General features: G+C 47.8%; 5 protein-coding genes and 1 non-coding gene across 8 annotated transcripts in view; 3 read left to right on the top strand and 3 right to left on the bottom strand.

Moving 5' to 3' along the window:
• Positions 1 to 7,590: 7,590 nt before the first annotated feature.
• Positions 7,591 to 30,186, top strand: LOC142573946 (carbonic anhydrase 7-like). Of its 2 annotated transcripts, none has more exons than XM_075683145.1 (7): positions 7,591 to 7,807; positions 11,668 to 11,700; positions 12,460 to 12,639; positions 13,931 to 14,082; positions 14,464 to 14,556; positions 16,986 to 17,216; positions 29,861 to 30,186. In XM_075683145.1, the coding sequence occupies exons 1-7, from the start codon at positions 7,735 to 7,737 to the stop codon at positions 30,095 to 30,097; spliced, it is 999 nt and encodes a 332-aa protein (XP_075539260.1). In that variant the 5' UTR covers positions 7,591 to 7,734; the 3' UTR covers positions 30,098 to 30,186. The 2 variants fall into 2 exon arrangements, with proteins under 2 accessions (XP_075539260.1, XP_075539261.1); XM_075683146.1 differs by lacking the exon at positions 29,861 to 30,186 and adding an exon at positions 18,382 to 18,639.
• Positions 30,187 to 30,284: 98 nt separating this feature from the next.
• LOC142574493 (carbonic anhydrase-like) lies at positions 30,285 to 38,040 on the top strand. Its single transcript, XM_075683556.1, has 6 exons — positions 30,285 to 30,315; positions 33,137 to 33,316; positions 33,769 to 34,034; positions 35,783 to 35,872; positions 36,530 to 36,838; positions 37,924 to 38,040. Exons 1-6 carry the CDS (start codon positions 30,285 to 30,287, stop codon positions 38,038 to 38,040), a joined length of 993 nt encoding a protein of 330 aa, XP_075539671.1.
• Positions 38,041 to 41,698: 3,658 nt separating this feature from the next.
• On the bottom strand, positions 41,699 to 50,441 carry LOC142573945 (uncharacterized). 2 transcript variants are annotated; one of them, XM_075683143.1, is made up of 7 exons: positions 50,276 to 50,441; positions 48,568 to 48,640; positions 48,267 to 48,361; positions 45,210 to 45,311; positions 45,090 to 45,134; positions 43,364 to 43,417; positions 41,699 to 41,990 (listed from the first exon to the last, which is right to left on the bottom strand). In XM_075683143.1, exons 1-7 carry the CDS (start codon positions 50,318 to 50,320, stop codon positions 41,847 to 41,849), a joined length of 558 nt encoding a protein of 185 aa, XP_075539258.1. In that variant the 5' UTR covers positions 50,321 to 50,441; the 3' UTR covers positions 41,699 to 41,846. The 2 variants fall into 2 exon arrangements, with proteins under 2 accessions (XP_075539258.1, XP_075539259.1); XM_075683144.1 differs by lacking the exon at positions 43,364 to 43,417.
• A 2,454-nt stretch (positions 50,442 to 52,895) lies between these two features.
• On the top strand, positions 52,896 to 52,970 carry TRNAS-GGA (transfer RNA serine (anticodon GGA)). The gene has a single exon. It is a non-coding gene; the product is annotated as a tRNA-Ser (tRNA).
• Positions 52,971 to 61,129: 8,159 nt separating this feature from the next.
• Positions 61,130 to 76,692, bottom strand: LOC142573944 (uncharacterized). Its single transcript, XM_075683142.1, has 7 exons — positions 76,601 to 76,692; positions 72,493 to 72,565; positions 72,208 to 72,302; positions 70,579 to 70,680; positions 70,457 to 70,504; positions 64,649 to 64,702; positions 61,130 to 61,409 (listed from the first exon to the last, which is right to left on the bottom strand). Exons 1-7 carry the CDS (start codon positions 76,643 to 76,645, stop codon positions 61,260 to 61,262), a joined length of 567 nt encoding a protein of 188 aa, XP_075539257.1. The 5' UTR covers positions 76,646 to 76,692; the 3' UTR covers positions 61,130 to 61,259.
• Positions 76,693 to 115,479: 38,787 nt separating this feature from the next.
• Positions 115,480 to 121,896, bottom strand: part of LOC142574492 (uncharacterized) — an 11,260-nt gene continuing 4,843 nt past the window's right edge. Inside the window, exons 6-7 of the mRNA XM_075683555.1 lie at positions 116,907 to 116,966; positions 115,480 to 115,584 (exon numbers count right to left, since the gene is read on the bottom strand). Of these exons, the coding sequence (XP_075539670.1) occupies positions 115,480 to 115,584; positions 116,907 to 116,966 (165 nt within the window). The remainder of the gene's footprint in view (positions 115,585 to 116,906; positions 116,967 to 121,896) is intronic.

Genomic DNA, 121,896 nt, shown 5'->3' with positions numbered 1-121,896 from the left:
CATGCAAATAGGTTAAACCTGATGATTGGATAATGCTGTCTGGATATTTTAATTTGCCTAATGTGGACTGGTTAACAATGTCCTTAGAGAATCGCAATCATAAGGTAGGTGAGGCAATACTGGATATTGCTTTCACGTTTGACCTCGCCCAAGTTGTTGAAGGATTCACGAGAATTCAAGAAAATAGTCACTGGCAGAAACTGTGGGATCAGCAAGGACAGAACAAGCTTCAGTGCATAAAACCCATTTTACGAGAGTGGCGCAGCTGTCGCCACAGACAAAGATTTTACGAGGTAATCTTATGTCGCTGAAGAATTGGCCCTACGCAAGGCTGACCCATAGTTACCTAATAAATAACAAACCACAACCAACGTGCCAACACTGCGGTTAATTTTTCCACGTGCTACACATTTTAATAACATGTCCCATCTTGGAAAAATGAAGACAAGGATATTGCAAAATTTTTTTGTGAAAGAAGAATGCCTTTCCATACCATGCTCTTATTGAGCGATAAATCATTCGTGCAATATGAAGATACCTTTAACTATTTAAAAGCCACGGGAACCCTACAAGAACTGTAGCCCTCTCATGTCCTTATATCTTTACTTGGCCATCTACACCATCTTACCGCATTCGAAAAACATGAGCTTGGCGCATTGTAGCCTGCACGGATGCTGCGCCATAAAAATCCCAAATGATCATCGTCACCAAGAACATAGTAAATCTCTTGATCTTTTTTTCGTAAGCGGAAGTATTACTGACATGATTTCATGTCAGATTATTCCTTGAATTTCAGATCATCAGGTCGTTTTCCCTAGCCTCAATAATCGCCTTAAAGCAGCGCCAGAGAACACAAGGGACCAGGCGAAGAAGAACGACAGGTACACAGGGCGCCCTGTTTAAGTGCCGTTCTTCTTCGTCTCGTACCTTGTGTTCTCTGGCGCTCTTTTATCACAGATATGAACCAACTAGCCCAAAAAGTACGTCTTGACTAGCCTCAATAATCTTCATGTTACCAAAAATAAGCAAACCACATTTTCCTAAATTTTCACGTGCCCATTACGAAGCCATTAATGATGTGCTTTGATGTCATCTGCACGATTTCTCTTGCACTACAGCTAATGTTCGCGATCTTTCAGATTCATTCACGAAACTTGTACATGAATGCGTTGATCGATTTGTGCCCCTGATACGCAAGAAAAAAAATTTAAAAGATTAAAGAAAAAACGACGCTAGGTAGCCGACTTCATGGGCATATATAGCAAAACATTTCTTCTTCGTCTTTTCAAATTAATACTCATGCAGCACGTGATAAAGACAAATATTTTGGAATTTTGTTGCCTAGTTTTATTACAAATTCATCGTGCACATAAATTTTGGCGAACGATTTCCCCAACTTCAACTGATGTAGACGCTTTTATGATGGCTGGCGTTCAGGTTTCAGATGGCACAAGGATCGCGAATGCATTCAACATACAATTTCAGTCCTTTGTTACTAACGGCGATGCTAAGTTGCGCAATTGTGTCTCAACAGTACCACCGACATCTCACATTTTCGTAAGCGAGCAGCGAATCTGCCAAGATGTTCTTGAACCTTTATGTAAAAAAATTACCGACGATTACGTTACTTCCTAATGCGAAATTTGAGCGCAGCAAATAAGCTGTTTCACCTTTTCGATAGATTGAGGCAAAGAAATCGAGCAACACATGTATGCGCTATCACAGAATTTTTTTTTATATTTCCCGTACTCCTGGATCATCTCGACGGCGGCGACGGTAAGCTTCTGCTTCGGCGGCACGCACCTCTGGATTCTGACGGCGACGGCGCTGGGCCTCTGCTCTGGCAGCTCGTTTAGCAGCAGCAGCAGCAGCAGCAGACGGAGGACTTCCATCGGTCGTCTCGCTCATGGCTCAGAAAGAACTGGCAGATAATTTCGCAGTGGCGAACGGCAGCGGCAATTTCGGCTCGGGCGGTGCACATATACAGATCCGCCGCCACCGATCTGGCTCTCTGATTGCCACCGCACAGGGCGAACGGCAGCAGCAATTTCGGCTCGGGCGGTGCACATATACAGATCCGCCGCCACCGATCTGGCTCTCTGATTGCCACCGCACAGGGGTTGCATTGGAGGAGGAGCGAAGAAAGGAATTAAGTTCGAGCCGGCGCTTTGACAACCGGAGACTCGCAGGAAGAGGGGGGAGGGGGGCGGCGTGTACACCCAGCGGCAAATGATGGGGGCAGAAGCGCGCGCAGCAAGCGGACAACACGATAAAGGGAGGAGGGAAGAGATAGCAGCGACTGACTGATGCCGCTGACGCCGATACGGGGGGGGGACCCTTTCCTCCTCTTTCTGCATGGCGGCGACGGTGTTCTATGCAGTCACGTTATCTTGACTCTCTAGCGGCGTCAGCGGCATCCAGCGGTATCAGTCAGTCGCTGCTAGCGCTGGGGGGATGAAAGGGGGGCGGAGCTGGTTACGAGGCCGACGACGACGCGAAACCCAGGAACGGACGCCAAAGAGCTGCGCTCTAAAAAAATCTGGTGGCGCTGATGAAATACCCAATACCTTTCTCAAAAGATATGCTGAATGGATTTCTAAATACTTGCACATTCTATTTTTCAAATAGTTAAATGAAGGACAAGTGTCGACTGATTGGAGGTCCGCCAGAGTAAAACCTCTAGAGAAAAAAGGGGAAGAAAGGTGCAATAAATAATTATCGGTCAATATCACTCACTTCAACGGTTCGTAAACTTCTTCAGCATTTAATTCATAATCATATTTATGAATTTTTAATTCGCCATAATGCACTATATGAGTGTCAACACGGATTCGCATAAGGCTATTCGACTTGTGCACAATTAGTAGAGGCTGCTCACAATTTTGCATTGTCAGTTAACAGTGGTGTCCAGACAGCTGGAATTTTTCGTGGATTCTTCTAAATCATTCGATAAGGTGTCGCACAAAAGATTAATTTTCGAATGAGAAAACATGTTTAAACACTCAGTTAACTAATTGGATCTCAGCTTACCTCAGTAACCGGCAGCAATTTGTTATATTTAAAGATAAATGCTCTGAAAAGGTTTTCATAGAATCTGGCGTCCCCAAGGGATTGGTGTTCGGGCCGATTTTTTCCCCTTTGTTTATAAATGGCATTGTCAGTGACACATATGTTAACATAAGACTGTATGCAGATGACCGTGTTATTTATTCTGAGGTAAAAAGCTCTAATGATCAAATAACGTTCAACGCCACATTTCAAAAGGTAATCGTTGATTCGACACTTGGCAGATGCCTATAAACTATGACAAAACCATACTAATGCGCATTTCACAGAAAAGGGAGCCCCTTATGTGCAATATCATTCAAACAATACATTTATCAGTGAGGTGCAGCACTACGAGCATCCGTGGGTCTGGATTACTGGTAATCCCTCCTGGAATAAACAAATCGATTATGTTGTAGCCTATGCTAACACTAGACTAGACTAGCCCGCGCCACCTGGTGGAGCGTAGCCGCCTGGCGAGTGGCGCCGGAAGCGCACCTTAGGCGCCCCTTTCCGGTGCTGACGTCAGAGCGTGTAACGAGTGCACGCGCGCAGCTGTTGTGACTAAGCGAGCGAGCGAGCGAGGAGGGGCGCGCTGGGAGAGGAGCGCGAGAGAGGAAGGAGTGACGTCACTTCCCCTCAGCTAGGCAGTAGTTCTGTCTATGCCAGGCAACTGCTTACCCATTAATTGGCCGCTTAAATATCACACCAACTTCTTGTGTGGGATGTCACTTTGACGTCGTTACTTCCGCTTTCTACTTCCGAGTTTCCAGGAACTTCGCCGAAGTCGTGCTCACGTGGCGGGTTTCTAAAGTCTGCAATTTTGTGCTTTGGTGTGCGGTAATCAGTGATTTCTAATTAATTGTAATTATTCCATACCCTTCAGTAACTAAACTTGTGACTGAGCTTATCCTCTGATATATCTTTACTGAAGCCCATGAATATTGTAATGTACTATTTCTTTCAATTTTTTCCTGATTTCCTTTGAATTTCGTCCCCGGTCGTCTCAGGAGGTGAACCGAAAGTGCTGCGCAAGAAACAAGAGTGTGATTTGATGCTCGTGCCACTAATATTAACGTCTTAGACCCACGCTGGGGCGGCGAGGTATACGCCGCAGTAGTTGGCTATGCATTGATTTTGACCACGATGTGTTCCCTAACGCGCATCCAAATCTAAGCACGCGAGCGTCTTTGCATTTCGCCCACCAATAAACGTGGCCGCAAGGGCAGGGAATCGAACCGGGGACCTCGGGCTCCCCAGTAGAGTGTCATAGCCTCTCTGTCAGCGGGCCAGGTAAGTAAACAACATCGACGGCAGAGTACAGCATGTGCCTGCTGACTTTGACAAAACAGTGAAACCACTTTCCTCAATTAAATGAAAAAGGAAATGACTTTCGGTGAAGCGAGTGATTTGTTGCGCCGTCAAGGAATGGCGAAACAGCAATTTGTCGTACCCGTGGTAAGGCTAGCTGTCCTTAATATTTACGTGTTTCTATACATGTCATGTTCTCCAGCTTCGCGTTTCGCGACATCATTTCAGTACACCTTTTTGTATTCGCGGAAACGTACGACTCGAAACAGGATGTTGCCACAACACGAGGAAGCAGCCAGGGAAGCGCATGGCTGACAGTTAAGCAGGTGTATGCCAGCGCGTGCATCACAGCTGTTTTTTACTACTGCAGAAAATCAAATAAATTATTTCTGAAGTAAGCATTCTACACATGCCCCCGAACCCAGGCACAGCCGAGCCTGTAGCTGTAGTTAATGGTGAGTCATTGAAGCGGATTTTGTCAGCACGGTGACCAATTCGCCACATTCAGCTCACTGATCGACGCATCAGTTGATTGACCGACTGAGTGATTTGATGTTATCAACTTATCCTGCCAGCTGCTGCACTGCACTTGACCGTATGTATACATGGACAGAAACGACGTGCGACACAAAAAAGGAGAATGCGGTTTCAGGGTTCCCTGTAATGGGGACACGCTTCGAATATTTCCAGATGCAGTCGACTGAATTAAAACTGTGGTGTTTCACGTACCAAACCAACGCAGATGATTCGAGAGACACCTCAATGAGAGGCTTCGGTTTTGTTTCGACCACATGTCGTGTTCTCTATCTTGTTCGCGAGGTTCGGTACACGAGCGCTTTCGCATTCTGCCTCAACGGGAAGGCGGTTTACACTGTCAGGACTGGAACCCGCCACCTCATGTTCGGCAGCAGAACTCTGTAGCTGCTGATCACCCTGGGAGTCCGCGACTGGGTCGAGAAAAATAAAATAAAGCGTGATAAATAAAGCGTGATTGGAAAGAGTTTGCGAGAGCAAGTTTATTATTGTAATCTAGACGGTGTCGATCGTGTACTGCTCTTGGTCATCATACCCCGCTTCAGATGTACGTTCACAAACTCGCTTTAGCAAGGCGCAATTACTAGGCGTCCTGGTGAAAGCACCTCTGCTTGCTGAGGAGGCGCCGCATTGCGGCCCCGCCTGGAATACACACGACTAATGACAGCTGCTTTCTCGGAGATTTAGGTTCAGATGTTTGAGCGTCTTTGTCAGCCTTTTCTTGCTTTTCTTTTTCGTGATTTGATAAAGGACGTACGTGAGCGGCTTTACAAAAGATGACACGAGCCAGTAAAAAAAACATAAGTATAACCTTCTATCGCATGTAAACTTTTCCACGATTACATCTCTGCGAGGCACGCATGACACAAGGGATAATTTAGACGAGGAGCTGCCCGCGCCAGTACAAACACACAATATGACTTGCCGTCGCAACAAAGAACTTAGACATCTCGCACGTGTGACACTGAACAGGCTTCAGAAAAGGGGCTCGACGTGCCAGAACGAACACCAAGTATAGAAAAAGACAGAAAGTACAGCCCACAACGCAAATAGTGCGTTAGCATGTGCGCGATGGCGTCTCCACAGCGCTCTCGATAGGCAATTACGCCCCTCCTCCCCAAGCGCAAGATGGAATGCACGATGCGATGCAAACGTCCTTGTCCTTGTCCTTGTTCTTGTTCCCTAGTGAAATGGTGCAACCCACTCTGGGGGATCGGCCATGAATCGGGCGGTGGTACCGCGAAATTACCTCCTGGTGGCGGAAATTGTCGGGACGACGGTGACGACGAAGTTGCTAGAGCGGCTGTAAAGTTCCTACAACAGTCATCCGTGAATCAAACCGATTTCATCGTTAATCGTATGATTAATTTAATTCTTCCCGTAGTGCCTCATTTATAAATATCTGCGCAGCATTTTCTCTCTCTATCTTTGCTCTATCAGAATGACTCTTTGCTGAATCGTCTTGGATGTAACTGGCTTTGATTTATTCATCAAAATATGGATTTCTAAAATTTATTCACGTTGAAGATATGCAAACTTTGCCCGACTATTGTCCAGTCCACGTGAATGGGTATGTGTCAAAGACTATAAGGTCATCATCATCATCATCATCATCATCATCATCATCAACAACAGTTGCAAGTGCAAGGAGGAGGAATAAGCATTTATTGGTAAGAAAAAAAAATGGGGGAAGGGAGCGGTGCAGAGCGGGTCCCTATTCCAAGATTCCAGTGGCCACTGCGACCCACCCAGCTTGATCCAGGAGGCGCTTCTGGGCCACGAGGTCAGCAAGAGCGAGGATAGCCTCCCAGGGCTCCTTTAGTAAGGTGAGTAGCAAAGGTGAATTAATAGTATGGGGCCTTTTGGCGCACTCCCATGTTACGTGAGGCAATGAAGGCCAGGACCCACACCACGGGCAAGAGTTATTGTGCAAGGTTGGGTTTTGTTTATGGGACTTGCGCCTCAACAAATGCCAAAGTATCCTTGACTTCGCGCAACTACTCAGTGTGTGGGGTGGGAAAAATGTGCGTTGCGTCAACCAACCAGAAACGGGAGCCAGAAGAACCCGTATGGTTGCTCCCCTGTCCTCCTCTAATCGCGGTTCGTGGGACGCCCGCTGGTTTGAAGCCTTCGTGGTAGGTTTAGCAGGCCGCAATGGGCGATACCACTTGGCTTCGCTCGGAAACGCAGGCGGCTGTTGTTTATGCAGCTTGGCTGAAAGGAGCCCCAGCCTCTGCTGAAATCCACGGAGTGGGTAATACGGGACGTAGTCGCCACCGGTTTTTTGCGAATGCGCCGTGGAACGTTTCACGCAGTTATGCTATACTTCAGTGCAGACGCCGTTTGCTTGCTGCCCCAGCTTGTTTATGCTGGCTTAGCCATCATGCTTGCGGCGTGCTGCGCACACTTGCCTTGGTTTATCCTTTAGCATCCTCAGCAGGATATTATACGTACCTACTCTCAGATCCATGAATACCCTGCCACTAACTGTTCTCGTAATGCTTCTCAACTTTTTTGTTTCGTTTTTCGTTTTATTGCGCTGGGATGGCCCCTTGCACACCATGAGGCTCGATACACCGGAAACAAGAAAGCTGACAAGCGGCGAAGAGCAGCTGGGATGGGGCTTACGCCTGCGAGTGCGCGGCTGACATTCGTAATTAGCTTTTTTTTTCATTCTTTTTGCTCGGTACAGTGAATCAGTCTGCGCATCTCGCGATGAGTAGGCTACAGAGAAACGTTCCCCCACCACCAAAGGTGCATCTGCTTTTCCGTGAGCATCAGCTGGATCCAAAGTGTTAGGCGGCTTGGTAGAGTTATACAACTAAACTACGCTCCCAACTTACAATGGGCCGCTTCTGGGCCAAAACGAGGGACTCGACTATTTTGTTGAGCTTCTGGATCATTCTACTCGCCGCATGTGAGTACTGCTGCTGGTTCCACGATTCCTGCTCACACCCTCAGAGCCCGACTGATTCGTAGCGTGTGGAAACAGTTCGGGGATCTCGGCGATCTTGGCATCCTGCTGCAGAGCGATAGGCCATGCCTTAGGTAGCTTAGACTGTGGCGGACAGCGACAGCATTTTTATCTCTCATGCTGAAGGTCATTTATCGAGCGCGAAAAGACGAAAGCCTTTCCCAAGGCATTCGGCGTGACCCAAAACCAACCATCCCACCAAGAAGCCATTACGAAGACCAATGCGCGCCGGTAATTAGTCGCATATTGAATGACATAGCTAGGCAAAGTCGAGGTGTAGAGCTGAGAAATGACCAATATATATTACTGTATCGCCATTAAGTTACGTTAAGCTATGTCATTAATACAGCGCACATTGGGGGACAAGAGCACTGGCTTTCGTACATAGGCGTACCTATAGGGGGGGGGGCGCAGGGAGGGTACTTGCCTCCTCCCTCTTTTAGGGATGGAGGGGGTGGGGCAAAGTATGCCATGTTACCCCCAATTTTTAAAGCAGGCACATTCCGCTGCACTCTGGAAAGTACAACGAAAGTGCAGTTGACGCTAAATTTTCTTAATGAAGCGGACACGTAAGTAATTCCTTACTTTACTGCGCATCGCCGGCTTGGGAAGCTGATATTGTCTTTTGTGCCTCCTAGGGAAGCGCTGTAGTGGACGACGTGCGGGATTTGACGCATACGGTCGCGTTTTGGAGAAGGCCTAAAGCTGGGCAGTTCCTGCCCTAACAAATTTGCCCTTGCGCTGCTTACATCATACCCAGCTTTTTCTTTTTTTGGACTGCCTAACCATATTTCAAACACAATCACCTCGCTATATGTAATCTGCGGGCCAGGGGAGCTGTCCGGATAAAAAATATTATAATCATCCGCGCCCAACGATTCGTGTGCCTTATGGCATATGAAATAGTTGAATTAGGAAAAGCTGGCACCATTGAATATCCGTCCAGAGATGGCCTACATAGCGTTGCAGTCTCAGAGTTTGATCACTATAAAAAGCTATAATCAAACCTCTTACAGCTACAACTGTCGGAATTTCATCGTGTTATCACGACTTATCGTATCACGACTTATCGTGAACATTACCGTGGTCTAATGTTCCGAGCCATTTGTTGTTCATCGCATTTTTCAGGCTGTTTCTAAATAAGAGTTAAACTAGCACTTATTTCCTAGCAGGAGGAAAAACAGCCGATATTTCTTATTTTGAGGAAATGAAGGCCACTTTCTGCTGACGTATATCGAAAATTTGAACTGTGTGGGCGGTTTATGTGCTCTGAAAACACTTAATACTCGCTTTATTTGAAATTTTATTTGTTATACACGGCATTTAGTTGTTTTACCCTGTATCCATGGTAACCTATGCGGGGTACGGTGCTTATATTTTCTCAAAAGAGGAAGCAGTGTTTAGAGGGACGAGCGATAAATGTTTATTCTGTGTAGGTCCATTACAACCTTTGTAGAAACTCACTCATTCAAGTGTTCCACGGTGTCTCGCTGCCGCTAACCTAAATGTTTCCCAGACTCTTAAAACAAGAGCAAGAGATGCGGACTTGAAATTTCATGTAAAATAAGAAGAGTTTAAAGCTTAATGCATTGCAAACCTTCCGTTTCCCTGCTTGAAATGCACATGTTGCAGATAATTACTAAGCCCTCGTTTTTCTATGTGTTTTCCTGCGTCATATGAGATTCGTAGTTTGTTTCTCTGGTGTACTCAGATAGCTGAGCAAGGCTTCTTGTTTATATCTGGGGAGAATCATGGGCATGGTATCGGCAATGTTTAGGCAATGTTCGAACCAGGTGGGTTAAGCGCACTTTTCCAGCAGAATACATATGCAAGTGGTTCATAGCGTTTTTAGTGAGTTCTAAGGGTGGTGTAAAACGTGGACTGCTGCGCTAGTATAATTAAAAATTTCGTGAACACAGGGGAACAATATGCCAAGTATTTGTGTGATGGTAAATGTATGTTGATTAAATGCAGCTTTAGAAAATCATTCGAAGCTATTCGAAGTTTATCGTATGCTGCTGTTCCTAGTTAGGTTGTTCAATGTCCCATGAAAATCCTAGAAGTTTTATACTTTTAAGGAATAGGCAGCATTTTAAGTGCAATGTGTCGCGAATTTTTAACGTTGCAGGCTAACTTAGATGCGTTACGAATAATTATTCAGTCCTTTCTTGATTTTTTTTACTTTTCAGGCATGATAAATTAGGTTAGTCTAGTCTGCTCACTGAACTAAAGGAGGCAGTTTCTTTAAGTTTGATGACTCTAAAGACAAGGTAATGGGTGATGTGTATATAGATAGAGCTCAAAATAGACGGGTAATTAGGACGCTCGCAAAAAATTACGTGTGCAAGCACTCTGGAGTGTTATGTGTTAAGTGCACTATGTGTCTTGAGCGGGGAAGAATTTCGCCCGCTGCCATGGTAGACCTCTAAGAGCCACCAAGACCAACTTTAGTGAAAATTGGTGGTATGCTAAATGGAAACCCTCTGTGCAAAATTAAATACATGTGGTACTTGCTGAGCAAGTCCTAGTTCCTCAGCAAGTCCTAGTGTTTTGGTCAGCGCTGTGTATGTCGTCTATCGCTGTCCTTGTCCTTCGCGCTGCACGTTATTTTTGATCATGAATTACCAACTAGCCCAAGCAGCCACCCTAGTTCACTTCATTTCTAGTACAATGGGCCCTTTCCCTTCGTCTTTCCCTTGTTCCTCAGCAAGTCCTAGTGTTTTGGTCAGCGCTGTGTATGTCGTCTATCGCTGTCCTTGTCCTTCGCGCTGTACATTATTTTTGATCATGAATTACCAACTAGCCCAAGCAACCACCCTAGTTCACTTCATTTCTAGTACAATGGGCCCTTTCCCTTCGTCTTTCCCCTGTTCCTCAGCAAGTCCTAGTGTTTTGGTCAGCGCTGTGTATGTCGTCTATCGCTGTCCTTGTCCTTCGCGCTGTACGTTATTTTTGACCTTAGCAAGTAACTGCAATGATACGATGGCTCCCATGCCACCCAACTGCGACTAAATTTTTTGACTTGAAGTTGGACTTTGAGTTAGAAAAAATGTTATTTCCCGGCGATTTCTTTCTTTTTTTGGCAAGGTAGCATGGTGGTCATACATAGACCAGACGCGTCGAAAAGAGGCTGGAGTATGCCTGACAGCTACTCTTGCGATACGTTTATTGGAGTCACAAAATCCTGAACTGCTATTGTCAACACGGGCGACACGCGATAGAAACCTACAGTAAGCGTTACGCTGAATATTTAATTTCTAGCCTGACGAACGTCTCTTTAATCGTCAAAATAATGTAGCCTCGGCGCCGTTTTTCTGACATTTCAACACTGAAGATTTAAGCATCTGATTGACTCTTATGTGATTGACTCTTACGTGATCACCCTTATGACTGATTGAAAAAAAAACAAAGAAAGCAAGCACATAACATTCGCGAACTACATAGAGTCGAGAACAGCGACCTCGTTCGTTCGATGCCGCACTTAGTGACGTATAAGTAAGCCGCTTCAAGAATTTGGAGAGGATATCACTACGGGTCGTTTTTAAATTTATGTATTTGTGTGCGAGTGTGCATGCGCGCGTGTCAAGTTCAATGCTCAGCTGCAGTTTTAACTAATACTTCACAATTTTTTTTATCTCAATGATTAGTTACCTGTCAGTAATAACTTCACGCGACTTCATGTCTAGTCTCGTGTGGTAGCGTGGTTTTAATTCATCGGATCTTATCGCAAACTGCTAATCTATTCAGTTTTCCCATATCGCTAACTGGACTGCACTTACTCCTTTCTCCGTTTCCTACTTCAGGCCGCGGCGAGGACGAGTGGACTTACGGAGATGGTGAGTATCACGCTCGCTGTCCTATTGCGTATTGTGCTCGCCATGGTACAAACCGTGTAACAGAAAGGGCTGTGAATGGATATTGAAACGAAACTGCATTGCAGTTCACTTGGGTGTTTTTGTGCGTGCGAGTATTCTGACCTATTCCTTGGCGAGTGTTCTAACTCGCCAAGCAATAAAAATTAAAAGGCGCACGTTATTTATTCATTTCTTATAGGCGTTTTCTATTACTGACGTCAGCGTGTCGGAGTTTGCGATGGACGAATGCTTGCACAGGTATATAATACTGGTATGTGCTTAGGCCTTCAGAAGAGTAATGTATGCTAAAATAGACAACTGTGTTCGTCTGCGCCTTGGCACCTTGAACTGCCATGACGTAATGACGCTCACAATTCCATCCGTTTCTTGATTGCTAGTAGACGTAAACTTTGTAGTTAGATTTCACATCTGTTGGGTTACTGCAGGAGGCGATCCAGTTGTCGGCTGCGCCACCAGAACGCAACCCATAGTGCATCGCTTTTTTATTTGAATTACTAATTGTGGATATCTGTAATGCCATAGCGAAACCCTCGTCATTCAAGTGCACAAGTACGCATATATATATATATATATATATATATATATAGGCATTTATAAGTACCACATATACGGCTGTGAGGTTTTATTGTCTCGAGCACCTCACTGCTTTCCGGTACTCGTCGTAGATAGCGGAATACCGTTAGTTTTTCCCGTTGAATTTTCCTCTCTCCCTTCTTGTAGGGGTCGCTCAGTGGCCGTATCTTCAGTTGGACGTGGAGAACCAGTGCGGCGGGTACTACCAATCACCCATTAACATAGTGAACAGGTGGACAATCTACGACCAGTCACTTGACGTCGTCCAGTACTACGGGTACCTAGACCCGCTGCAAAACGTATCCCTTGTGAACACCGGGCACACGGGTAAGTAGAACACGTTCGAACCATTCGGCACACTCCGGTAGAACGCTATGGTGTATAGTGCCGCATGCGTCCCGACAATTGTCTCAAGCAACGTTTGTGTTCATGTAGCACACCGTTCGCAAGGTGTGCCGAAGTGCAAATGATAAATCGGTCGGACGCACAGTCTGAGGTGTCGAAGCTTCACGAGGGCAAGGGCAATAAATTATGCTTGTCGGAGGAAGAGTGATATTAAGATGTTCATGGGGAGGGGGAGAGAAGCTCGAGAGATAACTTGATATATTTATTTAAGCATTCTATGTCCTTTCTCTCTCAGCAGCTCGTACTCGTTTCGGAAAGTTCGCCAATAACGGACACACATTTAGTGGCACAACAATGGGGTAGCCCAAATATTAAAAACTTGAGAAAAAAAAACTGTTGAATATCATGCACGATTCTATTAACAGATGTGCATGCTCTAAGTACACCTATAAGCGGACATTATATGTACAGGTTTATGTCCTGATTTGTATTTTGTTGACGCTGAACCAAGATGCGCTCACGGGCACTACTTCTTCCGTCAAGATTGCGCGCTACATAAGCCGAAGTATCCAATGACGCATACCAGATTGATGTAGTCTAAATTTCAAAATAAAGAGAAAGGGTTCAATCTAATGCCCCATTTTATAATGGGCTCTCCATGCCCCTGAAATATCTATTGAGCGGCAATATAAGTACATGTTTTGTCGTGACTATTTTTTGAAAACCCACAACAGAACTACACTTGAACTACTAAGTTGATAAGAAACTAACCACATACAACTCGGCCCGGTGCACAAAAATAAACTAAAAACACAAAGATAACAACAATGCTGCGTCTTAAAGAAGAACGAACTTTGGTGCCAGCATGTCGTTTCAAAGGGTACCTTTCTGACCATCAAGCCGACCATTATGCCCACCCTCTGATGAAGTCGAGAATGAGCTTGGAACCGGGGTCCGCGTGGTTGAGTAGTGGGACCGCTCATGCAGCCATTTGCTTGTCAGAGCTGCGAGCACATAGCCGACTCCAGCGTTGAAACAGCCACACGTTTGTCTTGCCGCTCACAACGCCTTTCGTTATGTAGAATTTCATGCGGCTGGTAGAATTCTGAAGTGGACAAATAAATATTGGCGGCATCGTCTCGGCCAAGGTTTTTCCTCCCCCATCGTAGCTAGTAGCACTTACGGCATTTGTACAAGCTCAAAATATTTCAAAACTTCAGCGAAGAGCGGCGAATAATTTGCGCATGTAATTGTGTTGTTACTCTCCAAACAGTTGAAGTGTCTTCGAGCAAAGCCAGTCAAGTTGTGATCACCGGTCGGGGCCTCAATGGAGTGTACGGTTTTCAACAATTCCACTTCCACTGGGGAAATCGCTCCAACATCGGCTCCGAACACCAGATCGATGGCTATGTTTTTCCCATGGAGGTAGGGTATGTGACGTAATTTGTTGCGAACCTCTTGGAAGCCAGATAGCGAGATAACGAAAAAAAAAAACATTGCAGCCTTGTACAACTCACGCGAGAACTCACATGCCTAAAGTCCGACATTCAGTTGCTAATAATTACCTTAATACTTACGTTCATTTTTAATTGCTAAGTACAAGAAGTGCAATCGTACTCGGCTAAAAGGTACAACAGCTAACGAAAAGGAGCTAAGTGAAACGCGCAGTCACACATAGGGTAACAACAAACAAGGTCTCTAGCACTCCATTGCGTATGTAGTGTAGTTGCCCTACTTTATTGTTATTCGCTTATAGAATACTGAGTTCATTTATGTGGCTCACGCTACCTGCATTCATCCTTACAGATGCACCTGGTACACATGAACAGGAAGTACAGCACGGGTGAAGAGGCCCTCAAGCATCCCGACGGCATCGCGGTCGTCGCGGTGTTCTTCGAGGTATACGTTCTTGTGCACCCAGTGGGATGCGGTGAAGAAAACTTATAATTCGTGGTTCCACGGCTCCCGCGTTCTGCTGCTGCTGAACGCGAGTTGGCAGGTTCAATGACTCGCCGCGGCGACGATATTCCGATGAAATGGAATGGTGAAACGCTCGCGTAGTTAGAGTTAAATATGAATACCAGGCGGAGCTTACTTATATAGTGGGGAGCCCGCCCCTACGGCGTCCGTCGTAACCACGCACAGGGGCTTCGCAGAGTAAAATTGCCGCCAACCCATTCCCTGCTTTTTCTTACGCGCAAGTTCCACTCTTCTAATAGTCCTCCTTCGAAATCAAAAGCATCTACGGTATCCGTCCAGTTGCTACGAGTTGCAGTCGCTCATTGATAAGGTGTGACTACGAAGGCGATAGCAGCTTGTTTTGAAATCAGCGTCGAATCCAGGCGTTGGTTTTAGTGATGAGCGGCCTTGCTAATACTATACACTTAACGGACTCGCCAGGTTTCCTGAGAGCAGTTCCTTGTCCCGGCGGTGGTCCGAATGTGACACGACTCAAGATCAAAGCACTTTGTGGATTTTAGTCTGTCACGATGAACACGTCATCTTCAACATCAGCGTCAACACCTCTCAGTATTTTAGCCGCAACCATGTGCTTTCTCCACCGAATCGTGCATACAACATGTGTTTTTTCTATCTTAATCGTCTGAGACGACTAAAAAACTGTATTTTCAGCCTCCAAACACGAAAAAGAAATGATCACAGGAGGACGAATACTTCAATTAATCAACATGCAGCGGTAAAGTACAAAGATAGATTCGATAGAAACACCTAAGACTGCCCAAGTGTGGGAGTGCGAAAGCATTACACCGTTTGTAGACCTCGGAACATCATGAACGCGCTCTTTTTACACACTCATGACGTGGCGCCATGTCCTCCCCACTGTCTGCACCATTGCGTGCCCATTGACACGCGCTCTAGGCCCCACCTTTAGCCAGCCAGAACAGTGGAGCCGCCGTGTTGTTGGGCAAGCGTACTAGACTCATACCTCGAAGTCTCACGCTCGATTCCACACCCGCACCGTACGGTACCAAGTTTTCTTTTCAAATCTGGGAATCCACTCTGTGTACTGGAACCTTCCTAAGAAAATTGACGTCCATCCGAGCATTCTTTGACGTGTTTTTAATCTTTGCGCCTTTGGTCTTTTTTTTTTTTTTTCGCCATCTTTCGGTCACGCCGACTACGACGGATTTTCGTGTGATGGGGCACATAATGCTTTTGCATTAGAAAGTCAGGCAGACTCAACTCAACATCTACATAACGCGTGGAGTCACTAACTACTCGTGTTTTGTTGTTGTCGCACCCACTTACCAAGCTGTCTTCAAGCAGGCTCATTGAAGAGCAACACATACATACTGGCATATACCCAACGACTCCAGTGGCACACATATTTAGACTGCTCTGCCTTCAGAATCGGCCCACGGAAAATGCCGAGATACACGACAAAAACTGGGCTGGCTCGGGAAAGAACGTTTCGCATCGACATCCTTCACAGATGTACGCCAATCTGACCAACAGATATATCAGTGACAAAGATGCTGCATAAGCGAGTACTCGCACAACCTCGGAAGGACTAGGGGTCTGTTTGCTGGCTCACGGTCTTGCTCGAAATCAGCAATACAGCACGGTCACGGCTGGCTGATCGCGATGATACCCCACCCCCCCGCAGGCTTCGCTGCAGAAGTCAGCTTTCAACACCGCATCTGGACAAACTCCTAGCTCACCTCCAACTTTGAGCCGGTATAGCAATATGTGAAATCGAAAATTGCGGATTACGGGTGACGTGCATATAAGTTGTCTATTCGAACGATACATACGCAAGGTAACGTTTGTTTTACCGTCTATGGTCATTACGTTTCAAAGCGATTCGGGGCTCCGACCCACGCTGGGTTGGTTTGTCTGGTATCGAATGCGCCGTCGTACGCCGACCTGAGAACAGTTGCGGAACTCCCTTTAACAGTTTCACTATCAAGAAGAAAAAAAAAGCGTCGGCATGAGTCAACGTTTTGACAAAAAGGCTTGTATTGTCAGAAAAAAAACGAACGAACGATGGGCGTTTGCTGTACACGATGTCTTAATCTACTGATCACGCCCTCAGTTTGCGTGTCCAATCCTCGGGGATGCTGTAGGCGCACTGTGAGTCAATGCCGCTAAGAGGGGCGTACTGATGATAAGAGTCGATCCAACAAGCGACTTGCGTTCGCCATATCCGATGTGCGAGAGAAGGGTTCTTACGTCCTGACAGGAAAAACGGGAACGTCTTCTCCAGGCTGAGGATTCCCGTGTTTTCCTGTTGTTGCTGGATTACCAGCGTGTATTTCTGAAATTTCTCAGAATACCTGACAGGTCTGTGTATCGTGCTTTCGTGGCAGGTGAGCTGGAACGACAACCCGGCGCTGAGTAGCCTCGTGCAAGCCCTTCGAAAGATGCGCAATGAAAGCAGCACTCGAGTGAACCTGGCCTACATTCCGCCGCTGCGACAGCTGATGCCCCAAAACGCTCAGCAGTACTACCGCTATCAGGGCTCCCTCACCACACCGCCGTGCTCGGAGGCAGTCACCTGGACAGTGCTCAGGAGTCCTAATGGAATCAGCGAAGCACAGGCATGTCGGTCAAGGTCAATGCGACGGCTAGAAATATTTCCTTATGTTACTTGTTTAACTGACATTTGCTGGCACCGCGATCAGTTTCACTAGACACACAAAAAAAAATCTATGTATGCTGCTAACGTGTGAGGGGTCTTTAATGGGCTTAGCCAAGCTGGTGCGGTCTTTACGCAAAAATTTCTATTTTTTTTTCTGCGTTCAACATCCGTGGATATTTTTCTGACCTTTCGAATTGCTATCACTGTTCCTTGACTAACTTGTGGCATGTTTCGATACGTCTAACAACCTTCAGTATGCTTTCGACAACCTTGCCATCCTCCTAGGCACTGCCTGAAAACTTGTCGATATTTTCTCGGAACTGGCTGCATGCCTTTGACCGACTTTGATTTCTTTTGAGAACGTAAATAATTTTCTCTCTCTACCTGAACGGCTAAGACGACAAGATGCAACTTCAACGCATCTAAACCACGTCGTCTGCGTAAGTCATAAAATCGTAGCCCTTCGCTTTCTTTGCACCGGGTTCCGTAGGAGGACTCGGAAACTATATGCAGAATAGAAGTAGACTAAATGTAATGTGAATCCAATCATATCTTAAAGTTGAATCGTTATTAGGTGACGTAAAGTGGGAACGTAGGTCTCGTTAGAACTGGCTTTTAAGAAGTGTGAACGACTACTAAAAAAAAGGAAAGTAGAAAAAAAACAATATAAGGACTGTAAAATTATAAGGGAAACACTGCACACACTACAACACCTGTCACGAGCGTGTAAACAATCTTATCGCGGACATTATTTTGAGTGAACATATAACATACTTATATCATGAATAGTTAGTTGACTGCGGTCACTGTCATCTTAGGTCAGCTTGAACTGGATAAGAAGGCTTCTAAGCAAGCAAACCTACTTGCTTGCGCGTTGTTCAAGTAGTAGTTCAGAGCACTGTCGGGAATATGAAAGGAGTTCCATTTTGGCAAATCAATCAATCAATCAATCAATCAATCAATCCGGTTGGTTCGGTGGGTACAATCAGTCGGTCCATTTGTCGATCCATTCCTCGGTGAATCACGCCGCTGCGAGGCCGCCGCCTTTTGTGCGAAAGGCTCTTTACAGTGATTGTTTGAGTTCCCTCTCTGATATCTAAACAACCTTTATCCTCTTTTTCTAGCTACAAGCCTTCCGTGACCTGCAAGTGCCCCATGGTAACGGAAGCAGCACTGAAAACCTTGTCAACAACTTCCGACCCATCACTCCCTTGAATGGCCGCTACGTCTTCAGAAACTTCCCATATTAGGACGCTGTGAGCCATCGATTGTACGTGTTGTCTATAAAGTGAGAAAAGAACCAAATAAGGCTCCAACAAAGACTACAACTGCCCATGCTCAAGCAAACAGGGCTGCATCGCGAATAAATTTTCATAGCTGAATAGATGCGAGCGGCTGTCCTACAGCTTCTTCAGGAGGACAAACCCGAACTGACTGAAAAGCGCGAAGTGCTGGTCAGGTACGGAAACCATGAGCATCGCAGCAAGTATGCAGTTCCATACCAGAAGTACTTTCCGTATTGAAACTGTCAATTCGTGAAGGCAAACACGCATCCGAGGGAAACAGAGCCGCGTTTATATTACACCTCTACCGTGCCGACTATCCTCACGTACCACTCACACTTGTCTATAGACTCTCACAAAGTTTGCTCAAGATACACATCCTACTCAACTGCCTTCCTCGTACTCATTTTGATTTGAATGTTTAAAACACCTATTGTAACTACACTGTGCGTGGGGCCTTGTTGCTCTAATACTGCTTGGCTCTGACGATAATGACGCCTTATCACTTAAAGCCACGTCCCTCTAGGATGAAAAAAAAATATGTAATGAAAATTTCCAGGCGCTGAATTTTCAGAAATTCTAGAACCTTGCAAAAGAAGTTAAATTTCGAATGCATTTGACTTCTTCACGTGATTCTCGGCTAAAGGAGAATAGTGGCTTTTGATGTTTTCCTATTTCTTTTTCCTTTCTTTTATTGTTGCTTGAGTAATGGATTTGGCTTTATGGGATAGCCGCTCCTGACGTACCCTACTCGACCATCTTTCTACATCTGAATAAGAAAAATGCAACATCGAATAAAACAACAACGACGACTCGAACAAGAACAAAAACGAGAAGGACAACAAACAACAATGACAACGACATGAACGAAGTTTCTTCCTTCATTTTTTGCACCCGAAAGAAAAGTAGGCATCTCTAGGGCCGGCTTTCCCAAAATATCAAATAGACCACTTAGGCAGGGGCAAGAACGAAAGAGAAAGCAAACAAGAATAAACTATCAACACGCACTTGATATATCACGAGAATCTACAACTACATTTACGCACTTAACGCACGAAAACAACTTTGGGGACTTCACCTATCACCGAGAAGGGATGAAAGTTCTCACAAGTCATTTCGCGTGTATCTATATTTGCTGCCTCTGTATTTGCACAAAAACTTGAATTTGTAAAAGGCAACACGTCCAACAAAATGGCAACACTAAAAAAAAAGAAAGAGAGAATATGAAAGGTGGTAGTTTCTTTGGTAGTTTTGTTCGAACACGCAAATTATGCGACCTGCTTATGAGTGCTGAATCCCACACTTTATTTTCCTGTCTTTTTCGTTTCGCTTGCTAAACTGTCAAGGACTATTAAAGAGAGAAAGAAAGAGAAAATTGGTTCCCCGCCCCACGTTTCTGCATATGAATGAATGAATGGTGTATTCATTCATTTATTTATTTGGATGTAGAATCATGGGAATGCAGGCAAGTTTAGAGCCGACTCTCCCGAAATTCCCAATTCGTCAATCAAGGAAAAATCAAAAGGGAAAAGAAATAAAAAATTATCGAAATGCACAATGCACACATGAACACAAACGCAAGGGAGTGTGGCATCTTCGGGCACCAGCATCAAAAGCAGAGCCCAGTCACCACAGGATGGTCGCTCATTACATAGAAGTGCCGGAGCCCGCAGTACTCTCTTCACATAGATATAAAGAAAACACTACGATGAGCTCCGCTAGTTAAAAGAGAAGCACAATGTCGAAGGTAGATCATCATGTCACTTATAGGCAGTCCGTAAGATTAGTCTCCACTAAAAAATCGTGAGCCATTCCACTCCGTGAAGGGGGTCACCCAGCGAAGCTGTTTAGCACCCGACACGTAGGTGACACATAATTTTGAACAAAGGTACGAACTCATTCATTGTCTCGATGGGTGGTCATCGTGAAGAAGGGCACGCACACTCTTTTATTGTCTTGATCGGTGGTCATTATTTCACTGGAAATTGCAATCACATTCTTTGACAATGCCAAATCGATGCACGTACGCCACTGGGTGGTCGGTTGAGCGGGATCGGTGTGGCATAGCCAGGCAAATGTCTGCAACGCCGAACGCGTAAACCGCTCCCTTTTCAGTACCGATACATCCACATCGAAATTACCGACAACGACAACAGGGTTAGTGTTATCGCAGCTAATTCCCGCACAGTGAGTATGGTCATGATCCTTACGGTGCTATGAGTTATTGCATCTTTTGCTTGCTCACGGGGGTATGAGCCATTGATGATGACAGTTTTTGACATGCTGTTGTGTATTGTTGCGTTTCGCCTGCGACACGCGGTTTTGCCGGCGCGACTGCGGCGGTGCGGCAGACATTTTGGCCCGTGCGGCGTCGCCGCAACGCTCCCCGCCAGGCGTTTCCAGGCATGTTCCGATGCCACGTGTCTTCATGTGCGTGTGTGAGTGTATGTGCCATTGTGCCCGAACCAGGCGATGCGACAGCAGGGGTCACCCTCTCCTTCCAGTCATTGTGCCCGAACCAGGCGATGCGACAGCAGGGGTCACCCTCTCCTTCCAGTCATTGTGCCTGAACCAGGCGATGCGACAGCAGGGGTCACCCTCTCCTTCCAGTCATTGTGCCCGAACCAGGCGATGCGACAGCAGGGGTCACCCTCTCCTTCCAGTCTTTGTGCCCGACCGGCGGCAGTGTGCGTCACCTTAGCCCATTGTACAATCACGTGCTCGTCTATTGAGGGGTTCCTTCTTGCCCTCAACTGCGAGAGTATAAAAACAGCGGCCCCCGGACGCCAAAAGAGGGCTCCGATTTCTTCTGTTGAGTAAAGTGCTCTCCCGTCTCTCTTCTTCGGTCAACCTGACCGCCAACTCTTTGCGATGTTAAAATAAACAAGTTGTTTTGTTGTTACCAGTCGACTCATGCTTTGCCGGGACCTTCGGATGCTTCCAGTTGTACCCCAGGCCGCCAGGCCAACGCTACCCTTGGGGCTTGCGACCCAGGTACAACCACGGGCGTCAGCGCCGAGTTCCCAACAACCGATGCCATCGGTGGGATCCAAACATCTGGTTGGCAGCGGTGAGATCGCCTCCGATTTCAAACAACTGTCTGCCAGCGGTGAGATCGCGACAACGGAGGCCAGCAGCGAAGAGATGCAGTTGACTGTATGCTGAGCAGCTCAACGACGATCCGGGAGCAGTGCAACGAGCCCTGTGTGACGACTGGTTGCCTGCAGCGGAACGACTGCGCGGAATTCCTGCCTGCGAGGTTTGGTGAGTGCGGGACTTTCTTCTTCTGAGCTTTGCCAGGCTTTTGTTAGTGTCAGAAACAGAGCTGGTAATTGTGGTTGTCGTTGCTGCCGGGTTAGTTGCGGCAAGACAATAGTAAGCAGTAGAGAAAGCAGCATTCAGAGCAGCCATGGATTTGAAGTCGTTGCGCAAACCGAAATTGTTGGAGCTTGCAAGAGAGTTGGGTCTGGATGTCTCGGACAAACTCAGAAAACCAGAACTGCTAAAGGCTATTCTGGAGTTAGAGGCTGAGGATGACGAGCTGTCGGAATGCCTTGAGACTATTGAGGAGAGGTCAAAAAGACAGGAGCGCGAACTTAAAGAGCAAAAAGAGAAACAGGAGCGCGAACTTAAAGAGCAGAAAGAAAAAGAAGAGCGCGAACATGCTTTGGAAATGAAGCGTCTCGAGGTAGAGATGGAACGCGCTCGTAATGGAAGTCAGGCACACGGTGCAGGAGAACGCGTATTGTTCAAAATGACTGACCTGATGCGGCCGTTTAAGCTTGGAGAGGACATTGGTTTGTTCCTGGTTAACTTTGAGCGAACGTGCGAGAAGCAGGGGTTCTCTCGGGAAACGTGGCCACAGCGCTTGCTCACTTTGTTACCCGGCGAGGCGGCCGACGTAGTCGCTCGCTTGGATAGAGAGGAGGCAGAGGATTTCGACACAGTGAAATCGAGTCTTCTAAAAAAGTACCGGCTGTCTGCGGAGGCGTTCCGTCGGAAGTTTCGGGAAAATGAGAAAGGCAAAAGTGAGTCATATACAGAGTTTGCGTATAGGCTTATGTCAAACATGCAGGAGTGGCTCAAAGAAGAGAGAGCGTTTGGTGACCACGATAAAGTTCTGCAGTGCTTCGGGCTAGAACAGTTTTATAGTCGGTTACCGGAGAACGTGCGATACTGGGTCTTGGATAGGCCAGACGTTTGTACGGTGGCTAAAGCCGCTGAGCTAGCCGAGGAGTTTGTGACGCGTCGGGCTCGCGGAGCTAAGGACGGTCAAAAGGGTGAATTTGGCTCGAAGTTTGAGAGGCCGAAGTTCACACCCATGAGAGCAAAGGGGAACACACGTAGTGCGGATGCGAGTGAAAGCAGTGCGACCGAACCTAAGGAGACGGCGGCAGCCGAAGCCGAACGCAGAAAGCGGTTCGAGACGAGGCAAGCGCGCTTGTGTTATACGTGCCAGAAGCCGGGTCACTTTTCGGCGCAGTGTCCGGAAACAAAACCAAAAGTTGTGTTTTTGTCAATATGCAGCACTGACGAGAACATGAAGCTTCTCGAGCCTTACATACGAGACCTCCTCGTGAACAGGAAAGAGTGCCGAGTGCTTCGCGATTCCGCAGCTACGATGGATGTAGTTCACCCGTCCTACGTAGAACCCGATATGTTCACGGGCGAGTGCGCATGGATCAAGCAAGCCGTGGAAGCTCATAGCGTGTGTCTGCCCGTAGCAAAAGTGCTTATTGAAGGACCTTTCGGAGCGCTTGAGACGGAGGCCGCAGTGTCATCTATGCTGCCTCCCCAGTACCCGTACCTATTTTCAAACAGGTCCGATCACCTCCTGCGCGAGAAGGGGCTTTTGTTTGGTGAAGCTAGTGTTCAGGCCTTAACCAGGTCGAAGGTTCGGGAGCTCGCTGCAAAGGCGGTAGTTGCGGGGCCAACGTTATCGAACAATGAGAAAGGGTCAGAGGCGCAGCAAGCCGATATTCAGAGCACGCCCGAACTGAATAAAATTGAGTCTGTAACGTTAAAGGCACCAGATACTGGAGAGGAAAATCCCGATGCGGGAAAGTTAGAAGAGCTATCTACTGATTTGCTCATCGCGCCTACGTCAGACGGACTTGATAGGTTGCTAAAAGTCAGCCGGTCGGCTTTGATAGCCGAGCAAAAGAAGGATGGTAGCCTAGAAAACATACGCTGCAATGTCAAGGAAGGTATCGCCAGGAAAAATGCGCGTTTTGTGGAAAGAGGTGGAGTCCTGTACCGGAAGTATCTAGACCGCAGAGGAGTGGAGTTCGATCAGCTGATCGTTCCTCAATGCTATCGTCAGGATCTGTTGCGCTTGTCGCACGGGGGTTCGTGGTCCGGACACCTAGGAGTTAAGAAAACTAAGGACCGTCTCTTGCAAGAGTACTATTGGCCAGGGTGTTTTCGGGACGCAGACCATTTCGTGAGGACATGTGACACTTGTCAGCGGGTGGGCAAACCAGGGGACAAATCAAGGGCGCCGTTGAAATTGGTACCTATCATTACGGAGCCTTTTAGACGGCTCGTTATTGATACAGTGGGACCTCTGCCGGTAACAGCCACGGGGTACAGACACATTTTGACTGTGATCTGCCCAGCGACAAAGTTCCCTGAAGCAGTGCCGCTTAAAGAACTCAGCTCAGTTGAGATAGTTAATGCACTACTGTCCATATTTGCGCGAGTTGGTTTTCCTGCGGAAATCCAATCAGATCAGGGCACAGTGTTTACTAGCGCTTTGACGACAACTTTTCTCGAAAGGTGTGGGGTAAAGCTGCTACACAGCTCAGTGTACCACCCACAGTCGAATTCCGTTGAGAAGCTCCACTCCGTCATGAAGCGCGTGTTGAGAGCCTTGTGTTTTGAACATCAAACTGACTGGGAGCTGTGTCTGCCTGGGGTGATGTTTGCGTTAAGAACCGCGCCGCATGCAGCTACGGGGTTTTCGCCAGCTGAACTGGTGTACGGTCGCTCGCTTCGGTCTCCGCTTCGCATGCTTCGAGAATCGTGGGAAGGTAGGGGCGACGACCCAGTCGTGGTGGAGTACGTACTTAAGCTCCTCGAACGCTTAAGAAGGGCACAGGAGTTGTCAGGTGAAGCAATGACAAAGGCCCAGCAGAGGGCCAAGGTTTATTATGATCGGACAGCCAGGGCCCGTCGTTTTGAGGTGGGCGATGAGGTCATGATATTGCGCACATCGCTAAACAACAAACTAGACGTGCAGTGGGAGGGCCCAGCACGAATTGTTCAGAAACTGTCGGACGTTAACTACGTGGTAAGTCTGCCAGGAAAGCGGAAAGCACAGCAAGTTTACCACTGTAATCTGCTCAAACCTTATAGACAAAGGGAAGCAGTGGTGTGCATGATGGTAAACGTTCCTGAAGAGCTTCCGGTCGAGCTTCCGGGACTAGGCTCAGTGACAAACAGGGAAGACACCGGTCAAGTCATTAGTGACCTTATCAGTGAAGCACCGCTGTCGCCCGAGCAGAAAACCGAACTACGCCGGCTATTACAAGAGTTTCAAGGTCTGTTCTCTGAGAGGCCTGGTAGGACTTCTGTACTTACTCATGATATAGAACTTACCTCCCCAGAGCCAGTACGATCCAAGGCGTATCGGGTGTCACCCCGCCAGAGCGATATTATGGAGGCTGAGGTAAAGAAAATGCTACAGCTCGGTGTTATTGAGGCAGGTGAGAGTGATTATACCTCCCCTTTGATTTTAGTTGAGGTACCGGGCAAGGAACCTCGTCCTTGCGTCGACTACCGCAGGCTTAATTCCATCACTAAGGATCAAATTTATCCGATCCCTAACATCGAGGAGCGCCTTGAGAAAGTTAGTAGCGCTCAGTTTATTTCCACCCTAGATCTTGTCAGGGGTTATTGGCAGGTTCCACTTACAGAAGAGGCTAGTAGGTATGCGGCGTTCATTTCACCAATGGGAACATTCCGTCCTAAAGTTCTGAGTTTTGGTTTGAAGAACGCGCCATACTGTTTTTCAAGCCTCATGGATAAAGTGTTGCGGGGACAGCAAGAATTCGCTTTACCGTATCTAGACGACGTAGCGATATTCTCCGCATCCTGGTCTGAGCATATGGCACACTTGCGGGCAGTGCTAACCCGCCTGCGCGAAGCGGGCTTGACAGTAAAGGCTCCTAAGTGCCAGTTAGCACAGGCCGAGGTTGTCTACCTCGGTCACGTGATTGGTCAGGGTCGTCGCCGCCCCTCTGAAATAAAGGTGGCCGCTGTGCGAGACTTTCCGCAACCGCGCACAAAGACCGATATTCGGTCGTTCTTAGGTGTCGCCGGCTACTATCAGAGGTACATCCCCAGGTACTCTGATATCGCGGCTCCCCTGACGGATGCTCTAAGAAAAACAGAGCCTCAAACAGTCGTCTGGGACGAGACAAAGGAAAGAGCTTTTAGCGCCCTAAAGAGTGCCCTAACAAACCAGCCTGTGCTACGATCGCCAGACTATACAAAAGGGTTCATTGTTCAGTGCGACGCTAGTGAGCGAGGCATGGGCGTTGTACTGTGCCAACGGGAAAAGGGAGAAGTAGAACACCCCGTCCTGTATGCTAGTCGTAAGCTGACCAGTCGTGAGCAGGCGTATAGCGCCACCGAGAAAGAGTGTGCATGTCTCGTGTGGGCCGTTCAGAAATTGTCATGCTATCTAGCCGGCTCGAGGTTTATCATTGAGACGGATCACTGCCCTCTCCAATGGCTGCAGACCATCTCTCCCAAAAATGGCCGCCTCCTGCGCTGGAGCCTCGCTTTACAACAATATTCCTTTGAGGTGCGTTACAAAAAGGGGAGTCTCAACGGTAACGCCGATGGCTTAAGTCGAAGCCCCTAACGTAGGAATCAGCCTAAAAATTGTTTGTTACTGATGTTTTTCTTCCTGAGGCAGGATTTTTTTTAACATATTGCTTTTGTTTAGTGTTTCAAAGTGATGATATGCTTTCTAGTGCAATTTTTCAATTTGTGGACGCGTTCTGAGTGGTGCTAGACTACTGTAAGGAACTAGGCAGTGGTATAAAAAGGGGAAAGAGCCTGGCAGGGCTTAGTGAGGGTTGTGCCGTGCTTGCTGACTGAGCGGTTGAGTTTCAGCGTAGTTCTAACGCTTGCCGGGAACGAGAGCAAAAATGTGAACTCTCCCGAAGTCACTTTGCAGTGTCCCGTGCGAACCTGAACGAGAGATTGAGGCCTTCTCTGTGCGCTGCGCTCAAGAAACGTCGAGGGACGCCCGACTTCGGTTATGAGCATCATCGAGCGACATCCCTCCGGACAGCGGATGCAGTCCCGTCCATCGGGATCTCCTTCCCCCGGCGGGGCGGTCTGTTGCGTTTCGCCTGCGACACGCGGTTTTGCCGGCGCGACTGCGGCGGGGCGGCAGACATTTTGGCCCGTGCGGCGTCGCCGCAACGCTCCCCGCCAGGCGTTTCCAGGCATGTTCCGATGCCACGTGTCTTCATGTGCGTGTGTGAGTGTATGTGCCATTGTGCCCGAACCAGGCGATGCGACAGCAGGGGTCACCCTCTCCTTCCAGTCATTGTGCCTGAACCAGGCGATGCGACAGCAGGGGTCACCCTCTCCTTCCAGTCATTGTGCCCGAACCAGGCGATGTGACAGCAGGGGTCACCCTCTCCTTCCAGTCTTTGTGCCCGACCGGCGGCAGTGTGCGTCACCTTAGCCCATTGTACAATCACGTGCTCGTCTATTGAGGGGTTCCTTCTTGCCCTCAACTGCGAGAGTATAAAAACAGCGGCCCCCGGACGCCAAAAAGAGGGCTCCGATTTCTTCTGTTGAGTAAAGTGCTCTCCCGTCTCTCTTCTTCGGTCAACCTGACCGCCAACTCTTTGCGATGTTAAAATAAACAAGTTGTTTTGTTGTTACCAGTCGACTCATGCTTTGCCGGGACCTTCGGATGCTTCCAGTTGTACCCCAGGCCGCCAGGCCAACGCTACCCTTGGGGCTTGCGACCCAGGTACAACCACGGGCGTCAGCGCCGAGTTCCCAACAACCGATGCCATCGGTGGGATCCAAACAGTATGTTGTAAGCGTGATTAGAAGGAATTTAAGCACTGTTCGCTTCCCTTTGCAGAGTGCTTGTAGCTTCTGCCTTACGGGGCTATGAGCCATTGCATTTTTTGCTTGCTTACGGTAGCATGAGTGCTTACGGAGGTATGAACCATTGATGATGACAGTTTTTTGTTCACGGAGAACAAAAATGCAGAGTACCTTAGCCACATACAGCTTCGCTGTAAAAATTGCGACGGCTAGTTAAGCACACCTCTGCTTAATCGGGCATGGCCACGGTCAAAGCACTTTGATCACTGTAAAATGAGGTCTGTCAAGCATGTTCAAATGGTCACACAGGCGAATCTGATGCTGATAATTCATTGCTTACATTCTATGATATTCTTCATGATATTCTATGAAGTTCTTTTATGAAATGCAGGGAACTATGACCGCCTTGTATGTAGGCGCCTACATGCTACTCTGCTACGTAAAATGATTGGGAACAGAAAGGACAGAACAAGTAAAAATGAAAGCCAGGAAAATATCTAAATTAGAGTGAATATAAACTGTTAAAATGCGCAATATAGAAAGATACAAATAGGTGAAGATGAAGGATTTCCAATGCCTTTAAAGTTTATTCTAATAATATACGCTGCCTGGCTCTCGGATGAACTCTCTTAGCAGGTATGTGCCGCACAGCCTTCGGGGTCATCATCATCAACTATGACCAGCCTTCTCCTGCAAATGAACAGCACGCAAGTATTGAAATGCTAAGCGCTCATGCAATGTAGCGCCAGCGGTGTTTACTGTGAATGTGGTTATTCTTGATCGCCAATTCTAAACATCAATTGCTGTCGTTTCTTTTGTGACACTCTTGATATAATATAAGACGAAGCTCGGCAAAAGGGCGATGCGAGGAAAGGGCGGTGAGACCAAAGGCAGCTGCTTCGCCAGGCGTGAGGCTGTAGGCATGAAAGCAAGCTGACATCGTCACCATGCTTTCCAGCGTGCATTTGTAGATTTGGAGCATCTCACAATGCATTGTTCAGTACAGAAGAGTGTATTCAACCCGATAGGACACATCAGACAACAACGACAGGCGGGGATGTTCTGTCGTACTTGTCTAATGTGTCCCTATCGTGGTATTAGCTTTAGCTCAGTTGTACTCAACGCATTGCAAGACGAGCTAACGCCAACCAGCCTGATTTCTCTCTGTATTTATTTAGGCTTAGCGTCGTTAATGCGAGCCGCACGGTATAATTTCGATCGAGCCCGAGCGGAATCCAATGGCTCGACCAGGACTGGCTCCCTTCTGCAGCTTGTGCAAATAATCCAATCGCGGCATAGAAATTCAATTCCCGATCGGGCTATATCACGGTCGAAAGTGCCCATATGGCAGGTGTATTATGCAGGCCATTGACCATGTCTTACTAGTGAAAGTGCTATTTAGGGATCATTGAACGTCGCGTGCATATACATTAAATTAGTCATAACAAAGTGCCCTTGCGTATGCTTTCTAGGAAAACTATGTGCGGGACCTTACGTTAATATTGACGTTACCCAACCGGCCTGCCTACGTTAATTGCAAAAATTTTTGAAATACGTAAGCGGACACCACCCGGCAGAGTTGTATCATTGCATACATGATGGCATTTTGGAAATCTTGCTACATAACTGGCGTTTAGCATGCGTAATTAGGTGCACGGGGAACGATATGTCAGTGGTTTAATCAAAGTTTTGCCGCCAGACTTCGAGAAAGCTTATGATAACTTTTTGTGTAACTATATGTTGTCGCGGACAACGAGAAGCTCCGGTAAAGCGCATTTCGTGTTGCGTGAGGTGGCATCAGTATCCGAAGTACGGCGTGAATAACCCGATTAATCACACGTTGTTACATATTCAGCTATGCACCGATGTAAACAAAAGCATCTATTGTCATAATAAGCAGCGGGAGAAGGTCACTTTGCCCATTCTGTTTTATGCTCCTAACCACGGTGTTTAAAGAAGTAATTCGTTTTTCACGTTTTTTAACATTCCGAACGGTAATAAGAAGTGACTCTGAAAAAGAATTACAAGACCGTATTTTTTTTTCACCGGTCTCAGGAGGCTTAGCTTTTGAGAAATACTCGACACATTGCATGCAAACTCGACAAATGTATAGGCGCATGCTTTGATGAGGATTAGGAGTCAGCTGAAAACTGGAGGATACGGGCATACCTTAGGAACCGAGAACTTCGGGTGCTAACATATGTCGCCCTCTTTTCCTCTTTTTCCACGTTCGCAGGTCGGTGCATCGCAGGCCTGGCTGTCCAGCACTATTGTTTTATCCTTATTCGCTCCTGCTTGTTACGAGCTGCATGCGTTGGCTACTCGCGTTTCTCACAATGCATTCGTCAGGCTTCCTCGTAGGATGGCATTTGGGACTCGTGGGATGCTCATATCGCAGCTTGGTGCGCAGTATTTTTGCAACGGTTCTTCTCCTCTTACTTTATTAATCTCTTATTACGCGTCCTGCCAATAAGCAAATCGCGTTGATGGCGGAAGCGCTGGTTCATTCGAATCGGTGACGGAGGGCAAAAAAGTCTTAAAATGATAAGAATCGTTGCTAAATACAGCCCCTGCATCTATGACTTCTGACTGGCGTGTTTTTTTTTCTTTTTCGTTCATACATTTTTTTTCTTTCTCTCTATCTTTCTCGTAAAGCAAAGATGCAACGCTGTTGGAGCTATGATAATGACGGTAAGTCTGCATTTACATAAGTACACCTCTTTTCGATTAGTATTCTGGAATTTGCATAAAGGGAAAAATTATGCGCTTTTTTTACACTAAATATACATTAAGGTACTACGTATGGTGACTCTGTACCCATTTACGAAGAGATTAGTAATGCATCTTAAGCTCGCAAAACGAGTTCAAACTAAGCTCTTTCGGACGGTCGCTGTTCCTACGGTGGACCTGCGGTGCATCTAAAAATGTAAAAAGAAAAAAAAAAGAAAGAAGAAAACAGATACGAGCAAACAAACATTGAGATATCAGTTCACCAAACTTGAGAAGCGGTGATAGCCATTACTGTCCTTGTTGCATACGAGGAGTTTGCGTAGTCCTTGTTGAACGACGACTGCAGAAACGTTGAATGTTTTAAAAAAAAAGTGAGCCAATTCAAAAGTACCCATCCGCATGACACCGCACTGTGGAAGGTGGACTTCGAATCATTCATTCATGGTTATTGAGGCAGTGAAGGAACGCACTGGATATGGGGGGCGCCATGCTGTAGGGAGAGACTCTGGATTAATTTCGACCACCTGCAGGGGGTTCTAGAAGGCGTACCACAATTTAACTTCACAATGGTTTTTTGCATTTCGCCCCCACCTAAATGCGGCCGTCACGGCCAAGTACGAAACGCACAACCTCGAGATCAGCAGCAGAACGTCATGGTTGCGGCGAGTCAAGGAAGGCTTTGGAATGTGTCACTGAAGAAATACGATATCCCGGAGAGATTCCGCTTTTATGCGGTGCAATATTAGCGTGCCGGATGTTGTATCGAACACATGAAGGACTGGAAGGCGTTCGACAGAAGTCGAGGGCACGCGACTTCAGGGAGCTTTAAGCTTCACAGTAAATCTGAGCATTTAAAGAATGGCGGAATAGCGGAAACGTAAACGTAAGCGGTAACTCGGTGGCGCCATCTCGTGAGGTTTTCTTCAACCAGAGCATGCAAAAACTATTGTTGCAATGTCAGGTTATGCGCTGCTCAGTCGCTGGTGTAAAGGCGTTAACAACATAGTCATGAATACACAGTGGCCCTTTTGTTTAATCATTGTCTGAGTACGCCACAAAAAAAAAAAATTCTGACACAAATTGGTTAACAAACAGCCACAAGAGGTCGCTACCAGCTTTCCTGCCGTTGGTGCAACAGAACGTCTCCGGACTGATGTATGCGGACGACATAGTGCTACGAGCAGACAATGCAAGTTATTTAGAGACACTTGGGATTATTTGTGGCAACGCAGCTATAGATCTACGCATTAATTTTAGCACAGAGAAATCAGGAATTATGATATTTAATAAAGAGGCGAGTAAGTACGTGACGTCAATTTAGCAGTAACTGACGTCCATAGTCAAGCGGTGCAAATGCAGCGGCGTGTACATAACTGGAGGAAAGAATCACTCGAGCACCCACCAAGATAATCTGAAAATAAAGGGGAAGCGGAACACGGCAATAATGAAACGTACAGCACTTTCGGGCCTCAATAAATATGAAGTGGCGCGTGGAATCTGGAAAGGAGTAATGGTGCCAGCGCTAACGTTCGCTAATGCCGTTATGTGCTTAAAATCGGATATCTTGTCGGGGCTGGAAGTTAACTAAACATCGGTAGGCCGCTTGACCTTGGGAGCCCAAGGCGGAACCACAGATGGGGCAGTGCAGGTTGACGTGCGTTGGGTCTCGTTTGAAGTCAGGAAAGCGCAGAGCAAAATCAATTTTTTTGAAGAAACACTCGGGAACATCGACCAAAATAAATGGGCAGCTAAAGTGCACAAGTATCTTTACATGTAAAGCGTGGACACAGATTGAAAGAACAGGTCAAGAAAGTTGGCAACTAAGTATAGGTTAATTTAAAGTGTAGACGGACAACTAGGAGTAGCAAGAGAGAAAGTGAGACAAACAGAGACAGTGGATGCAAAGAACGGAGGCAAGAAAAACCACGGATATTTACAAGAATGAGACGAAGGAAATTAGAAGGGAAGATGTGTGCCATTACACAAATGGCAGTGCCTTGCCATTTGAGGCTCGAGCTGGTGGCCTAAAGGCAAATACATACCGGTGCAAGTATGCGCAACAAGATGAGGCATATGTATGCTGCAGCAAAAATCCGGAGACCACTCAGCACATCCCAATAGAATGGGAAGGGGGTCACCCAGTGAGACCGTAGGTAACTTGCACCTTCCAGAAGGGCTTGGATTCAAAGTGGGCGGAAGCATCAACCAATCAGCAGTGGTGATAATTAAGAGACGCTTAGAGTACTGGCGGAGAAAAAGCAGCGAAGAGATTGATAGCATCGGCTCCATTACAACAGAGTTAGCGTAACAAAGTAGATAGAGAAGTTTAGACGAAGAAAAAAAAAGATTTACGAGGTGTGCGCAAAAATGCTAGAATGAAAAACATATATGCATACTTCATTAAATCAAACAGACTAGGTGACTGTCTGCCGTCTCCCCGTTCATAAGGGAATACCAATAAATTATCATCATCATCATCATCATCATCATCATCATCATCATCATCATCATCACCATAAGTTCCCTGGGTTTGTTCCCCTGGGTACCTCATGCTGCCACCGCCCACGTCTTCTGTATTCTGTAAGAAATTCCACAAGATGTCACAGGTGAACCTTGTTAAATCTTCAAGATTAATCATCTTGCTTGTTAAATCTTCAAGATTAACCATCTTGCCTCAGATAAGGATGCCGCCATGCAATACCTATTCGGGCCAGGTTGAAACACTCCTCGCAAACCTCTTCCTCGAGACTTTTTCGATGCTTCTGCGCGCGATCTGCCGCAGGTACGTGGTCGTGGCCCCAGTACCACTGCATCGCCAACAACTCGTGCGGCGGCACCCAGCAGTCGCCGGTGAACATCGAGACGTTCAGTGCACTGCACGACGTCGCCATGAAGGCGCTCGAGTTCGAGGGTCACGGCGTGCCGTTCGAGAACTTCACAGTCAACAACGACGGCCTTTCTCGTGAGTGCTCGTCGCCGATGCGAGACCACGCTGCTGCTGAACGCTTTCCGGGGCTCTCTGTTCGGTGCCTTGGAAGAATATGTCCTACCGGACGTGTTGGTAGTCCATACTTTCAGTAAACCATCGCACATTAGGGTACGTCGGCACCCGACTATTTTTTTCAATAAAACTTCCCGAGACGAAGCTTGACTATCTCGGCCTTGCGCAGATGCGGGTACGTGCTACGTAAAAATGATGGCAATCTGGGAATTCAGCTGTCCCGTGTCGTTATTGTTTGGTGTGATCGGCTCTCTTTAATCATAAGCAATGGGGTTGGACGTTTCAAGGCAACACTGCGGCTTTGAGAAATTCCCCAAAATGGAATTCCAAAAATTCCCCAGTTAATAGTTCTCGCGTCTGTTTTGCCTGAAAACAAGTGTGCGTGACTGTGGACGGTTGGTGTGGCCTCACAGTGACCCTCAAGGCGGCGCCGCCGGACGCCACGACGAGGACGGTGCGGGGTGGTCGGCTGCCGGGCAAGTTCGTGTTCCGGTACGCGCTCTTCCACTGGGGATCCAGCTCGCACCAGGGCTCCGAGCACCTTGTCGACGGTATCGCCTACCCCATGGAGGTATCCTCTAACGCGCGCATCGCCTACCCCATGGAGGTATCCTCTAACGCGCGCATCACCTACCCCATGGAGGTATCCTCTAACGCGCGCACCGCCTACCCCATGGAGGTATCCTCTAACGTGCGCATACATGCCGCGTTCACGCGGAACTACGCCGCCCATTTTGCAGCCTTACGTTGCTCTCAGTAACCAGTTAGAGGAAACATTAAAAGGAAGCTTTCGAGAACAATCGCGTGAGAGAGAAAGATGTAATTCTATCAGCTGTGCGAAACAATTTTGATTTAGGACCTCCATCTTCAACAGCACCACTTAAGAGGGGAGCAGGCGAAAGAGCACACGCATGTTTTTTCTTTCGCTTGCATAACCCGGTGTCTACATGTAGGAAACTCAATTGGTAATCAGCACATGCCCTGTGTTCTTTCGCTTTCCCTTGTCTTAATTGTTGCTTTTGAAGTTGAATCGTTGCCAACTTGCTCGATTTGCAATCCTAATAAAATTAAGAACATCAAACGTTTTACAAACACTGGAGAAAATAAGTAAGTTTTAAAAAATTGAATTTTGTTTGAAGAACGTGTTTGCACCAAAATAGATGTCGCAGGTCTGTAAACTGCATCTATTAGAGCGTCTCATGCGCACAAATATTATATCTGGGTTTACAACCAATGTGAAACTCATATAATGCTAACGAACGCCTTGTGAAAGCCCACCGCACAAATTATTAGAATTTTTCAGAGTGATGCATATTACGTCAATCTTGTACGCTTTGTGCGTAATGTTTGTTTACTTACAGAATTGTAATATTGCCTATATAGTTACAGGATTGTAAAAATTGTACTTGAGATTTTTGAAATGCCGCAGTATTTCATAACATTTGTCGGAAAGTTATGGCTGAAATTGAAGATGTACTTTCATCGATGTTTTGATTTTACGTTCTTCTTTTCACAATCATAATTGGTGGTGTGGTCGTTGTGATCGATTTATGCAGATAGGAGCTTCCGAGATAAGGCTTCCTCTTACGTTAAGCTGGCTTTGTAAGCTGGCTTTGTAAGTTCTCCTTCTGCATTAGCAAAGTGGCTACAGTAACACTGAGAGGAGGCTAGAACGAAACGGAGGAGGGGGAGGGAGGGAGAATGGAGGCAAAGACGAAATACTGGCCGCTACGACGCTCTCGTGTTCCTGTACCAGCTCTATGTGACGGCGAGGACATTGAGAGTCTCAGCCAAAGTCCAGTAACTAATCGACTATATTGCATACTCAAGAGAGTCAAATACTCAACCAGCAGGCCTTGAATAACTTTTCCTCCACCAAAGTGACCATAATATTATAAAGCTACTTTAAAATTGGTGACATCACACTGTATTATTGACGCTGCGGTATCGGAGCGAAATTCTAGAGGTAGTTTGGCCGTAATTTTCTCCAGTTATAACCGGCACGTCTCCACAGGATGAACGAATGTAGAACATTGAATGCGTTACTTACCGGTCTATGCCGGTTTAGTGCTGTTTCAATTTCCTAATACACCGCTCATGGCTCCCGAGTCTTTCGGTGGGCGGATCGGACTGTCATCGCATGAAGAAACCGTTTTATGAAAATCTCTATGGTTTCGAAGTCCGTTAGTCCTAAGATAATGTCTTAGCCTCGCGACAGCGATCATGGCACTTGGTAGAAGGCGCAAACACATTGGTGAAGCGTTCCAAAGCCGTGGTGAAGTGTTTGTGTGCATTTGAGCTTCAACGCATTGCAGTAGTGGCTGCAACGGTCAAAAGTTATATCCCGCCCGGTCGCCATTGGTCCTGAGCATAAGCTTCTTCCTGCCGTTGTATTATCGTATTGTTGCCATTTCCTTTTTTTTTCAGTCACAGCTGGTTTATACGAACGAGAAATACAGCGCCACAGATGCGGCCAAGGAACATGACGGTGTCGCCATTATTGCAACGTTATACAGGGTAAGCTCCTTTCTCACGCACCTTAGTTTCCTTTGTATTGCGCTACATATTGGTATGCGTTTGGCCACTGGAAGCAGAAAAGAACGAATCGCCTTTCGCATGCCGCTAATCAATACGTGATCCTTCCATTTAAATGGCGTCGCACAGGGTATACGATTAACCGAGTCGGTGACATGTCGGGGTGAATTGAGTTTGGCTGAGTCACTAAGAGAGGTGGACTGACTCGCTCAACCTGATTGGCGAAATTCATGTGAACGTTTGTCGGCTCAGTCTAAGCCAGCCGGTCTTAGTCTCGACGCCCTCTCGTTGAGTTCACTAAGAAAGAAAAAAAAAGACATTCTGGGGTTTCACATGCCGAAACTACAATTATGAGGCACACCGTAGTATGAGACACGCGATTCGATTAGACCGCTTGAAATTCTCTAGCGTGCACTCAAACGTAGTTAAACGAACGTCGCTTCGCTTCCTTCGACATGCGCCCGCCGTTGCCGAACCCGCGACCTCGAGCTCAGCCGCGCAACGCCGTAGCCACTAAGCTACCGCGGCAGGTCCGTTCACGGAAACGACGCTGCAGCTTTCGGGCGGCGCGGGGAATCGCGTTCGTTTCCCGTTTGGTATCACTCGTCCACCGCCAACACAGCCGTCCGATCGACGCAGGTTACGTTTGTGGACTTCGAGTCGGTGAAGGCGATGCGGTCCATCCTGGCTGCGCTGAACTCCGGCGCCCAGAGCAAACGTCGTCGACGCCGCCTTCTTCCTTGGATGGTGCGCCGCCTCACGGGCCGTGGCGACAGCTCGTCAGGAGACGCGGACACGCACGTTCCCCGGCTGACGCTGGACAGCCTAATGCCATCCGTGGGCCGCGACGAGTTCTTCACGTACCGTGGCTCGCTCACCATGCCTCCGTGCACGGAATCCGTCAGTTGGACCGTCTTCAACAGGCAGGCATTCGTCACCGAGTCCCTGGTGAGGTTTCTGCGTGAGCCCATAAGCGTTAGTTTCGCTGGTACTTCTGCTTTCTCGTTATAGATAAAGGAACAAGCGTTGTGAAATTCATCGGCCAATTCATCGTGTGGTGGCAGCGTTGATACCTAAATGCACGCGAGCTCGGCCTCCGAGACCGGGCATCACGCACTTGATCTTCAAGACGATTGCATGAACCGGAATCTTGTATTGGGATGTGCAGCAAGGCAGTAGCTGAGCATGGCGACAGCTGAGTGTTCCGCAGCATGCAACAGAGACCAGGGTGGCGATAGCTATCTGCACTAGCATCGTCCATTGATTGCGGAAAGATCATGTGATGCTCATATAACACCAGCACTCGCTTATAGCATCAGAAACTTTTGTCCGAATATGTTGTTAAACGTTGATGGTAGTACGCAATGGCTTCGAGGGTAACGCACCATGTATGGTATAGAGCGTGAGCTGCGTGTTTGAGAACCCGTGCTCCACATGGACGAACTTGGTATTAGAGAAATGTATGGGCGGGAAGTGCTGCTTCACTCGGAGACGTACAGGTGCAGCCCCGTCGCCTAACTCGGACAAAGATGAGACGAAGCTAGCGCCCTCCTTAGGAAATGCGGAGGACTGTAAAAAACGCCCGCCTATGGAAATGTTGGAAGACGCCAGGGTTCCAGCTATAGAACACTTTGAAGACATTATCGCCGGAAAGCTCTAGCTACCCCTGCAGGACAAACAAGACAAGTCGCCGTTGATGTTTTCAGGTTACGTCCGACGGTGGCTCTACACCTATAATTCCTTCCCCGTACACACACACACACAGCTGCCATAGCGTTTGATCCGTCGCGACAGTCAGGGTGCGCTATTTCAAGCCCAGCTACCGCAATCTGCGAGCTGTACGAATGCTTTGTTCCCGGTGTAGCGGTCCAAAGGAGGCGACGTACTATGTGTTCCTTTAGACAAGCTGTAGTTTCCTGCTTGTACTTCTGCACACGCGTTATACAAATACTCTTTTTTTTTCAAGAATATGTTTTTTTATTTGTCTAAAGAACGCGTTTTTTTCTCTCTCTCTCTTTCTCTCTCTGCAATAGCTACAAAAGCTCCGGAGGCTCAAAGATCGCACGGGCGTCAAGCCCCTAATGGACAACTTCAGGCCACCGCAGAAACTCAACGACCGCAGGATAATCTCCTCCTTCCCGCCTTTCTGACGCCGCGCGTTGGGCACCTGCCCCCGAGACTGATACTCGCATGATACATCACGCACGTTTTGTCCCGCCAATGGCCTGCGCATATGTATAGTGTATGTCGAGCGATAGCGAATCGTAACATTTCCCATTCGTCTCGCATTCAAGTCACTTAAGCGAGGTGACTTGTCGTTCGTAATGTGACATTAATCGGAAATGGCAATTACAACTCGTATTCATATGATCAATGCGCAGCGTATACGCTTTATAACATATTTTCGGTGGCGCCTTTTTCTTTTGCAACAGGCGTGCACTAGCTGGCATTGCTCTCTTTTTACTAGAATAAATGACGTGACCATATGAACGCTGAAGAGCGTACGAAGGCGTGCGCAGATGCAGCGTCATCATCATCATCATCAGCCTGGTTATGCCCACTGCAGGGCAAAGGCCTCTCCCATACTTCTCCAACTACCCCGGTCATGTACTAATTGTGGCCATGTTGTCCCTGCAAACTTCTTAATCTCATCCACCCACCTAACTTTCTGCCGCCCTCTGCTACGCTTCCCTTCCTTTGGAATCCATTCCGTAACTCTTAATGACCATCGGTTATCTTCCCTCCTCATTACGTGTCCTGCCCATGCCGAATTTCTTTTTCTTGATTTCAACTAAGATATCATTAACTCGCGTTTGTTACCTCACCCAATCTGCTCTTTTCTTATCCCTTAACGTTACACCTATCATTCTTCTTTCGATAGCTCGTTGCGTCGTCCTCAATTTAAGTAGAACCCTTTTCGTAAGCATCCAGGTTTCTGCCCTACGTGAGTACGCGAGTACTGGTAAGACACAGCTCTTATAAATTTTTCTCTTGAGGGATAATGACAACCTGCTGTTCATGATCTGAGAATGCCTGCCAAACGCACCCCAGCCCATTCTTAGTCTTCTGATTATTTCAGTCTCATGATCCGGATCCGCAGTCACTACCTGTCCTAAGTAGATGCATTCCTTTACCACTTCCAGTGCCTCACTACATATTGTAAACTGCTGTTCTCTTCCGAGACTGTTAAACATTACTCTAGTTTTCTGCAGATTAATTTTAGACCCACCCTTCGGTTTTGCCCCTCCAGGTCAGTGAGCATGCATTGCAGTTGGTCCCCTGAGTTACTAAGCAAGGCAATATCATCAGCGAATCGCAAGTTACTAAGGTATTCTCTATTAACTCTTATCCCCAATTCCTCCCAATCCAGGTCTCTGAATACCTCCTGTAAACACGCTGTGAATAGCATTGGAGAGATCGTATCTCCCTGCCTGACGCCTTTCTTTATTGCGATTTTGTTGCTTTCTTTATGGAGGACTATGGTGGCTGGGGAGCCGCTATAGATATCTTTCAGTATTTTTACATACGGCTCGACTACACCCTGATTCCGCAATGCCTCCATGACTGCTGAGGTTTCGACTGAATCAAACGCTTTCTCGTAATCAATGAAAGCTATATATAAAGGTTGCTTATATTCCGCACATTTTGCTATCACCTGATTGATAGTGTGAATATGGTCTATTGTTGAGTAGCCTTTACGGAATCCTGCCTGGTCCTTTGGTTGACGGAAGTCTAAGATGTTCCCGATTCTATTTGCAATTGCCTTAGTAAATACTTTGTAGGCAACGGACAGTAAACTGATCGGTCTATAATTTTTCAAGTCCTTGGCGTCCCCTTTCTTATGGATTAGGATTATGTTAGCGTTTTTCCAAGATTCCGGTACGCTCGATGTCATGAGGCATTGCGTAACAGGGTGGCCAGTTTCTCTAGAACAATCTGCCCACCATCCTCCAACAAATCGCTGTTACCTGATCCTCCACAGCTGCCTTCCCCATTTGCATAGCTCCGAAGGCTTTCTTTACTTCTTCCGGCGTTACCTGTGGGATTTCGATTTCCTCTAGACTATTCTCTCTTCCATTATCGTCGTGGGTGCCACTGGTACTCCTCAGCCACTTGAACTATCTCATCCATATTAGTAATGATATTGCCGGCTTTGTCTCTTAACGCATACATCTGATTCTTGCCAATTCCTAGTTTCTTCTTCACTGCTTTTAGGCTTCCTCCGTTCCTGAGAGCATGTTCAATTCTATCCATGTTATACTTCCTTATGTCAGCTGTCTTACGCTTGTTGATTAACTTTGATAATTCTGCCAGTTCTATTCTAGCTGTAGGGTTAGAGGCTTTCATACATTGGCGTTTCTTGATCAGATCTTTCGTCTCCTGCGATAGCTTACTGGTATCCTGTCTAACGGAGTTACCACCGACTTCTATTGCACACTCCTTAATGATGCCCACAAGATTGTCGTTCATTGCTTCAACACTAAGGTCCTCTTCCTGAGTTAAAGCCGAATACCTGTTCTGTAGCTTGATCTGGAATTCCTCTATTTTCCCTCTTACCGCTAACTCATTGATCGACTTGTTATGTACCAGCTGCTTCCGTTCCCTCCTCAAGTCTAGGCTAATTCGAGTTCTTACCATCTTATGGTCATTGCAGCGCACCTTGCTGAGCACGTTCACATCTTGTATGATGCCAGGGTTAGCGCAGAGTATGAAGTCTATTTCATTTCTGGTCTCGCCGTTCGGTCGTTGGTCGTCTCGTCGTTGCCTGGTCGCCATGGTCTACCGGATGCCTGCAGCCCGCCGACAACGACACGCATCCGAATAGTAACGTCGATGGAGCTTCGATAAACAGGCGTCGCAACAACTCGGCAACGGTGGACTACGCTACCCTGGAGTACGCAACAAGGGATAGCGGCAACCTGGCAGCGGGCGAGTCATGTCCGAGCCGATGACGAAGGGCGAAAAAAGAAGAAAAATGGATATATCGGCTATTAAAGGTATCCCTAAGAACCACTTCACGGTTATGTCGCGCTCGCTACTTAAGAAGTGCTGGCAGTGCGTTCCTGTTGCGTGCAATCATGCGAGCTCCTGTTAGCAGACGACATAGCGCTTTGCTCTGCCAACTCATTTACGCTTGCGATAGCGCCTGTCGGCTGAGAGTGAAAAAGAATGACACTAATAAATTACTTCTGTATTGCGTACAGGTCCAGCACCACACGTTTATACTTCAGAACTTGGCGTTTAATATTTAATTTGTATTTTACAGTTATTTAGCAAGCAGAAACATTCTGCAATTCCTCGGTTAGCTCGTCGTATAATGACGTGCACTTTAGAGGTGGCACCCTCAAATCTGTTGGTCGCGTCCTCCCCTTCTTCCACCACCGGCTTGGGAGTGGCACATTTAGCGAGGTAAGCGGCGAAACCAACCGTTCGTATTCCGAACCTTTATAGGATTCGGCCCGTGGATGTTGTATCAGTCTGAATGCACATTAAAGCCACGTTTTTCTTCCTATTCCTTTCCTAATGCGTCTTCCCTTTCGCTCATTCATTTTCCCTCCTCGCAGTAGCAGTCGACTTACCTGTCTTCCCGTCGCACAGTTAGTGGCCAATAACCCTTTGTATGCAGGCGTTGCACTAGATCATCGACATTATCACCATCATCATGATCGGTCTAGTAGATAACAAACGTGAACATTCGAGAACATTCAAGGTCACGCTCTCCTTCCCATATCCCACGAGCACGCGGTATCGCATTGTGGCGCGCCTCGGCGACCGCATGCTCACTCATCTTCAGCTGTCGGTTTCAAGGTTGAAACAATTCACGCTTTAATTGCTCGCGCGTCCGTCGTGCTCTGTAAGCTTTCTTGCGCCACTGCCAGCACAAATAAATATGAAGGAGCTGTCTGTCGAAGCAGCGGCGTCTCCACCGGCTCTGACATGCATGTATACAGCGTCCTCAGTTGTTGCTCGTGCCAGCTGCGAGGGCACCGGCGGAGGAGCTGTCATCAGTCTTCTCTCTTGGCTTCTCCACCTCCTCCTTAGCGTCGATCGCCGCCTTGCAGCTCTCGACGTAACTGGCCATTGCGGCCACGAAGCAACACTGCGAATACAAACCATCGGGGCGTCTTAGGCCGGTCGTTTCAAAGCGCTGTGCAAGCAACTAGGCTTTGTGCGTAAACGAAGGCCCTTTCTTCGTAAAAGATAAAGAAAGCAAAAAAAAAGAAGCAACCCCGTGTGGGCTCTATCGAGGACGCGGCCGCAAAGGGCTGCGTGAAGCGTCATACGAGTGCTTCTGAGGGTGAATAGGCCCCGTAGGGCACAGAAATGGACGCAATAAAATGCGTAAGCTATATTTATCGACGCCCTACAAAGCTTCCATGCTATACTTATGATTCAGCTAGTGGATGTGCAATCGTGCTCGCTTCCTGTTCCTAGTGGGCCCGCCGCGGCTAAAGGTGGTGGGCGCGGATTGGCATCCCTGTGACCGCTACGCGAGGCTCTCTCCGCACGAGTCCATTTCTAGACAATACGTGTCGAATACGCAGGCACCACAGCAGAGCAACAGTCAAATTTGCACAAGAAGTTCTCTCATAACTCCTGATGATTATGTTCCATGAATTACCCCTATACTGCAATAAAGTGCGCTCCCTCAAGCACCAGCACTGCAGTCTGTAATCACGTTAACATGCATAGTAGTGCACATTTCAAGATTAAATGCTACATGCGTACCGTTACGTTTGAACAGAGGTAACATTTCAATGCTTGTGACGCCTTGATTGCTTGTTTGTTATGCAGAGACGCGAAACGAGTGAAACCAATGTTACATTAGCTACGTAGCCTGAGTCACTTAGGAGCCACTTGCTTTTATAACCAATGCGCATGCATGGAGATGTGAACATTATTGGTATTGGAAAGCGGAATGTTGGAAATTATCTCCTCACTGATGTGCTTCATATCTTGTTGCACAAAAGCTGGACGTGTTTTGAATGATATTGTTTTCTTTCAATTCATTCTACAAAAATCTGCGAGAAGTTGTTTATTCTTTTTACTGAACAGTTTTTTAGTGCATACCGTTTCATTAGTTGAATAATCCTTTCGCGCAATTTTAATGTCCGCCTCTGCGACTATTCTAGCTCAAGAACTAGAATTATATTACTTGCAACAGGCGATACCTAGAAATTCCAGAAAACATACAACTGATCACCCCTTTACTCGGAAACGCGCAGCGGCTTCCGCGATTGAGTGAATTGCATTTATAGCATTCACAGAGCGGCCACTTTTTTTTACAGGTCCGTGTATCTGCGTGCGCTCGAATTACCGCTGCAAGCGAGCACAAGTCAGCGCGGTGAATTTCTATTATCGTCTGTGCTTCGAGAAGCGGACGAATCGGTGGAGTCGAAGGAGAGCGGTTGTTCTTTTTATCCACATGAAAAAGAAAGCAAAAGAAGAGAACAGCTGAAACAAAGTACTCACCTCTATCGCAAACATGAACCCAACAGGAAACAGCCATACATCGGCAAACAGAGTCTGTTGACATGCAAGAAATACTAAATCAAACCTACGAAAAGCAATGGGACAGGTATGTCGTCTACACGCAAAGGCGCAGCACCAATATTTAATATAAAACCAGAATTAAATTGTTACACCCAAGTTTAAAGCAAGTGCTGACGACGTATATGGCTGGGGCAATTGGTTGGCCATCGTTGTGTAAAGGCACCACCGCAATGACAGACACTTGCACGAACACCGTCAGAACTGGCGTTTATTTATCTTTTTTCTTTTCTCGTGCACGTGTTCACAAACGTTTTTTCAGGTAACATGCATCGGCACTTCTCTGGCGACCCGCCGCGATAGCTCAAGTGGCGATGTCGGGTTGCACATGCTGAGGGTCGAGGTGAACAATCTTATTCTGGTCGAGGCGACCGCATATCGATGGAACCGAAATGCAAAAAGAAAAAAAAAAGCGCGCCCTTGCGCCTAGATTTAGGCGCACTATATAAGGAAGCGCCGCTGGTGTGGACAAAATTAATTATTCCGGGAGTTCCTCGCCATGCGGTGTGCCTCGTATTCAGATTGTGGTTCCGGCACAAAAAAAAAACGGTAGATTATTTTATTTTTATCTTGTCTGGCCGTAATTAACTTGAATGGTAGTTCAATGGTAATCGCGAGGACCGATGCGGGCATTCATTCTATTACGGCAATTATTTCGCACCATTTCACTATCAATTAAGTATCACTGTCACTTTAATTTCACTATCAATTAATTATCACTATCACTTTAATTAATTTCACTATCAATTAATTCATACTTGGTGATCAACGTGACTGTTCATATCACCACGGGACTTTGCAATGGTGCTCGACGCCGTGCAGTTAATGGAGGGTTGTCCACATTTGATTATGGTCGCGCTAAGGTGTGTAAGCGCGGTATAGCGATGCTTAGACTGATGCCCGTGAGCTAAAAACGTGGCGGTACATCGGTGTTTAATAGGGCTTAGCGCCATCTATGCGCAGAAAGCGACGCTTCCTAGCAAAAAAAGAAAAAGAAAGTCAGGCTATATTTTATATAGAAGAAGTGACGTCATTGTCGTTAGTACTTGCGAGAAAATTGTCTTTTTGTTTATACCAATAGGCAAGCTTCCTTTTTTTGTGTGTGAAGTGTCCCGCAACTTGACGTGACTCCACTAGGCGTTGGTAATTTCACTCATATGACACTGTAAATAACAGAAGCGGGGAACAACTTGCAGGTAGATGCAAGCGGTATACGAGAGTCAATATCGCTCTGTGTTATCCTGTCTTCCTGTCCTTTTGATGCCATGCGCCATCCCGGGTTCGAGTCTCGGAACAGGACGAATTTTACAACTGCGAGGCTTTTTCTTTCAAGGAACCGGTTACGGTTTCTTTTCTAGCAATTGCTACGAACGGGTGGCTGTCTCATTTTCCCTCGATTAATCCAGACATTGTTCGTCAGGTTGGGTAACCTTAGCTTGTCCCATTCCGCTTCGCATTGCAAGCGCAAGACTTGCCTAACTTTTCTGACGCACGACCGCGCTCCTACTGAACTGGAAATCCATCATTCACACTTTTATTGTTTCCTTCTCTTTTTTTTTTTTTTCAACTTCGCTTTGTGTCCTGACAGTGCGACTGTGCCGTATTCGCCAGATGCTACACCATCGCGAGACGGGTCTTGAGCGCTCACCTGTCTACGCATAATGTTGCCGGCCGTTTCGGAACGGGTCCACTCCTGAAACAGGATTTCGCGGTGGTTAGACAGTATAGAACAGCTCAGCGATGCGTAGCGTAGCCTTTAATGTCTCACCGATAGCTTGGCCTTCACTTGGCACAGGAAAATGTAGATCACAGTGCCCACGAGGCGCACCGAAAGGCCCGTCAGGCATATCGTCATCCATCGCACGTTGTCCTGCGCGCAGATATGAGCAGAAGTCGCTTCGCATTGTTCCCCGGCTCATTTAGAACAACTGTTCTCTTGCGACAAGAATTTTCAAATAACAGATGACGCTTCCGGAATTTTGTCAGCTGGCGCTTCTCTATATTTAGTTTAACAGAAAAGAAAAAAAAATATATACGGGTACGCGGCTCTTCAGCGTCGGATATTCCGAAATCCAAATACACTACTCGGGAAAGGCTAGGACAGAAACAAGATGCAAACAAGAAAAAATCGGCACACACTAGGAGAGAGAGAGAGAGGGAGAAAACTTTATTTGGTCCATTAAGGGTTTAGCGTTCGGCTTTCGTCTTCATCGCTGCAGACGCTTAACCTTCTTAGCAGGGTTGGGCCCCTAGTCCAGGGCTCCACTGAGCCGCGCTGCTTTGCTTGCGAGCTGCACCGTTGCCCTTCGGGCGGCGCGCTCGCAGCTGGTGAGCCGGCTCTCCCACTGCTCCGCACTCGCGGTTTTGTGGAATGTGTAGTTACGTTTACACTCCAAGGTTATATGGTAAAGCGCGGGGGTTGCCCCGCACCACGGGCGTGCGTTCCTAAATTGTGCAGGATACATCTTGCTTAGTATATGTAAGTTATAGAAGGTTCCCGTTTGCAGCCTCCGCCAACTATAGCTGCTTCTTGCTGTGCTAAGGCTTTGTGTGGCGGGGAGTATCTAATTCTCTTGCCTCTGTGGTAGTTCAGTAACTCTGAATAGCCGATCTCCACGGTGAAGTGCTGTCCCAGGGCGTGTGGCCGCTGGACTCGGTACGTGATCTCGCGAGCCAAGCTGTCTGCCCTTTCATTTTCTTCTATCCCCGTGTATGCCGGAATCCAGATTAGCTTGTGGGTTGCGGTGTGTCGGAGGTGTTCTGCCTTGCGCAGGATAGCTAAGGCAGCGCTGTATATTCTACCCTTTGTGTAGTTCCTGCATGTCTCTTTTGAATCCGTTAAAAATGACCATTGATTTGTCTTTTCGATAGCCCTCAGCCGCCGCCAGCGCAACAGCGATCTCCTCCGCTTCCACTATCCTGGCGCTACGTGTAGTTGCGCAGGTGATTAGCTTGCCTGCGTTGTCAACCACTACCGAAGCTGCCTTAATGTAATTTGTATGTCTATTACATGGATACAGTGTTGCATCCGTGAAAACTGTGTTTTCTAGTTTGGCTAAATGCCTTTCCACATAATCCGCCCGCGCCTGCCTTCTGGCCGCGTGGAGATTTGGATCCATGTTTTTCGGAATGGGATACACTAGGAACACGAACGCGAGTCACAAGCCCACAAATACCTAGTCTAACTACACATGCACAAGCACACTTCAGTACTTGGGACAGCCGCCCATCCACAAAAAGCGGGTGCTTAGTACACACAAGTTGTGTCACACGTATACGTGAATTTGCAGCATCCATACCTGCTCATCAACCTGATCGTGGAAAGGACAACGTGGTCGGGACATGAAGACGTTAAATAAACGGACACAGTCTCGCCCAACAAGTGAAGCATTGATTGCGATAGTAAATTATTAGACGACCATACGAAGTAACGTTAATCGTTTCATCAGCTGCTTAAACTGCTGTAAACTTTAGCTTGCTAACTAAATTAACACGCGCATTGTTACGCGCGCACCGGCAAACACGAATATATGTCCCTCGTTGAGCGCAGACACCCGCGATCATAACGCTGGCGTGATGAAGAGCGGCCGCCGCGGTGAGCGAACTCCCCTTCGTGTCGCCTCTCACTTCAACGCAAACGAGGCGCACGAGAACACAGCGCGCACAAAGCCGTCAGTTATCTTCGGTTGGCTAGCATTCAAACCCAGGACAGATTGCCTCTAAGGTAGGACGTGCGCGGCTGCTGCTCAGCCGCAGGCAGCTGGAGTAGGAACGGATATGCGCACTAACCTGCCACCTCTCACCCCCATTACCCGCCCTATCGCGCGCACATCCCCCCGCTTCTCGTCTTGCGCTCGTCAGAAGACAGCGCGCACCGTCCATGATTTCGTCCCCTGGGAGCGCAAGAAGACATCGCTGCATCAAGCCACCATCCTTATCGTCTCAACCTCGCAAGCTTTCGCTCGCGCCTACAACAAACCGGCGCGCGACCGTGATGGTATCGCGCTTGCGCTTTATAAGGAACATCACGGCGACGGCGATGGTGGAAATTTGTACGGAGTATCGACATAATTGCTATCGCAATAAAGAAAAAAAATAGTGCAGGGCAGACACATAATCCTACTCTCAGATGTCCATGATATTAATGTCTAGTAAAAAAAAAAAAGTTGGAAAGTGGTTTAGCCTATACTTTAAAACGATCAAAGAGTGCCTACCTGAGAGAGAGCTTGTGGCGAGAATGGCGCATACGCACTGTGCGCGGCGATCTATCCGTCGCCGCTCGGGTAAGGGGAGTAGTATAAGCGTCGGACTGCTCTATTTTTTTCTATCTGCGCTGTCTTCGGGATCGGTATGCATTTTAAGACTGCGCTTTTTATCAGGGGATATCTCTCAAGGTTGCCTAAAGTGTCACGGGTACGCTGGTCATATTGAGGTCATTCAACGATATGATTTACTGTGTTTCTATCTGCATGTCGTGAATGAATTGATTCTGTGGTTTTACTTGATAAAACCCCGATCTTATTATGAGGCACGCCGTAGTACAGGACTCCGGATTTTTAATGCACCCCCAATGCAAGGGGCACGGGCGTTTTTGGCATTTCGCACCCATCTAAACGCAACCACCACCACAGGGATTTGATCCTGCGACCTCGAGCTTATCAGCGCAACATCATATCAGCTAAGCCATCGGGGCGGGTCGGCATGTTGTTATTGTTGGTGATGTCATAGTCGTCCTTGCTTGATATGACCGCGTATTTGTTGTTGTTGTTCTTGTTGTTGTACCAGTTCATCGCGAATCCATGCTCCTCTGTAGCGTTATACGCACCGTGGCTGCGGCGACCATCCAAGTGATGATGAACCCGATGTTAGCCGCCATCAGAAAAGAGCTGAAGCCCCAGGAGATCCAGATAGACGGGCGTACTGCGCGCCAATTATTTGTATTAGTAGTAGTTATTGGTATTCGTAGTAGTAGTAGGCAGTATAGTAGTAATAGCAGTAGTAGCAGTAGTAGTAATAGTACTATTAGTAGTAGTAGTAGTAGTAGTAGTAGTAGTAGTAGTAGTAGTAGTAGTAGTAGTAGTAGTAGTAGTAGTAGTAGAAGGGGTGGTGGCGCTACATATGCTTACTATTTGCGTCCTTCAGAATCGCGTCAATGTACATTAAGAGCATCTGTATCCCCAGGGCCAGAACCATCACCACCTGTAAGGAGCATGGGGAGCAAAATGCTGCGTGACCTGCCATGGCATATCAATGAGCTGCGATGCACAAATAAAGAAAACTGAAAAAAAGGACCTTGACGTACAAATTAAGCACAAAGTAACTGACAGGCTACAGTGATGCTTTGGTTGCCTTAACTCAAATGTAAGGTGAGCGTCACTTATGTCAAAGCCCTGGCACTCTCCATTTCCTGTCCGACGACGAGAATCGTCGTTGCAACGTCACGTATAGAGCGGAGCTGAGCAAAGGAAGTCTTGTGCGAGAAGCGCTGTCGCCCCAGTCACTGACGCGTGCGGTAGAAAATACCGCCCCTGCTCAGTTAGGGGTCAAATCATATCAAATTACATCGTTTGTGTTCGTTAAGATTAAGAAAGTCCAAAACACAGGTCAATTACACAGTAAAGATTGCCAAAATCGGAGACTGGACCATGGTACCGTAAACAGCAATTATGACAACTAAACAGGCAAATTAGAAAGTAATTCAATGAATAAACGCAGATGGCTCAGGCAACTGTATGCAAGATGATTAAGCAATATTATTTATATACGATGCGAACGTATCAGATCAAGTACATGTAAGCCAATGGAAAATTCAGGAAGAAAGGCAGTAAAAACAAATATAGAACATCGAGTAAATTAGGACTAATCCAAAAGAAAAGCTTTAATGGACACAGCTAACGTAGCTAACGAGTATGAATATGTTGATGCATGAGTGAAAATATTCATTCCAATTGCCTTGAAAGCTGGAGACACTATTCTATGACTACATGGCAATTTACATGGTGTAAACTGTTACTGGCAGCGAATCCAGCGGGGTTAACGATTAACAAATACAAATTTCATAATTAGCGCGCTATAGTGGAAGAAAGTCATGGGCAGCGCATATAGTCTGGTTATAATTAGTCTGTAAATTACTATAAATGGATGCATATAAAAGTGGATAGACACGTTCAGTTTCGTTTGCCAAGTCGGCGCCCATTGAAATATAATGTAGCGTGTGAGCTCCGCGTTTACCGTCTGTGACGCTCAGCCGAGTGTTATACAAACAACAGCTCAGCGGGGAAGGTGAAGCGCCCAAAGTTCGTGCCAGCAGAGGAAGGCAGAAACGCTGCCCTGCAGCTCCACCACGGATCCTCGACTGAGCGGGACTTTGTCGTTGCGTCCGCTTCGTCGTTTTTGCAGCCAAACGCACTCGGCGTCTATCGACAACCTCTCGACAACCTCTTGACATTCCGCGCGCATGCGGTCAATGCGCCGTCGAACAGCGGGGCAGCACAACACCGACAGCGGCGACAACGGCAGTAGCCTGAAGAGGTTCTCTTCGCCTACATACATATACACGCTTTTCTATGCTCTTCCATCACCTCTCTACCTCTGACACGTGAACAGCTTCCCACGCTTTACACCCATACACATTTCTTTCTTTCAGCATTGACACTCCTATGCTAACGCAATAAGTTACGTCGGCAGCGAAAGGGCTAACACCGGGGGCACAGAGGACTCGACGCGATTCACTCAACACTGCGTGACGCTATGCCATGGCTTAGATTATTTTTTCGACAAATGCCCTGCTAATCGTCGAGCGTACGTTATGGTGAATCATCGTGTTGTTCTCACCGTGAAAGCGAGGGCCAGACCCCTGGCCCAGTTCCTAGAGGTCATGACGGAAGCAGGCGTTATCGGATTGGAGTGGATTTCCTTCTTGTCGTGTGCTGTCTTGTCCTTCTCCGATGGTGTTACTCTTCTTCTGCTTCTGCTTCTATGTCTTCGAGAAGCATGGCACGTGTCACCACTACAGGCGATGGACCAAGGAAGAAGAAGAAGAAGAAGACGAAACCTTATTAATGAATGGAAGTGGAGGAGGAATAAACTTTTATTGTGCAACCAGCACTTTATGATGGCCGGGCCTAAGCCTCCCACGAAGGGACGTCGAGGGCTTGCCTCGCCGCCGCCTCGCGGGCGTGCTGGTTCGCCCAGGTTTGGTCGCCGAGGGCGGAGCTCAGCAGAGCCCCATGCAATCTCGACGAGAGAGTCGTGGTGTTAGTCTGTGTGTACTGTGCTGGGCACTCCCACAGCATATGCGGAAGCGTAGCCGGGTGAGTGCCACAGCGCCAGCGGTTGGGGGTAGCGTAGACGTCTGGAAATATGGAGATGAATGGTCCGGCAGCTTTTTTTTTTTTTTTCTGGTGGCCTCTGGTGGCGGCTTGATGTCCTTGGACTCAGGCGGCATCTTCGGCTTGCCGGAGGGCAAGGAGGTAAAATTAAATTATTGAGGTTAGCGTCCCGAGACTGCACACATTTTCAGCATGGCAGGCCGCAGTGGACGGCTCCAGATCTTTATTTCCACCGCGTGGGGTTCGGTGATATGCCTAAATATATGCCTTTGACATGCCGTTAGTATGCATAAATTTAAATACAGCAGCGTTTTTTCTTTCTTTCTTTTGCATTTCGCCCTCGCAGAATTGTGGCCACCGTGGCATGAAAACGAACTTGCAGCTACGCGATTATATCCAACATTTCCCGGTAGAAATTTGCCGGAACAAATTTTACAAAAAAGAAAGAAAGCTAGATAGAAAGAAAATCCAATTGTACGCATCGCCGTTAGTTGTTGTTCTGAGTGGTTGTGGCGCATGTCCACAGTGGGGGATTGGCCAGGAACCGAGTGGTTAAATTAGGTGCATAAAAACAAAGGAATTAACAATTTGAACGTTGGAGCTTAGGAGGCAAAAGTTTTGTGAGACGGAAAAAAAGCAATCACAAGAAAACCGTGAATAAAAAGAATAATCATAGACAATTGTCAACGGTTTCCTCCCTGTATTTTCATTTCTCTCTCTCTCTCTCTCTCTCTCTTGACCGCTTCACTAAAGCATTGTTACACGTAAACTCCAAGATATACGCTCATTCTGCCTTTCTTTTTCTTTTCCTGAACGACCGGTTTGCCTTGCTCGTTTAAACGTTCCACGATCTTGTGCATTTTGCCTTTCCTTCGAAATCCTCGCCAGAAATATTCCGAGAAAGTGAAATTTCTCCGTCATGAACCTTTAATGTAGCACTGGTACACGAATCTTGGATCTTGTCTTGCCTTGGCTAACGACCTAGCCATCACGGCACGAAACCGGGTTTGCTTCAGCGCATGACTTATGGCGACGAGCACAAGTTTCGATTTCAGAGGGACACGAGAGGGAGCCGTAACTTCTCATGTGACACCGTAAACGCAGCTGGTGACGTGTTCGCACGAAATTGCGACCTGAATGCGTCGCGCCATTTACGTATGCACAAAGCCACCTTGTGTCCTCGCCGTCTTCGTCGTCATCATGATGTCGTTATCCAGCGGAGATGTATGGATGGAAACAACTTTATTTTTGATTTTCCTCGCAGATGGTAGTCGCCTACTTGGACGCCATGCCCTGGAGTTCTGAACTCGCCGTGCTGTTACTGGGTGGTGGGTGATCAGATAGGCTGGGTATAAAGTAAAGGTCGCCGATCTCTACATTGAGGTACGCTCACTTGGGACTCTACTGGTGGTCTTTCTGTTCGTTTGTTTGTTCCAAGCTTTATATTAAAGGCAATATCTTCCTAAGAAAGTTTCCCCTTACTTTTCCGCATAGGGTGCGCCTGTTTCTAGACTGCTTCTGCTTCTTTCGTGGAACGATCCGGAAGATCGTGCCGTCCAAATATAAGTGCACCGGGTATGTATGTATCATGTATGTATGTGCACCCAAGATGCGACTGGGTATGTGCAACTGATGCTACTCGGTATGTGATGACACTGTATGGGCTACTGGGTATGTAGCAATGTACCTGTGGGCCACTGGGTGCTAGAAGTGTGTTTTGTGCGAACGCTAAACCTTGCAGAATTTAAAGATGCTCGGGTTATCTAACATTGTAAGCAAGTAAGAAAGCCATAAACGACAACTTCCCGGCGGTTCGCGCCAAGTCATTATGGCGCGAACCGTCGTCGTATGGTCAGAGCAGTTTATGGATATCGACCTCCTACGTCAAGTACATGACGTCCTCGGTGGTGAAGTTGAAAGACATAGCTTTTTCCTCTCTTTCGTACCCTCCCTTTGCTTTTTGTGACTGTATTTGTCTAAGTTGCTTCAGCTCGGTGTTGTTGCTTCAGCTCGGTGTTGTTGCTTCCCTCCACCTTGCGGGTTTCCGCAGAACTACTACGTCAAACTCTTGCCTTTGCTTCGTGTTGTCGACAAATTCGACTTCGCCCTGCCATCTGCTAGCCGCCTGGTTAGCTCAGATGGTAGAGCGGCTGCCCCGGAAAGGCGGTGGTCCCGGGTTCGAGTCCCGGACCAGGACGAATTTTTCTTCAACTATGAGGCTTTTCTTTCGAGGAACCCGTATGGGTTTCCTTTGTAGCAATTGCTACGAACGGGTGGATGTCTCATTTCCCTTTATTCATTGCTTCCCTCCACCTTGCGGGTTTCCGCAGAACTACTACGTCAAACTCAGCTGCCAATTCGTAAGCGTTCGATCGCTCACAATGCTCTGCTGTCATTAAGAATGCAAAATTCATTACGTTTCCAGGAACCCGCAGGCACTGGCGGCCAGCGAATCTTCGCGCATCAGCCAATCGTAGTGCTTGAGGCACGTGATCTTCCTCCTGAGCATCCGGGCCGGTGCAATGTGACGTGCAGTAAGGCTTGCGCTTTTCCACGCAGAGTAAACTTGCGGAGACACATGTGGAGCAGTCTCCTAGCAATGAGAACGCAGCATTCATTGCGGAGGCGGCTCGCCCCGTCGTAAGGCGCTCACTACGGTGATGGAGCCCATCATAATAGTGTATGCACTGTTATGACACAATGCATCAGTATTCATTAGTCTGCGGCCCCTGAAGCGGTATGTGGCTAAGGCCCCCAACCCCATTCTCCCTGGTCTACGCAACGGGTCGATTCACTCGTCTTGGCAGTAGCCCTCTGCGCCAGGCGTGGCGGTGAAACAAGCACGACAGAAGTCAAACGAGAAAAAATATAATGCGGCAACATAAAATAAATATACTGTAAGCACTATTAACGTGCTTCGTCGTTTTAATTTGTACATAGCCATCATCATCTCCCTTGTTCTTCTACTTCTGCGCGCGTGAGCTGGGGCGTTGCCTTTTTTAGAATAAAAAGCGCTGGACAACTTGATCGGTCTCGGTATTATAAAGTGGTGGAGGTACGTGAAGACCCCGACGTCCTCTCGCGTTCCCGTCCTCCCTGGAGCTCCGTTCCGGTCGCCGCCTGCGCCCAGCTACCCTACAACAATGGACACTTCCAACCCCGGCCCTTCCGGCGCCTCTAACCCTACCACGCAGACGACCCTGCCTGCGGCGCCCTCTTGGACAGTAACGAGCCCTCAGCGGGACTCCGTGGTGATGACGTTGACGATTGGATCGACCACTACGACCGCCTGAGTTCGTGCAATAAGTGGAACGGCACCCAGAGATTGAGGCACGTCGCCTTCTACTTGACCGGTGTTGCAAAGACGTGGTATTTCAACACCGAATCCGACATCGCGGATTGGCCCACGTTTACCTCCAAGCTGCGGCAAATCTTCGCTTCCTCGTCTGGCCGTGCAGAAGTCGCCAAACAGAAGCTGGGAACGCGCCGCCAACTTCCACAAGTGTCTTACACATCATACATAGAGGATGTCTTGGCTCTGTGCCCTCATGCAAATCCTAGCATGACGGAAGCCGGACGCGTTCACCACATCTTAAAAGGCATTGGGTCTGTCACGTTCAACGCCTTAATTGTGCAAAATCCGGCTTCTGTCCAAGACATCACTTCAACGTGTCAACGCCTAGACGAGCTGCAGTCTATTCGTCTTCCACATGACAGCAGTGATCCTCATGCTCCCCATTCTCCAGATCTACGTGCTCTTATCCGCACCATCATCCGCGAAGAGCTTCAACTACAAGACCTAAGGCGTCCACCTGCTGCCTGCGCCTCAACCCCCACCTTCGACTTGCGCGAGGTCGTAAAGCAAGAGTTGACAGCGATGACTACAACCACGACGCATCTTGCTCCGGTAGCGCGCCCCACACTTACCTACGCGGATGTTGCTTCGCTACCGACCCCTACCGTGACCTCCCTGCCTACTGACGTTTCCTATGACCATTTGGCATCGATGGGAACCAGAGCACTTGCTGCGCCATCGTACCCTCTGTGGCGTCCACCTCGTCCGGTTTGTTTTTACTGTGGTATACGCGGCGATATACCTCGCTTCTGCCGCCGTCGCCAGCAGGATGAAAGACGAGGCTATGCTGAGCACGAAAGAGACCGCACTCGCCGATTAGACGCCTACTATCCCAGACCGTACTCGTTCCCTCAACAGCGTTCTCCGTCTCCTCCAGCTGCTCCCAATCTGCCTCATAGTTCCTGTTCGGCTAGACGTCGTTCTCCGTCGCCTTACCGGCGCTCTACATCACCGCTTCGCCCCACTTCCCATCTTGTCGACCAGTACTCGGAAAAATAACTGTTGCAGTTTTTAGAGGGGAAATTGCTTCTTATCGGTCTTCAAATATTCCTCCTGTTTGCCCGGCCAACTTGCTTTCTGTAACTGTCGAAGGTGTTGCCGCGTCGGCACTCATCGATACCGGTGCCGCCGTTTCTGTTCTTCGTAGTGATCTGTGTTCCCGGCTCCGGAAAGTAAAAACGCCTTATCTTGGACCTATTTTGCGTGGTGCTAATAATGCATTCATTTACCCCGACGGACAGTGTACTGCTCGTGTTCTCATCGACGGCATACGCCACCACATTCAGTTTATCATCCTTCCAACGCGTATCCATGAACTTATACTGGGTTGGGACTTCCTACATTCTGCTTCAGCCGTCATTTCATGTAGAGAGGAAGTTGTCCATATTACGGATACAGCGCTTGTACCTGTTACGGTCTCTTCACTTTCATGCGTGAACTTGGCCATCGCTGCAGACTACGTCCTGCGTCCTGGTCACGAAGACGTTGTAGCCGTAACATCCAGTCAGATCGCCGACGGAGACGCCCTAGTCGCCCCTTCTTCCCGCTGTACTTCTCGCGGAATTCTCATTGCCACCTGTCTCGTCCGGTTTTCACGTGGCCGCGCCCTTCTGTCTGCTTGCAACACGACCCCAGATCCTGTGATGCTGCCCAAGGGGATGACTGTGGCAACCTTAGCCGACACTCAACCTATCTCTATAGTCGCGCTTTGCCCTTCTTCATCGCCAGCACCAACCTCAGGTTTGGATGATTCTTTCCCTCCTCCAGCTGTTCTCGGCTCTGATCTAACAGCCGCGCAGTCCGAAGCCTTAATGGTGGTCTTGGCAAAGCACAAAGCCTGTTTCGATAGCTGTTCCCCTGTGTTGAGCCAAACTCCTGCGGCTACACACCGCATCGAAACCGATGGTTCTGCTATAATACGACGACGCCCCTATCGTGTATCGCCGTCCGAACGAAAGCTCATTGAACAACAGGTTGCTGACATGCTTGCGCGGAAGATAATACGACCTTCATCTAGCCCATGGGTTTCTCCCGTGGTCCTGGTAAAGAAAAAAGATGGATGCGTTCGCTTTTGCGTCGATTATCGAGCGCTCAATAAGATCACACGCAAGGACGTATATCCAATACCTCGAACTGACGACGCTTTGGACACACTAAAAGGGGCGGAGTATTTCTCCAGCCTTGATCTTCGATCAGGATACTGGCAAATTCCGATGAACGAGACTGACAAAGAAAAGACCGCGTTCGCTACACCAGACCGACTTTATGAATTTAACGTGATGCCTTGTGGCCTTTGTAACGCTCCTGCCACATTTCAGCGCATGATAGACAACGTACCTCTTGGTCTAAAATGGAAGACTTGCCTCTGTTATCTGGCTGATATCGTCATCTTTTCGTCAGACTTCAGCCAACGACTTCATCGATCAGACGACGTTCTCAAGTGCCTTGCAAATGCTGGTCTCCAGATCACTACAAGAAATGCACATTTGCAAGCGAGACTATAAAAGTGTTGGGTCACGTCGTCTCAAAAGATGGCATCCAGCCAGACCCCGAAAAGATTAGTGCCGTTGTCCAGTTTCCTCGCCCCCAGTAATAGAAAGATCTACGTAGTTTCCTCGGCTTGGCGTCGTATTTTCGTTGATTTATACGCAACTTCGCAGCAATAGCAGCTGCTATACACAAGCTACTGGTTACCGGTGCTTCTTTCACATGGACTAGCGACTGCGAGTCGGCTTTTCAAGATCTTAAGTGGCATCTTACTTCCGAACCAGTGCTTCGCCACTTCGATAATCGAGCCCCCACCTAACTCCATACTGACTCAAGTGCACAAGGTATTGGCGCAGTACTTCTGCAACGTAATGCAGCCTCTAAAGAGCAAGTCATAGCATATGCCAGCCGAACACTTTCTCCAGCTGAGCGGAGCTGCACCATTACAGAGCAAGAGTGCCTGGCTATCGTTTGGTCGATTCAGAAATTTCGCCCATACCTTTACTGCCGCCACTTCACCATCGTCACCGACCATCATGCTCTGTGTTGGCTGTCATCAATGAAAAACATGTCAGAACACTTAGGGCGCTGGATACTCCGCTTTCAGGAATATGACTTTACTATAACGTACAAGTCTGGAAAAAGTCATCATGATGCAGACGCATTGTCTCGCTGCCCACTCACGCTCTCTCCCGGTAACGCCCCGTCGTCTTCCCCACTAAGTCTTGCGATGCTACGCCTGCCTTACACCAGCTCTCGATAACGCCACTGGACCAAGTTACGCTTTCATCACGCTCTGATTTCGTCTCGCTTCAGCGGGCCGACTCCTACTGTCGAGCTCTCATTTATCGCCTTAGTGGGTTCGCCGAACCACCCAACAGCCGCTTGCGACGCCAACTTCGACAATTCCGCCTTCAAGGTGGCGTGCTTCACCGCTACGCTTACCACCCAACAGATCACCGGTGGGTCCCAGTTCTACCTCGCTGCCTTCGCCTGCGGGTATTAGAGGCACTTCACGACGACATATCGGCTGGCCACTTAGGCTTCCACAAGACTTACGACCGCATAAAGACCCGCTGCTTCTGGCCTGGCCTATCCACAACGGTGGCCAAATACATTGCCTCTTGTGCGTCATGTCAACACCGCAAACGCTCGACATCCCCTCCTGCCGGTTTACTACAACCTCTCCCTTGCCCGGACGCACCTTTAGAATTTGTTGGTATTGATTTATATGGTCCCTTGCCGTTGACAGCCTCCGGTCGCCCTTGGATTGTCCCTTCGGTACACAAGATATGCCGAGACTGCCCCTCTGCGATCCGGTACCGCTTCTGCAGTCGCCGGCTTTTTCTTGCGCTCCATCGTCTTGCGCCACGGGGCTCCTCGCGTTCTTCTCAGTGACCGTGGCAAGGCGTTCATTTCACAAGTTCTCGAGGAAGTTCTTCGGGCCACTAATACCGTCCACAAACCTACTTCTACCTATCATCCGCAAACCGATGGCCTTACTGAGCGCTTCCACCGTACGCTGTCTGACACGATTTCCATGTGCATCCGTCCTGACCACACTGACTGGGATAAAATTCTTCCTTTTGTGACGTTCGCATATAATACTGCTATACAACAGACTACCGGCTACAGCCCTTTCTTCCTTGTATATGGAAGATCTCCTTCCACCATATTCGACAGAGAACTCTTTTTCGCACCTTCTCCGCCTAACGCGTCGCTTCCAGAAGATCTTGCTGCCCGAGTTGCACATTGCCGTCAAATCGCCCAGCAAAGCACAGAAGCTACCCAAGCTGAGCGCAAGCGTCACTGCGACAACAAACGCCGTGACCTGGAGGCCAAGTCCTGCTTTGGACTCCAGTCTGCACCTCAGGCCTCTGCGAGAAGTTCCTTCCACGCTACATTGGCCCATACACCGTTGTGCAGCAAACAACTGCAGTGAACTATCTCACCCGCCCAGTACACTCCGTCACTGACCGGCGCCGCTGGAATGGCGAAATTGTTCACGTCTCGCGGATGAAGCCCTTCACTCCCCGTTTAGATAATCTCTAAACTGCCGCCAGGCTGGCCGCTTCCATGACGGGGGGGAAGTTAATGTAAGCACTATTAACGTACTTCGTCGTTTTCATTTGTACATAGCCATCATCGTCTTCCCTGTTCTTCTACTTCTTCGCGCGTGAGCTGGGGCGTTCTTTTTTGGTATAAACTGCGCAGGACAACTTGATCGGTCTCATTATTATAATACATATTTTTTTCTTTAGACTGCCTGGACACGATTCGAACCCAGGACGCAGTAAACATGAGCTCAAAGCTCTACCGCGGCGCGACGATACAATAGCTTTTTTTTATTGTATAGAATTATGAGTACCGTCATCCGCAAATGATTAATCACATTACGTTTCGACAGACACGAAAAACAAACGCACGCGTTGGACTGCGTGGCGCTCCGAAACAAAACGGAAAGGTTCGATTTGACACAGGTTCGGCATCGGATGCTGTCACCCAGTCACTATTGTGCTGCGGTTCCCTTTCATTCAGCTACAGGCTGCAATGTGGAAAGTTCATAACTGTGCTTCTCCTCTCTTCTTCCCGCCTTCCGCAGGCTGCTAGTTTTGCTTAAGTTGTTTCTCCATGGTGCTAAATGATAGACAAACTGAAGCACTGAAACCGTGGCCTCAGCATCGGGAAAGCGAAGGGGCGCGACCAAAAAATTAGAATAGTGATGGAATAAAGATATCGCTGCAAACATAAAACGCAGTCTGGCTTCTGAGAAACGTACATTGTATGGAAATGGTGAAATAAAGAGAAAATCACCCTTTCAGATTGGTGTACATTTAGCTTAAATACACTTCTGTATGGGCCTAAAAACGCGAGTTATAGGCACGAGAAAACATTCTTAAAAGTGCATTTTTTCTTGGTGTGCAGTAGGCGCAGTCTTTCCGACGAGGCTTTGCCAGAGACACCAAAGGATATGTTCAAAGCTTTCTTTATTAGTATGTTAAGCTTCTCCACTTCAGCCCTTTCGAGTCTAAGGTATAGGGCATCACCGTAGGTTACCCTGCTGATGACAGGCGTTTGTACTATCTTCACGGCGTGCTGTTCCTTTAGCCTATGTCTCTCGGTGCGACCCGTCTCACCAGGCGAGAAACTTTGAGGACAGTCTCTTGGAGCTTAGGAAGAGTCCACGACTCGGCCCCGTCACATATGACGAGGCCAAGGATTCTTAGTGACTCTACCTTAGGTATAGTAACTCCACTAATTGAGAGTCACTTCGAATTCGGGGGTGACCTTGAGAGGTCGTCCCTTGCTTTCTCTATGTAATGTTTATAATTCTGGTTTTTCGGGCGCGTACGAGAGACCACAGGTCTTGAGGTATGCCTCCGTTTTGTTAACGGCTTCTTGTAAACCTGAACAAATGATTTCAAAAACTGAGAACACCTAAACACTGCTTATGACTTCTTGATGGATGGATGGATGGATGGATGGATGCAAAATTTTAATGAAGGTCCTGAGGTACGCTACTCAGCGCGCTGCGGGCCGCTCCCACGCGAAAGCATTAATGTTCAATTCAACGCCGCTCAGCTGTCCTTCGAGTTTTAGGCAACGATTAATGTACCACAGGGGTACGTGCTGCCCACGCCATCAAGCAGCAGCAGAAGCCTGGCGTGCCAAAGCCGCATGCCACTGATGTCCTGCGCGAGGAGCGACCGAGGAAGCAGTAGTGGCTACCGGGGGTGGCAGGTGAGCGCAGGAGCTAATCCCAGTGGAAGTCAGTGACAGAGAGAGAGAGAGAGAGAGAGACGGGCCACGCGCCGGCTTCCTAGAGAGTCGCGGAGATGCCCTCTCCCCTCACGGAACACCTGGCGCGCTGCCGCAATGCTGTTGCGCCGTCGCGCTCGCTCGCCTCCATCGACACGCGCCCGTGACATGGCGTCACAGCCAATGGGAATTTAGCTGCCGTTTCGCTACTGCAGACGACAGATGACGGCGTTTTCGGTCAACGAGCTATTTGACGCAATCATATCAAGGCGTTTCCCCCGATAATAGTGATTGTGACGACGACGATGACGTAAATGATAATGATAGCGTACGCAGATTAGTTCGTAAATAATTTAAATATTTTAATTCGGTTGGGAGATGCAGATGCAGAGCCTGGACGTTATGTCAGACTGACTGTACATTAACGCCACGTTCTTTCATTTTTTTCCTTTTCTGATGCCTCTTTCCTTTCCCATATTCATTTTCCATCCTCGCAGTAACAATCGACTTACCTGTCTTCCCGCCGCAGAGTTAGTGACCAATACCCCTTTGCGGTTACGAGTCACAGTAAATGAACATTATCACCTTCATGATGATCGGTCTACTCGATAACAAGCACGAAGATTCGAGAAGATACAAAGCCGCGCCCTCCTTCGCATATGCCACGAGCAGGCGATATGGCATTGTGGCGCGGCTCGGCGACCGCATGCTCACTCATCTTCAGCTGTCGGTTTCAAGGTTGAAACAATTCACGCTTTAATTGGTCGCACGTCCGTCGTGCTCTGCAAGCTTTCTCGCGCAACTGCCAGCCGAAATAAATATGAAGAAGCCGCCTGTCGAAGTAGCGACGTCTCCACCGGCTCTGGCATGCATGTATACAGCGTCCTCAGTTGTTGCTCGGGCCAGCTGCGGGGGCGCCGGAGGAGGAGTTGCCATCGCTCTTCTCTCTTGGTTCCTCCTCCTCCTCCGCCTTCTTGGCGTCGATCGCCGCCTTGCAGCTCTCGGTGTAACCGGCCATTGTGACCACGAAGCCACACTGCGAATACAAACCATCGGGGCGTCTTGGGCGGGTCGTGTCAAAGCGCTGTGCAAGCAACTGGGCTTTGTGCGTGAACGAATGCCCTTTCCCGGTGAAAGTAAAGAAAAAGGTACAACCACGTGTAGGCTGTATCGAGGACGCGGCCGCAATGTGGTGCTCTAAACTTCACGCGAGTGCTTCTGAAGGTGAGTGGGCCCCGTAGTGTACCGAAATACACCTAACCAAATGCATAAGCTACATTTATTTACGTCTTTACGCAGGTTTGTTCGTAACATCGTCAGCAGTGGGTTCACTCCATAAAATTAATTGTGCATTATTTTTGTTCCGATAACTTCATCTTGAATTTTTTTTTGTATTTCCATGTGATGTTTCACTTTAGTTAACCTAAATTTTGCAACTGTACCCGCGTTCAGTGAAGGCTATGAAGTTTTTACATTTGTGTAGTGCTGATGAGCGTATTCAATGATGAGCGTATTCAGCAAACATATACGCAGTTCTCGTCCAAAATTCATCTGAAGGTTGTTTTTTTTAACATTATGTATTATATTTAACGTGGATAACTTAGCGTGCGTAATTAAATTTGAAAATCCAAGCCAGTGAGAGTGTGTGACACTCGGCAGGAGTGCTAAAGCTGTAGCACCGAATTTTCGCTTCACTCCGTGTTTATCGTCAATTTCACGGCGTCAATTACTGTGGCACATTATAATCTGCAGGCTCAGTGTACTCGAAGTCATCTTTCTTGGACGTATGATGCAATTAGCGAGACTCTGTGGATTAATAAATGCATTTCGAATGCTCAGCAGCTCGGATTCCGTATACAACCCTCCTTAGTCATTGCACGCGTAGAGGTAGCGATCCACATTATTTGTTACGCTCAGTTTGCAGACATGATGAATACGAATATAAAGGCCAGCATTGCCCCAACAGAAATGTTACCTTTAGATTTATAGCAGTTATCTCAGATAATTGTATTATTCTAATAAACAACACCTTTCTAACATCAGTTTACAGTCTAACGCCTCCCCAACGAACGCCTCTAGAACTAAATCGCCTGAATCGCGAAAGAATAATTTTCTCCCAGTTCTATCGTGAGCTCTGCGGTTGGCGACCTCTATAACGAAGTCACCTGTATAACGAATGGTTTCGGAGGCCCCTGAGTATTTCGTTATAAAGGAGTTCGACTGTATATGTATTCCGAATAGTGAAAATGCGCACTTCTATTATAAGTTACCGTGTGGCAGCGTGCTTCTAAATTACTAGTGCTTATGTTAATGAAACGTACACTTCTATAAACAGCACATTCCTTAAGGATGTAACTTCAGTGTATATGCATACAAAATTCCGAAACTTCTCCCTTCTTGTTTAGAGTTTACTTACAAACTGCGTCTTCCTGAACACTGAGCGAAAGGCATAAATTTAGCTCCCGTTCAGTCATGCGTGGCAGGAGAACAGCGCCTGGGTAAACTTACGGTTCCATAGATATACGTGATAGTACTGTTACCTTTGTTTTCAGTAATTGCATAAGGTATAAGGTTATATGGCACATGTTCTGACCATAAAGTTGCATGTTCTGACCATGTTCTGCCCATAAGGAGCAACCTATCAATCTCGTAGTTAAAGTAATAGTGAATTGCATAACTTATGGAACCGGACTAGAAAAAGCAGACAGAGAAGAAAAGTGTAACATTTTATGAATGCTTCCAGCGCAGGAACTCTTTGAGTGTGTGGTTGCATATCATCATTCAACTGTTTTTAAAGTATTGGTAAAAAATATGTTGCGTTACGAAAAACGGGAAGATGTTTCAAGCCACGAGTGTTAACTATGGAAAGAAAACGAGGAATTATTATGTCCCCGATATTTCTAAGGAATTTGATGAATCACTGCGTCATATAAAATGAAAATGTAAAAGGATGAAATAAGTGAGGAAGTGGTATTGAACATTTCATTGTAATATGTGACTTTTGCTTGTATTCTTACGTGATTGGAGATGGATGGATGGAAAAACTTTATTATGGTCGATTAGGTGACGCGATAGTTTCCGAGCCCGAAGCGGGCCGCTCCTACGTTGTGACCGAAAGGCTGGCCGAAAGTCTTTCGGCCAAGTCCTTTCTACGCTAATAAATAAATACTACGCTCTCCAGTCAAGCGTGACTCGAGAGGGTAGCATTACCCTTAGTGTGTTGGAATATATTTTTTTGAAGTTGTATAATTTTGAATGTTAATTCTGTAATGCTTGATATCTCTATTGAAAGACGTGCCACCTGCTGCCTTGTCGTCCAACAAGCACGATGTGTTTAGATTAACCAGCAAACATTGTCTGTCAAGATGTCGCGCGGTCCTTCCTGTGTCAGGTGGCGCAATTACTGTCCTTGAGCTGGATTTTTTTGGAAGACGCGAACTTTACACGAATGGAAACACATATTCAACTAAGGAAACAAAATTCAATAATTAAGTTCTTAATTAACTACAGTTTACGGCCCATATTGCAAGCTACGAATGGTAGCCGATGTATTAATTGCAATATGTATCAATTTAAAATTAATTTACAAGATGACACCGGTTTCGTGGTATACTATTTCCCAAAGAGTGGAACGAAATGGATGGTGCGTTCCAGTTACTTTCAGTTACTCTTGTGCTTTAATGCATAAAAGGGCGTTTTGGCAAAAAAAAAAAGAATGAAGTGTAAAAGCAGTGCATTTTTATCGGCGAGTTCGATGGCACATATCACCAAACTGGTGTCATTCTGGAAATTGATTCCAACTGGGATACGCCTTTCAAGCTCGGCGGCTACACAATTCGTCAATTGGAACATATGCCGCGAAGTTGTTAATTAGGAAGTTAATTAGTGCATTTCGTTTCATTAGTTGAATACGCGTTTGATTTTTTTCGTGCAAGTATAATGTCCGCCTCTCCCCGATTAATCTATAGCTCGAGAACTGGAATGATATTATTAAGCTTAAAATGATCATCGCGTATTCGGTAACGCGGAACATCATCCGCGCTTGAGTGAATTGCATTCACAGCATTCAGTGAATGGCTGTCTATTTTTAGAGGTCCATGCCTGCGCGTACGCTCGAATTACCGCTACACCCGAGCGCATGTAAGCGCGGCGAATTTCTGTTATCGTATGTGCTTCGAGACGCGAACGTATCGGTGGAGTCGAATGTGAGCGACATTTTTTTTTCAGCACGAAAAAAAAAAGTAACAGAGAGAACAGCAAGAACAAAGGGCTCACCTCTATCCCAAACATGATCACAGCTGGAATCACCCATAGGCCTTCGAACAGATTCTGTTGACATGCAAAGATACTAAATCAACCTACGAAAAGCATTGGGACAGCTATATCGTCAGCACGTATAGGCGCAGCGCTAATTTTTTAATGAAGCGAGAATGAAATTTTTACACCCAAGGCTGAAGCATGTTCTGAGGAGATATATCGCTGGGGCAATTGGTTGGCCATCGTTGCCTTAAAGGCACCACCGCACTGTCGGACACTTGCACCAACATCACCAGAGCTGGCGTTTGTATTTTTTTTTTCTTTTCTCGTGCACGTGTTCACAAGCGTGTTTCAGGCAGCATGCATCAGCACTTGTGTGGCAACAGCAGCGGTAGCTTAAGTGGCTATGTCGCGTTGCACGTGCTTAGGTGGAGGCGGCCAATCCCATATTGTGTGCCTGATATTCAGATTGTGGTTTCGGCGCGGAATACCACAGTTCTTTTTTTAGTTTTATTTTGTCTGGCCGTAATTTACTCGAATCGGAGTTCAGTGGTAACCGCGAGGACCAATGGGGCATTCATTTTGTTGAGGTACTTTTTTCTCAACATTTCAATATAGAGATTTTTGGGAGCACACCACGGCGCGTAAGCGGACATGTCACGTGCTATTTTTAGTGAGGGATTTGTAGAATGTCTGTCACTGTGAATCATCAATGATCATCATCACCTAATTTATGGGCGTTTATTGCTTTACCGATGCTGAAAAAGTCGCTTTAAATTCACTGGTAAGCTTGAAGCTTGGCGGTCTAGAAAACCGTCAAAATTGGAAGCCGTTCTTGCGCAACAAAAGTTGCCCGAAAAAGGGAGAGAAACAAGAATGAACTGTGCAGCTGCAAATATTCTACAGTTTCCAAAACCTCAGACTTGCTTTCTTCTCTGCGTAACCGCGCGTATCGAAGCGACCAATGTATATATAGTTCTAAGGAACACTGCAATTTTCGGCCAGTTGTTTGTCTTGTTTGTGCTTGCCCCGTCTATTGCGCTTCAGCACATTAAAAATATATATATCGTTCTAAAATCGCTAACTTCACAACAGAGTCACAAAATCAAACACAATACGATACATAGAAACGCGCTGGTGTGATGACCCGTACACGGTCAGGCCGGACGCTTTCGACGAACGCAGCGCCACCTTCGTAAGATGGAGCGGGTGTTCTCTCCGCGTGATACGATTCTGGAAGACGGTGCTGGTCGTTCCCGCCTTAACTCGGCTGTTCATTGGCTGCACTTGGGAATGTACGTCACTGTTCATGCCATCACGCAAAATTGCAATGTCAAAGCTGACTGTGCTCCGCGTGGCGTAGTTAATGGACAGTTGTCCTCTCTTGGTTAAGGTCGCGCGAAGGTGTGTGATCGCGGTACAGCGATGCTTAGACAGATGCCCGGTGCTCAAAACGTGGCGGCACATCGGAGTTTAACGGGCCTTAGCGCCATCTATGCGCAGAGAGTGACACTTCCTTGCGCAAAAAGAAAAAAAAAGTGATGCCATGTTTTGTATAAAAGAACTGACGTCATTTTGATTAGTACTTGCGAGAAAATTGTCTCTGTGTTTCCACCAATAGGCAAGCTTTTTTTGTGTGTGTGTGTGTGTGTGTGTGTGAAGTGCCCCGCAACTCGACGTGACTCCACTAGGCGTTGGTAATCATATGACACTGTAAATAAGCGTAGAGGTGAAAAACTTGCTGGGAGATAGACGCAAGCCGTGCACGAGAGTCGCTATCGCACTCTGCTATCCTGTCTCCCTGTCCAATTACTGCCATACACAATAAACCGACTTACATCCATAAGGGTTCTTCGATCCTGTCTATAACTCACACGTTTACGCCCTTGCGGGTGTAAGGCTGCGAGCTATAGACTGCTGTGCACCCGTAAGTATCTTCCAAAAATGTAAATGCCTTTACGCGGTATACTGCCCTCTCACCGCTGCTGACAGCTGTTGAGGTGCGAACAGTTTGCGCTAATTAGGTGCAGTACGATCAGCGGTATATTTATTGCGTTATGGCGTCCGTTCATGTTTTCCTTGTTTTTAGTAAACCAGCAATTACTATTGCTACCATCCTAGCACAAAACATTGCTTCTCTGCGCGCCAGAAGACTCCGAGCCAGTCGGCCACCCGACTCTACGGAAGGCGTGTGCAATTAATAAATTCTGGGGTTTTACGTACCAACACCAGTATTTGATTATGAGGCACACAGTCGTGCTTTACTCTGGACTGATTTTGAGACCCAGAGGATGTTTAACGTGCCCCCATCGCATGGAACGCGCGCGTTTTCGCATTTCGCCCCCATCCTTTCGATAAGCGGCCGCCGCGCAGATACAACGGTTATCCGTTTTGTGTTCGTATCTCAATATAGAAAGGGGGGGAAAAAAGAGGTTTTACGTGCGAAAACTACGATACGCTTACAAGGCGCACCGTGTAGTGAAGGAGTACGTACGGATTAATTTTTGACCACGTGGGGTACTTTAGCGTTCACCGAGAGCAGGGCGGAGGAGCGTTCTCGCGTTCCGCGCCCATCGGTCCGCAGCCAAAGCGGCCCGAGTCGATCGCGCGACGTGAAACTCGGCAACGCAACGCGACGGCCGCTCGCCGACCTCCGCGACTTGGCGACGGAGCGGGTTACCCGACGACGAAACACACCTCGCACGCACCGCGCCCAGAAAAGTGTGAAAGGGGTGCACCTTTTTATTATCCAAGTCGAGAAATGCATTCGATGTTAAATTAGACTATTTCGGAACAACGTCGCCGCGAAAAATTTCTCAAATACGTTCAGCAGAAACGGAGTTATTGGCCATCAACCATACCGTTCGCGGTGCCTCCGTTCCTTCTTCGGCGGCAATTTCACTTGCAAGGCTACGGCGGAAATGGGTGCCCAAACAACGCTCCGCATACCGAACGTACGTCACTCTGGCGCGCAGTTCAAATTTGATGATTTGGCGGTTCACGTAGACGCCGCCGATTCCGACTTGGGCGCCTGTACGACGCGGCGCCAAACGGGAGCGAACCGCGGTTGGGTCCTCAGCGAGCCGCAGTGGCCAGTGGATCGACACCTCGCGACACAACAGCGGCGACCGCGCCGTACACCTATACGCTACGCGCAGCAGACCGAGGGCGCTATTCTCGACACCCTGGATGCTCGACACCATTATCCGCCATGTTGACTCTCAGATTGGTTGTGGAGAGCTCGCGCGCCTTGAAATTTGCCCCGCGGGAAACGGAAGTTTTGCAAAATGCAATTTTGCGTTTTCATCAAGATGACGAAACGTGACTTGGAGCTACAAATTTTATCGACTAACACACTCTGTTGGTACTTGGCAGCTATATTGCGCCGTTAGCGCTTCAAAACAAAAGTGAGCGGTAGTCAGTGCAATGCATCTGGAATTTCGCGAATATGTGGTATATGGTGGCGATCCAAGACATGCGCCAGGCCAGCTTGCTGATTGGCTGAAGGAACATGGTGCGGGGAGCGTCACAGGAAGGGCCGTTTCGTAAACGTCAATTCGACGATGCGTGACGTTGCGCTGGGCCGCGATTACAGAGATATTCCGCCATAATTTGTGGTGCGACGAGCCGTGCGACTTATGCCAATGAGCAGCCATATGCAATGGCGGCCGAGAGGAATGCGTATCGCCACATTTTCCCCGTCGTTTGGCGCCATGAAGATATTTTGTTCATATCGCGTGCTCATGGTATTTGCATCGCTCTCGGGTGGTGTTGGCATTTGTGTTTTGGGCCATCATTTTTTTAAAAGAACGCCTTTAAATGAAATCATATCGCTTGAACATAGCAAACTTTCTGTAACGTTGTGCACTTTTCACTGCTGCGTTTGTATTGTGACCAAGATTAATGCCTTTTCGCACAGTCAAAAGTTATGACAACGTCGTTTTTCTTTAATTTATGAAAAAGGAATCCATGCGAAGTGAACAAGAGAAGGTAGTGCCGGCGCTTGCCTCGCGCAAGTGGGTATCTCTGGCGGCCACAACGCTTTCGGTGATATTCGGCCTTTCTCAGCCATCCGAATCGGGCTGAGTCACTTGCGTCTCACGAGACAGCGACAACGTGGCCTAGAACGTGCGCGCATCGCCACGGGTAGGTCACGTATGTTGTACCAAGGCAGAAAACAAGCGCGTTGGCGCCAAGGTGCGAGGATTCATTCCATTTCTCGGGGACACGCATCCTCACTAATGAAGCAGACGACGGCTTGCACGCAGCAGACGATAGAAGCGAGAAGCGTTTTCGACGGAATAATCATGCGCTTTGAGCTAGCTTCTTTATTTTTACTGCGGAGGAAAAGTGTTTTGCTTTACCGAGAACCTTACGTTCAGTGGCTTCATTTCAGTTTGTTAGGCAAAACGTCAATTTGGCGTCACGTTACGAAAGCAAAATGGGGCCATCAGCGCCATTTTATTCGCGTCGCCTCTACCTCACGCATCGAAGAAAATGGCGGAATGACCAGAATAGCGCCCCGAATGTACTACACCGAATATCAGCGTTTGAATTTTGCACGGCAGGGTTCGTTTGCACGCCCGCGCTCGTACGCACCTGTATGGCCGTGCTGCATGGCGCGGACCGGCCACGTCCTGCACAGGCTTCACCAACGCATAGCATGCCCACTAAAGCCCCTTCTTTAACTACGCTTTATCTGGCTTTGTTAGCCCGAATTTCGAAGCAATCCCATTTTTCTGAATGCAGAAGTCAATAAGACTCCGCGCATGCGCATGATCGCCGTCAATCATGACGTTTATATGCGGCAATTTCTTGAGCGTCGTAGCTCTGAAAAGTCGCAAAACCGTTTGAAGCCAGAAGGATAAAGTTCAGGAAATTCTATGTACTAACACAGGCTCCCATATACACTTCTGTACCTGCTGTCCCCAGTACACTTTTTACATTCTGTGCTCGCTGATGGCAAAAAAAAAGAATAGCTGCATCAATAAAATGGCGACTGCATACTCCTGCTTTCCGAAACATTAACGAAGCAATAAAGAGCGGCCGCAGTAGAAACTTCCGCTATTCGAAACCATTATTATGCGAAGGGTGCAAACAAATTTTGTCGCCTGCTGGCGCTATACTCTGCGGCAACGCCGTAACATCGTCGCCTAGCGCCTGGTGATGATCGCTGCTATCCTCAATATGCTGTTTTTAAGCCTACGTAGGTGGCGTTTCCATAGATGCCGGCCGTTTTGCGGTCGTCCAACAGGCACAGCCGTGTATATAGCAGGCTGTGGTACTAAGCGTCATTCCCATTGCTGGACGACTCGCTCTGCTTGCAGTTCTCTAGGACGCTAAGGCCAGAGTTTCGTCTGGTCAATTTCGTAGGAAGCGCTGTACCTCCCATCATAGGTCTCTGAGATCTGGTTGCGTTGCCTTATCTCTGAGGCCGAGTTTCCATGAACGCAGTCGTAGATTTGCGGTCATTTTTTTTTCTTTTTGGCGCGTTTTGATTAAAGTTTTGCGGCCCATGTGAATCGACATTGGTCTCTCCGTGCTGTGGGACCATTCGGGAAGAGAAGGTAGCCGCTTGCAACATGCATACATTTCTCGTCAACTTGTGTAACCTTAACTTGTCCTATTCCGCTTCACATATTTAGCGCAAGGCTTATCCAACTTTTCTAATCTACCACCGCGCTTCTACTGGCAATCCATCATTCACACTTTTATCGTTTCATTTTTTTTTTTCTTTTCGACTTCGTTTTGTGTCCTGACAGTGCGATTGTGCCGTATTCGATCCCCAGATGCTACACCATGGCGAGACGGATTTTGATCGCTTACCTCTCCTACATGCAGAGGTGTGGCGGCCTTTTCGGAAACGGTCTGCTTCTGAAACAGGATTTCTCGGTGGTTAGACAGCAGAACAGCTCGGCGATGCGTAGCGTAGCCTTTTAATGTCTCACCGATAGCCCGGCCTCGACTCGGCTGATGATAATGTAGATGGCTGTGCCCACGAGGCGCACCGCAACGCCCGTCAGGCCTATCCTCATCCGTCGCACGTTGTCCTGCGCGCAAATATGGCCATAGGTGACTGAGCATCGTTCCCCGGCTCATATTGAAGAGCAATGCTCCTGCGACAAGAATCTTGAAATAACAGGTGACGCTTCCAGAATTGAGCTGACAGAATTCCGAACAAGTAAGGTCAGTCCTGATCCCGGACGAGTAAGGTTGGTCGTTTTATCAGCTGCACAAACTGCTGTGACCAATCGCTCACTAGCTAATCTAACAAGTGCGTTGTTACGCACGCGCAGGCAAACACGAATGTATCTCTACTCGATGACCGCAGGCACTCGCGATCATAACGCTGGCGTGATGAAGAGCGGCAACAGCGGTGAGCGAACTCCCCTTCGTGTCGCCTCTCACTTCAACGCAAACGAGGAGCACGAGAACACAGCGCACACAAAGCCATCAGTTATCTTCGGTTGGCTAGCATTCAAACCCAGGACAGATTGCCTCTAAGATAGGACGTCACGGCCGGGCTCAGCCGCAGGCAGCTGGAGAAGGAACGGATATGCGCACCAACCTGCCACCTTTCACCCCTATACCCGCCCTATCGCGCGCTCGTGCGATAGCGCGCACAGTCCGTGCTTTCGTCCCTTGGGAGCGCAAGAAGACATCGCCGCATCACGCCACCATCCTTCTCGGCTCAGCCTCGCAAGCTTTCGCTCGCACATACAGCATGCGACGCGCGACCGTGATGGTATCGCGCTTGCACTTTATAAGGAACATCACGGCGACGGCGACGGCGATGGTGGAAATTCGCCTGGAGTGTCGATGTAATTGCTATCGCAATAAAAAAAAAGAATAGTGCAGGGCAGACACGTAATGCTACTTGCAGCAGTCCACGAGGTTAATGTCTACTAAACAAAAAATTGGAAAGTGGTTTAGCCTATAGTTTAAGACGATAAAAGAGTTCCTACCTGAGAGAGAGTTCAAGGTCAGAATGGCGCATGCGCACTGTGCGCGGCTATCTATCCGTCGCCACTCGGGTGAGGGGAGTAGCGTAAACGTCGGACTGCTCGATATGTTTTTTATCTGCGGTGTCTTCGGGATCGGTATGCATTTCAAGACTGCGTTCTTTGTCAGGGGACGTCTGTCAATGTTGCTTAAAGTGTCACGGGTACGCTGGTCATATTGAGGTCATTCAACGATATGATTTACTTTGTTTCTATCTGCATGTTGTGAATGAATTGATTCTGTGGTTTTACTTGATAAAACCACGATCTTATTATGAGGCACGCCGTAGTACAGGACTCCGGATTTTTAATGCGCCCCCAATGCAAGGGGCACGGGCGTTTTTGGCATTTCGCACCCATCTAAACGCAACCACCACCACAGGGATTTGATCCTGCGACCTCGAGCTTATCAGCGCAACATCATATCAGCTAAGCCATCGGGGCGGGTCGGCATGTTGTTATTGTTGGTGATGTCATAGTCGTCCTTGCTTGATATGACCGCGTATTTGTTGTTGTTGTTCTTGTTGTTGTACCAGTTCATCGCGAATCAATGCTCCTCTGTAGCGGTATACGCACCGTGGCTGCAGCGACCATCCAAGTGATGATGAACCCGATGTTAGCCGCCATCAGAAAAGAGCTGAAGCCCCAGGAGATCCAGACAGACGGGCGTGCTGCGTGTGCGATGTTGGGCTGTTAATGCGACCTGCCGTTCCCATGCACATGCTAATAGGTAGCAATTATTTATATTACTAGTAATTGGTATTCGTAGTAGTAGTGGTAGTAGTAGTAGTAGTAGTATTAGTAGTAGTAGTAGTAGTAGATGTGAGTAGTAGAAGGAGTATTGGCGCTACGTATGCTTACTCCTTGCGTCGCACAGAATCGCCGAAGAGTACATGACGACCATCTGCATCGCCAGGGCCAGGACCATCACCACCTATGAGGCACACGAGGAGCAAAATACTGCGTGACCTGCCATGGCATATCAATGAGCTGCGATGCACAACTAAAGGGAAAAAAGATCTTGACGTAGAAATAAAGCAGAAAATAACTGACAGGCTACAGTGATGCTTTGATTGCCTTAACTCAAATGTAAGGTGAGCATCAGTTATGTCAAAGCCTTGGCACTCTCCACCTCCTTGTCCGACGAAGAGCATCCTCGTTGCAATGTATAGAGCGGAAATGAGCAAAGCAAGTCTTGTGTGAGAAGCGCTGTCGCCCCAGTAGACTTTGACGCGTCCGATCGAAAATACCGCCCCTGCTTAGTTAAGGGTCAAATCATGTCAAATCATATCATTTTGATTCGTTAAGTTTCAGATAGTCAAACACACAGGTAAATTATACAGCAAAGATGGCCAAAATAGGAGATTGGAGCTTGGTATGCCGTAAACAGGAATTATGACAAACGGAAAATTAGAAAGTAATTCCACGAACAAACGCAAACGGCGCAGGCAACTGGAATACAATATGATTAAGCAATATTATAACATACAATACGAACGTATGAGATCAAGTACACATAAACAAATGGAAAATTCAGGAACAAAAGCAATACAAAGAAGTACAGCAACATCGAGTAAATTAGGACTAATCCAAAAGAAAAGCTTTATTGGAGTATTTGAACGTAGCTAACGAGTATGAACGCATTGATGCATCGCGAACATATTCATTCCAATTGTCTTAAAAGCTGTAGTCAGTTTTTTATGATTATAGGGCGAATTTCATGGTGTAAACTGTTATTTGAAGCGATTCCAGGGGGGTTAACAATTGACAAGAAGAAATTTCATATGCGCGCGAGAGGGAACAAAAAGTCATGGGCAGCGCGTCTTGTCTGGTTATTATTAATCAGTATATTACCATAAATTGATGCACATAAAAGTGGATGGACACATTCAGTTTCGTTTCCCGCAGTTTAAAACCCGTTGCCCGCAAGAAAACGAAGTGGCGGCGTATAGGCCAGTGTGCTTGGCTTAAAGCCATGCGGTCGATGGTTCTATATGCTCTGGCATATGGCTCCTGAGTTATCTTCTCTCATGCAACGTCGGGCTTCTTTTACCAAAGCCTGACGAAGACCGAACGTGATCGGCCCGTTAGCTATCTCTCACAAGTGTTGTTCGCGATAAAACTCTAAAGAATGTTCTTAAATGTGAGACAAGCACAAAATAAGTTCAGAGCAGAACTTTCCTCGAAACGTCAGGTATACAACGCCTCGTGGGGGGGAACGAAGCAAACACGCTCGAATTATTCGAATTGTTCTTCACTGACGATTTCAATTGATGTTGAAAAACGTTCTTGAATGTAAAAAAAAAATATATGTAATAATGGGAACAGCGAAAAAAAGGAAAGGAAATGGGAAACGAACTGCTGGGTCGTATAACGTAAAACTATTCCAATATGTTTTTATTCCCATCTTTTGACTTCATATTTGCGCAATCGCCGACGCAAGCATCGGGCGGTCACCCGCAGGGTTGTCTGAACAAAACCGATCAAATGCTCCCCTCGTTCATAGGAGGTCACATTTGTTTGCTTGAAAAACGAATAACATTGCCTGCACTGAGCGGCTTCTTTTTATCTAAGTGGATCACAAAAGGCCAGGGAGCATGCTCAAGTGGAGAGGGATTCGATTGGGCCGAGCTACTGCACTGAATATCGATAACCGGATGAAGAGGGTGGCGCTGGCGTCTGCGATTGGTCCGCTTTCTCTTACTTTGCTTGCAGTGGCTCGTCGACCATCGCGGCGGCATGCAACGGAAGCTGAAGAATGACGCTAAAACGGATCCTCAGCACAGAAGAGTTGGCAGAACGAGGTCGTAAACGCGTCGAAAGTTCTCGAAAACGTTACACGGCCACTCAAAAAGTTTTATTACACGCAAATAAACCCATGCTCTCCGGCAGGTGCGAGTAGCTAGTGCCGGAGCGATCAGCAGTAGCCATCTTTTATTCCTTTCGGAACGGGGCAGCCTGCGGCTATTCAGAAGAAAATTCACTTTTGTTCGGCATATTAATACATCTTTAGCGCGCACACGTCACTATGACGCGGTAAGTTTTTGCGGTTTTGTGACGTCGCGTGAGAGGCAGGTGAAGTGGGTGCAGCCCAAAAACTTTTGACCAATCATCATCATCATCATCATCATCATCATCATCATCATCAGCAGCAGCCTAGTTACGCCCACTGCAGGGCAAAGGCCTCTCCCATACTTCTCCAACTACCCCGGTCATGTACTAATTGTGGCCATGTTGTCCCTGCAAACGTCTTAATGTCATCCGCCCACCTAACTTTCTGCCGCCCCCTGCTACGCTTCCCTTCCCTTGGAATCCAGTCCGTAACCCTTAATGACCATCGGTTATCTTCCCTCCTCATTACATGTCCGGCCCATGCCCATTTCTTTTTCTTGATTTCAACTAAGATGTCATTTACCCGCGTTTGTTGTCTCACCCAATCTGCTCTTTTCTTATCCCTTAACGTTACACCCATCATTCTTCTTTCCATAGCTCGTTGCGTCGTCCTCAATTTCAGCAGAACCATTTTCGTAAGCCTCCAGGTTTCTGCCCCATATGTGAGTACTGGTAACACACAGCTGTTATACGCTTTCCTTTTGAGGGATAGTGGCAACCTGCTGTTTATGATTTGAGAATGCCTGCCAAACGCACCCCAGCCCCTTCTTATTCTTCTGGTTATTTCAGTCTCATGATCCGGATCCGTGGTCACTACCTGCCCTAAGTAGATGTATTCCCTTACCACTTCCAGTGCCTCGATACCTATCGTAAACTGCTGTTCTCTTCTGCTGTTCAGACCAATAGCCGAGGGCTAATGGCGAAAAGGCGTCGAATCAGAAATAACTATTTTTGTTTTGTTCGGTCAAATTATGCATCATCAGTGTGTACATGTCACATCGGATGGGGAGCTAGCGCGGTTTTCGTGATGTCGCGTGACAGACAGGTGAAGTGGGGGTGGTCCAAGAAAGTTTGATCAATCGCGGTGGGCTGATTGCAAAACTGGAATAGAATAGTTTGGAATATTTTTACGTTATAGCGCCCCTTATACTGCGATACGAAATCTGTTTCCAAATAAACCAAGGAATGAAAATTGGTTCCATAATTTGTTTGTTGTTTTCTTACGTGGCAGTCTCTGGCGATGCATAGGCAGCGACCGCAGGGTTTCACGTTGCGTACAAACACCTCGCACGGTGTTCTTACAATACGCGGGCGCGACATGTTGGCCCGACATAGCATGCAAGGCAATTTCACTGCAAAATAATTTACTCTCATGAAGTGACTAAGCCTTTAAACATGCCTATAACTCACACTCCCGAACCCGAGAAGGGTGCAAGAGTAGGAGTTATTGGCACATTAAATATTGCACCCTTTCTTTTTCCCCTTTTAAGGGTGTAAACTATGTTGCAGTGCGCTGCTTGGAAGAGGGAACAAGTGAAGTGAATTCTGGTGTTTTACGCGCCAAAACAACCATTTGAATATGAGGGACGCTGTAGTGGGACGACTGCGCATTTATTTTGACCACCTGGGGATCCTTAACGTGCCCCATAATGAAAGAGACACGGACGCTTTTGCATTTCGTCCCCATGAAATGCAGCCGCCGTGGCTACTCCACCGTTCACTGCAGCGATAGACTCTTCAAATCAAATACGTGTTCTGTTTATCGTAGGTCCCTTACGTCTGAAAGGTAGCCTGAAGAGGTTCTCTTTGCCTACATACATATACACGCTCTTCTATGCTCTTCCATCCCCTCTCTAGCTCTGCCACGTAAGCAGATTCCCACGCTTTACACGCATACACTTTTTTTTTCAACATTGACACTCCTATGCTAACGTAATAAATTACGTCGGCAGAGAAAGGGCTAGCACCGCAGTCACAGAGGACTTGACGCTATGCCATGGCTTTATTTTTTTTTTTTCGACAAATGCCCTGCTAACCGTCGGGCGTACGTTATGGTGAATCATCGTGAAGTTCTCACCGTGAAAGCGAGGGCCACACCCCTGGCGTTGTTCCTGGTGACCATGACTGAAGCAGGAGTTATTGTGGATGTCCCTCTCCGACGGTGTTACTCTTCTTCTGCTTCTGCTTCTATGTCTCCGAGAAGTATGGCACGTGCCACCAGTGCGGGCGATGGACCAAGGACGTAATAATTAAATTATGGTGGTTAGCATCCAGAGACTGCACACATCTTCAGCATGGGAGGCCGCAGCGGTCGGCTCCGGATGTTTATTTTCACCGTGTGGGGTTAGGTGATATGCGCATATATGCGTTTGACATTGTTACGGTGAAGAGAAAGAAGTTGACATGGACTAGAGGAAGACGAAGTCTTCCTCTAGTGCGTGCCGTGCGCTTACGGCACGCGCTGCAGAAGAGCTCCCTGTTCGCTTCGGCTTCTGTCACTTGGCCAGGTTTTGGGTGATATTAGGCTTTACTAATCTTATTTCTTGAGCTCTCCCTAATTCTAACGCCACCTTCTTCCTAGGCGGATGTCTAAAAACTCCCCAGGCAGGGGTTTGTCCCCATGGGCGGCCTCTATTCCAACGGATGAATTACCTCTAGATTTGTTCATCCGCAGTGGTGTGAGCAACATCCCGGCGGCTCTGGTTCCTTCAAATGGAGGCTTTATACGTCTAACCAATCCCCAGGTGATCCAGAAATCCCTGCAAGCTGCTACCTCTTCATACCAGACCATCACGGAAGTGAGGCAGTTCGGCCGCGGAGGTATCGTGTGTCGATCGCCAGACCAGTCCTGTGTCGCGGATTTGCTAAAGTGCTCGTCATTCGCGTCATTACCGGTGAGTGCCTTCATCCCTGCTCACCTCGCCTGCACTAAGGGAATAGTCAGAGGTGTCGATGCTGATCTTTCTCCCGCTGAAACACTTGAGAGATTGTCTGGGACTGGAGTAATTGCTGTTTACCGATGCACTCGAGTGGTAGACAATAAGCGGGTCCCAACAGAATCAGTGATTGCGACTTTTGCTGGAACTTCCTGCCCGTCAGAGCTAAAGGTGTGGCCCCTTGTGTTCAGAGTTGAACGCCTGGCGTCGCGTCCGATTCAATGCCGCAATTGCTGGCGATACGGCCATAGTATGGCTAGGTGTAAATCAAGACAACGTTGTTGCGCATGTGGGGGAGAACACGCTCAAAGTAATTGTAATGCCCAAGAAGAGCGATGCTGTCTCTGTGATGGAAATCATCCAGCCAATTATTTAAACTGTTCTGTTAGGGCTCAAGAGTTACAGGTGATTGAAATAATTGATCGTCGACGCTGCTCTAGGATGGAGGCCATAAACATTGTGAAAGAAAGGGCATCTGGCTATGCGGGGACAATAGGTAGACAAAATCTTACCACGGACCGATCACTTACTGCAACTATAGAGGCCGCTGTGGAAAAGGCAGTTACAAAAGCTATGGAAAGGTTGGCAATGAGCCTTGGTGAATGTATCTCCCAAGCCGTTTCTAGTCATTTATCTCATTTGATGCAAACTACCTGCCCAGCTCCTGTACCAGCGCAAACAATTGATCCTGAGCACCAAACTAACCATGAAAGATCATACACCAATCCTTGCAATAATGATATTGGACTTTCAAATCCCTCTTCTGCGGGCCCTACAACTTGTAATCTGATTAATACAGATTTGGAGATGACAGAGGTAGAACAAAATGCTCGAGCATATAAAAGAACCATGTCGTCTATTAGTGAAGACTCCTCCCCCGGTCCTCACTCAAAGGCGAAGAAAAGTCAGTCCAGTGTTGTTCTAAAGGATAACATTCTGCAGAAGGCAGTTTCGACTGCGGCACTTTCCAAAAAATAGGATCACTAAATGTGCTTCAGTGGAACTGCCGCTCTTTATATTCTGCATCAGTAGATTTAACTTGTTTAACTTCTCAACTAAATCCTGATTTAATTATGTTACAAGAAACGTGGCTAAAACCTGAGAAATTTTTCAACTGAAATTCTACAGGTCATTTCGATTAGACCGTCCTACAAGAGGTGGCGGATTACTTACACTTCTCTCATCTAAAATTTGCCATAAGGCTAAAATTTCATTTCAAGTTTCTACTCCAGAGTGTGAAATCCTAGCTATAAAATTGGTTCTCCCGGGATGTTCTCCTTTTACCGTAGTTAATGCATATTTTCCATCTGGCGTACAGGACACTAGCACACTGGATAGTGTTCTTAACTCTTGTGGACGTGACATTGTGATCTCAGGTGATTTCAATTCTCACCATATCTCATGGGGTTTAAGAACAGATTTGTGCGGCACCCGATTGTGGAACTGGTCGTTGGACAATCGCCTCACGTGTGTAAACTCCGGATCTGTTACGTTTGTTAGAGGCCGATCTTACTCTTCACTAGATCTTACATTCTCTGGCCCGAGTCTCTCCGTAACTTCTTGGTCGACTATTGATTGTTCGACAAGCAGTGATCACCTTCCGATAGTATTTGACGTTGCACGTCCGGTAACATTTACAGGTGTTCAGGTTCGAACCTTCATAAATTACAACATTTTTAAAAAATGCTTACGAAATGTTCTTTCATCTCTGTCTGATGCGCCTACAGAACAAAAAACCACGATTATCTGTTCCGCTTTGGAAAGTTCTCAAAAAAAGGCTCAATTTGAGATTGGATTGAATAAAAGAAATTCTTACAGTCCTTGGTGGAATGAAGAATGCACTCGAGACTACAGAAAGAGAAAAGCTGCTTGGAAAAAATTATTGCATAACCAGAGTCCCCAAAATTGGAGTGACTATAAATTTTTTCGAGCTGTCTTTAAACATACAGTTTCTAAAGCCAAAGATGAATTCGACTGTAAGCATTTTGATTTCTTATCTAACAATAAAAATAAGCGTGCATTGTTCCGTTTTCTCCGCGGTAGAAAAATTCTTCCGCGTCAAATTAATATTGACTCTATAATCTTAAGTAGCGATGAAATGAAACAATCACTAGAAGAAATCGCGAAGGGATTAGAAATTAGATTTTCTTCTGTCTTGCCAAGTGGTTCTCGCTTACGAAGGGCATCAGATGATTTTACAGAAATCTCCATGTTAGAATTGGCTGAAATCGTGGAGCGACTTCCAGATTCAGCTCCCGGTGTGGATGGGGTAACATCTACTATGCTCAGAATTTTATTTAAGGAAGCTCCCGATGACCTTTTAGCTATTGTAAATCACTCAATTTGCTTCTCATGGATTCCGTCTGCGTGGAAAATTGCTAAAATCATCCCTATTCTTAAAAATCATGGGGAAGGATATAAAATAGATAACATTAGGCCAATTGCGCTAACTTCAAATTTGGTTAAATTAATTGAATGAATTCTATATGCCCGCATGCTTAAATTTATACAGAACAAGGACTTGCTTAGCCCCTGCCAAATTGGATTCCGACCATCATGTTCAATTTGGCATGCTCACGTGGACCTAGAAAGTAGAATAAAATTAGCACGGCGACAGAGGAAAATATGTGCCCTTGTGACATTAGACATTTCCAAAGCCTACGACAGTGTAGAACACTTAATTTTATTAGATATATTGCGAAATATAGAGATTCCAAATTATTTTTCAAACTGGATTGGTGAATTTTTAAATGGAAGAACATTTTACTGCAGTCTGAGAGGCGTTTCCTCGAGTATATATAATCAATCACGAGGTGTTCCTCAAGGAGCTGTCACTTCACCATTACTATTTAATATTCTGATGTGTTCCATTCCTCTTCATCAAGATGTACAAACATACGTATACGCGGATGACATTGCTTTCTTCGCATCAGACAGTGATATTCACTCTCTATATTATCGACTACAAAACTACCTCAACGCCATAGAAACCTGGTTAAACAAAATTCGCCTTTCACTTAACGTTAGAAAATCCTCGATATTGGTTTTCCCTCTTAACAATCCCGTTAATATATCGATATCCTATCGCCTCGAGACTATACCTCAAGTGGAGTCGGTGAAATACTTAGGTGTAGTATATGACGGTTCCCTCAACTGGCTCGGCCATATTGACCATATCGTTAAAAAAGGAGTACGAGCAGTTGGTATGCTACGTAAGCTGTGCAATAGTCGGTCCGGAATGCGGAGAGATCCACTTTTAATGATATACAAGATGTATGTGCGGCCCATTTTAGAATTTGGATGTGTTTTATTTTCTGGTGCCCCAGCTTATAAATTACGTCCCCTTGTTCTACTTGAGCGGGAAGCCATACGACTGTGTTGCGGATTACCGAAATATGTTGCCAATAACATATTACACCAAGAAGTCAGGTTGCCTTCAATATTGTGTAGATTTCGGTTGCTGACGGTGCAAACAGTCTTGAAATTGTATGAATCCCCTATTAGAAGATTGAAATACATATTCATTTCTCAGCCTGCACTTTTCTTCGGAGTACACTGGCATCGTTTTCATGCACCACAGGTCGTCTTCGTACAAACATTGATAAATCCCTTAAATGTACGTCTCTGGGAGGTACCGCCTATTTGTGATGTGCGAGAGAACCTAGAAATTATATTTGATGACATCTACCCAAATAATGCAAAACATCTCCCTTATAATATATTAAACGGCTTATTACAGGATCATTTATTGAGTTTAGCTATAAGTACGGTCATTGCGACAGACGCCTCACAGTGTGAAGAAAAATCTGGAATTGGCATTTTCTCTCCCTCTCTCAACTGGTCATTTGCAATCAGGATTCCGGACTTTTATTCCGTATTTTTGGCTGAATTTCTGGCTGTAGTCCTAGCCTTACGCAAACTAAATCTGTCAACATCGGCGGTAGTAATCATAACAGATTCTTTATCCTTATGTTCCTCGCTCACAGCAAATGGTGTCACTAACCTTTTACGTACATTTCATTTTCTAGTGCCTGCCCACATAAATTTAATTAGATTGCTTTGGGTGCCTGGACATAAAGGATTAGTCATGAATGAAATGGCTGACAGTCTCGCGAGAGCGGCCCTCAGTGGCCCTGTATTACCATTACTTCCTACAATAGCTTACCTGACGATTACTAGATTCAGGAGATATACAATTACTCAAGACTTCTTGAACCCAGCTGTAGCAAATTTTTCAGAATATCGACACCTCCTATTCCCATGGCCTAAAAATTCCTTTCACACCAGAAAAACTGAAGTCATCTTTACCCAATTACGTTGTCGAATACCAAAATTAAACTTCTATCGTCACAGGGCAGGTCTGGTGCCCTCCCCTCTGTGCCCAGTCTGTGGAGAAGATGAAACAATAGATCATTTTTTCATATTCTGCCGCCGTTTCACTTCTTTAAGAAAAAATCTAGAATCAAGATTTACACAGCTTGGTTTGAGCTTTTCAATTATAAATATCCTTTCTCTAGGAGCCTCCTCTCTTGGACAGTGCCACAGGGATGTTTGCTCAACCGTGGAGGATTTTATAATTGCTACAAAGAGATTGTCTTGAATTCTTAAACATTTTATTTTTGTTCATTTCCTCCAGTTAGCTTTACCATTTTCAGTTCTTTAATAAAGATAGCCTAATTTCATCCAAATCTTGGCCAATCCCCCACAGTGGGTGTGCGCCATCGCATAAGGAATACCATACCATACCATGCCTGAACGTCATATACACCAGTTGTAAATAAACATTATCTTACACTCATAGGCCTGCTTTCTTCCTGCAACATTTTGGTGGAAGGTGCTGGGTACAATCACGGAACTTCGCAGCGGCGTCATCTACCTGCCGCCACAATGGCAAATCAACCGACACAAGTGACAACGCCTCAGCAGCCCGTGCCAACGGTCATCCACACTCATCCGCGCGACCCGGGGACATTTTGTGGCACAGACAACGCCGACGTCGAGGACTGGCTTACGATATACGAATGAGTGTGCGACAACAACAGGTGGTATCCAACAATGATGCTAGCAAACCTGATAAGAGGAACTGCGAAGCAATGGTTCGATACACATGAAGCTGACCTAACTAGCTGAGATGGCTGCAAAAACAAATTGCGAAGCCTGTTTGGCAGACCTGTCGATCGTCAGCTACAGAAAAAAAAAAAAACTTGCGTGCCGCGCTCACATGCCCACAAAATCCTATGTCGTGTTCATACAGGATGTGTTGGCCCTCTGTCGCAAGGCTGATAACAACATGACCGAGGCAGACAAGATTGGTCACATACTAAAAGGTATTGCTGATGATGCCTTCCTTCTCCTGATGTGTAAGGATTGTGCTGCAGTGGATGCAGTTATAAAGGAGTGCCGGCGCTTCGAACAAACAAAGCGCCGCCGCGTCACTCAAACTTTCGACAAATTGCCCATTACCGCCGCGATATTTTCTTGTGAAGACCCGCCGCGGTTCGTTCAGCCGACAGGACTGGAAAATATAACGCGCATCGTTCGCCGTGAGCTTTAGTCCATGGCTCCGGCTCCAGTTCGTTCCGACTGTTGAGAAAGCGTGCCTGCTATCTCCCTTATACAAGCGGTCGTTCGGGAGGAAATAGCAAGTCTGGACATTCCACCTTTCTGCTCGGTCCGCCATACAAACACCTACAAGATTACCCCGGCCCCTCGCTCCCAGACGCAAAGGTTTCCCCCACTCCGTCGGAACACAGCTGACTGGCGCACAGCGGATGGTAAACCCACCTGTTTTAATTGTTCCGGTATTGGACACATCGCCCGTCATTACCGCAACCACAGGTCGTCGCCTACTCGGTGGTCGTCTCCGAGTCACTGCCGCCAAATACCAGACAATTGTACTTTCTCGCTCTACACGCAGACTAGGAACGTCAACGCCGACAGTGATCCACCAAGATCCAGCCGCTCCCCGTCTACGGAAGGTCGTAGGTCGCGTTCGCCTCTCGTTCACCGCTCTTCGTCTCCTTCTGCAACCGGCCGCTTCACTTCAGGAAACTAGGCGGTGCAGCTCCCGGAGGTGAAGCTGCAACTCCGACCCGGCCCACAAATCCTCTCTTGACCCTGCCTACACGTGAAAACCTACTGGACATTGAAGTTGATGGCGTTCCTGTTACATCTCTCGTTGACTCAGGAGCGCAGTTTTCAGTTATGAGTGCTGGTCTCCGCCGAAGGCTCAAAAGGCTTCTGACAGCCGCCGTACCGTGCACTGTGCGAGTCGCCGATGGGAGTACTTCACCTGTTCTTGGAATGTGCACAGCACGTGTGACTACTGCGGGCCGTTATACCGTAGTTTTATTTATCGTCCTTGAGCACTGTCCACACGACCTAATCCTCGGCCTCGACTTCCTTTCGAAACACTCTGCTCAAATTAACTGCTCCGCAAGTGTTGTACAGTTGGATCTGCCGCTTCCTGCCGACGCTACCACTTGTGCTTCTCACCGCTTATGTTCTGCTGAGTTTGCAAGACTGTCTCCACAGGCGGCTACAAATGCCCTTCTGACGCCCTGTCCTCCCGTACCTGATGGCGGATACGTCGTGTCGCCGCTTACTGACGCGCAATATTGCCCTACCGAGCACCTTAATCCGGATCTGCGAAAAGTGCGCTCGCGTGCCCATCCTCAATTTTGGATTTTAACGCGACAGCCTTAAGGAGCTCGTGTCGCAGAAAAGCTGGTGGCGTGGGTGGCGTTGGCCGTGAGCGAGAAATGGTGGAAGGCAATTCATAAATAAAAATAACTTGCAAGATGGGCTGGGTGGGAATCGAACCAGCGTCTCCAGAGTGCGAGAAAGAGACGTTACCACTCAGACATGAGTTCGATGCTTCAAAGTGGGACAAAAGCGCCTCTAGTGAATGCGGTGTTGCCTTAGAATCGTGCAGTACAAAGTTCTACTGCGGTGTATATTGGTAATTATGAGCATGTAAATTATACAAGTCGCAGTTGAACGCGTAGCGAAGTACGTTTCCGCTACATTTCTTCTTCGCGCGGCCGAGTTGGCCGTCTCGTTGTGGTTCACGTTCCCGCGTTCCGACACGTCACTGCCCATGTGGGCCGGAAACCACTTGATCACCACAGCGCTTTTGCGTCCGATGTCTTCGGCCTTGCGCAGTATGCGCGCAGCCTCACTACATACCCTACCCTTGGCGTAGTTCTTCACTGCCGTTCTAGAGTCACACAACACTGTAGTGCATCCGGGGACTAACCAACCGCGCGGCTGCAAGCACGGCCGACTCGGAGTGTTGGTCACGGTGCAGTGCCAAGGACAAGATGACCACCTTCAACGAAATAGTGAAGTGGTACAGACTTAACAGACAGACTATGCCGCCACCTCACCCGGGGCTTACCCGGGAGGAGGCAGTGTTATACAGGCAATTACAGACGGGGTCCCTGCTCACCCCGGTGCTAGCTAAGCACGTGTGTCCGAGCGTGTACGCGAGTGACGTGTGTAGACTGTGCGCTAAGGAGAGAACCACCGCGGCTCACATCCTTTGGGACTGTAGTCGAAATCCACGAGAAGCCAGTGAGAAGACGACGATCCCGCCGCGGCTAGAGGCTGCAACGAGGACCTATGACCAAGATACACAACTAAAGGCCGTCCAGCAGGTCTCGGCAGCTCTAGAGAGGCAGCGACCTCGCGAAACCGAGGAGAAGGGGGGAGCACCCCTAGGAAGGGGATGGCGGCCCTCTCGGATCCGCAGAAGTAGCGAGGAACCAAGACCTCGAGAAGCACAATGCACGAGACTGACGTAGTGGCCGCGTCGCGGTAAAAGCTTGTCCTCCCTGCGTGGAGGGAGCCTAACCGACTCTGCAGGCATATTTACTAAAGTTGTTCTCTCTCTCTCTCTCTCTCTACATTTCTTCTTCGCTTGGCGCGCACGCAGAGCTATCTTGCGGCAAACACAAAAGACACCCTCCTCGCAATGTACGGAGCTGTCCCGAGAGGTGGCACACCACTCTCCCGCGCGACGCGGCTCCTCTTTCCACTCACAGCGCGATTCCTAGGTGCAGCGTCCGATGCGGGACGCCTCTGACGTGATCGCTGCGCCGTAGCACGTCTTGTGAGAAAGCGTCCCCTGCGATGTGGGCCATGCTGCTGGCGAGGAGTCATGTTTCTGCGTGGTGCTCCCAAGCGAGATAGAGGACGGTCCCATGGAGGTGTCAGCCCCACTCTCACGTCCGACTTCATGGCGCGTCGCGGCCCGGCTGTCCGTGCCGATCACGACGTTTGGCTCGCGTATATCGTTTCTCCCTCCGAGACACAGTTCTTTGGTTCGTTCCGCTTGTTCAGCCGCACGTTGTGTGACTTAAGAGCTAGCCGAGCGAATGAGTGGGCGGTGCGAACGGGGTGCGATAACGCTATCGTGTTGCACTCTTGAAGGCGAAGCTTAAGTGTGCTCCAATTTTTCGTCGCATGGGCTGCCACACGGTATCGCCATATCGCATATCACTCCTTTGGAAGAATTTGAGATTTCTTCTTTGACCTCTGAATCCTTCCTCAGTACCAACGGACCTTTGTCACCCACTCATTCATACTTGATGCCTTGGATGATGTTTCAAAGATGATCGCCCCTGACCTTCCTTCCGAGCAAACAACATCTCTTCGTCACGTCCTGTCATCTTATTGGAACATTTTTGATTTGGACGACCATCCACTGCGCCAGACATCTGTTGTCACGCATCGCATAAACAGCGGTGACGCCAGCCCCACTGTTGCGTTTCGCCTGCGACACGTGGTTTTGCCGGCGCGACTGCGGCGGGGCGGCAGACATTTTGGCCCGATCGTCGTCGCCGCAACGCTCCCCGCCAGGTGTTTCCAGGCGCGACTGCGGCGATGCGACCGCAAAGGATCACCCTCTCATTACAGTCATTGTGCCCGACCGGCAGCGCTACGACAGTGTGCTACGACATTGTGCTACGACATTGTGCTACGACAGCGCTACGACAGTGTGCTACGACAGCGCTACGACATTGTACGTTCACGTGCTCGTCTATTGAGGGGTTCCTTCTTGCCCTCAACTGCGAGAGTATAAAGACAGCTGCCCCCGGACGCCAAAAGGAGGGCTCCGATTTCTTCTGTTGAGTAACGTGCTCTCCCGTCTCTCTACTTCGGTCAACCTGACCGCCAACTCTTTGCGATGTTAAAATAAACAAGTTGTTTTGTTGTTACCAGTCGACTCATGCTTTGCCGGGACCTTCGGATGCTTCCAGTTGTACCCCAGGCCGCCAGGCCAACGCTACCCTTGGGGCTTGCGACCCAGGTACAACCACGGGCGTCAGCGCCGAGTTCCCAACAGGTCGTACCATCGGTGCGATCCAAACATGGTGAGATCGGTGAGATCGCCTCCGACTTCAAACAACTGTCTGCCAGCGGTGAGATCGCGACAACGGAGGCCAGCAGCGAAGATATGCAGTTGACTGTATGCTGAGCAGCTCAACGACGATCCGGGAGCAGTGCAACGAGCCCTGTGTGATGACTGGTTGCCTGCAGCGGAACGACTGCGCGGAATTCCTGCCTGCGAGGTTTGGTGAGTGCGGGACTTTCTTCTTCTGAGCTTTGCCAGGCTTTTGTTAGTGTCAGAAACAGAGCTGGTAATTGTGGTTGTCGTTGCTGCCGGGTTAGTTTGCGGCAAGACAATAGTAAGCAGTAGAGAAAGCAGCATTCAGAGCAGCCATGGATTTGAAGTCGTTGCGCAAACCGAAATTGTTGGAGCTTGCAAGAGAGTTGGGTCTGAATGTCTCGGACAAACTCAGAAAACCAGAACTGCTAAGGGCTATTCTTGAGTTAGAAGCTGAGGATGACGAGCTGTCAGAATGCCTTGAGACCATTGAGGAAAGGGAGACTGCAAAAAGACAGGAGCGCGAACTTAAAGAACAAAAAGAGAAAGAAAAAGAAGAGCGCGACCGTCAACACGCTTTGGAAATGAAGCGTCTCGAGATAGAGATAGAACGCGCTCGTAATGGAAGTCAGGCACACGGTGCAGGAGGACGCGTATTGTTCAAAATGACTGACCTGATGCGGCCGTTTAAGCTTGGAGAGGACATTGGTTTGTTCCTGGTTAACTTCGAGCGAACGTGCGAGAAGCAGGGGTTCTCTCGGGAAACGTGGCCACAGCGCTTGCTCACTTTGTTACCCGGCGAGGCGGCCGACGTAGTCGCTCGCTTGGATAGAGAGGAGGCAGAGGATTTCGACAAAGTAAAATCAAGTCTGCTAAAAAAGTACCGGCTGTCTGCGGAGGCGTTCCGTCGGAAGTTTCGGGAAAATGAGAAAGGCAAAAGTGAGTCATACACAGAGTTTGCGCACAGGCTTATGTCAAACATGCAGGAGTGGCTCAAAGAAGAGAAAGCGTTCGGTGACCACGATAAAGTTCTGCAGTGTTTCGGGCTAGAACAGTTTTATAGTCGGTTACCGGAGAACGTGCGATACTGGGTCTTGGATAGGCCAGACGTTTGTACGGTGGCTAAAGCCGCTGAGCTAGCCGAGGAGTTTGTGACGCGTCGGGCTCGCGGAGCTAAGGACGGTCAAAAGGGTGAATTTGGCTCGAAGTTTGAGAGGCCGAAGTTCACACCCATGAGATTAAAGGGGGACACGCGTAGTGAGGATGCGAGTGAAAGCCGTCCGACCAAACGTAAAGAGACGGCGGCAGCCAAACGCAGAAAGCGGTTCGAGATGAGGCGAGCGCGCGTTTGTTATACGTGCCAGAGGCCGGGTCACTTTTCGGCGCAGTGTCCGGAAACAACACCAAAAGTTGTGTTTTTTTCAATAGGCAGCACTGACGAGAACATGAAGCTTCTCGAGCCTTACATGCGAGACCTCCTCGTGAACGGGAAAGAGTGCCGAGTGCTTCGCGATTCCGCAGCTACGATGGATGTAGTTCACCCGTCTTACGTAGAACCCCATATGTTCACGGGCGAGTGCGCGTGGATCAAGCAAGCCGTGGAAGCTCATAGCGTGTGTCTGCCAGTAGCAAAGGTGCTTATTGAAGGACCTTTCGGAGCGCTTGAGACGGAGGCGGCAGTGTCATCTATGCTGCCACCCCAGTACCCGTACCTATTTTCAAACAGGTCCGATCACCTCCTGCGCGAGAAGGGGCTTTTGTTTGGTGAAGCTAGTGTTCAGGCCTTAACCAGATCGAAGGTTCGGGAGCTCGCTGCAAAGGCGGTAGTTGCGGGGCCGACGTTATCAAACAACGAAAAAGGGTCAGAGGCGCAGCAAGCTGATATTCAGAGCACGCCCGAACTGAATAAACTTGAGTCTGTAACGTTAAAGGCGCCAGATACTGGAGAGGAAATGCCCGACACGGGAAAGTTAGAAGAGCTATCTACTGATTTGCTCATCGCGCCTACGTCAGACGGACTTGATAGGTTGCTAAAAGTCAGCCGGTCGGCTTTGATAGCCGAGCAAAAAAAGGATGGCAGCCTGGAAAACGTGCGCTGCAATGTCAAAGAAGGTATCGCCAGGAAAACTGCGCGTTTTGTGGAAAGAGGTGGAGTCCTGTACCGGAAGTATCTAGACCGCCGAGGAGTGGAGTTCGATCAGCTGATCGTGCCTCAATGCTATCGTCAGGATCTGTTGCGCTTGTCACACGGGGGTTCGTGGTCCGGACACCTAGGAGTTAAGAAAACTAAGGACCGTCTCTTGCAAGAGTACTATTGGCCAGGGTGTTTTCGGGACGCAGACCATTTCGTGAGGACATGTGACACTTGTCAGCGGGTGGGCAAACCAGGGGACAAATCAAGGGTGCCGTTGAAATTGGTACCTATCATTACGGAGCCTTTTAGACGGCTCGTTATTGATACAGTGGGACCTCTGCCGGTAACAGCCACGGGGTACAGACACATTTTGACTGTGATCTGCCCAGCGACAAAGTTCCCTGAAGCAGTGCCGCTTAAAGAACTCAGCTCAGTTGAGATAGTTAATGCACTACTGTCCATATTTGCGCGAGTTGGTTTCCCTGCGGAAATCCAATCAGATCAGGGCACAGTGTTTACTAGCGCTTTGACGACAACTTTTCTCGAAAGGTGTGGGGTAAAGCTGTTACACAGCTCAGTGTACCACCCACAGTCGAATTCCGTTGAGAAGCTCCACTCCGTCATGAAGCGCGTGTTGAGAGCATTGTGTTTTGAACATCGAACTGACTGGGAGCTGTGTCTGCCTGGGGTGATGTTTGCTTTAAGGACCGCGCCGCATGCAGCTACGGGGTTTTCGCCAGCTGAACTGGTGTACGGTCGCTCGCTTCGGTCTCCGCTTCGCATGCTTCGAGAATCATGGGAAGGCAGGGGCGACGACCCAGTCGTGGTGGAGTACGTACTTAAGCTCCTCGAACGCTTAAGAAGGGCACAGGAGTTGTCAGGTGAAGCAATGACAAAGGCCCAGCAGAGGGCCAAGGTTTATTATGATCGGACAGCCAGGGCCCGTCGTTTTGAGGTGGGCGATGAGGTCATGATATTGCGCACATCGCTAAACAACAAACTAGACGTGCAGTGGGAGGGCCCAGCGCGAATTGTTCAGAAACTGTCGGACGTTAACTACGTGGTAAGTCTGCCAGGAAAGCGGAAAGCACAGCAAGTTTACCACTGTAATCTGCTCAAACCTTATAGACAAAGGGAAGCAGTGGTGTGCATGATGGTAAACGTTCCTGAAGAGCTTCCGGTCGAGCTTCCGGGACTAGGCTCAGTGACGAACAGGGAAGACACCGGTCAAGTCATTAGTGACCTTATCAGTAAAGCACCGCTGTCGCCTGAGCGGAAAACCGAACTACACCAGCTCTTACAAGAGTTTCAAGGTCTGTTCTCTGAGAGGCCTGGTAGGACTTCTGTACTTACTCATGATATAGAACTTACCTCCCCAGAGCCAGTACGATCCAAGGCGTATCGGGTGTCACCCCGCCAGAGCGATATTATGGAGGCTGAGGTAAAGAAAATGCTACAGCTCGGTGTTATTGAGGCAGGTGAGAGTGATTATACCTCCCCTTTGATTTTAGTTGAGGTACCGGGCAAGGAACCTCGTCCTTGCGTCGACTACCGCAGGCTTAATTCCATCACTAAGGATCAAATTTATCCGATCCCTAACATCGAGGAGCGCCTTGAGAAAGTTAGTAGCGCTCAGTTTATTTCCACCCTAGATCTTGTCAGGGGTTATTGGCAGGTTCCACTTACAGAAGAGGCTAGTAGGTATGCGGCGTTCATTTCACCAATGGGAACATTCCGTCCTAAAGTGTTGAGTTTTGGTTTGAAGAACGCGCCATACTGTTTTTCAAGCCTCATGGATAAAGTGTTGCGGGGACAGCAAGAATTCGCTTTACCGTATCTAGACGACGTAGCGATATTCTCCGCATCCTGGTCTGAGCATATGGCACACTTGCGGGCAGTGCTAACCCGCCTGCGCGAAGCAGGCTTGACAGTAAAGGCTCCTAAGTGCCAGTTAGCACAGGCCGAGGTTGTCTACCTCGGTCACGTGATTGGTCAGGGTCGTCGCCGCCCCTCTGAGATAAAAGTGGCCGCTGTGCGAGACTTTCCGCAACCGCGCACAAAGACCGATATTCGGTCGTTCTTAGGTGTCGCCGGCTACTATCAGAGGTACATCCCCAGGTACTCTGATATCGCGGCTCCCCTGACGGATGCTCTAAGAAAAACAGAGCCTCAAACAGTCGTCTGGGACGAGACAAAGGAAAGAGCTTTTAGCGCCCTAAAGAGTGCCCTAACAAGCCAGCCTGTGCTACGATCGCCAGACTATACAAAAGGGTTCATTGTTCAGTGCGATGCTAGTGAGCGAGGCATGGGCGTTGTACTGTGCCAACGGGAAAAGGGAGAAGTAGAGCACCCCGTCCTGTATGCTAGTCGTAAGCTGACCAGTCGTGAGCAGGCGTATAGCGCCACCGAGAAAGAGTGTGCATGTCTCGTGTGGGCCGTTCAGAAATTGTCATGCTATCTAGCCGGCTCGAGGTTTATCATTGAGACGGATCACTGCCCTCTCCAATGGCTGCAGACCATCTCTCCCAAAAATGGCCGCCTCCTGCGCTGGAGCCTCGCTTTACAACAATATTCCTTTGAGGTGCGTTACAAAAAGGGGAGTCTCAACGGTAACGCCGATGGCTTAAGTCGAAGCCCCTAACGTGGGAATCAGCCTCAAAATTGTTGGTTACTGATGTTTTTCTTCCTGAGGCAGGATTTTTTTTAACATATTGCTTTTGTTTAGTGTTTCAAAGTGATGATATGCTTTCTAGTGCAATTTTCCAATTTGTGGACGCGTTCTGAGTGATGCTAGACTACTGTAAGGAACTAGGCAGTGGTATAAAAAGGGGAAAGAGCCTGGCAGGGCTTAGTGAGGGTTGTGCCGTGCTTGCTGACTGAGCGGTTGAGTTTCAGCGTAGTTCTAACGCTTGCCGGGAACGAGAACAAAAATGTGAACTCTCCCGAAGTCACTTTGCAGTGTCCCGTGCGAACCTGAACGAGAGAACGAGGCCTTCTCTGTGCGCTGCGCTCAAGAAACGTCGAGGGACGCCCGACTTCGGTTATGAGCATCATCGAGCGACATCCCTCCGGACAGCGGATGCAGTCCCCTGTCCATCGGGATCTCCTTTCCCCGGCGGGGCGGTCTGTTGCGTTTCGCCTGCGACACGTGGTTTTGCCGGCGCGACTGCGGCGGGGCGGCAGACATTTTGGCCCGATCGTCGTCGCCGCAACGCTCCCCGCCAGGTGTTTCCAGGCGCGACTGCGGCGATGCGACCGCAAAGGATCACCCTCTCATTACAGTCATTGTGCCCGACCGGCAGCGCTACGACAGTGTGCTACGACATTGTGCTACGACATTGTGCTACGACAGCGCTACGACAGTGTGCTACGACATTGTGCTACGACATTGTGCTACGACAGCGCTACGACATTGTACGTTCACGTGCTCGTCTATTGAGGGGTTCCTTCTTGCCCTCAACTGCGAGAGTATAAAGAAAGCTGCCCCCGGACGCCAAAAGGAGGGCTCCGATTTCTTCTGTTGAGTAACGTGCTCTCCCGTCTCTCTACTTCGGTCAACCTGACCGCCAACTCTTTGCGATGTTAAAATAAACAAGTTGTTTTGTTGTTACCAGTCGACTCATGCTTTGCCGGGACCTTCGGATGCTTCCAGTTGTACCCCAGGCCGCCAGGCCAACGCTACCCTTGGGGCTTGCGACCCAGGTACAACCACGGGCGTCAGCGCCGAGTTCCCAACAGGTCGTACCATCGGTGCGATCCAAACACCACTCATAAGCGGCCATTTCGTGTCTCCGCAACAGAAAGGGCCATCATACAGATAGAGGTAGACACGATGATGGACAAGGACATCATTGAACCTTCCAGTAGCCCGTGGGCACCACCAGTTGTCTTACTAAAGAAAAAAAAAGAACTCGTGGCGCTTCTGCGTTGACTACCGTCCCCTCAACAGGATAACAAAGAAGGATGTTTATCCCCTGCCTCGCATTGCTGATGCCCTTGTCTTCCTTCACGGATCCCAATACTTTTCATCAATTCACCTCCGCTTAGGCTATTGGCAGATTAGCGTCGATGAGATGGACCGCGAGAAAACCGCCTTCGTCACACCAGACGGTCTCTACCAATTTAAAGTCATGCCTTTTGGATTATGCAATGCGCCAGCTACCTTCGAGCGCATGATGGACTCTCTCTTGCGCGGCTTGAAGTGGTCTACATGCCTCTGTTACCTCGACGATGTGATTGTGTTTTCGCCTAACTTTGAGAATCCACCTGCGGCGCCTCACAACAATACTCTCCGTGTTTCTCAAGGCTGACCTTCAGCTAAACTTCTCCAAGTGCCATTTCGGCCGCCGTGAAATTAACATGCTCGGCCATCTCATAAACGCCGCCGGAATCCAACCTGATCCACAGAAAGTTCACGTCTTGCGAAATTTTGCTATATCTTGTTCAACAAACGATGCCCGTAGTTTTCTGGGCATATGCTCTTATTTCCGGCGATTTGTGAAAAAAATTGCAGAAATCGCTCACCCTCTCACTTACCTTCTTAAGAAAGATCTCTCTTCCTCTTGGGGACCACTGCAAGAGAAAGCCTTCTCTACCCTGGCTGAACGGCTTACAAATCCCCCGATTCTGTCACACTTTGACCCTTCTCCACCCACTCAAGTACGAAATGACGCTAGAGGTCATGGCATCGCATCACGATGTCCTCGCTCAGCGTCAACAGGGCCACGACCGTGTCATCGCTTACACCAGCCGCCTTCTTTCTATGCCCGAGCGAAATTACTCCATTACTGAGAGAGAATGTCTCGCGCTCGTATGGGGGATCGCGAAATTTCGACAGTACCTTTTCGGTCGGAGCTTCTGCATCGTAACCGATCATCACGCCCTCTGCTGGCTCTCCTCTTTAAAGGACCCAACTGGACGATTTGCACGTTGGGCATTGCTTCTACAAGAATGTGCATTTTCAATTATGTATAAATCAGGACGCCTGCATGAAGACGCTGATTGCCTGTCCCGTGGATCAACCGAACGATACCCATGCAGACTCGGACATCCGTGTTTTATCCCTCTCCAGCTTCCTGCTTATTGGCGACGAGCAAATATCCTCTTCTTCAACACTTATGGAACGCCTAAGCTCCTCGCCCAATGACCCGTCCCTCCGGATGTTCACCTTGCGCGATGGAACTTTATACCGTCGTGGCGTTCGTCAGACGGCCCGGAGCTCCTCCTAGTCATTCCCAAGCGCCTTCGACTGGCGGTGCTCCAGAACCTTCACGACTCTCCGACTGCTGGACATCTGGACACCACTCGTACTTACGACCACCTGCGGCACCGCTTCTTCTGGCCCGGTATTTATCGCTCTATGCGCCGTTATGTCACTTCTTGCGACCTGTGTCAGCGCCGGAAGACGCCTGCTATGCCTCCCGCTGGCTTGCTTCAACCAATTGATGTCCCTACAGAGCCCTTCTTTGCGTGCGCCTCGACCTCCTTGGCCCCTTTCAAATTTTCCTCAAAGGAAACAAATGGATTGCTGTAGCAACATATTGTGCCACGAGATATGCCATCGTACGAGCGCTGCCAACCAGCCGCGCTACAGATGTCGCTGACTTCTTACTATACGACGTCATCCTACACCACGACGCCCCTCGCCAGTTGCTCACGGATCGCGGGCTCTGCTTCCTATCGAAGGTCGTCGATGATCTGCTCCGCTCCTATTCTACGGAACACCAGCTTGCTACCGCGTAATACCCTCAAACGAACGGCCTCACCGAGCGACTCGACCGCACAATATCTGAAATGCTGGCCATGTACGTTTCCGACGATCGCCGCGACTGGGACGTCGCTTTACCATACATCACTTTCGCATACAACTCGTCCCGTCACGACACAGCTGGATTTTCACCATTTTACCTTTTGTATGGCCGCGACCCCACCTTGCCCTTCAACACGTTGTTACCTTCCGCAGCACAATCACCCAGCACCGGTTACTCTCGCGATGCTATTGCCTTAACCGCCCAGGCCCGAGATGTCACCCGTCATCGCCTCACAGTCTCGGAAGCTTCTCAAAAGCGACGCTACGACCTTCGGCAACGAGACCACCATTTTTCACCTGGTTCCCTTGTCCTTCTCTGGACGCCTTCACGTCGCGTCGCCTTGTCGGAAAAATTACTTTCCCGTTATTCTAGTCCGTACCAGATCTTACACCAACTGTCCGACGTGACATACGAGATCGTCCCAGTCGATTAGCCTTCAGTGTTTCCCAATGTCACCAGCGATGTTGTTCACGTCGCCAGGCTCAAGTCCTATGTCTCCCCCCCCCCGCCCCACCCCCATTAAGTGAGGCTCTATAACTTGCACCGGGATGGAGCTACTCCGCCAGGAGGGTTATATTACGGTGAAGGGAAAGAAGTTGACATGAACTAAAGGAAGACGAAGTCTGGCAGTTGCCTGAACGCCATATACACCACTTCTAAATATACATTATATTACACTTGTGGGCCTGCTTTTTTCCTGCAACAATATGCCCTTAGTACGCCTAAATTTATATACAGGAGTGTTTTCTTCTAATTATTTTTTTGCATTTCGCCTTCGCAGAATTGTGGACACCGTGGCGGGAAAACGAACTGGTAGCTATGCGCTTACATCGTAAGTTTACCGGTACAAATTTTACAAAAAAAAGAAAGAGAAAGGAAACGTAATTGTACGCATCGTCGTTAGTTGTTGTCGTCGTCCTAGGTGGCTGTGGCGCATGCACACAGTGAGGGATTCGCCATGAATCGCCTGGTTAATTAGGTTCATAAAAACAAAGGAATTAATGATTTCAACGTTGGAGCTCAGACGGCAAAAGCTTTGTGAGAGGGAAAAAAGCGTTTTCTGATAACGCATTTTGTGACGTAATTTACTTTTAAACATTATATTGTTCAACAAGTCACTTGCTCATGGCGGATGGCCTAGAAGGATGAGGATGTATGCTGCACTTCCACACCGTTGCTTGTCTAACGTACGCACCACCTTAGCTGTACCTCCATATTCACGGGGCAGAACGAAGGCGGTTTTTTTTATGCTTCAAACGTTTACAAGACGCCCCATATTGATGCCGATGTCGTGAATCGCCGCACATTGCGGTAGACCGCTCACACGTACAGGAAAACTTACTTATCTAAATCTATTTTAACCAACCTTCGGTATTGATCTTTCGTAAATATTGTATGCTGCGGTGACAGAAATCGACTTCCCATGTTGATACGACTTCAAAATTTTGCGTAAGTACACCTGTTATGACCGATGATGACGACAACGATTTTAATAATGACGATCAGGCGACCTTCTTTGTCTTCGTGCGCGCATGCGTGTAAATGTGTACGTGCGTGCACGGTGTGCGCTCCAGCGCGCATCGGCGACCGCGTACCTGCTCATTTTCAGCCGTCGTTTTCAAGTTAAAAAGATTCGGGCTTTATTTTATCGCCATTCGGCTATGCGCTGTAACCGTTTTCATGCCAGCAGAACCATATATAGTAAGGATCGAAGCCTTCGGAAAGAGCAGTGACAACTGCATCGGCCCTGACGTGTCAGGGAACTCAGTTGTCGGGCTTGCTCCTGCCGGTCTTGGCGGCAGTCACAGAGGCGGATGAGTCAGAGAGGCTCTTTCTCTCGTCTTCAGCCTCCTCCTTCCTGGCGGCAACCGCAGCCCTACAGGTATCCACATACTTGCTCATTCCACTTAGGAACCAACACTGGGTAAGAACAAAAAAAAACATTAAGGCGTCACTAGCAACCGGTCGTTCCAGAAGCGCTATAAATATATCGGGCGTGAGTAACCGAAGTCAGACGTTACCCAGGCGACACCTGCTAGCCCTACACAGACAAGTCCGGTTCCCTGACTCCTCAAACCTGCCTAGCCGCTTTTAGACAGCGGCATCCTCGGACCTACGTAGCTCTTAAATTACACGCAGACAAGCCACTATACCACCTTGTGGTGGGCTCGCTTTGCTCTTCCTCGCCATAGCCCCACCAGCTGCCACCTTCCAACTCTCTCTCTCTCGAACCAACCCCAACTCCCGAAGGTGCCGAGCCATTATCCCAAAAAGGCTGCAGCATCTAGCACCTCTCCTTTCCTCCATCGAAAACCACTTGAACACACTCAGCAACACTTTGAGCAAACGCACCTCGCCGCTGCGCGTGTTATATGGCGGCGTCTCTGCTAAACGAGAAAGGAAAGTGTCCTTTCGAATTGGTGGCAGCGTTGATCGATAATTAAGCTAGCGCTATACATACTTGCAATTTCACCCAATTTTGGCAAGATACTAATTATTACCACGATCAACTGTCGTGAGCCAAGAGCAGACGACCACTGCGCCCACGCTGCGCGCTAGGAAGTGGCGAAGCGTCGGCGTTTCGAAAACGACACGGATTTCGTTTGCAGAAGAAGAATCGTTGTTATCACAAAACCCACGTGACACTGCACTTGCCCGTCTGTGAGCGGTGCAAGCTTTGTTCCAAACAAACGCCCCTCCACGAAAGTGGAGGAAAATGCTGCCCGTGTTATTGTAGAGTGAGGGTACGTTAGTTTCTTGCTCAAAACCGTAAAAAAAAAAAGAGAGAAAGTCATTTTGCGCTTACGACTGCAAAGTTCTTAAGTTTTGTGGCCGACCCTCTGCAACCAGCGGAAACCCTGCCCCAAGGGCTGCTTTTCCCAGCTACCGAAAGGCGGCGACACAAGTTTATGCCAGCGCCGCCATCGCATCTGCTTACTTCCTGAGAGAAAAAGGCAAGTTCGCTTATCCGTCGTAACAACCAAGTAAGTAACTGTGCCATGCGCCCCATTGCACGATCCTGACCATTGAACGGGACGTTTCTGCAAAATTTCAGTAAGAACAGAGCAACGGCAAACGCAAAATCACATTTTCCAACGATTTTATTGGGAAATTAAACGAAAGTCTCTGTAATCAGCTTCCAAAATCACACCAATAAGTGCGGTTGAATGCGCGCGATTTTCGGCGCGTAAACTTAACAGAAGAAAAAGAGTGCGAACGGAAGGCTCACCTCTAGTGTCATCAGTACTGCAAATGGATATGACGGTAGTTGTTTAGAAGCCGAAGTGCGCTGTAAACATGAAACAAATACCAAATCAACATACACGAGCGCGTCGGTTCAATAGCGCCTACCCAGGCGCAGCGTAAGCTGTGATAAAGCAAGAATACTAGTAAACCACTTGCCTAAAATAAAGTTAGGAGGAGATATATTACTGGCAGGACAAGTTGGCCACCGTTGCTGCAACGTAGGCCCACTTGTGGAAACAGGCAGAAATGCCATTGGCCCTGGTGCTTGTCTCTCTCGGCATTCATCCATGTGCGCACAAGTGCGCTGCCTTTACAACAGTGTAACTTCAGCATTTCTTTGGACGTAGTTTATTTTAATAGGAGTTCTGTGACGAAACGATAATTGCGAGGACAAAGGGGACATCTTGTGCGAAGGCGCGAACTTTAGTTACAGGGACAGGAACAAAAAACGCGAGTACGAGAGCTAGACACTGCAATATAATTTACACCATTAAAATGAATAAGGGTATAAATGAGTCTTTAAGTCGCGAAGGGAGAAATTCAGCCTTGTTGTTACGACATGCTGCAAGTGAAGCGCGAAAAAACAAGGACAGATAGAGGGCACAACACATGCGCTAATTTCAACAAATTGTTCACTACAGCAATTTATTAGAACAAGAAAATTCATAGGAGAATGAAAATGGGCTGGATCGCATACGGTAGACATTGTGAGCTCCTGACAGGAAGGTTAGCATTATCATTGAAAAGGAAGGTGTACAATTAGTACATTCTTCCAGCACTGACATATGGGGCAGAGACTCGGAGACATCAAAGAAGCTTCAGAACAAGTTAAGGACCGCGCAAAGAGCGATGGAACGAAGATTGCCAGGCATAACGTAAAGAGACAGAAAGAGGGCGGTTTGGATCAAAGAGCAAACGGGTATAGACGATATTCTAATTGACATCAAGAGAAAAAAATGGAGCTGGACAGGTCATGTAATGCGCCGGTTAGATAACCGTTGGACCAATAGGGTTACAGAATGGATACCAAAAGAAGGGAAACGCAGTCGAGGGCGGCAGAAGACTAGGTGGAGCGATGACATTAGGAAATTCGAGGGCGCTAGTCCGAATAGGTTGGCGCAGGACAGGGGTGATTGGAGATCACGGTGAGAGGCCTTCGTCCTGCAGTGGATATAAAGCAGGCTGATGATGATGATGATGATGATTATAACAAGAGTTTATTTATTACTGTCCGTCTGTCCCTGTTTCTGCTGCTTCACTTGCACCATAACTCGCACTCGTTCCAGGTTAACATACATCCTTTGTAAGGGTGCAACTAACTCACACCCTTAGAGTTTCCTTATGTGTAAGGGTGCGAGTTATAAACCGATATACACACTTATTCACTTTTAATTATGTAAATTATTTGACAGTGTAACTGGCAACTCGACGAGGGTGAAAGGTCCGTCGAAGTGCCTGATGAGCAGCTTTGCTTTCTCACCCCCTGTGTTCTGTGCTTTCACACAACCCAGTAAACTATTTTAAATGTTTATATTGGTGTAGATGACATCCAAAACCAGAAAGAACGCGGAAATATGTGGCAGAAAAAAAAAACAAGCAAAAAATGAAAAAATGTGAGAGCGTAATCCACGCCTGCACGCACCTGCCCGCGCGTTCAAAAACTTCACCAACGATTAGGATACTCCCTAGTGCGAAATTTGAGCGCAGATCTATGTGTGTTTTCATTTGGCGGTATATATTGGCTGGCGCGGACAATCTGTCTCGTGCGGCACGTTGCAAACTGAGCCAAGTGTGGCGCGACTACCTCGCAAGTTGGGAGATCGCAAGAGCCTGCGCGTGGGTGATGCACGGACGCAATTCACAGCAGCCGCCGCAGACAGACATCCCACTCATGCAGCGCTTTGTTTCCATATATGGCATCGGTGGACGCGCTCGTCGCATGCCTTATCGATGGCGTCATCAGTGCACAGATCACACGCACTACTCTGGAGCCATCTCGTAGCGATAGATGCCGCAGAGCATGTCTTGCGCGGCACTACTCTCTCCGCCTCACCCTTTCGACGTACTCTTCTCCTCCGCTTTCCCCCTCGCGCTCTCTTCGCACTCGCCGTGTTTCATCTCTGACTGCACTCCGCGTTCGCTTTTTCATCCTTCGCTGTGCTCGTTCGCTTACGCCGAGGGACGCCGGCGCTCAACGCAGGAACGGGCGACTAAGAGCTCCGCTCTAAAACAGCAATGACTATCCGGCAATGCTACGGATGGCCCGTTAGCACAATCTTCGTAACGTACCCTTGGTGCAGCTTCAGTGATAATGGGGGGAGCGGCCCATTTTATGTCTTCTAGAGGCAGAAGTGTCGCTTAAAAATTCGGCAAAACTTACAATCGCGGCAGTGGAGCTCTCCGTGATATCGGTTGCTCTGTGAAAGCCCTTTGTTTTTACTTGTCCGATACCTTACACAACAAATTCACGCATCTATCAAAAAAATTATTACAGCTTTAAGCAAAATATCTTCGCACTCTTTGTAGTACATTCCTTATATTTCACTGATCGGTGGATGATTTGGCGCAATAACAACTATTCACTTATTGGGATATCCATCTTGGATGGTTTCTGCGTAATTTTTGCTTCCTATGGGGCCGTATAGCAACCTTATTGTCGACAGAAACGCCTAACAGTGAAACAATTTCGTAGTACCCGAAGCAAGAATATGTGTTCTATAACCTTTCAACGCAAAGATGGTTCAAGTACATTTCGAAATGAAGGCAAGTATGGTTATATTAATATCCGCAGCGATATATGCGTCGATTCCGCACCCCACCCATGTCATTCAGCTACTGTAGATTGCAGGCGCTGTGGAAACGGCTGACAGTCTGTTCGAGGCGCATTACTGTATTTGAACTGGAGGTTTCGGCTTCCGAGGTTCAGTCTCGATTGAGAAGTATTGTATTTGCTAAAATCACAAGGGAAACTACGAACGAGCAAAGAAAGAAGTGAGCGAACAGTGTTTTACGCAACTTCATTGCGCTTGGGCATAGGCTAAATAAGCGCATGGTGTTTCACTAAGAATGTACTGTAATTGCAGCTGGTTATTCCGCATTGGAGTTCCTTTTTATGACCTTTTCGCCTGTGGCTAGCGCCAGAGCGATCAGAGGGGAGTCATTTCCTATTCCATTCAGAACGAGAACGTCAAAGGTTGCTAACTTCTTTGAAAATCAGTTTTGTTCGGTGTAATAAGGCATTTTTTTAATGCGAAAACGTCACATTAAAGTGCCGAGTGTGCCGAGTGTGCCGAGTGTGCCGAGTGTTCCGGTTTTTCATGATGTATATAGCGTGACAGAGGCAAAGTGGGAGTGGCCCGAATAATTTCGATCAAACGTGGAGCGCTTATGTCGTAAATAGATAGAAATAGATTGGAACATGTTTACATTAAAGACGACACTGATGCGACGCGAATACTTTTGCACATTCTGAAACGTGTGCCAGCACCAGCGATTACGCCGGAATGTACACGATGAGTCATGCATAAATAGCCGACGCATTCGACCTGTGCTTGAGATTCTGAAGAACGATGAATGGGCTCGCCGCCATCATTGTGCTTGGAGTGTCGCTTGAATTCCGGGGCACTAGTTCACCCAATAAAGGGTTAAATTTGTGACTTGGTTTTGCCACTGTCCGGTTTGTCACCTTCACTATGCAACCTGCCATCTGGTGGAGGTGCTTGAAGCCCAAATCGAAATCAACACCGACATGAATATACCCCGTAGGCCTCGGCGCCGACGTGTACAAAAAGAAGACTTCCTTGGGAAGGTTATGGCTTACTCTGGCCGGTCGTTGTCGAAAGCGTAAGCCAATCCCTCCACGACGGAAAAAGATTGCCTTACATGCATTCCGGCTACGGTGAAATTTAAGGGGGTGCCTCGCACGGTGGAGTCGGAAACTCCAGAAGTTCAACATAACCGTGATCTACAAGTCCGTACGGAAGCGCTCCGATGCCGGCTGCCTGCGTCGTGCCCCTGTTGAGCGTCTGCCGCTAGAGAAACAGGATGACGACATCTTCCTGGAGACAATAAGCGCATACGACTTCGCCGAATAGCAACGAGGAGACACAGACCTACAAATCATTGATATCAAGACCAACTTTGTCGTATTTAAAAATAAAACGTCTTCGTTTTCGCTGCAGAATGACGTCATTGTAAAGGAGGATTTCTCACCAGTCCGCGAAAACTACCTTATCGTTGTGCCGTGAGCACTACGGCCGGAGGTATGTGCCGGCCTTCATGATCATGTAACGGAAGGGTACGACGAATCCTCCCGTACTCTTGCGAGGATTCAAGAGAAGCATGACTTGCCACGCCTGAGCGACAACGTCATCCATTACGTCAAGACATGCCGAGTCTGTAAGCAGCGCAGGACAGCACCGAGCAGGCCAGTGGAATTGCTACAGCTAATCAAATAGCCTTGCTAACCGTTGCAACGGATCAAGGCGGACTTTCCCATGTGAAACTCCTAGAATGCATGGATCGTCGCGACTACCCGATTACGTTACCCGTTACGCTGAAAGAAACGCCTTGTACACAAAGGTAGTGCCCCCCCCCTTTTTTTTTCTTCAATCGCAACTTCCATAAGCTCGCTCGTTGATGCTGCTGGCAATTTCGTTTTGGGCCGCTTTTCTGTCCGTAGATCCACCTGTTTCGCGACTCGCGTAAACACACGTTTCTCGCGCTCTGCTTTGGTTCCATTTGAGAAGGGAAGGTAGACACGTGTAAGCTCAATACATTGTGCAAATCAAGTTGTGCAACCTTAGCCCGCCCTATTACGCTCGAAGTCTTCAGCGCAAGTCTAACGTGCGGCGTTTCTAAAACACAACCGTGTTCCCTTAGAGGGAATCAATCAGCTTCGTTCTTTTATTCATTTTTGATCCAACTTTTCCGTGTCCTAAACAGTGCTACCGTACCGTATTCCCCTGATACTATGCGTCATCGCGAGACAGGTCTTGGAGCTCTTACCTCTTCACCATGCAAAACGTACAGGGCGTAAATTTGGGCACTGGTCGGCTTCTGAAATGGAATTTTTTCGGTAGTTAGACAGTAGAACAGTAGAACACGTTGTGGGGCTAGTTGGTTCACAGCTTTCAAAAGATGAAGCGGGAACAGAGACAGCACACTGAGAAAAAACAATGACAGGACAAGCGCCTTGTCCTGTCATTCTTCTTTCTCAGTGCGCTGCCTCTGTTGGCGCTATATCTTTTGAAAACAACATAAAAGCTCGGCAATGCGTAAAGCGACGACGTGAGGAGGCCTACAATGTTGTCTTACCGTATTGGCGTCTACGATGACGTTAATCGTGAAGTAGACGACGACACCCACGAGACGCACCGCAACGCCCATGACGCATACAGTCATCAACCGCACATTGTCCTGCGCGCACACGTGACCAGGGCTCGCGTTACACCGTGTCCCTGCTGACAGCTTGCCGACAAATGCTCTTCTGACAAGAACCTTGCCGCAAGGCAACGCCTATAAATTTCTGTCAGCTATGTTGTTACTTTCTTTATTATTTTAAAAGGAGGACAAATGGGAAGAGAAGCTCCTTTAGAACCAGCTGTCCCAAAATTTCAATTATGCACTTCTCAGAAAAAAAAAATAAAGACGATAAAGAACGCGAACTAGAAAAAACGAGACAGCACGCGCTAGAAACCCGAACGCAAGTCGGCAGGCAAACGCATGTGCTTACAAACAACAAGTGAAACACGGCACGCCACGCTGCGCGCAACACCGAGATGAAACGCTGCCTCTTTAATACACAAATAGTGTAATTAAATTCAGTAATTGGGACAGTCACTAATCGCACTAGAAGGGGGCGTAGTGCACCCAAGTCTTTCGCATGGGCACATATTTGCGGCAGCAGTATTTGCTCATAAGCAGGACTGCAGAAACGACAACGCGGTCAAGAGAAAACAACAGCAGGGCAGACATATACTCTTACTCATAGGCAGTCCATCGTGACAAAAAAGAAAAAAACGGGCGCTGAGAGTATATCTGACTCTGCTTATCGAGGCATGATGACACTTTGCTAACGGTGAGGAGACGGTTGTCAAGGCTGTTTAAACGATCACGGGGGCGAACCGTCTGCTGGTCACATTGAGGGCATTCCACGATAACACGCTCCACTGTGTTCTTTGAGAAAGCTTATTATAGCATCAGCCTTAGGAGTGTCAAAGGAGAAGGAAGTCTATGTGTAATGTGGGAATCTAGTCACGTGGTAGAGGTGCATATACAGGGTGGGACCGAGTTTAAAAATGTTCGAGTGCCACGTAGCTGGACAGAACCAAGGTAATATTCTTCACCGTCACTTGGAGATACACAAATATTTTTTTCATTCAGCCTAATTAGATCATTAGTCTTAATTACTCAACTCATGAAGAATATAATTAGATGAAAAGTGTCAATGAGAAAATTGTAGAGCGACATGAAAAACTCCCGATACAGCTTCTTGTTGCTCAATACGTGCTACATAAAAGCGTTTTTCCAAACGTGAAAGAAACCCGCAAATGCGCGCGAAATTGCTGCGGGACTCGCCGCTCGAGGCACTTTGCGTGTATTCCCGGGCCCCATGGTTTAAATCATGGATCTGGGACCTCAAAGAGGTGTGACGTAATGCGCACGCATTTCATGCGTGCATTTAGCACTGAGTTCTTATTTATTTATTCATTTATTTATTTACTCCCCTCACGGCCAAAATAGCAGAGCAGAAAGGGGGTAGGTTACAGGCAGCACGAAGCATACATGTAGAATTTCTTCACATCAATACATCACGTGTAAGGCTTTTGTTGCTCTAATGCATCGTGATTCATGCTTCTCTATCCCGGTATACGCACCGTGCCGGCAGCGACGATCCAGGTGACGATGAACCCTACGTGTGCCGCGCTCAGGAAACAGCTGAAGCCCCAGGACATCCAAACGTACTGGCGTCCTGCGCGTACCGTGGGTTGCTGGCGCGAGCTGCCTCATGCACGATCTAACAACAACACTAGTTGAAAGACGAAGAGAACCAATAGCAGCAGCAGCAGCAGCAGCAGCAGCAGCAGCAGCAGCAGCAGCAGCAGTAGTAGTAGTAGTAGTAGTAGTAGTAGTAGTAGTAGTAGTAGTAGTAGTAGTAGTAGTAGTAGTAGTAGTAGTAGTAGGAGGAGGAGGAGGAGGAGGAGTAGTAGTAGCAGTAGTAGTAGTAGTAGTAGCAGTAGTAGTAGTAGTAGTAGTAGTAGTAGTAGTAGTAGTAGTAGCAGCAGCAGCAATGATAGTAGTAATAGGAGTATGAAGGAGAGCTGCAGCAGTATTAGTAGTAGTAGTGGTAGTAGTAGTAGTAGTAGCAATGGTAGTAGTAATAGTAGTAGCATTAGTAATATTAGTACTAGTGTGAGGAAGAGGACGAGCAGCCGCCGCAGTAGCAGTAACAGTATACCGGCGGCGGCGGCTGTGCGCTTACTATTCGCCTCGCACTCCATCGCCGCATTGCACATGAACCCCGTCTGCACAGCCAGGACCACGAGCATCACCACCTACGAAGCCGAAGGAGATGCTGCATGATCTGCCACGACATGCGCCCGTGTCGTACCAGCGAAGAAAAGAGCAACCGACGGGCTCCAGTGACTATTTGATTGCCCTAACTCAATCATAGGGCGAGCAGCAGTTAGGCAGAGGCCCATGACGCTCTCCAACCACTAAGTCAAACGACGAGCGTCGTCTTGCAACAAGTACTTATGTAAGACGGAGGCTACGTCACGCATATAGCGAGGCGGTATGCGTTAACGCTCTGCTAAAGCTGTCTTATATACCGACTGCAGCGCACGTCTCACAGGCGACGCGCTTCGGCGTTGGCAGCACGGAGTGTCGTAATTTCAATCCTGGGGTTCCACGCGCCAAAAACAACGATTACATTTGGACGCATGGTGTAATGGGGACTACGGATAGATCTAAAGACCGGGAGATCTTTAACGTGCCTCCAATGCACGGCACACGGGCGTTTCTTGTATTTCGCCCAAATCGAGATGCGGCCGCCGCGACCGGGATTTCATCTCGCGACCTCGCGGTTCTAGGAGCGCAACACAAGTGTGTTGCCATATTGCTTCAATGCTAATCGTACTAACGTCGATACTGATCGTGAGACGGGTTCGGCTGTAATTTTGGCGGAAAATTTTATCGGCAACACCTCGCCCCCCGCGCAGTTTTCTTTTTTTCTTTTTTCCTTTTTTCCCTAAGGGCTCCGCTGACGCGATGAGATGCAGCCAAGGGTTGAGCGACGTCCGTGCACCTGCAGTGGCTTCGTTTCTTTCAACAATCGCCTGGACGCGCGACTTATCAGTAAAATCACGTTAATGAATCACCCTGGTTCTTACCGCGTACGCGACGCCCATCCTCCTAGCAGAGTTCCTGGTAGACGCCGTGCAGCATTCCATGACGGAAGGCAGCTGTTCCTCTTCCTCTTCGTCTTCTGCTTTTATATCTTCCATACCCCCCCCCCCCCCCCTCTAATTCAACTACTCGCGGAGCAGACAAAGCTACGGGGCGCCAGTCCGGCGCTGGGCAATTATTTTAATGTGATTAGCTTTCTTTGCCTACTTCAGGCATTTTGAGCCTGCCTGCTTTTCTATCTATCTATCTATCTATCTATCTATCTATCTATCTATCTATCTATCTATCTATCTATCTATCTATCTATCTATCTATCTATCTATCTATCTATGTTTGTATCTGTTTTCGCACATACTTGGAACACTGGTAATCAATGGTCGAATGGGTGGTGCATGAGGCTGCTGCGCTGAGGGAACAGCACTCGAAGCCAACCATCGTGCCCAACTAGGGTCAATGGATATGTGGCAGTGCGTGCCTGACTGCCGCCGTGAAACTTATCTCTTTCACGCACGCCGACATGGGTCCCTCTAAGTGCGTGGCTCGCTAGATGAATTATTAAATGAAATGGTTCAATGAAACTCCTCGACGCTGACTTAGAACAGTGGATATGTGCCGTTCAATATGTGCCACTCAAGAATGAACGTCTTTGACGCCAACTTGAGTAACTAAACAACCTGCCACTGGGAATCTGTCGCTCCACATTGACGAAAAAACACCGCTTAAATATATCACGTGCTCAGCAGAATTGAACGCACGCCTCATGGGCACCTTAAGGACAGGAATGCGAGGCTTTAAAAGGCTGCACCATAAATGCATTGAGTATGTTCCGTTGTCCATGAACCTCTCGCCAACTTGGGTCGTTGAGCCTCTGTCTGCGCGGCAAGCGAGGGAACAATTCTCGTCGCTCGCAGACACAGGCGCGGCGCGCTACTGGTCTCGGGATCCGCGCACCGACTTCTCGCCGATGCCTCTGGATGACGCGGCGTTTTCAGAAAGGAGCACCAGAGAGCATCTTGGTAGCCGCATGGCGCGTATCTATTTTATTTTTTTATTGCGATAAAGACTTGCCCTTAAGGCATAATTCTGGGTGCGTATATCTGTATTATATGTGTGCAGTGAGGCCTGTGTTGAGTATGAATTGAAGCAGTGTTTTGTTGAATCTGTTGTCATGTATCCAGCGGTCATAGCTGGTTGTCACACCGTAGCGGAGGCTGGCTTGCAGTAAGAGACGCGAGCGTTCCGATTGTAAACCCGTACATGCCCATATTAGGTGGTATGCATATGCTTCCACCACAGGAACGGAGCAGTATGGACACGTAGCACCCAGTGGTAAATGCGACCAGTTCCACCTTGAGATAACAGCCGGTGTAAGGCGTATGGCGCGTATCTCAGCTTTCGCTATGACCGGTGCGACGCATATCTTGGAGGCCACTTGCAGGCTACGCGGTGGGGCGCTAGATGGCGCCAAGTGTTCTTAGGGAAGCGCTAGAAAGTAGTCCCGCTGCCGTACACTACTCATCCTACATAACTAATTTCGACGGAAGCAATACGTTGTGTCGCTATATTCATCCAATGCAAGACGCATTACCATCGACAGTCATCGTGGGATGGGTTCTGTCCATAGAGTTACTATACTGACTCTAGAGGACAAGCTACCCATAGGGCCCATGCATTGAAATCGGGAACCGCAAGAGCGCCGCCATGTTGCTACGCGCCGAGGTTGCCAGCTCCTGAGACGCGTGCTAGACTTGGTGACAGCAGTCAGTTTTAATCCGGCAACAGTAGCAGCGTAGCAGCTCGGCGTCTCGCTTGTAGTGTCGTGATGTGTGCGTGCAGCCGTGTGTTTGGGCTTTATAAGTTGGTTTTTTATTCTATGTTGCGCGACGGTGTGGGTGTGGTCCATGTTGGCCGTACAGGTGGCAGTTATGCAACCGAGGGATGATCCTGTTGAAGTTTCCGGCGGTATGCGGTTTTCAGCGGTCACGCCTGTTGCAGGAGTGTCACTCGACGAGGTTACGAGCTCGGAAGCTGTGGTCAGATTCCTCGCTGGCGTTCCGTTATTCTCTTCGCACGGGCGCGGTATGTTGCAAAAGCCGCTTTCGCGATATATCGTCGTGACGCTAGATCGGGCTTTTTTATTATTATAAGTACTGATCCAGATAGCTGTAGGGCACATGTAACCGACAAACGGAAGTCTCAGGGAGCACCTGAGATTATAATAAAGCAGGCGGCGCAGGAACTCCACAGGGCACCCAAGGAGCAATCAAAGCTCGAGGCAGAACGGTACGTAGGTTGGAGCCGCCGAGGCAGGTGTGTGCCAGGGAGAGTTCGCACGGACAGCTCCCCTGGCACGCGCAGCAGTGCCTCACAAGGTCGAGACACTTTAAAGGTACCTGCGCCCATGATCTTTCTTTTGCCTCGGTGCAGTGAGCACGATTAACGAGAATAATATCGAGGGCATCCGGTGCAGTCGCGAATGCGTCATGACAAATGTAGCTCGCGTCGCCTGGCGTGTGTAGTAATATCAGAGTTGGTTGTATGAACTTTATGCATAATACGCTTTGTTACGGTACCTTAACGGAATGGGTCTAGAGGACGGTGTTGGTACATTTTTTCGTATCCGCCCTAATCCTATACCCCCCACTACAAACACACACACATATCCCCTTTTTTATGTATGCATACAATTCCTTGCCATGACGGATCATAGCCTCCTTTATTTTTGAAAAATAGAGGAGGCTATGGACCGATTGACCAGTTCAAGTTGTCAACTTGTCAGTAAACGTCATAGGAATCACTGTAATAAACACAATTCCACGATCGAATTGTTTACTTTCATTTTTTTGTTGTAACACTGAGAACTACATAGAACTTTATTTTGTATATGTGAGAGAAGTATGTGGATATCACGAGCTTAAGCCAATGTGCGATACACAGACAAAGCAGCTGCTACAACATGAACTGCATTGAGGGCCACACAACACATACGTAACTAAACGTGCAAAATATAGGGGGACGCTTCAAAATACGCTCTGTAGCACTGCAAAGTGTAACATATATTGTATGTGTACAATAAATGTTCAAAAATACAATGCATCAATGTCCCATTTGCCTTCAAGTTTATTATCAAGTTCAAGTTTACTGAAATTTATTATGAACATATGTACAACAGGAATCTACTGACACATCCGCAGTCAAGGTGGCTGTTCGAGGTGTGCTGGCTGCCTAAACGAAAGAAAGAAATAAATTAGATGAATGTCGATACCAGTGCTATTGCTTCTTGCCTCTTACCTGCATTTGCCTCCGTGGCATCTTTGTGCACAAGTGTGCTGACTTGGCGAGGCGTAGGAGTCATCCGAGAGAAAGAGTATTGTTTACATGGAGAAGTGGCTGTTCACGTTGCCTGTCGCTTTCCCTCATATGTTTCCTTGGCCACTAGGGTGACACACCCGCAGTCAAGGTGGCTGTTCGAGGTGTGCTGGCTGCCTAAACAAAAGAAAAAGCAAGAAATTAGATGAATGTTGATACCAGTGCCATTGCTTTTTGCCTCTTACCTGCATTTGCCTCCACGGCCTCTTGGCTTGCGGATTCTGTATGAGGGAGATGCTGTTGCTAGGCGTAGGCATTGTCTAAGCAAAAAGAAAAGGTCATTCAAATGGGGAATTATGGAAATAAATGCAGTTATGTCTGATTCTTGCACTCTTCTTGCCTAAATGTTCTCAAACATAGTGTCCAGTACACACCAGCACTTTGACTGCTTCTGCTTTTTACCTGCAGGTGTTGCTGCGAGATCCTTAGTATGGCTGCGTGCAGCATTGTAACACTTGGTGGAGGCAATCGAAGTGGTAGCCAAAAATATAAAAAATCATCCTTGTCTGCACGAATGCTTTCAATTACTAAATGCAGTGGTAACTATCACTATTAGTGCAAGGCGCCCCACATCTATGCGGCAAGTGCCATAGCTCGAAACTGAATTTTTCCTTTAGTGTTTCACGAGGCATCTGATATGTCCACATTAGATGTGATGTGTTTGTTTTTATTTATCCCAGCGAGGAGAGAGCATCATTAAATTGTTTTTTATGTTTGCGTGTCTTGTTTTTTGCTTTATTTCTGAATTTATCAAGCAGCAGTCTCACGATGCTAAAGTGACTTATGTAATGGCAATCAGCTTTTGTTTTGCAGATAAACAACTCATTTCCTGACCCATTGTTTGACATCTCCTCACTCGCATAATATTGCAGAGTGTTCTACCTATATTGACTTGCTTGACCTCTACTAAAGAGTCTTACATTTTCAAATACGACTCTTTCCTTAAAATCATTTGACACTTCTCATAATTTCTGTACCTTGGGCTTGTGATACTCTGCATTCACCATTTTTGCTTGTTTCTGAATAGAAATGTCATCTTTAATTTAGAGCTTAAATTTTATCTTTGGAACACACGGAAGGGCTTGCCATTGCATATCTGCACAAAAGGGAAACATGTTTCATTAAACATTTGCAAAATCCAATTGAAGATTGATGAATGCAGCTTGCAGTGTGATTTGACTCAATGAGTCATAAAAGTAACTCATCTCACTTGGTAAATTAAAGCACATATTAGTGTGACGTACAAGATACGTTACACTAACGTGGTGGGTTCTCTTGCTTATACAGCAAAATAATCGGTGCGCGAGAAAAAAATTATTTTAGCATACCCCTTGTACACACTGATTTAACGAAAATGAGCTGGAGCTGTCCACATGATGTACTTATTTTACCTGCGAGTATGGTCAACAAAAATGTGTCCCGGCCGCTTAGTGGTATTCGGGATTATGCCAGTATTGCATATGTGCCTGTTGTCTAAAATAATTGAATTTTGAAAATGCTCGCAGGGATCTGATGTGCATATCTGCAGTTTATGGATACATGTAAAATACTCAGCATCAAGTGCAAGTGAACGGTCCCACAAGCCCGGCTCGATCATGCAAATAGATTCGCTGCACAAATTTGTGACCAGAAAAGACATTCCACATGAAATGGCATGCAAGGAAGTGTTGAAAATATTGCACAGTTAATAAAACGCCTACGCTATTAATATGTGGGTTGATGCACTCGTTATGCTAAACGGAGGTGAGGCGTGCAGACAGGACACAAGAGTAGAGTATTTACAAGCAAACAACACGAGCGCCGGCCACTTCTCTACTCTTGTGTCCTGCCTGCACGCCTCACCTCTGTTTTGCATAAGGAATCGTTACCAACTAGCTCAGCTTTCTGTCGTTCTAAGTCTCGATGCACTAGATTTCGTCCGCATTAGGCACTTGCCTCTTGATTACTTCGTGGCACAGATATACTCGGCATCAGGCTGTTTTTCTGCTGTGGCCTTTGTTCAAGCATGATTGTTCAAAGTGCAACAATTAAACAGATTCTTTGAGTTGCTTGTGGCTTCGCCAGTACAATTCCGGTGCGCTGGTCCGCCTGTCCAGCAATTTCCTACTGAAGGGAAACCTGCAAATAAAAACACCGCTCCGCATGCAGAAAAATGCTCTACTGTGACGCTTCTCAAACGATTGTGATGCACCACAAGAGCTGCCTACTCGCGTGATATTCTCAACAAGGAGATACATTCGTTTACTTACATGTGAAGGTATATGCCAGAGCACTTCGGGGCTTCGGTGGCACATAAGGCACGAGTTTGCCATTGCATCCAATGTCGATGCGCGATCGCATGTCAAACCTAAACTGTACGAAACTACTGCGCATCCAAAAAACAGATTCGAAACCGAAATTCGCGTCAGCCTTTATTGCATGAATGCGTACATTGTGATTTACATAAGTCACGGAGTTAACGATCACTTTCTGTAAACTTAATATTAATGTACCACCTTCATAAAGCCATCAGGTATGCGTTTTTAGATGACAAAGCATAAGGTGACCTGTACTCCTTTTCAGCTCTTTCAATAGTAATTGCGCTGGCCACATTCACCAGTAGCAACAGGGCGGCGCCCTAGAGGTTCCCACTTTTCCGGCCCAGCTTTTCCTCTAGAGTTGTTCTACTAACTCTATGGTTCTGTCAATGCCTCCTTTACTAGATGCCTGCCGCGTCGCTAGTCTTCTCATTGGAGCGGAGGTTCCCGTAGTTCAGGGTAATCGCGGACAGACGGCGCTCGCAGCCGACCCACTTCCTGTTGTGGAGGAAGTGACGATTACTAAGCTGGCGTTCGCTCGACCAATCGCGTGACGAGAGATTGTGGGTCCTGCCTCCGGGGGCTTGCAGCGGCCACCGCAGCTAGAGCTCGCAGCCGACCCAGGTTAACCCGGATGGGCAAGAGTAAAGAGGAGCGGGGCAGGAACCAGCTTCTCGGCTCACGCGGCAGGCATATTGTAAAGGAGGCATTGGTTCTGTTCACTTCCCCCATGGTTCTGTTGCATTTGATTGCGATAACAATTATATAGTGTAGCAGCCGGCGATAGTGGCCTCAGCGTCTGGCGTCGCACAAAGCGTTGCTCTCTAGCCTATGCCGCCGGAGCGTTTCGTAACGGGTAGCTGGCCTACGTTATTCACACGAGGTTAAACGGGCCCACGCCGTCGTCCGGTTTACTTGACGAGGGTTATTTCTTTAGTGATGAGTACGAGGTCGAGAGGATGAGGAGCGGAACAGGGGGCTTATTTACGTGGGAAAGTCATACCTATTTACATAGAACAAGCGGTACATGTACTGGCTGGAGCAGGAAGCGCAGTACATCGTTCTCGTAACATGATCTAAGCATCTCAGCAGACTACGTCTTTCCATTGAGCACACAAGCGCACTAGCACACTCCAGCACGCCAGAGCACACCATCACACACTGTACATTAAAGGTGTCCGCTTTTAACCCCTTTGTTCTTCCTAGATCCCTAGACCAGGGAAATCCGCAACACCACCATAACCCAGTCGGAGGGCTCGTAATCACCGTCAGGCCGAGAGCGCGCACAATCACTCCGGCACCTTTGCTCATGAAATGCTTTAGACAGAGGTGTCACTCTTTCATTTCCGCGTCTTGGCTCCTGACTGAACAATTAGCTGAACCCGCCGTGGTTGCTCAGTGGCTATGGTGTTGGGCTGCTGAGCACGAGGTAGCGGGATCGAATCCCGGCCACGGCGGCCGCATTTCGATGGGGGCGAAATGTGAAAACACCCGTGTGCTTAGATTTAGGTGCACGTTAAAGAACCCCAGGTGGTCAAAATTTCCGGAGTCCTCCACTACGGCGTGCCTCATAATCAGAAAGTGGTTTTGGCACGTAAAACCCCAAATATTATTATTAACAATTAGCTGAGCACTTTCGGACGGCTAGCAGCGGCCGCAACAAAACGGCGTAGTTCGTACTTCCGAGGAGTTCCTAGCATCGCCGCTGGAGACCAAGGGCCGTCCAAAAAAAACCCGTCAAACGTGTCTCGCCTTGGTGTCGCCGGTGGCCTGCGCGAAGCGACATATTGTGAGCTTCAGGAAGCGATTCGCCGCTGTAGGGCAGGAGACGCTGGAAAGTCGCTTTCCCCGGCTAGCCGATCCTAACAATTCACACTCCAGGCGCATTTCTGCCGTCGTCGTCGTCGTGATTTTCCGTATAAAGTACAAGGGAGATAACATAGTCACCGCGCACCGTATGCTGTATGTGTGAGCGAAAGCGTGCGAGGGTGAACCGACGACGGCGGCTCAATCTCGCGCGCCTGTTGGACTATCATGCCTGTAGGTTCTGTGCAAGTCGCACCTTGCTAATTTTGTGACACCGTTCATTTTGAGAAATCCAATTAGTTCAATAACATACTTCTGCTAGGCGGACAGCCTACAAGAATGAGAACGGAACTCCAACGTACGGCTACTGGAAAATGGTTTTGTCTATGAGTTCGCGCTAAACAATTGTTTTCTCGTATATCCGTATTACAATCCAAAGCTATCATGTTCGCGTCTAGTTTTAAGTTATACATTGCGCAGTTTCTGACGCAATTCACTTTTAAACATTAGCTTATCAAGTCACTTGCCTTTGGCGGACGTCCTAGAAGAATGACGATATATGCTGCACTTCCACACCGTTGCTTGTCTAACCTCCGCACAAGCTTAGTTGTACATCCATTGACACCGGGCGGAACGGAGGCGTTCTTTTTTTATGCATCAAATGTTTACAAGACGCCCCATATTGATGCAGATGTCGTGAGTTGCGCCATATTGCGGTCGACGGCTCGCACGTACAAGAAAATTTAATTATTTAAACTTATTTTAAGCAACCTTCGGTATTGATATTTCGTAGATATTGTATGCAGTGGTGACAGAAATCGATCTCCCATACTGTCTCGACTTCAAAATTTTGAGTAAGGACACCTGTTGTGACCGATGATGACGACGACTACGATTTTAATAATGACGATCAGGCGACTATCTTTGTGTGTGTGTGTGTGTGTGTGTGTGTGTGTGTGTGTGTGTGTGTGTGTGTGTGTGTGTGTGTGTGTGTGTGTGTGTGTGTGTGTGTGTGTGTGTGTGTGTGTGTGTGTGTGTGTGTGTGTGTGTGTGTGTGTGTGTGTGTGTGTGTGTGTGTGTGTGTGTGTGTGTGTGTGTGTGTGTGTGTGTGTGTGTGTGTGTGTGTGTGTGTGTGTGTGTGCGCGCGCGTGCGCGTGCGTGTGTGTGTGTGTGTGTGTGTGTGTGTGTGTGTGTGTGTGTGTGTGTGTGTGTGTGTGTGTGTGTGTGTGTGTGTGTGTGTGTGTGTGTGTGTGTGTGTGTGTGTGTGTGTGTGTGTGTGTGTGTGTGTGTGTGTGTGTGTGTGTTCCAGTGCGCATAGCCGACCTCGTACCTGCTCATTTTCAGCCGTCGTTTTCAAGTTTGAAAGATTCTAGCTTTATTTTATCGCCATTCGACTATGAGGTGTAACCGTTTTTATGCCAGCAGAACTACATATAGATATATAGTAACGATCGAAGCCTTCGGAAAGAGCAGTGACAACTGCATCGGCTCTGACGTGTCAGGGCACTCAGTTGCCGGGCTCGCTTCAGCTGGTCTTGGCGGAAATCACAGATGCGGGTCAGTGAGACAGGCTCTTTGTCTCGTCCTCAGCCACCTCCTCCCTGGCGGCAACCGCCGCCGTACAGATATCCACGTACTTGTTAATTTCACTTAGGAACCAACACTGGGTAAGAACAAAAAAAAAACATTAAGGCGTCACTCGTAACCGGTCGTTCCAGAAGCGCTATAGATATATCGGGCGTGAGTAAGCGAAGTTAGACGTTCCTCAGGCGACTCCTGCTAGCCCTACACCGACTAGTCGGGTTCCTTGACTCCACAAACCTGCCGAGCAGCTTTCAGAATTGCTCCGTGAGCCTCAGCGGCATGCTCGGATCTACCTAGCTCTTCAATTACACGCAGACAAGCCACTATACCACCTTGTGGTGGGCTTGCTTTGCTCTTCCTCGCCATAGCCCCACCAGCTGCCACCTTCCAACTCTCTCTCTCTCGAACCAACCCCAACTCCCGAAGGTGCCGAGCCATTATCCCAAAAAGGCTGCAGCATCTAGCACCTCTCCTTTCCTCCATCGAAAACAACTTGAACACACTCAGCAACACTTTGAGCAAACGCACCTCGCCGCTGCGCGTGTTATATGGCGGCGTCTCTGCTAAACGAGAAAGGAAAGTGTCCTTTCGAATTGGTGGCAGCGTTGATCGATAATTAAGCGAGCGCAATACATACTTGCAATTTCACCCAATTTTGGCAAGATACTAATTATTACCACGATCAACTGTCGTGAGCTAAGAGCAGACGACCACTGCGCCCACGCTGCGCGCTAGGAAGTGGCGAAGCGTCGGCGTTTCGAAAACGACACGGATTTCGTTTGCAGAAGAAGAATCGTTGTTCTCACAAAACCCACGTGACACTGCACTTGCCCGTCTGTGAGTGGTGCAAGCTTTGTTCCAAACAAACGCCCCTCCACGAAAGCGGAGGAAAATGCTGCCCGTGTTATTGTAGAGTGAGGGGACGTTCGCTTCTTGCTCAAAACCGTAAAAAAACAGAGAAAGTCATTCTGCGCTTACGGCTGCAAAGTTCTTAAGTTTTGTGGCCGGCCCTCTGCAACCAGCGGAAACCCTGCCCCAAGGGCTGCTTTTCCCAGCTACCGAAAGGCGGCGACACAAGTTTATGCCAGCGCCGCCTTCGCATCTGCTTAATTCCTGAGAGAAAAAGGCAAGTTCGCTTATCCGTCGTAACAACCAAGTAAGTAATCTGTGCCATGCGCACCATTGCACGATCCTGACCATTGAACGGGACGTTTCTGAAAATTTCAGTAAGAACAGAGCAATGGCAAACGCGAAATCACATTTTCCCACGATTTTATTGGGCAATTAAACGACAGTCTCTGTACTTAGCTTCAAGAATAAAACCAATAAGTGCGGTTGAATGCGCGCGATTTTCGGCGCGAAAACTTAACAGAAGAAAAGGAGTTCGATCGGAAGGCTCACCTCTAGTGCCATTAGTACTACAAATGGATATGACGGTAGTTGTTCAGAAGCCGAAATGCGCTGTAAACATGAAACAAATACCAAATCAACATACACGAGCGCGTCGGTTCAATAGCGCCTACCCAGGCGCAGCTTAAGCTTTGATAAAGCTAGAATACTAGTAAACCACTTGCCTAAAATAAAGTTAGGAGGAGATATATTACTGGCAGGACAAGTTGGCCACCGTTGCTGCAACGTAGGCCCACTTGTGGAAACAGGCAGAAATGCCATTGGCCCTGGTGCTTGTCTCTCTCGGCATTCATCCATGTATGCACAAGTGCGCTGCCTTTACAACAGTGTAACTTCAGCATTTCTTTGGCCGTAGTTTATTTTAATAGGAGTTCTGTGACGAAACGATAATTGCGAGGACAAAGGGGGCATCTTGTGCGAAGGCGCGAACTTTAGTTACAGGGACAGGAACAAAAAACGCGAGTACGAGAGCTAGACACTGTAATATAATTTACACCATTAAAATGAATAAGGGTATAAATGAGTCTTTAAGTCGCGAAGGGAGAAATTCAACCTTGTTGTTACGACATGCTGCAAGTGAAGCGCGAAAAAACAAGGACAGATAGAGGGCACAACACATGCGCTAATTTCAACCAATATTTCATTACAGATATTTATTAAAACAAGAAAATTCATAGGAGAATAAAAGTGTGCTGGATCGCATACGGCAGACATCGTGGGCTTCTGAGTGGAAGTTTACCATTATCATTGAAAAGGAAGGTGTACAATCAGTACATCCTTCCAGTTCTGACATATGGGGTAGAGACTTGAAGACATCAAAGAAGCTTCAGAACAAGTTAAGGACCGCGCAAAGCGCGATGTAATGAATATTTCTAGGCATAACGTTAAGAGACAGAAAGAGGGCGGTTTCGATCAGAGAGCAAACGGGTATAGGCGATATTCTAATTGACATCAAGAGAAAAAAATGGAGCTGGACAGGTCATGTAATGCGCCGGTTAGATAAGCGTTGGACCATTAGGGTTACAGAATGGATACCAAAAGAAGGGAAACGCAGTCGAGGGCGGCAGAAGACTAGGTGGAGCGATGACATTAGGAAATTCGAGGGCGCTAGTTCGAATAGGTTGGCGCAGGACAGGGGAATGGAGATCACGGGGACAGGCCTTCGTCCTGCAGTGGATATAAAGCAGGCTGATTATTATTATTATTATTATTATTATTATTATTATTATTATTATTATTATTATTATTATTATTATTATTATTATTATTATTATTATTATTATTATTATTATTATTATAACAAGAGTTTATTTATTACTGTCCGTCTGTCCCTGTTTCTCCTGGTTCCCTTGCACCATAACTCACACTCGTTCCACGTTAACATACATCCTTTGTAAGGGTGAAACTAACTCACACCGTTACAGTTTCCTTAGGTGTAAGGGTGCGAGTTATAAACCGATATACACATTTATTCACATTTAAGTATGTAAATTATTTGACAGTGTAACTGGCAACTCGTCGAGGGTAAAAGATCCGTCGAAGTGCCTGATGAGCAGCTTTGCTTTGTCACCCTGTGTTCTATCCTTTCAGAGAACCCAATAAACTATTTTAAATGTCTATATAGGTACAGATGACACCCAAAACCAGAAAGAACACGCAAATATGCAGTAGAAAAAAACAAGCAAAAGATGTAAAAATGTGAGAGCGCCATCCATGTATGCACGCAGCTGCCCGCGCGTTCAAGAACTTCACCAACGATTAGGATACTCCCAAGTGAGAAATTTGAGCGCAGATCTGCGTGTGTTTTCATTTCGCTGTATATATTGGCTGGCGCGGACAATCTGTCTCGTGCGGCACGTTGCAAACTGAGCCAAGTGTGGCGCGACTACCTCGCAAGTTGGGAGATCGCAAGAGCCTGCGCGTGGGTGATGCGAGGACGCAATTCACAGCAGCCGCCGCACACAGACATCCGCTCATGCAGCACTTTGTTTCCATATATGGCATCGGTGGACGCGCTCGTCGCATGCCTTATCGATGGCGTCATCAGTGCGCAGATCACACGCACTACTCTGGAGCCATCTCGCAGCGATCGATGCCGCAGAGCATGTCTTGCGCGGCACTACTCTTTCCGCCTCACCCTTTCACCACACTCTTCTCCTCCGCTTTCCTCCTCGCGCTCTCTTCGCACTCGCCGTCTTTCATATCTGACTGCACTCCGCGTTCGCTTTTTCATCCTTCGATGTGCTCGTTCGCTTACGCCGAGGGACGCCGGCGCTCAACGCAGGAACGGGCAACTAAGAGCTCCGCTCCAAAACATCAAAGCCTATCCGGCAATGCTACGGATGGCCTGTTAACACAATATTCGTAACGTGCCCTTGGTGCAGCTTCAGTGATAATGTGGGGAGCGGCCCTTTTTATGTCTGCTGTTGGCAGAAGTGTCGCTTAAGAATTCGGAAACGCTTACAATCGCGGCAGTGGAGCTCTCGGTGATACTGGTTGCTCTGTGAAAGCCCTTTGTTTTTACTTGTCCGATACATTACACGACAAATTCACGCATCTATCAAAAAATAATTATTACAGCTTTAAGCAAAATATCTTCGTACTCATTGTAGTACATTCCTTATATTTCACTGCTCTGCGGATCATTTGGCGCAAAAACAACTGTTCACTTATTTGGATACTCATCTTGGATGGTGTCTGCGTAATTTTTTCTTCTTATAGGAGCCGTCGTATAGCAACCTTATTGTCGACAGAAACGCCTAACAGTGAAACAATTTCGTGGGACCCAAAGCAAGAATATGTGTACTATAACCTTTCAACGCAAAAGTGGTTCAAGTACATTTCGAAATGAACGCAAGCAAGGCTATATTAATATCCGCAGCGATATATGCGTCGATTCCGCATCCCACCTATGTCATTCAGCGCCTGCAGATGGCAGCCGCTGTGGAAACGGCTGACAGTCTTTTCTAGGCGCATTTCTGTTTTCGAACTGGAGGTTTTGGCTTCCGAGGTTTAGTTTCGATTGAGAAATATTGTATTTGCTGACATCACAAGGGAAACCGCGAAAGAGCAAGCAAGAAGTGAGAAAACATCGTTTTCCGTGAATTCACTACGCTTGGGCATAGGCTAAATAAGCGCATGGTGTTTCTCTCAAAAAGTATACCGTAATTGCAGCTGGTTATTCCGCATTGGAGTTCCCTTTTATGACGTTTTTGCCTGTGGCTCGCAGTAACCAGCGCCAGAGCGATCAGAGGGGAGCCATTTCCTATTCCATTCAGAACGAGAACGTCAAAGGCTGCTAACTTCTTTGAAAATCAGTTTTGTTCGGTGTTATAAGGCATTTTTTAATGCGAAAACGTCACATTAAAGTGCCGAGTGTGCCGAGTGTTCCGGTTTTTCATGATGTAGTGTGACACAGGCAAAGTGGGAGTGGTCCGAATAATTTCGATCAAACGTGGAGCGCTTATGTCGTAAATAGATAGAAATAGATTGGAACATGTTTACATTATAGACGACCCTGATGGCAAACGCGACGCGAATACTTTTGCACCTTCTGAAACGTGTGCCAGCACCAGCGATTACGCCGGAATGTACACGATGAGTCATGCATAAATAGCCGACGCATTCGACCTGTGCTTGAGATTCTGACGAACGATGAATGGGCTCGCCGCCATCATTGTGCTTGGAGTGTCGCTTGAATTCCGGGGCACTAGTTCACGCAATAAAGGGTTAAGTTTGTGACTCGGTTTTGCCACTGTCTGGTTCGTCACCGTCACTATGCAACCTGGCATCTGGTGGAGGTGCTTGAAGCCCAAATCGAAATCAACACCGACGTGAGTATACCCTGTAGGCCTCGGCACCCTACGTGTACAAAGACTTCCTTGGGAAGGTTATGGCTTACTCTGGCCGGTCGTTGTCGAAAGCGTAAGCCAATCACTCCACGACGGAAAAAGATTGCCTTACATGCATTCCGGCTACGGTGAAATTTAAGGGGGTGCCTCGCACGGTGGAGTCGGAAACTCCAGAAGTTCAACATAACCGTGATCTACAAGTCCGTACGGAAGCGCTCCGATGCCGGCTGCCTGCGTCGTGCCCCTGTTGGGCCTCTGCCGCTGGACGAACGGGATGACGACACCTTCCTGAGGACAATAAGCGCATACAACTTCGCCGAATAGCAGCGAAGAGACACAGACCTACGAATCATTGTTAAGTAGTTCGATATCAAGACCAACTTTGTCACATTTAAAAATAAATTGTCGTATTTCTCGTTTCTGAATGACATCTTCGTAAAGGAGGGTTTCTCACCGCTCCACGATAACTACGTTATCGTTGTGCCTTGTGCACTACGGCCGGAGGTATCTGCGCGGCCTTCCTGATCATGTAACGGAAGGGTACGCCGAATCCTCCCGTACTCTTGCGAGGATTCAAGAGAAGCATGACTGGCAACGCCTGAGCGACAACGTCGCCCATTCCGTCAAGACAGCACCGAGTAGGCTGCGGAATTGCTAGAGCTAGTCAAATAGCCTCGCTAACCGTTTCAACGGATTAAGGCGGACTTCCCCATGTCAAAATCTGAGAATGCATGGATCGTCGTGACTACCCGATTACGTTACCCGTTACGCTGAAAGAAACGCCTTGTACACAAAGGTAGTGCCCCCCCACCCTTTTTTTTTTCTTCAATCGCAACTTACATAACCTCGCTCGTTGATGCTGCTGGCGATTTCGTTTTGGGCCGCTTTTCTCTCCGTAAATCCACCTGTTTCGCGACTCGTGTAAACACACGTTTTTCGCGCTCTGCTCTGGTACCATTGGAGAAGAGAATGTAGACACGTGTAAGCTCAATACATTGTACAAATCAAGTGGTGCAACCTTAGCCCGCCCTATTACGCTCGAAGTCTTCAGCGCAAGTCTAACGTGCGGCGTTTCTAAAACACGACCGTGTTCCCTTAGAGGGGATCAATCAGCTTCGCTCTTTTATTCA

The sequence above is a fragment of the Dermacentor variabilis genome, chromosome 3 (genome assembly GCF_050947875.1).
Source record: "Dermacentor variabilis isolate Ectoservices chromosome 3, ASM5094787v1, whole genome shotgun sequence".
NCBI classification, from domain to species: domain Eukaryota; kingdom Metazoa; phylum Arthropoda; class Arachnida; order Ixodida; family Ixodidae; genus Dermacentor; species Dermacentor variabilis.
Note: the sequence above shows the minus strand (reverse complement) of the source record. Positions and strands in the feature narration are given on the sequence as shown.

Excerpts from the sequence above, each read along its gene's own strand:
- LOC142574493 (XM_075683556.1), top strand. The coding sequence starts at position 30,285 with ATGCAACGCTGTTGGAGCTATGATAATGACG. Across the intron at positions 34,035-35,782 it reads GCACCGCCTACCCCATGGAG|TCACAGCTGGTTTATACGAA; the intron begins GTATCCTCTAAC and ends TTTTTTTTTCAG. Across the intron at positions 36,839-37,923 it reads CATTCGTCACCGAGTCCCTG|CTACAAAAGCTCCGGAGGCT; the intron begins GTGAGGTTTCTG and ends TCTCTGCAATAG.
- LOC142573946 (XM_075683145.1), top strand. The coding sequence starts at position 7,735 with ATGGGCCGCTTCTGGGCCAAAACGAGGGACTCGACTATTTTGTTGAGC. Across the intron at positions 7,808-11,667 it reads GATCATTCTACTCGCCGCAT|GCCGCGGCGAGGACGAGTGG; the intron begins GTGAGTACTGCT and ends TTCCTACTTCAG. Across the intron at positions 14,083-14,463 it reads GCTATGTTTTTCCCATGGAG|ATGCACCTGGTACACATGAA; the intron begins GTAGGGTATGTG and ends TCATCCTTACAG.
- LOC142573944 (XM_075683142.1), bottom strand. The coding sequence starts at position 76,645 with ATGGTCACCAGGAACAACGCCAGGGGTGTGGCCCTCGCTTTCACG. Across the intron at positions 72,566-76,600 it reads GTGTGGCCCTCGCTTTCACG|GTGGTGATGGTCCTGGCCCT; the intron begins GTGAGAACTTCA and ends TGTGCCTCATAG. Across the intron at positions 70,505-70,578 it reads GAGTCGAGGCCGGGCTATCG|AAGCAGACCGTTTCCGAAAA; the intron begins GTGAGACATTAA and ends ATCCTGTTTCAG.
- LOC142573945 (XM_075683143.1), bottom strand. The coding sequence starts at position 50,320 with ATGACCTCTAGGAACTGGGCCAGGGGTCTGGCCCTCGCTTTCACG. Across the intron at positions 45,312-48,266 it reads GGATGGTCGCCGCAGCCACG|GACAACGTGCGATGGATGAC; the intron begins GTGCGTATAACG and ends ATCTGCGCGCAG. Across the intron at positions 41,991-43,363 it reads GGTTCATGTTTGCGATAGAG|TGTTGCTTCGTGGCCGCAAT; the intron begins GTGAGTACTTTG and ends TTGTATTCGCAG.